Source organism: Aquarana catesbeiana, linkage group LG04 (assembly GCF_042186555.1).
Source record: "Aquarana catesbeiana isolate 2022-GZ linkage group LG04, ASM4218655v1, whole genome shotgun sequence".
Taxonomy (NCBI): Eukaryota; Metazoa; Chordata; class Amphibia; order Anura; family Ranidae; genus Aquarana; species Aquarana catesbeiana.
Genome location: NC_133327.1, coordinates 43,262,845 through 43,407,023, shown reverse-complemented (window position 1 = coordinate 43,407,023; position 144,179 = coordinate 43,262,845). Strand labels below are relative to the sequence as shown.

The following is a 144,179-nucleotide window of genomic DNA, read 5'->3' as shown; positions in this document are numbered from 1 at the left end:
ATCAGTGCTCATCAGTGCCACATATCAGTGCCACCTATCAGTGCCCATAAGTGCGGCATATTCATGCCTCCTCATCAGTGCCACCTAATCAATGCCCATAAGTGCCACCTCATCAGTGCAGCCTATCAGCGCCCATCAGTGAAGGGGAAAAATTACTTGTTTACAAAATTTACTGACCAAAACTAAGAAAAACTTTTATTTTTTTCAACATTTTCAGTTTTTTTTTTTTTTAATTTTAGGAAAAAATAAACCCAGCAGTGATTAAATACCACCAAAAGAAAGCTCTATTTGTGTGAAGAAAACGATAAAAAATTCACATGGTTACAATGTAGCATGACAGCACAATTGTCATTCAAAATGTGACAGCGCTGAAAGCTGAAAAATGGCCTGGGCAGGAAGGGGGTGTAAGTGCCCGGTATTGAAGTAGTTAAAAAAACGCAAAGGACATGCTTCTTAACTGGCATCTCAGTCCGGGAAGTAGATTGTGACCCTGGATGATACGTAAACAAACATGGCTCTGTCCTTCTGGAAAGAATGGCAGATGGTGATGATGATCCGGAATATCTGGAAGTGGATATGATCCGGAATATCTGGAAGTGGATATGATCCGGAATATCTGGAAGTGGATATGATCCGGAATATCTGGAAGTGGATATGATCCGGAATATCTGGAAGTGGATATGATCCGGAATATCTGGAAGTGGATATGATCTGGAATATCTGGAAGTGTTACATCGACACATTACTTAACATGCATGCACTAAGACCCTTTTACACTGAGGCGGTTTTCAGGCATTTTAGCGCTAGACATAGCACCTGTAAAGCGTCTGAAAACCGCCTCCCATTCATTTCAGTGTGACTTTGTGGGGTGGAGCGCTTGCGGGACGTTGTGGAAAAGTCCTGCAAGCTGCATCTTTGAGGCGGTTTGGGAGCGCTGTATTAAGCGCTCCCAAAACGCCCTGCCCATTGACAAGGGATGAAGCTTGAGCAGTGCTTCCAAAGCACCTGAAAAGCGTTTCGGAAGCGCCACAACTTTGGGGTTAAAAGCACCCCACTAGCGGCCGAAAAGCGCTGCTTAAACAGCTCTAAAGCGCCGCTAAAACTAGTGCCACTTTAGTGCTAACATGGCCGCGGCCCCAGTGTGAAAGGGGTCTTAAAGTGGAGTTCCACCCACTTTTACAACTCTTCAGCATCCCTCACTAAACTGTGCACTGTAAACAAATTGGATATTTTTAAATTTTTTTTCTCAGCACCTACTGTATATCTGCTGTATTCATTTTTCACTTCCTCCTCCCTGGCCGCGGCCCATCGCATCATTTCCTGTTTGCAATGCCTTCTGGGAAGGGGCGGCAACTTCCTCTGAAACTGCCGTTGCTATGGAAACCTGACCTGAAACCTATTACACTGCTTGTGCTGCACTGAGCATGTGCGAGATCTGCTAGGATGAGATCCAGGAAGAAATACAGTCTGGCTTCAGATGCCCAGACTTAAGATGGCCACGGCCTGCTGTAAGTTTATAAAATAACAAACTACTGCTATAAACTAACAAAACAGACCTTAGTTTACAGACTAACTTTACTACAATACATTAAGCTTGTGTATTATAGAGGTATTTTTATTTAAAAAGTATCATTTCAGCCGGAACACCACTTTAAAGAGAAGCTTCAGTCAATTTTGCAAAAATTAAAAATGAGCAGTTTAAAAAACTGTCACCTGTCCAAGGATCCAGCGCCGTCCTCACCTGAGCTGTATTTTTACCGGTCTTTGGGTCCCAGGCGCTGGCATGTTAACTTTAGGCTGTGACTTCTTGCGGCTTCACAGGTGGCTTCCGAATGGTCCTACAGCCTTCTTGGACCTGTGTCCCATCCCAGAAGGTTGCAGGCAGGGGAAGGGGACTTCCAGTGCACCCGCTGCAGCAATTTGACCGGAAGTGGGTACCTGTCAAAACCAGGTACCTGCCCCGCAAAAAAGAATCTAGAAGAGGAGAGGGGGGAGGAGGAGGAGGAAGAGTGGAACTTCACCTTTTGGGAGAAATTCCGCTTTAAAGAGGAAGTAAACCCAAAGGCATAATTTGTACCTACAGGTAAGCCTATAATAAGGCTTATCTATAGGTAGTGCCGGGACAAGACCATCCAGTGCCCAGGGCAAAGATGCCAAACTGCGCCGCTCCCCACTCTTGGGGTTAGGGTCAGGGCACCCACATCCCTGCAATAAACCATTGTGCCCAGGGCAGCCGCCCCTCCTGCCCATCCCTTGTCCCGGCCCTGCCTATAGGTACTCTAAATATTTCTGAAATGTACACCATTTAGTAGATATTTACATTACATGTAGCCGATGACGTCATCGGTGCATGTGCTCTGAAGGAATTGCCACCCGTGCTGTTCCTTTATATACATGTGTCATGTATGCACAGGAGTGACGTCATCAGGGCTCCCGCCTGTCACACAGCCGAAGTTCTCAGACCCGGAAGGAATATCGGGGGAAGATGGACACTGCCTCCAGCGATTACATCGCAACGCTGAAGGGCTTCATTTTCAGGTAAGTTTTGCATAATGTGCTAGTATGCGATGCATACTAGCACATTATGCCTTTACCTTGCAGGTCCCAAAAAAACAACAGTTTACAACCGCTTTAATGTGAAAAATGTATCTGATCCTAGGCCCACTTAAGTGCTTAAACTGCTGGATTTTACATATCAGTGTCAAGGTACTGGCACTGTATACCAGCCCTGCAGAGATTGCAGTGATACTCATCTCCGAGTACCAATTATTTCACAGAATCAATATTTTCACTGGAAATTTAAAATGGTAAAATATCCGTCCTTCCCTCTGAATGGCTCTGCGGAGGTTTTTCAGTTGGTGATAAGGTTTTACTGAACATCTGGAAGGAAGATCAGCTGTAACAGTGTCATAGTGCCACCTCTACAAGTCCGCAGAGCAGATCTAATAGGAAACACGTGTCTCACCCACCAGCCTGCCAGACCCGTTCCTAGCAAATTTTACCACCTCATTTAGCACAAGCTTCCAGAACAGCAGCTGTGACTAGACTTAAGCCCAGCCGCCTGCCAATAGGCATCCAGGATCTGCAAAGGCCCGTAGGAGAATGTTTTATTTCCAAAGTAGATGTGTTCTGAACATACCTCCCATGAATCACTATGTCAATATTAATATCAAATACCATTATTATTGTGTGCAAAAAGTATCTATTTGTAGCAGGGTGTTAGGCATGTAGTTCTCACTTTTCACCCCTAAATGCCCCCACCTGTTTTTAGACCTCCGGAAGATTTACCCTTCCTTCATGACAAGGCCATTTTTTGCAATACGGCACTGTGTTATTTTAACTGACAATTGCGCGATTGTGCGACGCTGTACCCAAATAAAACTGATGTCCTTTTTTTCCCCTCAAATTGAGCTTTCTTTTGGTGGTATTTGATGACCTCTACAGTTTTTATTTTTTGCGCTATAAACAAAAAAAACTTGACAATTTTGAAAAAAAAAAAAATTCTATTCTCTGCTATAAAACATATTCAATAAAAACATCAAATTTCTTCATCATTTTAGGCCAATATGTATTCTGATACATATTTTTGGTAAAAAAAAAATCGCAATAAGCGTATATTGATTGGTTTGTGCAAAAGTTATAGCGTCTACAAAATAGAAGATAGATTCATGGCATTTTTCTTCTTATTATTTTTTTATTAGTAATGATGGCGATCTGCGATTTTTATCGTGATTGCGACATTATGGCGGACACATTGCACACTTTTGACACTATTTTGGGACCATTGTCATTTATACAGCGATCAGTGCTATAAAAATGCACTGATTACTGTGTAGATGACACTTTGTGCAAAAGTTATAGCATCTACAAACTATAGGATATACTGTATACAGTTGTGCTCATAAGTTTACATACCCTGGCAGAATTTATGATTTCTTGCCCATTTTTCAGAGAATATGAATGATAGCACAAAAACTTTTCTTTCACTCATGGTTAGTGTTTGGCTGAAGCCATTTATTATCAATCAACTGTGTTTACTCTTTTTTAAATTATAATCAAAACAGAAACTACCCAAATGACCCTGATCAAAAGTTTACATACCCTGGTGATTTTGACCTGATAACATGCACACAAGTTGACACAAAGGGGTTTGAATGGCTATTAAAGATAACCATCCTCACCTGTGATCTGTTTGTTTGTAATTAGTGTGTGTGTATAAAAGGTCAATGAGTTTATGGACTCCTGACAGACCCTTGCACCTTTCATCCAGTGCTGTACTGACGTTTCTGGATTCTGAGTCATGGGGAGAGCAAAAGAATTGTCAAAGGATCTGTGGGAAAAGGTAGTTGAACTGTATAAAACAGGAAAGGGATATAAAAAGACATCCAAGGAATTGAGAATGCCAATCAGCAGTGTATAAACTCTAATCAAGAAGTGGAAAATGAGGGGTTCTGTTGAAACCAAACCACGGTCAGGTAGACCAACTAAAATTTCAGCCACAACTGCCAGGAAAATTGTTCGGGATGCAAAGAAAACCCCACAAATAACTTCAGGTGAAATACAGGACTCTCTGAAAACATGTGGTTTCAAGATGCACAATAAGGAGGCACTTGAAGAAATATGGGCTGCATGGTCGAGTCGCCAGAAGAAAGCCATTACTACGCAAATGCCACAAACTATCGCGCTTACGATATGCCAAACAGCACAGAGACAAGCCTCAAACCTTCTGTCACAAAGTCATTTGGAGTAATGAGACCAAAATTTAGCTTTTTGGCCACAACCATAAATGCTTCATTTGGAGAGGAGTCAACAAGGCAGGCCTATGATGAAAGGTACACCATTCCTACTGTGAAACACGGAGGTGGATCGCTGATGTTTTGGGGATGTGTGAGTTACAAAGGCACAGGAAATTTGGTCAAAATTGATGGCAAGATGAATGCAGTATATTATCAGGAAATACTGGAGAAACATTTGCATTCATCAGCTAGGAAGCTGCTCATGGGACGTACTTGGACATTCCAAAATGACAATGATCCAAAACACAAGGCCAAGTCCACCTGTCAATGGCTACAGCAGAATAAAGTGAAGGTTCTGGAGTGACCATCTCAGTCTCCTGACCTCAATATCATTGAGCCACTCTGGGGAGATCTCAAAACGTGCAGTTCATGCAAGACAGCCCAAGAATTTACAGAAACTGGAGGCTTTTTGCCAAGAGGAATGGGCAGCTTTACCATCTGAGAAGATAAAGAGCCTCATCCACAAATACCACAAAAGGCTTCAAGCTGTTATTGATGTTAAAGGGGGCAATACACGGTATTAAGAACTGGGGTATGTAAACTTTTGGTCATTTGGGTAGTTTCTGTTGCCATTATGATTTAAAAAGTGTAAACACAGTTGATTGATAATAAATGGCTTCAGCCAAACACTAACCATGAGTGAAAGAAAAGTTTTTTTGTTATCATTCATATTCTCTGAAAAATGGCCAAGAAATCATAAATTCTGCCAGGGTATGTAAACTTATGAGCACAACTGTATATTTATTTATGTTTTATTCTTTTACTAGTAATGGTGGAGATCAGTGACATATAGCGGGCCTGCCATATTGCGGCGAACAGTCGGGACACTAACTGATTCTTTTGACTCTTTTTGGGGACCAGTAACACGAATACAATGATCAGTGCTAAAAATATGCGCTGTCACTGTACTAAGGTCACTGGCTGGGAAGGAGTTAACATTAGGAATGATCAAAGGGTTAAATGTGTGCCTGACCAGTGCTTTACTACTGTGGAGGAGGTGCTTGTACTAGGGGAAGGCATGAATCGGCGCCCCTGCTTAGCAGAGACACAGGATCCATGTCTTCTGTAGACATGTGCAATTCAGTTAATTCCAAATTTGTTTTTTAATGAATTTCGACAAATTTGTTAATTTTGAATTAATTCAGAATTATCTGAATTATCATAAACCCATTAATGCAATAAGCCTGCAGTCGCGGACGCCTCCCATGGAGGTGAAGTTTTTCCATTTCTTTTTTTTTTTTCTCGGTCTGCCTGCGCTGTGATCGAAGATGGATGGACATCACAGGACATTTTTTTTTTTTTTTTGAATAAAGGACTTGTCACAAACTGTCTCCTGTAATTTTTACATTTTGACACTTGTTTTGGTGAATGAGTAGGGGTACAATGTACCTGATACCAATTCACATGGGGGGGGGCGGGATCTGGGGGTCCTTTCTGGGGCTCGCAGACCCCCACAACCACCAGGCAAGGGTTGTAAGGATGAGGACCTTGTCCCCATCAACATGGGGACAAGGTGTTTTGGGGCGACCGCAAAACTCTCGCCCCATATTGAGGGTGTGTGGCCTGGTACAGTTCAGGAGGGGGGGCGCTCTCTCGCCCCCCCCCCCCCCTTTTCCTGCGGCCTGCCAGGTTGCGCACTCGGATAAGGGTCTGGTATGGATTGGGGGGGGAAACCCCTACTCCATTTTTTTCTAATTTTGGCGTGGGGTTCCCCTTTAAATCCATACCAGACCTGAAGGGCCTGGTATGGATTTTGGGGGGTACCCCCCACACCATTTTCTTTTTTTTTTTTTGGCGCAGGGTTTCCCTTAACCACTTCAATACACTATATTATATATACTACACTGCATGAATATAGATTCTACACTGAATATATAATCTACACTAAATGCAGAGTATATACTAGGCTATAATATATATATAGATATATATATATATCAAATACACTGCCTGCATGCCACTAACTAAGCTGCCTAATCTCTCTTCATTCATTACACTATAGGGCCGCCTTATATAGTGTGGGGCGTGGACTTAGCCCCCTGAGCCATGATTGGCCAAAGGCATCCTGCCTTTGCCTTATTATGGCTCTCTCAGCAGGGCACGCTGTGATTGGCCAAAGCATGCAGGTCAGGTGCATGCTTTGGCCAATCATCATACAGCAATCCAATGCAATCTCACAGTGCAATATGGGGCGTTCCGCCACGCTCTAATTTCCCACGAACACCCCATATGTCCGGTTAGTTTTAGAACAAACGAACACTTGATGTTCGAGTCGAACGTAAGGCCGTGGGCTCATCCCTATTCCACAGCTGCTTACCTCTGCATCCCCTATCTACATCTCACTTTCACCCTTCTTCAGCTCTGCCCTCTTATTAAAAGATCCACCATTTTCCACATGTCCAACTTTTGCTGCTGTGTTAAGCTGAAGCACCCAGCTGGCTCTAGTACTTTCCTTCACACTGTAGTTGGCCCCATCTTCCTCACTTGCAGAGATCATCCAGTGGGTGTGTTGGCATCCGCACTGCACCCTGAACACCTGCATCTCTCTTGTCCCCATCCTGCTCTCAGTGGGAGCTGCACAGGATAACAGATCTGTGGGAACTGTTGGGAAACAAGCTGTCACTTGTAAACACAGAAGCTGGACTTCTGTGTTTACAACTGATGGTGGTGAGAAGAGAGAAGGGGGCTTGAGCCAGAGGTGGTGCAACTGAGTTCCACCATGTTCCAGCTGAAAAAAAGGCCTGCCTATAAGTAGTGTAAATATCTCCTAAACATGCACCGTTTAGGAGATATTTACTGTCCTAGCAGCCAGTTACGTCACTGGCGTATGCGCTCTGAAGGAACGGCCCGTCGTGCAGTGTGCTGTAACCAGCGGCTCTCGCGCATGCGCGGGATTGACGTCATGGCGGCTCCGGCCTGTCACCGAGCTGGAGCATTCACTTTGCATTCATTGAAAAAAATTGTCGCACAGAGCTAATACTCTTCTGTGTTCAGTAAGTAGCAGGCCAGCCGTTTGCCATGGGACCTGGAAGTGGAAATCACTAGAGCAATGGTGTCTACTCCAGCTTTCTGGGGGATCCCACAGGTATTGTCGTTTTTTTGACTTATTGAGTTTGATTGCTTCCCCCTGCTTCTAGAAGAAGCTTCTGGAGTTTAGGGAGGGAGAATTTAAATGACCAGCCTGAATATTGACCAGGGCCTAGCCAATCCCTAGGGTGGTGTGCCCAGTTGGTGGCTGGGATGCTGTTAAATATTCTGGAGCCCTGAGTAGATTGTAATTTTTCCTCCTGAGGGAATGGATCAATGAGCTACCAGGGGGGCTCCTTGCCCCTGGCACTCTTTGGTTTGGATGCTGGACTATATCGACCTATAGACTCTATAAGAGGCTGCACCTAAAGAATGAACCCGTTCCAGGAAAGCCTTTTAGTGCTGCACCTATTCCATGGTCCCAAGCCTATGGACTGTTCCAGTCTACATTTTCCTGTTCTCAAACCTACTTCATGGCCCCAGCCATGAACCTACAGACAGTTCCAGTTGTTCTGCAAAACAATCTCATGGATTTGCCATACCTAAACTTCAAATATAAAATAACAGTAATTCAAAAATAACATCCCCTTATACAGGAAACTGGCTCATTCGTTAGAGAATGAGCAGCAACTATGGATGTTACAAAGTTGGTTGTTGGTGGCCTGAAGTCCCCCATTCCAGCAATAATGGGCAATAATAGTAGGTGATAGATCTACTATTATCACTATACTACTAGGTCAGACATGGGGCTCAGACCAAATTTGACATGCCTGCAGGAGGGGGTGCACAGGTCTGAAAACACACTCACTGCGTCAAAATTTGTGCACCCACTCCTGCACTCATTTAAAATGTTGATATGCAGCTGTGTCCGCGCAGTCGCTGCATCTGCATCCACTTTTATGGGCTGCTTGTCCTGCTCCATGGTGGATGCAGAAAACAGCGTCTTAGGAAAAAGGACCAGAGTCAATGTACACCTGAATGAGCCCTTACCCTCTTATTCTCACCCTACAGTATCTCTATGTCTACCCCCATTACCCCTACTACCCCCTCATTTCCCCCCCTCTATCCCCTGGCCTTCTGCTATTTCCCATTCTACCCTTTCATTGCCTCCACTTCTCATCCCAATTAGTCTTATTTCTCTTTCCACCTTTTTATCCAGATTCCTTCCTTCTACCCTCTCATTCTCACTCTATCCCCATCACTGTCCCCCATCTTCCTCTTTCTTCTCCCATCACTAAATAAAAGAAGAAGTTGTTGTTTGTAATACGTACAGTATCTCACAAAAGTGAGTACACCCCTCACATTTTTGGAAATATTTTATTATATCTTTTCATGTGACAACACTGAAGAAATGATACTTTGCTACAATGTAAAGTAGTGAGTGTACAGCTTGTATAACAGTGTAAATTTGCTGTCCCCTCAAAATTACTCAACACACAGCCATTAATGTCTAAACCGCTGGCAACAAAAGTGAGTACACATCTAAGTGAAAATGTCTAAATTGGGCCAAAAAGGTCAATATTTTGTGAGGCCACTATTATTTTCCACCACTGCCTTAGGCATGGAGTTCACCAGAGCTTCACAGGTTGCCACTGGAGTCATCTTTCCCTTCTACATGACGACGTCACAGAGCTGGTGGATGTTAAAGACCTTGAGCTCCTCCACCTTCCTTTTGAGAATGCCCACAGATGCTCAATAGGGTTTAGGTCTGGAGACATGCTTGGCAAAGTCCATCACCTTTACCCTCAGCTTCTTTAACAAGGAAGTGGTCATCTTGGAGGTGTGTTTGGGGTCGGAATCATGTTGGATTACTGCCCTGTGACCCAGTCTCCGAAGGGAGGGAATCATGCTCTGCTTCAGTATGTCACAGTACATGTTGGCGTTCATGGTTCCCTCAATGAACTGTAGCTCCCCAGTGTCGGCAGCACTCATGCAGCCCCAGACCATGACATTCCCACCACCATGCTTGACTGTAGGCAAGACACACTTGTCTTTGTACTCCTCATCTGGTTGCCGCCACAAACACTTGACACCATCTGAACCAAATAAGTTTATCTTGGTCTCATCAGATCACAGGACATGGTTGCAGTAATCCATGTCCTTAGTCTGCTTGTCTTCAGCAAACTGTTTTTCTTGTGCATCATCTTTAGAAGAGGCTTTCTTCTGGGATGACAGTCATGCAGACTAATTTGATGCAGTCGTTGGCGCATGGTCTGAGCACTGACAGGCTGACCCCCCACCCCTTCAACCTCTGCAGCAATGCTGACAGCTCTCATACGTCTATTTCCCAAGGACAACCTCTGGATATGACGCTAAGCACATGCACTCAACTTCTTTGGTCGACCAAGCTGTCCTGTTAAACCGCTGTAAGATCTTGGCCACTGTGCTGCAGCTCAGTTTCAGGATCTTGGCAATCTTCTTATAGCCTAGGCCATCTTTATGTAGAGCAACAGTTCTTTTTTTCAGATCCTCAGAGAGTTCTTTGCCATGAGGTGCCATGTTGAACTTCCAGTGACCAGTATGAGAGAGGGGGAGCGATAAGACCAAATTTAACACACCTGCTCCCCATTCACACCTGAGACCTTGTAACACTAACGAGTCACATGACACCGGGGAGTGAAAATGGCTAATTGGGCCCAATTTTACATTTTCACTTAGGGGTGTATTCACTTTTGTTGCCAGCGGCTTAGACATTAATGGCTGTGTGTTGAGTTATTTTGAGAGGACAGCAAATTTACACTGTTATACAAGCTGTACACTCACTACTTTACATTGTAGCAAAGTGTCATTTTTTCAGTGTTGTCACAAATTAAATATTTACAAAAATGTGAGGGGTGTACTCACTTTTGTGAGATATTGTAGATATAATATAATAGAAATACAATAATAATAATAATAGAAAACACACTCCTGATGTACATAGGTGCAGTTATGAACGCCCATTGACAGGAATAACCGGGCGGTTATTGAAATTATTAACATTCCTGCAGACTTACACAATCTATACTATGTAAACGAGCTCTCCGCTGTTTGGATGTAATTAATGTTGGGTACAGAAATAGAATGCACACATCAGGAAACTATAATGTCTGTACATTTATGCCGTAAAAACATCACATTACTTTGGTCGTAATTCACAGATGGCTCCCCAGGAGGAACTCTAAAGTGGAACTCCAGGCAAAAAAGAGGTGCCAAATGGCAAAGGAAGACAGGTATGTCACTCCAACAGTCCACAGATAAAAACATATTGGTAGTAAACTAGGAAGAGACTAGAATGTCTGACAGTGTTTTTATTGCTGCCTGGGCATTCCTTCTCTGGGAACAACTGTACCCTGCTCCCCATTATTTGTACAGGTATCACAGGGCAGGAAGTAAGGAAAAATCTTCCTTAAGGGGTCACAAACAGAAATGAAAACTTGACAGAAATGTTAACTCCTTATTACTCTATAAAAAATAGAGTTAGGCTTTAAATATACTGTTAGTCCAGCTAGGCCAAAACTGTTTTATTTTTTCTTAGTTTTTGATACAAGGCTCTGTTAGAGAGATTTTCCCTTACTTACATACACTATATTGAATAACTATAGATGAAAGAAGGGTGGGGGGGCGGGGGTGTTCAGACCCAAAGGAATGGACAGCTGAGGGCTATTCACTATGTTTGTCAGCTCTTCAGGTAAAAGTAAAACAAAACCAAAATAAAAGCTGCATGTACGTACAGTTGGCCAAAAAATACAACTCAAAAGTATTGTAGCATAGAAGGAAAAAAAAATATTCATTAAGTAAGTGAGTGACATTATTTTATTTATTCTTTTGGCGTGGTCACAGTAACAGTGTTGTTTTGGCACATTGAAATGTTTCCAAGGTTAAAATTTAAGGAACGGCCAGTTCCAAAAATGCTGCCAGGAATACATTAGTGCCATTAAAGTAAACAGCATTATTGATTATACTTAAAGCACTACTCCAGGATCCTTGCAGGAAGATACAGACCGTTTCTCCAACCCTCCCGTCATATATCCCCGCTACAATTTAGATTCCAAAAAGTGGCCAAGTACTCCACAATTTCCTTCAACATAGCACTCATATGCCGACTGCAGCCTCTTCCTTCCTATTGCCGATTTGTCGACCAAGCAAAGACAGCATATATTTGTTCACACACACGTGGGAGTCCATTGTCAATCGGTGGGATTTAGTGGACAGATATCCACTCATCTATTGCTTTTTGTAGCACCCACAGCCTGTTTATGTCATTATTCCTGTTAGTCAAATAACGGTTGAGCTGGAGAGAACTCCTGGTAACCCACAGACCCCCGCAGGACAACTGATCAGACTCTTTGGAGAGATCCAAAAAGTTCCCAGAACACCCATGACTGTACCATGGCCATGAGGGCCTCTTGACCCCCCCCCCCCGGAGAAAGAGAGCCTTGACTGACGGGGGCATGGCCAGGTGCAGGACATGGTGCCTGAGTGGTCACCAGGGATTGGTGGTTTTGAGGGATGGGCTGGGCCTGAGCTCAGAAAAGCTTTGGTCCCAGGGAATTATGGGTCTTTCGAGGAACGTGGCTGGAAGAGCTGCCCACCCTCCCGCCCCTTTTTTCTATGGTATGTCACAGCTTGCTGCGGTTTCTTGACCTTGCCAGCATAAAAGTGGCTGTAATGGGCTATGCCCTTGATGGAAAATTGGAAGTAGGTGGTTTGTCCAGCACCTATGGTAAGGACAGCCCCCCCCCCCTTTGGAATTGTGTGCTCACAGTACAACTGTGACTGGCACTGGTTTAAAGTGTTCACATGTTATGTGTTGGATTTTAATAAAGCTGTGGCCTTGCCTTTTCCAACCTAATGGTTGTAAGTGTGTTGATTTAATGGGTAAAGGGGTAAGGGGGAAGGTTTTCTATACATTATGTTACATTTACTTTGTTCCGGGACCATTGCGCCTCAGCAGTCATGGGGTAAAACTGTTATCATAAGGGAGACTAAATCTCTTTAATGCCCCCAGATAGCAGTAAAACCCAATAGGGGCTATAATCCTTCCCAACCCTATCCAAAACAAAAATAATAGTTTTGACTTGACATATCTAATATGACTGTGTGCAAAGTAAAACAAGAGCAAAAAAAAAAAAGAAACTGCTTATTTGCCTTAACGTACAAGTTGGCAAAGGAGTCTCAACACCCGAGTATTGTAGTACAGGAAGAGAATAATATTTTCATTGGGCAATTGAGTGACATTATTTTATTTATTAATTTGGCGCGGTCACAATAACAATGTTGTTTTGGTATATTGTGATTATTCCAACGATTTTTCAAGGAACGGCCAGTTCCAAAAATGGTGCCAGGAATACATTAAAATAGACTTTATTATTGATTATACTAAAAGCCCAACTTCAGAATTCATGCAGGAACCTGCAGACCATTTCATTAACCGTCCAGTCTTATTTGCCCGCTGCTTTTCATATTGGAAAAATTGCCAAGTACTTCAAATTGTCCTTCAAGTAACAACCATGTGACAACTGCAGCCTCTTCCTCCCTAGTGCCATTAGTGTTAATTTTGACGTCACATTTTGATTTCGTTTTAGTCATAGTCTTTTGACTAAAATGCCATTTTAGTTTTAGTCGTATTTTAGTCGCCTCAATTGTTTTAGTTTTAGTCGTATTTTAGTCGACTAAAATCTCCAGTACATAAATAAACATAGTAATATCTCCAAAATCAGATATTGTTTCGGTACCCGAACCTTTTGAAACGTTAAAAGGAACATATATTGGTAACCATCAGGTTGCTTAATATAGCTTCTTCTTTTGTGATATATTTATATTCTATCTTTTTTTTCTGTTTGCTTATATTAGTTTGCAATTTCTTTGAAAGTAATAAAAAACTGGATTAGTTAAATTATAATGCATTATTTAAGCATTTCTCTAGAATTGCCAAACTCATTATATACTCTCGGAGTAAAAATCTAATAACATGTTATTATTTATGGTATTAAGGTTTGAACATGAACTACAGACACAGATTTAGCCGTTGTAATATAAAAGGTCTTTATAAATAAAACCAAGTTTTATAAACAAACAAAAATATAGTTTTTTGACAAACAGAAGTGCAACTTTAAAACTTAATGTATTAATAAAAAAAAATGTAAACTCTATTGGCTATAATGCTATTGCACGTATTATCTGATTATATTACCAACATTAAATATTAAGAATAAAAATAGGAAAAGCCTTTTTCTTATTTTCTTTTTTTTCTTTCAACAGTTTAGTAGATGCCCCCTACTTATTCTTATGTGGTAGTATAATAGTGCAATACATGTTTAACCCCTTCCCGCCGAGCGTCCGCAGATGTGTGTACTCGGCTTTCGGGGGTTATACCAGGATGATGCCCGCAGCTGCAGGCATCATCCTGGTACTGTTTAGAGCGGGCGATCGGCTTTCCAGGTATAACAACCGATGCGGCTAAAAGCTGCTCGGCTGTTATACCGGAGGACCGGGAGACTCGATCACCAATCCGGCTAGGGACAGACTGGAACGAAGCCGTAAGCGGCTTCGTTCCAGCTTCCTAATTGTAAACACGGAAGCGACGTCATGACGTCACTTCTCATTTAATTCGGCTGCCAATGGCGCCGGTTTTAAAAAAATATACAGTATTCAGAATCGCCGAAAACGGCGCTCTGAATACTTTGAAGTGCAAAGGAGGGATCGGGGGTCTTTTAGACCCCCGATCCCTCCATAAAGAGTACCTGTCACCACCTATTACTGTCACAAGGGATGTTTACATTCGTTATGACAGCAAAAAAAGTGATCAAAAAAAATTTTTTTTAAACATAATTTATTAATATAAAAATAAATAAGAAAAAAATTTTTTTAAAGCGCCCCCGCGAGCTCGCGCAGCAAAGAAAACACATACGGAAGTCGCGCCCGCATAATATATAAACGGTGTTCAAATCGCACATGTGAGGTATCGCCGCGATCGTCAGAGTGAGAGCAATAATTCTAGCACTAGACCTCCTCTGTAACTCTAACCTGGTAAACGTAAAAAAAATGTAAAGCATCACCTATGGAGATTTTTAGGTACCATAGTTTGTCGCCATTCCACGAGTACGTGCAATTATAAAGCGTGACATGTTTGGTATCTATTTACTCGGCATAACATCTTCTTTCACATTGTACAAAAAAATTGGGGTAACTTTACTGTTTGTTTTTTTTTTAATTCATGAAAGTGTCCCTTTTCCCAAAAAGTTGCGTTTAAAACACCGCTGCACAAATACTGTGTGACATAAAATATTGCAACAATCGCTATTTTATTCTCTAGATTCTCTGCTAAAAAATATATATATATATATATAATGTTTGGGGGCTCTAAGTAATTTTCTAGCAAAAAATACGGATTTTAACTTTAACCAAATGTCAAAAATAGGCTTAGTCATGAAAGGGTTAAACTTTAATGTGCTATTATTATAGGCTGGGGGTGGAATTGTGTTGCTGATTTAGAAAAGGCCAACAGAGCAGCATTCATTTTGAAGTGAAATCTCCATTTAGTTTTAGTCATAGTCTTTTGACTAAAATGCCATTTTAGTTTTAGTCATATTTTAGTCGTCTGAATTGGCTCAGTTTTGGACGTCATTTTTTGTCGACTAAAATCTCTAGTACCTGTGCTAATTTTGTCAACAAAAATATTTTCGTCAATTATATTAGCACTGATTGGCATCAATAGTATGTGGGCAGGGAAGACAGTGTTTGTGCATTCACATGCATGGCTGGGAGTCCATTGTCAAACAGTGGGAGTTGCTGGGAGTGATCTACTTCTTTCAGTAATTTTCACAGTAGCCTTGTGCAGTATGCTCCAGGAGGGAAAGATGGTGTGTTTTTGACTGGGAACCTCAGGGAGAGGTTGGATGATGCTGGGTTTTATTTAACTACTTCCTGCCGGGAGGGCGTACATGGACGTCCTCCCATTTCAGTGGTTATAGCGGGATGATGTCTGCACCTACAGGCATCATCCCCGTATGTATCTTTTCATCCGGCGATTCTCTTCCAGGCAGAAGTGATCTGAGTGGCTTATTAGCTGCTCAATCACTTCTGCAGGTGGCTGCCGCCTCTCCCAGGCTCTCCAGTACCATTGTGGAGGCCGGGAGCGATGCGATCGTGGCCCTGTTCAGAGAGAGAGGAACTGACGTCGTTGCCCTCTCTCTGTAACCCTGGAAACCAGGAGCGACGAGCAGTTTGCCACTTATGGTTCCACCCCTTTGTTTACCTGGCCAGCAACGGCCAGGTAAGTAGCCAATCAGACCGATTTGTGTCTGATCGGCTACATGGCAGACCAGAGGAGAGATTTGGGTTCTAATCTAATAGACTCCAGATCTCTCCATAAAGAGGACCTGTCACAGTCCATGCTGTTGTTCATCCCTTGTGATAGCAATAAAGTTAGTACAAAAAAAAAGTGTAAAAAATAAATAAATAATAGCAAAAAAAATGTAAGTGCCCCGCCCCACCGTGCTTACGCGCAATTGCAAACGTATACGTTACTCCCACGCGCATATGTAAACGACGATCGAAACAAACATGTGAGGTATTGTCGCGAACAAGAGCAATAATTCTAGCACCAATCCTCCTTTGCAACTCTAAACTGGTAACCTGTAAAGGCCTTTAAAGTATCGTCTATGGAGAATTTTAAGCACTGTTGTTTGCCCCATTCAACGGGCAGATGTAGTTTTAAAGCGTGACATGTTAGGTATCTATTTACTCGGCATAACATCATCTTTCATATTATGCAAAAAAATTGGGCTAACTTTAGGGTTTTTTTTTTTTTTTTAATTCATCAAAGTGTTTTTTTTTCCAAGAAAAAATGTGTTTGAAAAACCGCTGCGCAAATACCGTGTGACATAAAAAATTGCAACACCTACCATTTTACTCCATAGGGAATACAATTCCCTGCTAAATTCCCTGCTAAAAAAAATATATATATATATAATTTTTGGGGGTTCTAAGTAATTTTCTAGCAAACAAAAGTAGATTTTTACATGTAGTAAAAATAAATAAATAAATAATAATAAAAAAAAATGTAAGTGCCCCCGCCCCACCATGCTTACGCGCATACGTTACTCCCACACACATATGTAAATGGCGATCTAACCAAACATGTGAGGCATTGTCGCGAACAAGAGCAATAATTCTAGCAGAAAACCTCCTGTGCAACTCTAAACTGTAACCTGTAAAGGCGTTTAAAGCATCGCCTATGGAGAATTTTACGTACTGTAGTTTGCCCCATTCCACGGGCAGACGCAGTTTTAAAGCGTAACATGTTAGGTATCTATTTACTCAGCGTAACATCATCTTTCATGTTATGCAAAAAAATTGGGCTAACTTTAGTTTTTTTTTTTTTTTTTTTTATTCATGAAAGTGTTCTTTTTCCAAAAAAATTGCATTTGAAAAACCGCTGCGCAAATACTGTGTGACATAAAAAATTGCAACTCCTACCATTTTACTCCATAGGGAATAAAATTCCCTGCTAAATTCTTTGCTAAAAACTATATATATCATTTTTGGGGGTTCTAAGTAATTTTCTAGCAAAAAAAAAATAGATTTTTTACAAGTAGGAGTGAAGTGTCAGAAATGGCCCAGATGGCAAGTGGTTAAGCAGGACTGGGAGGGCAGGGCAGTTGCAGGAGAATGTGGACTTAACAGAGTAAGGCCTCATGCACACGGAAGTTTTTACAGCCGCTTTTTTGGGCGTTTTTTGCAGCTTATGTTAGTCTATGGCTTCATGCCCACCTAGACGTTTTTGAGCTGCAAATGGCATAGGCGTTTTTAAGCTGTAAAAAAAAAAACAGGACTAGTGGGTTCTGAGAGACGTTTTTCAGCTGTAAAAACACTCTAACGCTGATAAACGCTCAAAACGCTCAAAAACGTCACTCACCAACGTTTTTGAACATTTTTGATCTATTGAAAAAAAAAAAATTTTTTTCGAAAAAAAAAAAAAAGGCTAAAAACCTCTAACGCGGAAAAACGCTATAAACGCTAAAAAAATGCTATTGCAAAAACGTTGAAAGAAGTTTAAAAAGCTCACTGCAAAGCTGCTGCCGTTTTCATAACATTATTTTAACGCCCCGTGTGCATGAGGCCTATGTATTAAAGAGAGCCGAGAATTTAAGCAGTAAAGGAAAGGAAAATCATTATTGGTACAGAACTGCATGGATCTGCTCTGTACACTGTGTCTGTGAATTAAGCTGTCTGATGATGGTTCAGTTCACAGCCATATACAGGCGCAGTGACGGGCCGGGGGGGATTTCTTCTGTGTCACTGCAGAAATAGGTGTCCACCACTTCAATGGTTATAAAAAAATGGAGGTAGATAAACGGTTAAACTGCTTGTCATGCAACGAAACAGTTGGTCCATTTACATGTAGCCGACAGCGGATTACAGTTATTTGGCACTGCAGACTCCCCTCACCTTTCTTAGACCGTCTCTGTGTTCCTCTAGTGCTGGGCTTAAAAATACTTGCATCATCTTCCTGAGTCCAGCATAGAGCAGTGTGGGGACTGTTGTCTCCAGAACAGACATCCTGGATCTGCAGAACTATCCCTGGACTACACATCCCAGCATGCCATCTGCTCCAGAGAAAGAACTCTGGGAGAGGCTTTAAAAGGGTCAGCCAATTAGGCCCAAGTCTCTCTTGCTTCCCGGGTTCCATCAAGTAAACACCCCTCTGCTAATGTGCGAGAGGACTGCGGCCTACCACGTGGCAAAACGGCCATAACGGCTCCAATGTCGCTTGCTACACATGGGGCATTATTTCCGTGTCGCTGTAGCCAGCCAGATCAGACAACTCACAGTTCCAGCAGCTGGTCCGGCATCTCCACCCGTTCTGCAGAAGGATGCACCGATTTGGATCGCTGTTCATAAGGTTCCTATGCTGTTTTTCAGTTTGGTGAGAGGGCATCCGCCCGCGAATACAATCTCTGCTTGATCTTAGTTCACAGAACACTGAATATAGACACCTCACACTTGGAATTTCCTTATCCTATATCACAGAACACTGTATACAGACACCTTACACCTGGAATTTCCTTAGCTTATCTCACAGAACACTGTATACAGACACCTTACACCTGAAATTACCCTAATGCCCCATACACATGATCAGAAATTCTGTCAGAAAAAAACTTGGATGGTTTTTACAACGGAATTCCGCTCAAGCTTGCCTTGCATACACACGGTCACACAAAAGTTCTCTGAACTTTCGATCACCAAGAACACGGTGACATACAATACTACGACGAGCCGAGAAAATGAAGTTCACTGCTTCCGAGCATGCGTCGAATTGTTTCCTGAGCATGCATGATTTTTTGCGCGAATTGCATACAGACGATCGCATTTTCAGACAGGAACTTTTCCCAACCGAAAAATGGAGAACATGCTCTCAATCTTTTGCTGGCTGGAATTCCGCCAGCAAAAGTCCGATGGAGCATACACATGGCCGCATTTTCCGAGCAAAAGCACACATCGGTCTTTTGCTGGCGGCATTTCCGATCGTGTGTACGCGGCATAAGGTTTACAACTAGCCAGGCACAACCAGGCACAACTGCTTGCACATCACACTCAGGATTCTTGTTCTTTGAGCTCCAACTTGCTGGTGAAGATCATTGCAATGCCTTGCATCCTGGACACTGTTATCCTATTGCTATTTAAAGGGACACACCCCTAAGATCTAGAAGCCCCCTTACATCAGGTGTCCCCAGTGGAGAAGCCCCCCATTACATCCGGTGTCCCCAGCGGAGAAGCCCCCCACATCCGGTGTCCCCAGTGGAGAATCCCCCCTTACATCCGGTGTCCCCAGTGGAGAAGCACCCCCTTACATTTGGTGTCCCCAGTGGAGAAGCCCCCCTTACGTCCGGTGTCCCCAGTAGAGAAGCCCCCTTTACATTCTGTGTCCCCAGTGGAGAAGCCCCCCTTACATCAGGTGTCCCCAGTGGAGAAGCCCTTCCTACATCAGGTGTCCCCAGTGGAGAAGCCCTTCCTACATCAGGTGTCCCCAGTGGAGAAGCCCTTCCTACATCTGGTGTCCCCAGTGGAGAAGCCCCCCCTTACATCAGGTGTCCCAGTGGAGAAGCCCTCCCCTTACATCCGGTGTCCCCAGTGGAGAAGCCCCCCTTACATCAGGTGTCCCCAGTGGAGAAGCCCCCCCTTACATCCGGTGTCCCCAGTGGAGAAGTCCCCCTTACATCCGGTGTTCCCAGTGGAGAAGCCCCCCTTACATCCGGTTTCCCCAGTGGAGAAGCCCCCCCTTACATCCGGTGTCCCCAGTGGAGAAGCCCCCCTTACCTCAGGTTTTCCCGAGTGGAGAAGCCCCCCTTACATCCGGTGTCCGCAGTGGAGAAGCCCCCCCTTACTTCCGGTGTCCCCAGAGGAGAAGCCCCCCTTACCTCAGGTGTCCCCAGTGGAGAAGCCCCCCCTTACTTCCGGTGTCCCCAGTGGAGAAGCCCCCCTTACCTCAGGTGTCCCCAGTGGAGAAGCCCCCTTACATCTGGTGTCCCCAGTGGAGAAGCCCCCCTTACATCCGGTGTCCCCAGTGGAGAAGCCCCCCTTACATCCGGTGTTTCCAGTGGAGAAGCCCCCTCCCCCAGCAGCGGAGACTCTCTAACAGGCAGCGTGGAACAATAGGCGGAGCTGGCTGGGTGGCTAGCAAAAGAAATTGAGCCGGCCCTCCGCCCTGCGGTCTTTCCCACAACGTCACAGACTGTCAGACGAGCAGCGGGGCGGGGGGTGGGCGGCACCGCAGCTCAATTTCTATTGGCAGCCACAAGGCGTTCTGGTCTTCTGCAAAATGGCGGCCAGTGGAGACATTGTCTCCGCCAGCCGCGGACCCCTAGTGGCGGCCAGCGGCGGCGAAAAAATGGTAAAATAAGGGGGGAGCGGCCGCGAAAGCACTACTGCCACCCCGAGGCCTGGCCTTGGTGGCCTTGTGGGAAATCCAGCCCTGGTGAGGGGTAGAGTTACCATCTCATCCCTTTAAACCCATACACCTTTGAATTACACAGGTTCTGAGGCTAATTAAATGCAGATAAGGCATAGTTGCCAACATTGTAAAAAAAATTTTAGGGACACTTTTTGGCTGTAGGTGGAGTCTTATTAGAATTAGGGGACAGGAGCATGCATTTGTAGATGTGGCACAGGGGAAAAGTAAAAATGCGGCGCGCTGAGCGCGCCACGGGCGACAAATGGGCGTGGTTTACGCAAAATAGTGGGCGTGTCTTAAGTGGAATCCAGATCCTACACAATAGAAAAATGTGTATTCCAGAAAGTTTAATCAGCAGATAAAGATACTCCAAACACCTGGTGTTAGCACTTCAATCATCCCGGCACCATGGTTGTTATGGTGTCAGGATGATTGAAGTGCGTTATTTCTATTATTACATTGTAATATAAAATGAAATCATTCAACTCACCATAATGCCGAATCAGTGGGATCCCTGAGCGTGTCACCTGCCATGTCGCCTGCCACCAGCCGTCCGTCCTTGCATCTGGTGTCCCCAGTGGAGAAGCCCCCCTTACATCCGGTGTCCCCAGTGGAGAAGCCCCCCTTACATCCGGTGTCCCCAGTGGAGAAGCCCCCCTTACATCCGGTGTCCCCAGTGGAGAAGCCCCCCTTACACCCGGTGTCCCCAGTGGAGAAGCCCCCCTTACATCCGGTTTTCCCAGTGGAGAAGCCCCCCTTACATCCGGTGTCCCCAGTGGAGAAGCCCCCCTTACATCCGGTGTCCCCAGTGGAGAAGCCCCCCTTACATCCGGTGTCCCCAGTGGAGAAGCCCCCCTTACATCCGGTGTCCCCAGTGGAGAAGCCCCCCTTACATCCGGTTTTCCCAGTGGAGAAGCCCCCCCTTACATCCGGTGTCCCCAGTGGAGCCCCCCTTACCTCAGGTGTCCCCAGTGGAGAAGCCCCCCTTACATCCGGTGTCCCCAGTGGAGCCCCCCCTTACATCAGATGTCCCAAGAGGAGCCCCTCTTACATCAGATGTCCCCAGCGGAGCCCCCTCTTACATAAGATGTCCCCAACGGAGCCCCCCTTACATCAAGTGTCCCCAGCGGAGCCCCCCTTACATCAGATGTCCCCAGCGGAGCCCGCCTTACATCAGGTGTCCCCAGTGGAGCCCCCCCTTACATCAGGTGTCCCCAGTGGAGCCCCCCCTTACATCAGGTGTCCCCAGCGGAGCCCCCCTTACACCAGGTGTCCCCAGCGGAGCCCCCCCTTACATCATATGTCCCCAGCGAAGCCCCCCTTACATCAGGTGTCCCCAGCAGAGCCCCCTTTACATCAGGTGACCCCAGCGGAGCCCCCCCTTACATCAGGTGTCCCCAGCGGTGCCCCCCTTACATCAGATGTCCCCAGCTGAGTCCCCCTTACATCAGTTGTCCCCAGCGGAGCCCCCCTTACATCAGATGTCCCCAGCGGTGCCCCCCTTACATCAGGTGTCCCCAGCGGTGCCCCCCTTACATCAGATGTCCCCAGCAGAGCCCCCCTTACATCAGGTGTCCCCAGCGGAGTGCCCCTTACATCAGATGTCCACAGCGGAGCCCCCCTTTACATCAGGTGTCCCCAGCGGAGCCCCCTTTACATCAGGTGTCCCCAGCGGAGCCCCCCCTTACATCAGGTGTCCCCAGTGGAGCCCCCCCTTACATCAGGTGTCCCCAGCGGAGCCCCCCTTACATCAGATGTCCCCAGCGGAGCCCCCCCTTACATCAGGTGTCCCCAGCAGAGCCCCCATTACATCAGATGTCCCCAGCGGTGCCCCCCTTACATCAGGTTTCCCCAGCGGAGCCCCCCTTACATCAGGTTTCCCCAGCGGAGCCCCCCGTTACATCAGGTGTCCCCAGCGGAGCCCCCCTTACATCAGATGTCCCCAGCGGTGCCCCCTTACATCAGGTTTCCCCAGCGGAGCCCCCCCTTACATCAGGTTTCCTAGTCGGTCTCCACTGGCCGCGTGGTTACAATAGAATGGGGCGGAGTGGGGCGGGGGGTGGTCGGAGCGAAGCGGGGCGGGGGGATAGGCGGGGCGGGGGGATAGGCAGGGCGGAGGGTGGGCGGCGGAACAGGAGCTCCGTCTAGCCGCCCAGACGTGTTCCTGGTTTTAAAAATGGCGGCCGTTGAAGACAATGTCTCCGCCGGCCGCAGACCTCTAGCGGCGGCGGCAGAAAATCGTGGAAAAAACTGATTTCTCGGGACATTTCCCGGGAAACAATAAAATCGGGAAAATAGTCTAAATCGCGGAAATGTCCCAGGAAATTCGGGATAGTTGGTAAGTATGGTAGTAGTTTTCCTTAGATATTCATTTATTGTCTGTTTCTATGTGTATTTCTATTTTATATCTGTGACTCCAAGTTGTTATTTCTTTGCCTCAGGGGACCATTTCAACTGAGTTTTGGCCGTTTACCCAGGACTTAGCTGAACAATACCCTGTTACACAACTCTCCCTTTGAATTAGTAAAATCAGAGAGAGTTAATCAACCTACATTGTTTCAGTATATTATTTAACCACTTGCTGCCCGCCCACCTTCAAATGACGGCTGGGCTGTGCGGCTCTCGTTCTGGGTGGACGTCATACGATGGCCTCCCAGAACGACCACTCTTGCGTGCCGATCGTGGCCGCGCTGTGTTGTTAGTACACGGCGCGACCCCGATCTGTGTAAAGAGCTGCGGTCGTAAGTGCCAGCAATCAGTGCCCACAAGTGCCAGCAATCAGTGACCATCAGTGCTGGCTATCAGTGCTGCCCATCAATGCCCATCACTGCTGCCCGTCAGTGCTTATCACTGCTGCCCATCAATGCTGCCTATCAGTGCTGCCTATCCGTGCCGCCTATCTGTTCCCACCAGTGCCGCCTATTTGTGCCCACCAGTGCCACCTATCCAGGGGCGGATCCAGAGTCTAGCCTCGGGAGGGGCACTGCCAGAAAATCCATTTTTTTTGTGGCCAATTTATCGGGGAAATGGCTGGTGTTGGCGCTTCAATCATCCTGGCACCATGGTTGTTACAGTGTCAGGATGATTAGTAGCGCATTATTTCTATAACTACATTGTAAAATAAAATGAAATAGTTCAACTCACCATAATGCAGAATCAGTGGGAGCCTTGCGGATTGTCACTTGCCACGTCACCTGCCACACGTTTTGAATTGTCACTTGCCATGTCACCTGCCAAACGTTGCGGATTGTCACTTGCCACGTCGCCTGCCACACCTTGTGTATTATCACTTGCCACGTCGCCTGCCACACCTTGTGTAGTGTCACTTGCCACGTCACCTGCCACACCTTGTGGATTGTCACTTGCCACGTCGCCTGCCACACCTTGTGTATTGTCACTTGCCATGTCACCTGCCACACCTTGTGGATTGTCACTTGCCACGTCACCTGCCACACCTTGTGTATTGTCACTTGCCATGTCACCTGCCGCAACTTGTGGATTGTCACTTGCCTGCCACCAGATGCAGATTGTCACTTGCCACGTCACCTGCCACACCTTGCGGATTGCCACATCACCTGCCACACCTTGTGGATTGTCACTTGCCTGCTAAGTGGGTGTTTTAGTTGTCTCTTGCTGTGACCCCGAATTCCCTGACTCAGGCAGCAGAGAGATAATGTAATCTCTTTGCTGCCTGCCCAGTGAGGGCAGAAGTTACTGCAGGGATGCAGGGCTGGCAGTGAGAGATGATCTCATCTCTCTGCTCCCCCGCCCCTGGCTAACTGATTGGCCAGCTGACACACTGAGCCTGCTCTCTCTCTCTCTCACCTGCCAACACACTGAGACACCTGGCAGCTCAGTCCACCCACAAACCTTGCCGTCCGCCCACAAACCAGCCCGCCCCCTATCGGAGCCGCCTGCTATCTCATCCACCCGCGGAGCCGCCCGACATGTCAGCCGCTCGCACAGCCGCCCGATATGTCAGCCGCTCACAGAGCCGCCCGATATGTCAGCCGCTCGCAGAGCCGCCCGACATGTCAGCCACTCGCAGAGCCGCCCGCTTTCTCGCCCGCCCGCAGAGCCACCCGCTATCTCACCCGCCCGGCTAGCAACAGATTTCTTGGGGGTGGCAATTGCCCCGTTGCCCCCCCCCCCTGGATCAGCCCCTGCGCCTATCTGTATCCAGTGCTCATCAGTGCCTATCAGTGCCCATAAGTGCGGCATATTCGTGTCTCCTCATCAGTGCCACCTAATCAGTGCCCATAAGTGCCGCCTCATCAGTGCCCTTAAGTGTCACCTCATCAATGCCCATCAGTGCAGCCTATCAGTGCCCATCAGTGCTGCCTCATCAGTGCTGCCTATCTGTGCCTACCAGTGCTGCCTATCTATGCCCACCAGTGTCGCCTATTTGTACCCAGTGCCCACCAGTGCCACCCATCAGTGCCGCCTATCAGTGCTCATCAGTGCCACATATCAGTGCCACCTATCAGTGCCCATAAGTGCGGCATATTCATGCCTTCTCATCAGTACCACCTAATCAGTGCCCATAAGTGTCACCTCATCAGTGCAGCCTATCAGTGCCCATCAGTGCTGCCTCATCAGTGCCCACCAGCGAAGGATAAAAATTACTTACTTACAAAATTTACTGACAGAAACTAAGAAAAAAATGTTTTTTTTCAAAAAATTTTTTGTTTTGTTTTTGGAAAAAATAAAAAACCCAGGCGTGATTAAATACCACCAAAAGAAAGCTCTGTTTGTGTGAAGAAAATTATAAAAATTTCCAATGGATACAGTGTAGCATGACCGCGAAATTGTCATTCAAAATGTGACAGTGCTGAAAGCTGAAAAATGGCTTGGGCAGGAAGGGGGTCTAAGTGCCCTGTATTGAGGTGGTTAAAGGTACATCCAGTATGTCTGAACCTAGAGTGTCAGGAGGGCTGTAAAGTTTACAGGGTCAAAGAGGCGCAGATGAGCATGCAATTCTAAGCAACCCCCAAGGGGCAGTGCTGCATACAATTATGTCACTCAGATAGCACTGCATACCAGATAGGTTCCTGAGGATTGAAAATATCCATCTGTGAAAACAACTGTGTACTGAAGCTAGACCATAAGGATCATGCCTGAAATAGAACAGACCCTCTTAAGAAATAAATACAGTAGGTCCCTACTATCCTTTTCCAGCAAAACATGAAGATATCCAAGACCAGAACAAAATGCACACACCGCTCAAGCAGTTTGAAGTTTCAGCACATCACCACAGGTGCTAACCCCGGCTCACCATCGTCCATGGCACATGTATAGAAGAACTGGCTGTACACCGTAGTAAGATAGATGCTTGTAAGGTTTCTTTATTGTCACCGTGCCAGACCGATGTAACAGGGACAGGATTAATGCGTTTTACACGAACATACCATGCTTGTTCACAATCACGGTATGTTCCTATGAAACACGTTAATCCTGTCCCTGTTCCGCCGGTCTGGCACGGTGACAATAGATGTAGCACCCTGGGGTTTAGTCAGGGAGCTCCTTACCAAATTCCTTGTCAGGAGTAGCTACCATAGTTAAATTGTTAGAAATCCATTGATTTCTCCCTAAGTTTGGCTTTGTTGTACTTTTCTCCTCTACCACTAGGTGGCCCGGACACTTGGTGGTACTAGATATGAGAAGGACAACTCAAGGTCAGGTTATGGGTATATGGGGTATCTCAGCCAAGGGGCAGGGTTTTATTTAATCCCTTGGCCTGCTGGGAGAGCCTATATATTTGGGTGGAGTCAGGTGATCTATGTTCTGTGCCACCTGGACGGCTATCTGGGTGGACATGTGTCATTCGCCCCGGGCTGCTAGGCCAGAGGTTGGGTCTATCCCGGGGCATCTGGCTGCTAGGCTGTGTGAGGGCCTATCCAGAAGTAAGAGAGAATCGTAGGGTTGGGATTGCGGCTTGCAGTTCAACCAGAAGTGACAGATCTGCCGGTTGGAGAACCTGTCAGTGGTCGGAGGTAGAAGGGATGCTGTCACCACGAAGGGGCCAAACGCCTTTACCAGGGACCACAGTTAGTAACTGAAGCAAGTACTGAAACATATTCTCACTGAAAGGGCATGGTGGAGAATCGGGAAACTTCAGGCAGTGATCAAGTCAGGGACCTAACCAGTGGAGGAGAGGCTTGCAGAGCAGCCTTGTGTGTTAAGCCAGGGACCAAGCCGGTTAGCAGGGGTGAAGCTTGAAAAGTATCTGGAGTGCCAAGCTAGGGACCCAGCAGAGAAGCGGGGTTGACGCATGAGGGAGATACCACTGCAAACCCTGAAGGACCTCAAGGGATTCAGAGTCAGTGAATCAGTGGGTCTAGTGAGAGACCAGGAGCTCAGTATTGAAGATCTACAAGGAGCCGTTGTAGTGGAGCTGAAAGAACTGTTACGTTTGAGTTAGGAACTGTTAAAGGACTGTTTCCATAGGAGACAGCAATCCTGCAAGTACAGATGTGGCTTCTTGCTGGAGCCTTTCCCTGCACGGCTGTCCTATTGAATTTTCGGAGTCTGCCAATTGAGTTTGCAACTATCTAAGGTTGTCCTGGCCCTAACCATCTTTCCCCCAAAAATATGTAAAAAGGACTGTCAAAAGAAATAAAACCTCTTTAACATCCAAGAAGTGTCTGGCGCCCAACTACTTTTACCATCTTTGCACCCACTATGCCTCACAACCCACCACATATTGAAGGATGTCAGCTATATTTGGCTTTGGAGGTTCTCATTAGCCCAAAAGAATTAAAAGACCTTGCTACATAAAGAATCCTTACAAACATCTATCTTACTACGGTGTGCAGCCATTTTTTCTGTCTATACATATGATGATATACACTTTGAAGATCCAGGGTGGAAAAGAATTTACCTCCTCTGACTTCTGAAAATACTTTCTCAATATGTGGCAAGGGGGTGACTATCAATAAAAACAGCATGATTTGGTTAGTGAAGGTCAACATGCAATCTAATACTGATTTCTTCATTGTCACCACAGTAGGAGATGCCCATTCAGATACATCGTTTTTTTTTTCAATCACATCTTGTTTTTGTCATTTCTTGAATTCTTGGGAAACTTTCCTCTCCTTTCTAGACTGATCTGCTTGCTCCTGTCCTCTTCTCTCACATCTAAGTACGTCCTTTCTACACTTAACCTGGACATACACTCTCCATTGAGAATACGGTCTTGGCCTGATCCTGATTGTGGTCCCCCAGTACCTCCCAGGGGTGTTATTAGTAGATCTTCGGAGGTATGACACCAAATTGCAGTTTTAACAGCTATTGCCGAAAATCCCAAATAGTGCCTACTTTAGCCTGCTCCAACTGAGGCCTATCCTCTTGTGTCATATGTATTTGCTTTGTTTCTCTGAACAATTGTTACCAAATGTGTTTTTTTATGGATTAAGATCTGCTAATGGCTTGCATTTGGCATATATATATATTTTTCTCTATTATGACCTTTATCTCTGTATCGCACTTTGACTAACTACAGAGAAGGGTATGCATCTCAATTTCTGACACGTTCGTTTCACATATGATCGGGCTTTAATTTTGTGCACAGTCTAATAAGGTGTCGGTAAGTACAGTAGTGAATTGTTGGACACTAGTAGCATCAGGGTAACTGGAGATCTTGTGATAAGACCATTCACTAAAGGTTAAAACAAAGTATTTTATTTAAAAAATAGTTACTTTTTATGATGCACAGATCATATAAAATGTTGATCAGTTAGCATTTATCTACTTTAGGCATTACAAAAAATATCAAATACTAGCAATCACACCCCACCTGTGCCCATTATGGACACTCCTTTACGATTTTGTTATTCTAGAGAAATGTAGGGTTAAAGTGAACCTTTAACCTTATTTTGGTTGATATAACTTCAGCCTGCACATGAAGTCAGCCAGGAAACAGGAACATTTAGTCTGACGCATGTAATATTGTACATGGCAGTTACACCCCTGGGTAACGAAGTGTTGAGCAATAAGTCAGAAGAGACGTATGATGTCAATGTTTGAGGAATTCTTGGTCTGTGTGTTTTCAGATGAACATTTCATGTATGAGCGCAGAGTCTGGCAGAGGAGACGCTACCTCACTATATACCATAAACTTATTCTCTTACCAAAAAAAAATAAATATCATAATGCTGCGTCATGCAAATCATTGTATATTTTGTTTTTGCATGCTCTCTGCAAATTCTCCCGAACTGGAGAATGAGGGATCTGAATATCTTTCACATGCCATTCAAAACTCTTTTTTTAGTGTTAGATAAAATAAAGGTTAATACATTTATTAGGTATTTATTCATTTTCCCATCAGTTCCTGTCTGCATGAGACTCTAGGATAAGAAATGAGAGGACGTGGTTAGGGTTTTGGGATGGATTAAAGTTAGGACTAGGTTTAAGGGTTGGGTTAAGGTTGGGATTTGGTTTTTAGGTAAGCGGTACAGCCAAACTTTTAAAAAAATTGCTAACCTCCTAAATTTAAAAATTTTGACACAAAATTTTAATAGAAATAGAATAGGTCAAAAGAAATCCAATCAAGGCAACAAAAAAGGTTTATTACAGAGCATCAAATGAGGTAATCTTGTGCAGACTGGTTTAGGAAACTCCTGGCAGCAGATGATAGGATAGAGTCAAAAACAGCCTGAGACACTTTTACCAATTCTGCAATTGGCAGAAACAGCCTTGGTGCAGTGTTTTTTTTTTAACTTTCGAAATCCAAAGCACCAAAAGTAACACTAAAATTCAGACTCTGAGTTACATAGTTACATAGTAGGTGAGGTTGAAAAAAGACACAAGTCCATCAAGTCCAACCTATGTGTGTGATTATGTGTCAGTATTACATTGTATATCCCTGTATGTTGTGGTCATTCAGGTGATTATCCTTGAAGCTATCAATGCTCCCTGCTGAGACCACCGCCTGTGGAAGGGAATTCCACATCCTTGCCGCTCTTACAGTAAAGAACCCTCTACGTAGTTTAAGGTTAAACCTCTTTTCTTCTAATTGTAATGAGTGGCCACGAGTCTTATTAAACTCTCTTTGGACATGCAAATCTACTCTTCAAATTGAACTTTAATTTCATGAAATTCTTTTCAAATTTAATATCATCTGAAATTCTGGATCAACTCTAGCAGAGGCCAAAGCTAGGTTTAAGTGTTACATTAGAATTAAATAAAAAAGTTTGGGTTGATGTTTGGGTGATATTTAGAGGTTAGGTTGTGGTTAAAGCTAGGGAATGGATTAGGGTTAGGTTTTGGTTTAAGAATTAGGTTGAGATTGGGGTTAGGGTTTTAGATTAGGGGGAGATAGTGGTTAGATTTATGTGTTAGGTTGAGGCTGGGGTTGTATTTATGGGTTATGTTTATGGGTTAGGTCAGGGTTAGCATTAGATTTAGGAGCTAGGTAAGGGTTGGGATTAGGTTTAGTAGTAGGTTTGGGATTTGAATTAGATTTATAGTTCAGGTATAGACTGAGATTAGGTTTGGGACTAGGTTTAGGGATTAGGCTGAAATTAAGAGTGAGTTTTATGAGTTTGGTATAATTGAATCCACTGTACATACAAATTTATCTTCAAAAACGTATATGTAATAGTTGAATCACATCATAACATACAACCGTTCCCTCATATCTGTTCCCAGGACCTGGCACAGAAAGAGAAAGGAAAAAATGGAGGCACACTGAATGTTTTATATATTTGAGGTTTAGGCATCTGTCTGCGTGTTGTTCCTTTCCCACAGTCCTACAAACATTAGAGAACAAAGTGAGAATTTGCCCTTTTCCCAAAGAATGTCAAAATTCACCACTAAAGAGGTTGTGTAACATGTGGTCATTCTAAAAATCACACGTGATTTTTTTCTCAAGATTTTGCTGGAGGCTGGGTTCTCTAACAACACAAGATTAAATAGAAGTGCTGTACAAGAGAATCTGAGCAGATTAGGAGGGTGAGTGCAGAACCTAAGTCTATTTCCATGCACTATATTGTAAAGGGAAACTATTTTAAGTAGTTATTCAAAGAATGTTTAGTTTAAACTGATGCTTACATGAGATGCCTGTTTGATGCTACTGTTTTCATCTAGGCATAATTGTAGTTCACAAGGCCATCCCACTACCTAAAGTGTTAGTCCACCCAATGAGCTGGGTCAGCCCCTGTCTTATTATACTTCCTGGATACTCCAACACTGGGATCTCCCTGCTGTGTTTTTTGACACTGTTGCTATCTTTTTTGGAGTTTTGGGTATTCCCACTCACCTTTATGTTTTCCAGCTCCTCCTGTTCCATTCTCTATGATATAAAGTAAACAAAACACCTGGCGGACAGAGTGGGAGTGGGAAACCTAAGAGAACACCTAAGAGGTAGGGATGAACTTGGGTTTGGTCCAGACCCATATTCGGCTGAACCTGGATGGAAATTGTCAGTGTTAATATTATAGACCTAATATGGCAATGGTTCTTCCCTATTCAGCATCTACCAAATGCAAAATATCAGTTTTGGGTGGATGGACCCTTTAAAGATACTTCTTTGAATCTCATTTTTATATGGGAGTTTAAGGCATTTGTCATAAATAGAACATAAATGACAGCTGGATGATTTATTTTGACATAATGTTAATACAAATGTGTGGTTAATTGCCAGAGCATGAAATTACTAATTGAATTAACAATACGTCTAAATGCCATAACAGCACTAGGTAACAGGTCTACTGAATGCCACAGCAGATGACTGCGAACTTTAATAAAACATGTCTTCTTATTGACCCATGATGCCACCCCTTCAGTTTGGTGGCCAAAAGGAAGTTGTGTAGAGTGGAAGGACTGGACCAGGACAGCAAACAGGAACCTGTGATAGCTACTTGTCTTCCAAGTTTTGGGGATTTCAGGATTGGGAGCTGTTCTAGGTAAGACCTCCCCACAGATTTTCAATGAACTTCTAACCTGTATCTTGTGAATTATTGCATTTTTAACAGAGATATATGTAACTACTATCTGAACATCTCTGTTGTAAGAATTCCACAAATACTGTAGACACCATCAGTTATTTTCTTAAATTTTTATTTAGGGCAAATGTACATTTATTTTATGTGAATAATTCTGACATCCCTTACACTTATAAATCAGACTGTACCCTGCAACAATTAGATAAGCAATCTTTGTGCAATCCAGTTGCACAATTATTATAAAAATACAAACATTAAAAATTGTAATTAAACAGTAAATCCACCCAAACATAATACTTTAAATTTAAAAGAAGACTGGTTGAGTGACTAAGTAGCTTCTTATATACTGTATGTCTTAGAGGCTTTAGTGATCCGATCTCCCAATGATGGTACCTTGCCCTGTTCCATCACATCTTGTAGTTTTCAGTGTTCCAACTGGGAGAATGAGACCCCTGCCTGATGGACTCAGCACAGGGCATATCTGGGATCACAAATACTGACCAAGATCTCATTTACAGCAATTATCTCATTATCATTTCTGCTCCCCCAGGTCAACTGTCTTACCAGTTCCCCACCACTACCACCTTACCCCAGTCAACTGGCTAGTCACCTAGAACCAATGACAGTGAGTAAACTGTCCTCCTTCTCTGCTAATAGTTCAGTTCTAGGTATAGGGAGACAGAATGGGTTACTCTAAGTGCAATAACGAAAATGTTCAGACTTTGCAAGGACTGTAGTGGATGTCCCTAACAGCCCTGCAACCCTATACCATGGCATATGTTAGCTATTCAGAAATTCACCATGGAACGTGTCAAAACATATGAACAGATTCTTGAAATGTCCTCAACGTGTTTTATGGCAAGGATAAAATGAACAGAAATCCAAAAATACGTCAGAGGAATGAAAGGGATAATGCAAATTAAGCTGGGTGTGTAGCTAAACTGTTATGAACCCTGATGGGACCCCATTCCTCACATATTATCTATATTAGCTACCATATACAGTCTCCTCTAATGCCGTGTACACACGGGCGGACTTTTCAGCATCAAACGTCCGACTGTCTTTACGATGGACTTTCGACGGAGTTACGATGGACTTGCGAATGACCGGACTTGCACACACACGAATGGACTAAAGTCCGTTCGAAAGTCCGGTCGTTTGAACGTGATGACGTATGAAGGGCCTAGAATAAGGAAGTTCATAGCCAGTAGCCAATAGCTGCCCTTGTGTCATTTTTTGTCCGTCCGACTAGCATACAGACGATTGGATAGTTTGATCGGACTCAAGTCCGTCGGAAAGATTTGAAACATGTTCTAAATCTAAAATCCATCTGATTTTCGACAGAAAAGGTCCGCTGACGATCCGATGAAGCCCACACACGGTCGGATTGTCCAACGGATTCATTCCGTCGGACCAGTCCGGTCGAAAGGTCCGGTGGTGTGTACACGGCATTACACTTTGTAATGCTTCCTCTGGTGCAGTGAATGGGAAATTGCTAAAATATCTTAATCAGGCTTGATGATCCCCCACCTCAAAATCATTGACCCAATAGTACTTTCTCAGCTGACCCAACGAATACAATTCCAGAGTGTTCTCTAGGTACTTTCCTTATGAGCAGGAGAAGATGTAAAGAGATGTAAAGATTACTGAATTAATGCAAACAGTATTGAATAAATCTATCAGTGCAGTAGAAACCTAAGTTGATGGGTTCTGAAAGGGACATGGACATCTCAAGTGTAAGCCTGGTGTAGGATGTATTGATACATCAGTCAGTGATTTCTTTGTTCGCCACAGTACTATTCCTTAAAGCAGAACTAGACCTTCCTATCCTTTTCAGCCAAGAAAGCTTATCCTCTGTTTGACCTGCAACTGCCATAATGCTGCACATGTGATCAGTTATGACACCAGCCATTTGATGGTTTGACAGTTTGGTTGAGAGCACAAACAAATGTGACAGTTAGTATTCCCAGCATGTTTTTAGAAACCATTGAATTGATGAAGTGCAACTATACAGACTGAGAAATTCACCTATTTTTTTGGGACTTTTAAGGCACTTGAATTACAAAAATATATATAAGAAGTGAAATGCGTAAAAACAGAATTTATTGGTACATCAACATATAAAAAGAAGAGACATGGCTAACTCGGCTACTATTATACCAACTGCGAAATGTATAAAAATATGATGAATCTTCCTCCACCCAGGGGGTGGTACTGTTTGGTGCCCCCCCCAAAAGGAAATTAGCACCGGCCGCCACTGCACCTATGCATTTTTTAGTGCCTTTTCAGTTTTGCAGAAACACACTACAGTCCATTTAACATGGTTTCCTATGGGTCACATTCACATCTGTTCATTTTATGGAAAGGGCCAGGGACCAACAAACAGGCTGTATTTTTGGTTCCATAGATTTCAATGGATCAAAAATGTGTATTGAGAAACGCAAAATGCACCCGGAATATGCATCAACTTCAACCTGCATAGGTGTGAACCAGGCCTTAGTGTATCTAAATCTGCTAGTACATCTAACACTCCCTTCTCCCCAGATTAACAATGCTGCTGTCTGCTGTGCCCCCTGCGCTCCTTCATCCAGAGTGGGGGCACACTAATACAGGAGGTGTGTTACAGGCCAGATCACCAGGTAAAAACAGAGGGGGGAAAAGCCTAAAAAACAAATGCAGCTGCCACATCTAATGATAGAGAAGTGGTACTATATTACATTTTTGGTTTTGTGTTTATGACTGCTTTAAAGCAACAAATTCTTACCAGTTTATTGGTACTTATTACTACTTATTACTGTAAATAAAATCTGCATTTTGAATCAGAAAAATTAAATGCTGGTGTTTAAAGTCTCTCAATGCTGTCATACTGTATGTCAACCAAGTGTATTGTTTAAAGTCAGGCAGTCGTCAAACCAAAATTTATCAACCAACCACTCAGGTATAATCACTGAAAGGGCAGCTTACCATTGACTTCTGTTGTGTACAAATCTTGTTATTTATGACACACAGGTGCCTAGAAAATATGCATTTTTTTGAAAGTTGATATCTTTTGCCCTCTTTCTGCCTATAACGGTCACCTGTTAATGTTCACATTTCCCAAACACAGCCGCACTTGCGTCACAGAAATGAATAACTGACAGCCCGTGAACACCTTTGGCCACTGACATCATACACAAGTTGGTGGCACCCACACTGCCAGCAAGCAAGGAGATCTCTACAGGTTTGGTCCTTACATACAGTGCCTTGAAAAAGTATTTATACCTCTTGAAATTTTCCACATTTTGTCATGTTACAACCAAAAACGTAAATGTATTTTATTGGGATTTTATGTGATAGACCAACACAAAATGGCACATAATTGTGAAGTGGTAGGAAAATGATAAATGGTTTTCAATTTTTTTTTTTATAAATAAATATCTGAAAAGTGTGGAGTGCATTTGTATTCAGCCCACTTTACTCTGATACCCCTAACTAAAATCTAGTGGAACCAGTTGCCTTCAGAAGTCACCTAATTATCAAATAGAGTCCACCTGTGTGTAATTTAATCTCAGTATAAATACAGCTGTTTAATGAAGCCCTCAGAGGTTTATTAGAGAACCTTAGTGAACAAACAGCACCATGAAGGCCAAGGAATACACCAGATAGGTGGATAAAGTTGTGGAGATGTTTAAAGCAGGGTTAGGTTATAAAAAAAAATATCCCAAGCTTTGAACAACTCACGAAGCACTGTTCAATCCATCATCCAAAAATGGAAAGAGTATGGCACAACTGCAAACCTACCAAGACATAGCCGACCACCTAAACTGACAGGCCGGGCAAGGAGAGCATTAACCAGAGAAGCAGCCAAGAGGCCCATGGTAACTCTGGAGGAGCTGCAGAGATCCACAGCTCAGGTGGGAGAATCTGTCCACAGGACAACTATTAGTCGTGCCCTCCACAAATCTGGCCTTTATGGAAGAGTGGCAAGAAGAAAGCCATTATTGAAAGAAAGCCATATAATGCCCCATTTGCAGTTTGCAACAAGCCATGTGGGGGACACAGCAAACATGTGAAAGAAGGTGCTCGGGTCAGATGAGACCAAAACCAAACTTTTTGGCCTAAAATCAAAGCACAATGTGAGCAGGAAAACTAACACTGCACATCACCCTGAACACACCATCCCCACCGAGAAACATGGTCGTGGCAGCATCCTGTTGTAGGGATGCTTTTCTTCAGCAAGGACAGGGAAGTTGGTCAGAGTTGATGGGAAGATGGATGGAGCCAAATACAGGGCAATCTTACAAGAAAACCTGTTAGAGTCTGCAAAAGACTTGAAACTGGGGCGGACAACGATCCTATACATACAGTCAGAGCTACAATGGAATGGTTTAAATCAAAGCATATTAATGTATTAGAATGGCCCAGTCAAAGTCCAGATCTAAATCCAATTGAGAATCTGTGGCAAGACTTGAAAACTTGCTGTTCACAGATGCTCTCCATCCAATCTGACAGAGCTTGAGCTTTTTTCTAAAGAAGAATGGGCAAAAATTTCACTCTCTAGATGTGCTAAGCTGGTAGAAACATCCCCAAAAAGACTTGCAGCTGTATTTGCAGCGAAAGGTGGTTCTACAAAGTATTAACTCAGGGGTGCTGAATACAAATGCACGCCACACTTTTCACATATTTATTTGTAAAAAATTTTGCTAATCATTTATCATTTTCCTTCCACTTTACAATTATGTGCCACTTTGTGTTGGTCATTTACATAAAATCCAAATAAAATACATTTATGTTTTTGGTTGTAACATGACAAAATGTGGAAAATTTCAAGGGGTATGAATACTTCCCCCTCACATAGCACACAGGAACAGAGCCGAGGCTGTAAATCAGCTGGAGATCCCTCCGTTGTCACTTTTTTCCCCTTGGTGTCAGGAAAAGTTAGAATTGACTGATAGCAGAGGAAGAAGCATCAGGCAGAAATGACACTTATTGCTCTGGAGTGAGACAAGTACACACACTATAGTGGGATATGCTTTGTTCATATTTCATGTCTGAGGCTTAAAAAAACTTTAAGGAGCACTTGACCAGCAAGCTTTGCTCAACTGTCAATGAAAATACTACAATGGAGCCGGTTCACACATCTCCAGGATGGCCACTGAGTGCACAGCAGTAGGGTCCTGTGCATCTTTGGCTCAGGCAAAAATTCGGAGCTGATTCGACCCTGAAATGGAGAACAGGGACGCACCAGACCCCCTGCTGCGTGTCGCTCGGCACATATTGTGAACCCAGCCTTAGGGAGCTCTGGATATGCGAGTATGAAGTGGTCATGGGTTGGTTTTTACAGGCACTTTGTCACTTTGAATGAGCAAGGTGACAGGTTCTCTTTACATTTTAACTGTGTTATGTTCTAAATTTTGAGACCAACTGCAGATTTACTAACTTAAAGGTTAACCCGCACAGTATCTTGATACTTATTCATTCAGATAAATTCTACCTAAATGTAATACAATTTTTTAAGCGTCTATGCTTTGGTAAAGAAAGCAGCTTCTCAAAGAAATGAACATAAAAAAAAACTGTCATGAGAGGAACAGGTGATCTCCTTGATCATTTCCAGATGGTGTGAATTTTTTTTTAAGCTGGGGGGCTAGCATGACAAACAGGCATCTGCCATTTTCTAAAGAAGGTCATCAGTAGTATACTTATAATTTATTTTTATCGTGACAGATTCCCTTTGAATTAGATCCTCCCACCACCTATTTCTGCATGATGTTAGTACATTGCTTTCACCCACAGAGGTTTATCTTCTATGCATAAAAATTGTTTGTCCAAACAATACATAACCAAGGAATACTAGTATAAAGATATAAATGATCAGCAATATAAACAGGCATCTATGAACTGTTACAAAATACGAGCAGTGTTATTATTTTATAAGCCCAGGTGCCTTGCCCTATGCTACCCTACGAAATCCCTGACACCCAAAGACAGTCCGTGAAAATGAATAACTAGAATTGACAATGTCTTTTCAAAAGAATGCCTCCAATCTACCAACTCCTTCTAGTAACAGGTATGATCCACTATATCAACAAATGAATTTGGACCTGTCTCCAAATGAGTTGAGGGGATTCCACTGAAAGGTACTGTTAATAGTACAGAATACAAAGATATTTTTGACAATTGCGCCCTTCCAACTTTGTGGTAACAGTTTGAAAAAGGCACTCTTCTCCTCCTACCTCTGTGTGCAAAACCAGCTCCATAAAGACATGATTTCATGATTTGGTGTCATGGAACCCAAGAAGCCTACACAGAGCCCTGACCTCAACCCTACTGAACACCATTGGGATGAATTGGAATGCTGATTGTGAGCCAGATCTTTTTGTCCTACAACACTACTTGACCTCACAAATACTCTTTAAGCTATTAAGGAACACATTCCCTATGTAGAAGAACCTGAGAAGCCTGCATAGAGCCTTGACCTCAACCCTATCTAACACCTTTGGGATAAGTTGGAATGCCGATTATGAGCCAGATCTTCTTGTCCTACATCAGTGAACCTTACAAATGCTCTTTTAGCCATATAAATACTAATTTCCCCAGAAACATTCCAAAATGTCGTGGAAAGGTTTCTAAGAAGATTGGACAGCCTCAGACAGGGGCAACATGGTTTTGGAATTTGATGCCCAACAAGCTCATGTACATTTAATAGGTGTCCACAAATCTTTTTAGTGTATAATACAATCTGGAAAATGCCTTTTAACAATCCAAGCAAGTGTAAACCAAAATAGGTGGAAATGCAAAAACCGCCAATAAGACTCAGATAAAAGAAAAGTTTATAAATGACTTCTATTTCATTAAAATGTTGACGATATTGTATTCACTGTATGGAAAAGGTGACTTAATGAACAACATGATGGTATATGATTTACATAGTTACAGTTTCTGAAAGATCTAAAATTCCCGACCAGCGATTTATGTCCATTTGTTACTATTGGTGCGATTATTTCATTGTTTACAGATGGCCAATTACCTTAATTTCCAGTCAGCTTGGTTGTACATTAAAAATCCTTATTTAGCCAATAAGAAATCTGCTTCCAGTTTTACATTCAATTTGAGATGACAGATTGTCCTTTTTGTCCCGGAGGTCCTGGCAATCCACGAGGTCCTGGAAGACCAGCTTCTCCTTTAGATCCCTTTGGTCCTGGAAATCCTATTCCAGCGTGTCCTGGAAGTCCCGGTAATCCAGTGAAACCTGGAGGTCCTTTGTCACCTGGAAGACCTTCAGGTCCAGAGGACCCAGCATCACCTTTTGTTCCTTTTTGGCCTTTTGGACCTGGTGGGCCCATACTGCCCTTTTCCCCTTTAACACCAGAAGTGCCTTTAATTCCAATAGAACCTTTTTCTCCAACAGGTCCAGGACTTCCTACTAAACCCCTCGGTCCTTGAGGTCCTGGAACACCTAGTTCACCTGTGTCACCTTTGTCTCCCTTCAGACCTATAGGTCCTTTGGTACCTACATCGCCTTTAAATCCTCTTGGACCTGGTGGACCTGGTGAACCTGTTAAAAAGAGGATACAATTTGTTACATAAACTTAATTTCTAACATGTGTTAGTCTTTTCATATGAGCAGACACCAACTTGTTGCCTCTTTGAAGACAGCAACATGGCCTTTTACAGACATAATATATGAGCACATGTTCCCTTTAACATTTACTATGTATAAAAGGTATAAAAGAGAAGGTAAGGGAGATTTTGGGACTTCAAATATACCCCTAGCATCACTTATGTATGATTAAACAGAACATAAGTTAATAAAAGACACAAAAGTCACTCCACTAGTGTATGTGTAAAATTTATACTCAATTCCACACTTACTTTTCTGCTTGATGTATGTATAAAAGGTGGAAATAAAATGGGCTCCTCCACCCTTTCTGATAAATAGCCAAAAATACAAAGACCATCATCCACTTACTTTTACTAAAATTGGCCACTTTCAAGAGTTCCTCTGGATACCTTCCATTGCCTCCAGTTCTGAGCCATGGTTGAGGCAAAGGATCTATGAGAGGTAGAGGCACTGGTTGGCTTCTGAAGTAGAAGCAACTGAAAGGTGCCTTTGTTCAGATTCAGCCCTTAGTCAAAGCTCAGACCTGAAAGTATACTTTAAGTATTCTGTGGTGGAATTCAAAATAAGACCAGTCTTGGTAAAACGTAAGTAGTTGAAGGGCCTTACTTTTAATTTCAAACTACCCAATAGCATAGGGGCATGTGAACTTTAATTCTAGTTTTAGGTATTTAACAGTATTCCACCACCTCTCTGCTTGGTTAAATTGTATTGTATTGTTATATTAAAACCCAAAGTGTATCTAAACTCAAATACAAAAAAATATATAAATTACAGCCTAGCAGTCCATAAATATGATGGCTGCATTCATGTTTGTTTTTTTAGGCTAAATACTTATTCTGCAAGTACTAAAAAAAATCCTGTTGACCTGCCAGTTGTCTTGTGAACTTTTAACTTCCTGTGCACTAAACTGGCATTTTAAAGGAGTTGTAAAGAGAGAAGGTTTTTTATCTTAATGCATTCTATGCATTAAGATAAAAAGCCTTCTGTGTGCAGCAGCCCCCGCAGCCCCCGCATACTTGTGCAAATATAATAAAAGTGTACACTGCGCTAAATTGAAAGAAAATATGGTGCGGAGCAGCTACTTACAAGGTGACAACAACCAAAGAAACATGTGAAAATGAAATAAAAAGTAGCGCATAAATGGTGCCAAAAGTCTTCAATCAAGAAAACAACTGAAAAAAACAAATGTCCACAAATGATAAACATAACAGTGAAAAAACTTGTAAGTCTCTCAATATAGGTGAATAAAATCCTGTCGGTGAGTGGGAAACAAATGACATGGAATGTCCCACTGAAAACCATGCGTGGATGCAGGGAGACAGAAGTTACGTTTTAACTTCTGTCTCCCTGCATCCACGCATGGTTTTCAGTGGGACATTCCATGTCATTTGTTTCCCACTCACCGACAGGATTTTATTCACCTATATTGAGAGACTTACAAGTTTTTTCACTGTTATGTTTATCATTTGTGGACATTTGTTTTTTTCAGTTGTTTTCTTGATTGAAGACTTTTGGCACCATTTATGCGCTACTTTTTATTTCATTTTCACAAATTGCCCCCGCATACTTACCTGAACCTGATCTTCCTCTAGCAATGTGCATGAGTGCCTTGGCTGAGACACAGCAGCGGTGCCATTGGCTTCCGCGGCTGTAATTCAACGTCAGTTAGCCAATCAGGAGAGAGAGGGGGCGTAGCCGAACCACAGCTCTGTGTCTGAATGCACACACCGAGCTGCGGTTCGGCTCAGGTGCCCCCATAGCAAGCTACTTGCTGTGGGGGCAGTCACAGGAGGGAGGGGCCAAGAGAGCTGGTGAGGGACCTGAGAAGAGGAGTATCTAGGCTGCTCTGTGCAAAACCACTGCACAGAGCAGGTAAGTAACATGTTTGTTATTTTTAAAGGAAAAAAAGGAGACTTTACAATCACTTTAGATAATGGTGTCAGCTTTCCCATTGTAGCGCCCTCCTAGTAAGGTTGCTAGGCAAATTTAGTTTTTGGCTCCTGCCGTAACTAGAGTAGCAGTAATTGTTTGGTCTGGTCTGTTCAGTGCTTCACAGACTGCAAGTTTGAATGCTTCCCCCTAGAAGAAGTTTCTAGAGCTTAGGGAAGGAGAATTCAAACGACCAAACTGAATATTGAGCAGGGCCTAACCAATCCCTGAGGGTGTCTGCCCGCTGGTGGCTTGGATGCTGTTAAATAGTCTGGAGCCTTGAAGAGATTGTCTTTTTCCCTCCTGACGGTATGGGTCAGTGAGCTGAAAGCAGGGGGCTGCATGCCTCTGAAACTGGATGCTGGATTACTTTACAAGAGGCTGAACGTATGCACCCATCTTGTTTCAGGATTCTGTGAGTAGAACCTCCTTCCTAGCTGTACCTGTGCTAAGGCTACTTCATGGTCCCCAGCTGTGAACATATCTAGCTGTACCTGTGCTAAAGCTACTTCATGGTCCCCAGCCGTTAACATATCTAACTGTACCTGTGCTAGCACTACTTCATGGTCCGCAGCCATGAACCTATATATCTGTACCTGTGCTAAAGCTACTTCATGGTCCCCAGCCGTGAACATATCTAGCTATACCAGTGCTAAAGCTACTTCATGGTCCCCAGCCATGAACTTTTATAGCTGTACCTGTGCTAAAGCTAGTTCATGGCCCCCATCCGTGAACCTATGGACTGTCCCAGTCTAGCTATACCTGTTCTGCAAAACTATCTTATGGTTCCCACCTGTGAGTGAAAGACTGTGTTGCTTCTGTTACTGAGAGAGAAGTGTCTCCTGCAGAACTGTGCTACAAAAGTTTTGGAGTATCTAACATCATCTCTAATCCCTTCTCGAGTTTCTACAAGCAATACAATAGAAAAAGACAAACCCCTAGAATGTTCAATGAGCTGTAGTGAAATTTGTTTTTAGGTTTAGATAAATGTTAAATTCCTGAACTGACACACCTGCTATATTTTTTGCACATCATTTACTTCAGTTGTATTTGATGCCATCAATTTCCCATAAAAATTCCCTGTAAAGTGTAACTGAATGTGTTTTATCCATCACGTTATCTGAAATAATCCTCATTCTCTGCTCTCCGTTAGCCTTTGTGTGATGTCAGACTTGGCCGCAGTTCATCCCACCGGCGGTGGAACAGAATGAAGAGTGACTTATACAACTTGTGAAGTCCATCTCTGAGTCACTCAGAGGGGTTTATTGCTGTGTGGCTCAACTGCTCTGTTTTCTTTAGAAACTTCCTAGCTCCTTGTTATTCGCTCTTTTCGATGTACACAGCTAAAGTCTGCTTCCCGCATGTAGTAAAGTGGGAAAGTTTTGCAAAACATCATAAAGATGTCTATTTTCATAAGCCGTTGGGTTCAACTCAACAAGATACATAGAACATAGAAGAAAGAAAAAAAAAGCCATGCCGAAAGTCGGAGAAGAAATTGAACATCCAAAAACAAATAATCAAAAAAAAATATATATATATATATAAAAAATAAAGATTAAAGCCTGTCTCATTGGCTTTTATCCAGAGGTGACTCCAACCCCCACCACCCAACCAATGCTACTGAGAACCTGTGTGTGAGAATTGATTGGGAGACTTCATTACTCCCTATGTGGCTTATACCTTAAAGTGATTTTTTAAAATAAAATTTGTGTTTATTTAAAGCAAGACTATACTCACCTCCAGTGCTGCAGTGTCCTGGAGCTCTCCTACCTGACATCATTGGCCGGTCCGAGACAATGTCACTCCCACGCATGCACAGGAGTTCATTCATCTTGGCAAGTGCCAAAATTGTTAATACGCATGTCTCTTCTGCATTAAAAAACCTGTCTGTTAACATTTAACATTAACATCTTTTAATGTTTTTTTTAATTACAGTTCCACTTTAACCCCTTATAAACTCCTAGTTTACGCTAATCAGCCTAATTAAGTCCTTCATCCCCTTAGCTATTATTATCTTTCTGTTTTTTGTTTATTTCTGTTTTTCTAACTGTTAATATGTAAACTCACTTTTTTTTGTTTTCTTCAATGTGTTCGTGAATTTACAATGTTATGTTAAAAAGAGCAACATTATTATTTTTTTTAATCTGCTATTTAATTTGTATATAACAGGGTTATCAAATTAAAATTCAAGGAGAAGGAGGTCAAGTCACTAAAATTTTATTCCAGCCGAGGTCCAAATCTCAAGTCTCTATCATAAAAGATTGTACGCGTCTACTTTACTTTTTTTTTGGCACAAGCCACGCTCTTGGGTGCTTTTGTTACTATTTCCTCCACACACTCTGGTAATACTCTGTAAATGTAAATTGTATGTTCCCCCTTACATCAGGTGCCCCTACTAGAGTAATATATTAACATCTGGTGCTCCCATCAGACTACCCACATAAATCAGTTGCCACCCTCAGAGTGCCCCCTCAAGTAATGTGTTCCCATCAGAGTGCCACCTTACATCAGGTATTCCTCTCAGAGTGCCCACTTACATCAGGTTTCTGCAACGGAAGTCCTCCTTACATCTGGTGTCTCCCATCAGTGTACCCCCTACATCATTTGTCCCCATCAGAGTGCCCAAGTATATAAGGTTCCCCCATCACAGTGCCCCCTTACATTAGGTGTCGCCATCAGAGTACCTCATTGCATAAGGTGTCCCCATCACACCAGGTGTGCCCATTTAGATTAGGTTGGCCAATCAGACTGCGCCTTTACATCAGTTGTCCTCATCAGAGTGCCCCTTTACAATAGGCGTCCCCATCACAGTGCCCCTTTACATCAGGTGTCCCTAGCACAGTGCTCCTTTACATCACATTTCCCCATCACAATTATTATTATTATTATTAGACAGGATTTATATAGCCCCAACAGTTTGCACAGTGCTTTACAACATGAGGGCAGACAGTACACTTACAATACAAATCAATACAGGAGGGACGATGCCACCTTACATCAGACATTCCCATCAGAGTGCCCCCATCAGAGTGTCCCCTAACATAAAATATGCCCATCTGCGTGACCCTTAGCATAAAATAAGGGGCATGCTGATGGGCACATTTTATGTTAGGGGAACTCTGATGGGAACATTTTATGTTCAGGGGCACTTTGGTGGGCACAACAAAATGTGCCCATCAGTGTGCCCCTTTACATAAAATGTGCCCATCAGCGTGCCCCTTAACAGAAAGTGTGCCCCTGTAAATATCACACCCCACATACCTTGAGGGCAGAAGCTGGCAGAGGTAGCAAGCTTCAGGGGTTGGGAGCTGTGAGATACCATATCTCGCGGCTGGCAGGGAGTGAGAGTAGGGACCCGCAAAATAGTGAGCAGCAGGGGGCGGAATGCGCATGTGACGCCACACCTTAACTCGCGAGCCGGTAGCCTCAAGATAGTAAGCAGCAGGGGGCGGGGTGCACATGCGACGTCATTGATTGCTGGGATGCCCGCAGTCCCAGCAAACAATGACTGCTGAGTAGCAGAGATGTGGCTCCACGCTGGCAGCTTGATGGGCCGAACAGGATCGTCACTCGGTTCGCCTTCGAACTGCGGGCCGCTATTTATTGATGGCTAGTAAATAACTTCACCAGGCTTTGCAGCAAAATCATAATTTTAGTGTCAACATGTGTATAATACAATCAGATTTTAAAAGAAGACAGAGAGAACATCCTCAAACATGGATTGATCAAGACGGTTGGCCTTGTATCACAAAGGGGGAGAGACCAGATCTAACACCAAGATGGGAACCAGGCCGGCAGCTCTAAATATACCATATCCCCTCTCATGGTCCTCCATTCCATCACGTGTAAATTCCTCTCTGAGCCTCACATGCTTGATGGCAACATCAAGCATCAAGAACATGAGCTTCAGAGAGGATTTTTTTGTTTGGGGATGTTCGCTCTTTCTCCTTTTCAGTTGTGATACGAGTATTATATACATGTTGATGCTGTTCCAGACAAGGGGATAACTTCCTGTTCTTCCAGACGAAGCAGGCAATGTGAAATGCATTAAAAGTTGAAACACCAGTCTCAATCTTTTTGATAACAACCAATTACTGGAACTACACACGTATATTATGAGTGATGTTTATGTATTAAGAATGTAAACCGCAACTTCAGCAACATGTGTGATGGTTATCTATTTTAACATGGATTCTAATTGTTATAATAAAATGTTACATAGTTACATAGTTACATAGTAGGTGAGGTTGAAAAAAGACACAAGTCCATCAAGTCCAACCTATGTGTGTGATTATGTGTCAGTATTACATTACATATCCCTGTATATTGCGGTCATTCAGGTGATTATCTAATAGTTTCTTGAAGCTATCAATGCTCCCCGCTGAGACCACCGCCTGTGGAAGGGAATTCCACATCCTTGCCGCTCTTACAGTAAAGAACCCTCTACGTAGTTTAAGGTTAAACCTCTTTTCTTCTAATTGTAATGAGTGGCCACGAGTCTTATTAAACTCTCTTCTGCGAAAAAGTTTTATCCCTATTGTGGGGTCACCAGTACAGTATTTGTAAATTGAAATCATATCCCCTCTCAAGCGTCTCTTCTCCAGAGAGAATAAGTTCAGTGCTCGCAACCTTTCCTCATAACTAAGATCCTCCAGACCCTTTATTAGCTTTGTTGCCCTTCTTTGTACTCGCTCCATTTCCAGTACGTCCCTCCTGAGGACTGGTGCCCAGAACTGGACAGCATACTCCACGTGCGGCCGGACCAGAGTCTTGTAGAGCGGGAGAATTATCGTTTTATCTCTGCAGTTGATCCCCCTTTTAATGCATGCCAATATTCTGTTTGCTTTATTAGCAGCAGCTTGGCATTGCATGCCATTGCTGAGCCTATCATCCACTAGGACCCCCAGGTCCTTTTCCATCCTAGATTCCCCCAGAGGTTCTCCCCCCAGTGTATAGATTGCATTCATATTTTTGCCACCCAAATGCATTATTTTACATTTTTCTACATTGAACCTCATTTGCCATGTAGTCGCCCACCCCATTAATTTGTTCAGGTCTTTTTGCAAGATTTCCACATCCTGCGGAGAAGTTATGGCCCTGCTTAGCTTAGTATCGTCTGCAAATACAGAGATTGAACTGTTTATCCCATCCTCCAGGTCGTTTATGAACAAATTAAATAGGATTGGTCCCAGCACAGAACCCTGGGGAACCCCACTACCCACCCCTGACCATTCTGAGTACTCCCCATTTATCACCACCCTCTGAACACGCCCTTGTAGCCAGTTTTCAATCCATGTACTCACCCTATGGTCCATGCCAACGCACCTTATTTTGTACAGTAAACGTTTATGGGGAACTGTGTCAAATGCTTTTGCAAAATCCAGATACACCACGTCTACGGGCCTTCCTTTATCTAGATGGCAACTCACCTCCTCATAGAAGGTTAATAGATTGGTTTGGCAAGAACGATTCTTCATGAATCCATGCTGATTACTGCTAATGATATCATTCTTATTACTAAAATCTTGTATATAGTCCCTTATCATCCCCTCCAAGAGTTTACATACTATTGATGTTAGGCTAACTGGTCTGTAATTCCCAGGGATGTTTTTTGGGCCCTTTTTAAATATTGGTGCTACATTGGCTTTTCTCCAATCAGCTGGTACCATTCCAGTCAATAGACTGTCTGTAAAAATTAGGAACAACGGTCTGGCAATCACCTGACTGAGTTCCCTAAGTACCCTCGGATGCAAGCCATCTGGTCCCGGTGATTTATTAATGTTAAGTTTCTCAAGTCTAATTTTAATTCCGTCCTCTGTTAACCATGTAGGTGCTTCCTGTGTTGTGTCATGAGGATAAACACTGCAATTTTGGTTACTGAAGCCCCCCGATTCACTCGTGAAGACTGAGGAGAAGAATAAATTCAATACCTTTGCCATCTCCCCATCCTTTGTAACCAGATGTCCTTCCTCATTCTTTATGGGGCCAATATGGTCTGTCCTCCCTTTTTTACTGTTTACATACTTAAAGAATTTCTTGGGATTTTTTTTTTTAATGTTAGTATTTTTTTTTTTTAATGTTAGTATTTTTATATGAAAAAAATTGTTATGCTGACACTGTATAGTTTTGATTGTAGGGATTCTTATGGTGAAGTATAATATTGGAGGATGTGGTGACTGTGAATAGGGCAGATGCTAAAATGGACTATTCCCTTTTTGTACCTTCTTGTGATGGCAAGTAAACAGACCCATAATAGAAATGTAAAAATGACTCTGGTCGGTAGGCGGTGTACAGGTGTGAGAGATGAACTGGTTAAACTACATAAACATTTCATCCATGATGTTGTAATATATTGCGGTGTGCGTGACAAGGGGTCATGTGTTCAGGTTGCAGAATGAAATTTTTATGTTCCCTGCTGGAGGTTACAGTGTGTGGTATTGCTTTACATCTGTGCTATGTTTGTGGAATCCTTTACAGACTTTTTGAATACATTCTTAAAAGTGGAATAATAAAATACACGCTGATAGTTTATATAGCATGCATGTTACATCACCCTTTTAAAAGCACATATTTGCAATCTGGCCATTAATAGCTAAAATACTGGAAAGGCTAAAGTTCAACTTAAAGTGAACCCGTCAAGTACTTTGAAAGTCAAAACATTTTTACTCAGTTGTTGAGTTGGATAGAGTAGGAAATAGTTACACCTCTGCCAAGTCCTTTTTTTTTTGCTGTCTGTGTCTCACTGATTGTTCTTCACTTCTGTTTCTAGACACAATAGGAACTCCTGAAACAATCCTACAGCCCTACTCCACAAATTTACACTGCATGGGGTAATTGATAGTTATGTCCAGGAGGGCCCAGAAAAGTAATAAATACTAACCTACTCCTGGGGCCAGCAATGTCTCTCCACTGCTATGACCGGTCCCCCACTGCTCTAGAAGATGCAACTAACTCCGGTCAAAACCAAAACTCAAGGTAACAGCTCATAGAGTCTCAGGATGAAGATATTATGGACTTCAGGTCTGAACTTGCCCAGCCTTGTAAGAACAATAGAAGAAATACTCAAAAGCCACCAGAAAGTGTTATATAATAATGATGATAATAATATTCCCCTGAAATGTAAAGGGTAGTAACCAATGTATGTTCGCTGGGTTTGTGGGAACACGACCAAAAAAAGTCACAGTCACCGGCCTGTGGTATTGTGCATAAGTATATCCAGTTTATTGTAAACCATAACTCAAGCAATAATGATGTCCTTATGTTAAAAGCTTAAGTGTTTGCCAGGCACGTGGGTAGGAGGGATGGAAAATTAAGATGCTGACACACAATATGACCCGAGGCTTCCCGCTCATCATCATGGCAGATGAAGTCAAGGTCAATTTGTTTGGATTTTGACTGAAAGTTTGTATCGCACATGATTCCTAAACTAGAGTGGGAAACTGCAGAACGTCTTGGACATGGGTCTGGCCTACCTCGAGAGCTTCTGTCTGGATATGAAAATGATTAGGAGTTCCTGAAAAAAGTTCATCATGTGTTACTGGAGGTTGAAATCATTGAAGGTGCACTAAAGAATCTGGAACAAAGTTTCCCATCACAAGAGGAATTCCCAACATGCTAATTAATGAAGAGGAATCCTAACAAACTCTTCTATATCCTGCAATGTAAAAATGTCTTCCACCATGTTTTATTCTCATTAAATGTTCTCTTTCCTGTTCAAAAAAAGAAAGCTTAAGTGCTGCCCTGGTGGCTCCATGGTGTTTGAGCCATAGTGGTATGCCACAGTAATTGTCGCTTGGAGGGTGGCTAATCCTATAGGGGGCATTCGCCAGATGTAATCCACGTAAGGGTGACAGAGGCCAAGTAAAATACTGAGTGTTGATGATGGAGGTGACGATGCACAAGAGCTAAGCAAGAATCGCATCAGAAATGACGTGCCACCAACACTCTGAATGTTGGCCAGTATAGCCGCAGGCATTTCAGGTCTCTAAGATGATGTGTTTCGATGCATGGCCTTTTTATCAAGTCCTCTAGGACTTGATAAACTCAAGGACTTTATAAGTCAAAATGTGCCTAAAAAGTATGGATGATTAAATCTGAAAAGAAAGTCTTGTTTATCCCTTCTGCATTATTATTGTTCTATGTATAATAGGCCAATAGCAGACATTTAAAAATATCACTGGAGCCAACTTATTAACCTAAAGTGTATTTAACCCCTTGACGCCGACCACACGCAAATATGAGGCCTCTTGGTGCCTGGTCCTTGGCTCCAAGGGGCCACATATTTGCGTGAATTGCTGTCCATACAGCTGTGCAAAGCGTGCGCGCGTGGTGCGAACTCCCACAGTTCGGTAACACAGTTACCGGCACCTAACCAAAAGCTCCCAATTGCTGCTTGCGATTGGAATTTTTTTGGATCACGTGACTGTCATGACAACCGATCATGGCAGTTATGTGCTCTTAAGCCCCGCCCCACCTCCCGTCATCATAAACCTCTTAAATGGCCGGGAGGTGGCGGCGTGAAGAGGTTAAAGTGTAGGTTCACCTTCAGGAAGATTTTTCCAAAAATCCATCTATGCAATTCTGTAGCCAATGAATAGTACACACAGAACTACTCCTACTGTAAATGGTGAAGGTCCTCCCATTACAGATGCAACTGGATGGAGGACTTTCCTTGGGATACCTTGGTTTGTGGTGTGGTGGACAGTACCGCCACCAAACACTACCCATTTAAATGTATTCTTTTACCCATGGTAATACCATTAAAAAAAACACTGGGCTTTAAAAAAAAAATGGGGCATTAAAGGAGGTGGAAGTATCAGTTCCTGAATGCCTTTTGAGCTGTAGCACTTTGTGAAAAGTAATCCTCGGCAGGTTGCTTTTCAGAGAGCAACACAGACATTAAGTGCCTTGAAAAAAGTATTAATACTCCTTTAAATTTTTCACATTTTGGTAAAGGTTTTTTCGGGGGATTTTATGTGATAGACCAGCACAAAGTGGCACAAAATTGTGAAGTGAAAGGAAAATAATAACTGGTTTTCAATTTGTTTACTAATATCTAGTGGAACCAATTGGCTTCAGAGGTCACCTAATTGGTCCACCTGTGTGTAATTTAATCTCAGTGTAAATACCGCTGTTCTCTGAAGCCCTCAGAGGTTTGTTAGAGAACCTTAGTGAACAAACAGCATGAAGACCTAGGAACATACCAGACAGGTCACGCATAAAGTTGTGGAGAAGTTTAAAGCAGGGTTAGGTTATATAAAAATATCCAAAGGTTTAAACATCCAAGGAGCACTGTTCAATCCATCATCCAAAAATGGAAAGAGTATGGCACCATTGCAAACCTACCAAGACATGGCACCACCTAAACTGACAGGCCGTGCAAGGAGAGCATTAATCAGGGAAGCAGCCAACAGGTCCATGGTAACTCTGGAGGAGCTGCAGAGATCCACAGCTCAGGTGGGAGAACCTGTCCACAGGACAACTATTTGTCGTGCACTCCACAAATCTGGCCTTTATGGAAGAGTGGTAAGAGGAAAGCCATTGTTGAAAGAAAGCTATAAGAAGTCCTGTTTGCAGTTTGCGAGAAGTTTGCGAGAAGCCATGTGGGGGACACAGCAAACATGTGGAAGAAGGTGCTCTGGACAGATGAGACCAAAATTAAATTTTTTGACCTAAAAGCAAAACGCTATGTGTGGTGGAAAACTAACACTGCACATCACCCTGAACACACCATTCCCACCGTGAAACATGGTAGTGGGAGCATAATGTTGTGGTGATGCTCTTTTTCAGCAGGGACGGGGAAGCTGGTCAGAATTGATGGGAAGATGGATGGAGCCAAATACAGGGCAATCTTAGAAGAAAACCTGTTAGAGTCTGCACAAGACTTGAGACTAGAGCAGAGGTTCACCTTCCAGCAGGACAATGACCCTAAACATACAGCCAGAGCTACAATGGAATGGTTTAGATCAAAGCATATTCATGTGTTAGAATGGTCCAGTCAAAGTCCAGACCTAAATCCAATCAAAAATCTGTGGCAAGACTTGAAAATTGCTGTTCACAGACGCTCCCTATCCAATCTGACAGAGCTTGAGCTATTTTGCAAAGAAGAATAGGCAAAAATTTCACTCTTTAGATGTACAAAGCTGGTAGAGACATCCCCAAAAAGACTTGCAGCTGTAATTGCAGCTAAAGGTGGTTCTACAAAGTATTGACTCAGGGGGGCCGAATACAAATGACCACCACACTTTTCACATATTTATTTGTAAAATATTTTGAAAATTATTTATCATTTTCCTTCGACTTCACAATTATGTGCCACTTTGTGTTGGTCTATCTCATTAAATCCCAATAAAATACATTTATGATTTGGTTGCAAAATGACAAAATGTGGAAAATTTCAAGGGCTATGAACACTTTTTGCAAGGCACGGTAAGCCCCAAGCTGGCTATACACTAGTAGCTTTTCAAACGAACACTCGTATGAATATTCATGCAAAAACTCTTTCCACATCCGATGACTACACAAATGTCGATTGAAAATTTATTTTGGTTTTACCATTTAATTTTGAAATAAATGGACTTTCCTAAACGAAAACCACATACGCTGTTAGTACGGTAATTCATTCATTCAAAAAAACATTTCCATCCTGCTCCTTCTAATTTTTCATCACTTTGGTTGAAAACGAACATTGATTTGACTACGCTAATGGTTATAAAATCAAACAAATGTTCTTACAATTAAAAATGTCAAATGAAACTCTACTAGTGTATAGCCAACTTTAGGCTGACAACACTTATGCCCCGTACACACGGTCGGATTTTCCCATGGAAAATGTCCGATCGGAGCGTGTTGTCGGAAATTCCGACCGTGTGGGCTCCATCGGACATTTTCCATCGGACTTTCCAACACACAAAGTTTGAGAGCAGAATATAAAATTTTCCGACAACAAAATCCGTTGTCGGAAATTCCGATCGTGTGTACACAAATCCGACGGACAAAGTGTCACGCATGCTCAGAATAAATAAGACAAGTTTGAGCCAACATCCGTCGGAAAAAAATTCTAGGATTTTGTTGTCGGAATGTCCGATCAATGTCCGACCGTGTGTACGGGGCATAATCCACTGCCTCTCAATTAGATTGTCAGTCTGCCGCACATACTCCTCAGTTGGCTTATTTCATAGACTTGATAGGCAGCCTGATGAGCAATACAAAAAACAGATGTTGGATTTACATAAAATTTAAACACCATGTATGCTGCCAAAACTGCCAAATTGACAGTAATGCCCCGTACACACGGTCGGATTTTCCGATGGGAAATGTTCGATGGGAGCCTGTTGTCGGAAATTCCATCGGACATTTTCCGTCGGAATTTCCGACAAACAAAATTTGAGATCTGGATGTCAAATTTTACGACAACAAAATCGGTTGTCGTAAATTCCAATCGTGTGTACACAATTCCGACGCATAAAATTCCACGCATGCTTGGAATCAAGCAGAAGAGCCGCACTGGCTATTGAACTTCATTTTTCTCTGCTGGTCATAAGTGTTGTACGTCACCGGGTTTTTGGCGATTGGAATTTCCGACAAGAAGCCAACATCCGTTGAAAAAAAACATGGATTTAGTTGTCGGAATGTGCAATCATATGTACGCGGCATAAGACTGTAATTCAAATTGCAGCAATTTGATTATATAATATAAAAATCGTCAGATGAATCATACTGGCTCACTAGTATCAGGGCTAGTCATCCAAAAGCTGGCCAGGGCACAGGGAAAGATTTTGGGTCATCCACACCTCATAAGGTCAGAAAAGGTGAAGGGAAGATAACTGGACCTATAACAGTAGAAGTCCTAAATTGGGTAGCAAAAAATTACTTTTATTATCACGGTCTTTGAAATTCCTTCTATTAAGGCTGAGATGTTTTATTTGTCTCATAGAACTTAACCACTTCAATACAGGGCACTTCCCCCCTTCCTGCCCAGGACAATTTTCAGCTTTCAATGCTGTCACACTTTGAATGACAATTGCGACGCCACTCAGTTCTGTACCCAAACTAAATGTTTATCATTTTCTTCCCACAAATAGAGCTTTCTTTGGTGGTGTTTGATCACCACTGGGGTTTTTTATTTTTTAATAAACAAACTAAAAAAGACCAACATTTTTGACAAAAATAAGTTTTTTCTTTGTTTCCGTTATAAAATTTAGTTTTCTTCTTCATAGACGGGCACTGATGAGGCGGCACTAACGGGCACTGATGAGGCGGCACTGATGGGCACTAAAATGTACCTGAGCCCCTTCTTGACCCAGCGATGTGTACGAAAGCCTGGGCTCTTCCAGGTCTCTCCCTCTTCATTGGCTGAGACAGCAGCGGTAGCCATTAGCTCCAACTACTCTCAATCAAAGCTAGTAGGCCAATGAGGAGAGAGCGGGGACAGGGCCAAGCCTCGCTCTGTGTGTAAATGGACACATGGAGCAACAGTGGCCCTGTACCTTTGTGATATCAGCGGCCAGGAGCAAGTTGGGTCAGTGACTCCACCCCTTAGCTATTTAAGAATTGTCAGGCAGCAGAGCAGGCAGACAGCGGGAGCCTTCAATGAGACCAGAGGTTTTTTTTTCTTCTTTCAGGTCCGGCGGTGCGGCGAACGCCGTGATTGATGATGGAACTACAGCAGGGGACATTTTTTTTTAAATAAAGGAATAGTCAAAAACTCGTGTTGCGTCTTTGCCCATTTTTTACACTTTTTTGATGAATGAGTAAGGGTACGATGTACTCATTTACTCATAAACTCATTTATATGGGGTGGAGGCCGAGATCTGGGGGCCCCCTTGTTAAAGATTCTGATAAGTCCTCCGCCCGCAGACCCCCCACAACCATCGGCCAGGGTTGTGGGGAAGAGGCCCTTTCAAGGTGTCTACCCCAAAGCGCCCCTCCCATGTTGAGGGCATGTGGTCTGGTATGGTTCAGGGGGGGGCACTAGCTTGTCCCCTCTCTCCTGACCTGCCATGCCGCATTCTTGGATAAGGGTCTGGTATAGATTTTGGGGGGGCCCCATGACTATTTTTTTGTTTTAATTTTGCCTTGGGGTTCCCCTTAAAATCCATACGTGACCCCAAGGCCCTAGTATGCGTTTTTTTTCCCAGAATTTTTTGTTTACATTTAGCTGTCAGCGGGGAATGTGCTGAAAGCTAATGAGTCATCCATTGTTAAGGACGCGGTGGCCAGCTTCCTGGTCCACTTCTTAACAAGCAGCTATTGGGGGGGGCCCACACTGTATCTGACAAAATACCGCATGTGATATCACCAGCAAAAACCTAGTGATAAATATTGCATGTTTTTTTACTTTCTGTTCCATTTGTGAATTGGACTTAAGAGCTTACTGAATCATTTTTTTGCGATATTTACCGGCACAATTTTCATTTTTCGTTAAATACCGCACAATCCTTATTTTTTTGTGAATTTGGACATTTTTTTACTGCATGGAATAATTTATGCATATGAGTCAGGTGACAGTGTTTTTGTATGTAGTAATTGACCCCATTATCTACAAAACGAACCCCTTTTTCTACAAAATGAATAATTTAAATCTATTAATTCTTCTCTTTTAAGGCATTCTGATGCTTAATTCTTCTCTCTGGGGAGCCATACAATATACAGGACTGCACAGTATTTACATTTTTCTCTGTAAGTTATACTGTACCTCTGAAGATTTTCCTGTACTTTTATTGTAGTGTTGATTATAACCTGACATAATAAAGTTTTCGTCCCATTATTGGGACGTAAGCAGGGTTAGAATCATGCATATGGATTGCATTTACTATTATTTCCAATGGAAAACAACTTTTTTAAATTATGTAAAATCTGAATTAAATGCTCATTTCCTGGAATGCAACCATGACATAAATTACACAACTCCCATATAATCTTTTTGGTTATGGTAAGGTGAGTCAAAAGGAACCAGAAAGCCCTCAGCTAAAGTACTGTGAAATACAGCATGGCCTTTGTAAAACTGAAATGTTATGTCATTAATTCCAGTTCCTAGGAGCCCAGGTATTATTAGTCAACATTTTGTTTTTTGAAAAAGAGATCAATGCATGGAACCAATTTGAACCTAGAAGATTGGGTAGAGACAGTTCTGCAGTGCAGCAAGGCAGGGCTGGCAATACAGCCCTGGATTTCAGTCTAGTAAAGGCACTGCATTATCAGCTCAAACAAGATGTTAACAGCACAACATATTTTTTTCACCCTGACATACATTTAAAGTCTTACCTTGCACAGTGGTGACTTTCTGGAGAACTTCCCCATGTCTGGTGTCCACCAATTTCATTTCCTCCATGATCATTGACAGATTCTGTACATCAAAATCTAGCCGAACATTCATCAAGCTGAACTTCTCTCTGAGCAGATCTGAGGTGTCCTGCACCATACTAACTGACTTATTAAGACTGTATAATTCCTCAGCATGAGAATTAAACCCATGGGTACAAGAAAGTCGCACATCATCAAGATATTTCAACATACTGTGCACATGGTTATCAGTTGCATTGATATTAGTGAATATGGTGTCAATTTCGGTTTCATGAGACAGCATCCGACCCTCTAGGCTCTCAAAGCGCTCAACTGTCCGATTTTGGGTGTACTTTGAATGGTACTGGAGGTCCGCCATGTTTTCCTCATGATCATCAACAAAAGCTGTAATGTTGTCCAACTGTAGCTGAAGACCCATTACTTGTAGGACTAGATCATGCATGACTTCTGTGTTAAGGGTGATGCGTTGTGCGGTTGCAGCAATACTACTCTGAATGCTCCTCACCAAGTCAATGGTTTTGACTGATGTTGATTTAAAACCACCAAAAACTTTGCTATAATTTTGCCAGTCAGACACAATTTTTTGCAACGTTAATGTCTCCTCATCAGTTTTCCTCTGAATGACTTGTATCCAATCTGATGTTTGACCCAAAGTAAAATTGATTTGTTGTATGGCAGCAGTAATGTCATACCTCTCCTGAACCAAGTCCTTCACTGAAGTCTCCAAGTCCGTTGCTGTGGTCTGCCATCCTTTAACCTGGGACAGGAAAACTCCTAAAGTCTGATTGATCCGGCGAAGGGAGAAGTTGCTTCTCTCGATCTGGTTATCTAGCATGTCATTGGCTGACAGAAGAATCTGATGGTTTTCAGATGATTGGACCAATTGCACCTCCTGGGCCAAAAGCATCTTCTGTATCTCTTCTAGTTCCCCATGAAGCTTCCTGATCTCCTGAACCAAGTAAGTAGAGTCATGGCAATGTGAGCAATTCCCAACAGATTTCATGTCTAATGACCAAGAAAAATTGGTTGTTGAAATGGGATGACATAAATAAAGTAATTAAATTCACATTTCAGTAATGATCTCTAATGACATAAATACGAATACCAGTCAACATTCCATTCAGCTGAGAATAGGGGACATTTATCATAAACACTTCCATGATTAATATTAAAGTACATTTGATTCCATTGGAAAATTTTCTTTACAAAATATATAGTAAATTTAGGACAGGGCACCCAGGGACAACCGACCCAAAGGCAGAACCAAACCCACCAATTTAACTAGTTTACCAAAATTAAGCTCAAGTTATAAATGTTCAATAAAAGTTAGCAAAACCTTAACCAAACCCACCAATGTTTGCTTCTGCAGTGTTTTCATATACATTCTGCCTATAAGCACATGTGTACTGTATACTAGATTCATGACATGCTTCTGGTGATAACAGTGCTAGTATGCTTATACCAGCTCTCAAACGATCTTTCAAGTCCTCAACATCATTGCTGGTCACATGTTCAGCACCATGGTCACTACAGATCCAAATAGAGGCTAAGATGGTGCTGCCCTCTACAGATAGGAGGATAGAAATGTTTATTTTCACTTTAACCACTTCAGCTCTGGAAGGTTTTATCCCCTTCCTGACCAGGCCATTTTTTGCGATACTGCACTGCATTGCTTTAACTGACAATTGCGCGGTCTTGCAACATTGTACCCAAATAAAATTCATGTCATTTTTTTCCCCACAAATAGAGTTTTCTTTTGGTGGTATTTGTCCACCTCTGCAGTTTTTTTTTTTTGCGCTATAAACAAAAAAAAACGGCAATTTTGAAAAAAAAACCTATATCAAATTTACTCATCAATTTAGGCCAATATGTATTCTGCTACATGTTTTGGTAAAAAAAATCCCAATATTGATTGGTTTGCGCAAAAGTCAAAGTGTCTACAAACTATGGGATAGATTTATCTTTTTAAAATTTTTTTTTATTAGTTTTATTAGTAATGGTGACGATCAGTGATTGTTAGCATGACTGCGACATTGCGGCAGACAAATCTGACACTATGTGACACTTTTTTAGGGCCCAGTGACGCCAATACAGTGATCAGTGCTAAAAAAATGCACTGTTATTGTATAAATGACACTGGCAGGGAAGGGGTTAACATCAGGGGCGATGAAAGGGTTAACTGTGTTCCCTGGGAGTGTTTTCTAACTGTGTGGGGGGTGGCTTAACTAAAGAAAGACAGAGATCCATGTTCCTGCTTAGCAGAAACACAAGTTCTCTGTCTTTCTTACTAGCAGAATGGCGATCTGCCTTTTTTACAAAGGCAGACCGCCATTCTGCCTCTCTATGAATGATTGCCGGGTTCCCGGTGAACATCGTGTCCACCGGACCTGCTGATTGGCTCCCGCTGTTTTTAATCACAGTGGGAGCAGGTCTCCGGCGGTGCTCGCATGCACGCAACCCAGACCCGGAAGAAAGAATTACTTTCAGGTATGTGATTTTGCGCTCAAGGCCCGCCCTGCCACAGTAAATGTAGGTGGGGCAGTCCTTAAATATGTTTTCAGCCATTTTTTTTTTTTTTTCCGTTTTGGATAAAGCGGGGAAGCTTTAGAACCCCTGTAGCATCTCTTCTGTTATTTGAGGCTTCATTAAAGAGAATCACTTAGTAGTGTAAGGGAAGGCTTGCTGTCTCTATACCTATTGCAGATTCTCCTCACTTTCTGACAGGTGGAACAATTGACACGTGACAGGAAGTAGCAGTGGAAAACCAACATGGATTCTATACCTTCCGTATTATTTCCAAAAATTTAAACATAAAGTTTTTATCTGGACATACTCGAATCCAGAAAAAAAATGTTTATTTGTTTTTTTTATAAGATTGAAAGAGCTAGAAACTGTCAACATTTTGTTGCTTTTGGTGTCCCCATTTGGGAAATTTCTTCTCACTTCCAATCTATTCAGCAGATGTCAGCACAGAAAGAAACAGTAAATCTCCAAAAAAGGAGCACAGACAGCAAGACATCTTTTTCTTCAGACTACCTCTCTTGTTGAAACAGAGAGGAGGTAGGAGAGTGGGTCAGTCTGTTCAGTTATTTGTGTAAGTTTGAGCTTAAGCTACTGGGCTTTGTAAACAATAGTTATGGATAAACTTGTGAACATGAAAAAGAGCCTTGAGCTCATTACCTGTAAACAAAGAAACAATTAAAAAAAAAACTTTAGAAATACATTTTTAAAATGTGCAATTTTTAGCCCTAAATACTAATAAAAAAACCTTTAAAACCTAGAAAGGTCTAATGCCGCGTACATACGGTCGGACTTTTCGACCGGACTGGTCCGACAGACTTTCCAGCGGACTTTCGACGGACTTTTGACGGACTTTCTAATGAACGGACTTGCCTACACACGATCACACCAAAGTCCAACGGATTCGTACGTGATGACGTACACCGGACTAAAATAAGGAAGTTGATAGCCAGTAGCCAATAGCTGCCCTAGCGTGGGTTTTTGTCCGTCGGACTAACATACAGACGAGCGGATTTCTGGGTCCGGCGGAGTTACGACGTAGAGATTTGAAGCAAGTTCCAAATCTAAAGTCCGTCAGATTTGCGACTGGAAAAGTCCGCTGAAGGTCCGGTGAAGCCCACACACGACTGGATTGTCCACCGGATTTGGTCCGTCGGCGTCCGTTGGACCAGTCCGGACGAAAAGTCCGACCGTGTGTACGCGCCATAAGACTTCCCTGCTCAAATTAAAAAATGAATGCTGAATGCATTAGGAATGTTTAAGCTTTTCAATATATATGATTATTATCTATAAATATTATACATATGAGTATTGCCTGCAGAAATTCCTTCAACTTCTTTTCATGTACAGAGGAGAAGTTTTATTGTAGACTAGATTGGTACTAGATTTTTTACTTCTAATTTTTAATTTTAATTTTTGTAGCTTCTCTTGTAAGTCTAAACCAGCCTTTTTCAACCAGGGTGCTCAGGAACCCTGGGGTGCCTTGAGGTTTTTTCAGGAGTGCCTTGGCAAAATGCCTAAAAATTGCCCAAAAATGTATACAAGTCAGCAGGTGGATCAAAGCCTGCCTTTTAGTTACACAAAGCCACGGGTTTTTATTGTGCGCCATATCAACCTTCCAGCCACTGGCATCCTAACAACCAATGATGTCATCAGTGTTGATAAGAAGGGTGTTGATCGCCCTTGTTTGACCCTCCCCTGCTCCTCTCTGTCAACACTGGGGTCACATTAGCTGAGTGATGGAGAGAAACTGAGGGAGATGAGAAATATTGTAATGCTAGTTGGTACCAGTGTGTAATAGCGTATTTGCTTTGGAAGAATAAATTACCTATAATGTTGGGTGTCTGACATGTGTCGATGCTGCTGCAATTAGAATAGTTTTTTACATGATGCTGCCGCATCATGTAAAACAATTAGAATAGTTTTTTACATTTTAGAATGGTGTGCCTTGACACTGTCTATAATTTTAAAGGGTGCCTTGAGATTGTCCAAACTTTTAAAGGGTGCCTTGAGATTGTTCATAATTTTAAAGGCTGCCTTGAGATTCTCCATAATTTTAAAGGGTGCCTTGACTGAAAAGGGTTGAGAAATACTGGTCTAAACAAACATAATGACAGATACAAAAATGTGCATATTCATTTCTAAAGAGTACTGGTCGTAAGTGGGCATTTGGAATAATCTACACCCACACTCGTGAATTATTATAATAGTACTGTCCTACATCTCAGGCATTATCTGATTTTGATATTATTTTCTTGTATTTTCTCCCCATTCTGATTAGAAGTATCAGACTATAAGGCTGAAATGTCTCCTGATAACAGACACTCGGAAAAAAAACATCGAGTCACATTACAAATGTACTGCCTGAATTCCATAGTAGCTTTGTTTAAGCCTATCTCCAGGCCAAGCTCCTACCCCTTCCCTCCCATCTACCCCATCTCACCACCTTTTAACCCAATTCTTGTGACGACTTATTTATACTCATCACTAAACAGTCCACTGTTTGTGTACCTCATCAGCATTGCTTCCAGGAGTGGCGATCGGTGTATCCAGTACTATCCCCTCTGCCTAATGTAATCTTTAGTCTTCTGCTGAAGTTTTCTGGATCCTTAAAGAACCCCTTCACTGGACAGCCAATAGGAAGTGTCCATGTCACCCAGACACCTGGAAGAAGGACCCTTGGATCGTGCAGTGAAAAAGGTAGAAGACTGGGGACCTGGTGCACAAGGTGACTGAGTATTTTGGACATTTAAATACTTTTTTGAAACTCAGAGATGATATGAGGAAAGGGTGGGGAGCCAATGGTGGGGTGGGGAAGCAATGCCTGGAATTCTGGCCTATTTGCCAGCTTCTGGTTTAATTGCCATTCTGGTTCAGTCACGTGATCTCCCGTGTTAGCCAAAGGCCAGCTACAGGGGAAAGGAGAGAGCAATCATCAACAGCTAGAATACATGAGAGATGACATCACCCATAGGCTTACTATGGCCCATCCATTGTCTGTCCTCTCCCCTGCAGCCACAGTGGCTGAAACAGGGGAGCCGGATCATGTGACTGAACTGGTGCCACATACAAATAGATAAGAATAGACATCTTTTTTACACAAGGTTAGTTAGCATAGGTGTAGGGGGAGGGAGTATTTTTAAGATATATGGGGGTTATCTTGGAATTCTGCTTTGTGATGTTATAGTAGTACAGCTTTACTTCTTGTGGTTGGTATTTGGGCTGTTATTTTGTCGTATTTTGTCCCCTGTCAGAGTAGAACTGTTAACAGTTACAAAACTGTTAAGTTTTGTAAGGCAGTGTTTGGAGGCTGACCTGTCTCCTACTTGAGCTCAAAGCTGATAACTGATACTCTCCATTGCCTTACAAAATGGCAATGGAGAGTATCGTATGGAGAGTATCGTATGGAGAGGACGTACAATGAATGGGCCATAGAAAGCTTATGGGTGATGTCAGGGCTTTTTTTCTCAAACAATAGATGCTGGAACTCAACCACGACCCCCCAAAACCCCTCCACCCACACACACCCTCCAAATCACATCAAATAGTGGGTGTGGTCAGTCAAATTTCACAAACAGTAGGAGGGTCTTAAAGGGGCATTAAATACCAGGATTGAATTACATACAGAGTACAGAGTTCAGGGGGGTTACACACAGAGTGCAGAGCTGTCACTTGTAAACACAGAAACTGGACTTCTGTGTTTACAAGTGATTGTGCTGAGCAGGCCCCCCCAAGGGTCTGAGCCAGAGGTGGTGGAACTGAGTTCCACCAAGTTCCCCCTGGAAAAAAGCCCTGGGTGATGTTATCTCCCAGGCATGCTAGCAGTTGTTGATTGCTCTCTTCTTTCCCTTGTAGCTAGCTGGCACGGGATATGACATGACCAGACCGGAACAGCGTGAAAATACAGTAAGTAAGTATATACAGTACAGTTGTGCTCATAAGTTTACATACCCTGGCAGAATTTATGATTTCTTGGCCATTTTTAAAAGAATATGAATGATAACACAAAAACCTTTCTCTCACTCGTGGTTAGTGTTTGGCTGAAGCCATTTATTATCAATCAACTGTGTTTACTCTTTTTAAATCATAATGGCAACAGAAACTACCCAAATGACCTTGATCAAAAGTTTATTTACCCTGGTGGTTTTGGCCTGATAACATGCACACAAGTTGACACAAAGGGTTATGAATGGCTATTAAAGGTAACCATCCTCACCTGTGATTTGTTTGCTTGTAGTTAGCGTGTATGTATAAAAGGCCAATGAGTTTCTGGACTCCTGACAGACCCTTGCATCTTTCATCCAGTGCTGCACTGACGTTTCTGGATTCTGAGTCATGGGGAAAGCAAAAGAATTGTCAAAGGATGTGCAGGAAAGGGTAGTTGAACTGTATAAAACAGGAAAGGGATATAAAAAGATATCCAAGGATATGAGAATGCCAATCAGCAGTGTTCAAACTCTTATCAAGAAGTGGAAAATGAGGGGTTCTGTTGAAACCAAACCACAGTTAGGTAGACCAACTGCCAGGAAAATTGTTTGAGATGCAAAGAAAAACCCACAAATAACTTCAGGTGAAATACGGGATGCTCTGAAAACATGTGGTGTGGTTGTTTCAAGATGCACAATAAGGTGGCACTTGAAGAAAGATGGGCTGCATGGTCGAGTCGCCAGAAGAAAGCCACTACTACGCAAATGCCACAAAGTGTCCCGCTTACAATACGCCAAACAGCACAGAGACAAGCCTCAAACCTTCTGGCACAAAGTCATTTAGAGTGATGAGACCAAAATGTTGCTTTTTGGGCACAACCATAAACGCTTCATTTGGAGAGGAGTCAAGAAGGTCTATGATAGTATGATGAAAGGTACACCATTCCTACTGTGATACACGGAGGTGGATCGCTGATGTTTTGGGGATGTGTGAGCTACAAAGGCACGGGAAATTTGGTCAAAATTGATGACAAGATGAATGCAGTATGTTATCAAAAAATACTGGAGGAACATTTGCATTCATCAGCCAGGAAGCTGTGCATGGGACGTACTTGGACATTCCAACTTGACAATGATCCAAAACACAAGGCCAAATCGACCTGTCATTGGCTACAGCAGAATAAATTGAAGGTTCTGGAGTGGCCATCTCAGTCTCCTGACCTCAATATCATTGAGTCACTCTGGGGAGATCTCAAACGTGCAGTTCATGCAAGACAGCCCAAGAATTTACAGGAACTGGAGGCTTTTTGCCAAGAGGAATGGGCAGCTTTACCATCTGAGAAGATAAAGAGCCTCATCCACAAATACCACAAAAGACTTCAAGCTGTCATTGATGTTAAAGGGGGCAATACATGGTATTAAGGACTGGGGTATGTAAACTTTTGATCAGGGTAATTTGGGTAGTTTCTGTTTTGATTACGATCTAAAAAGAGTAAACACAGTTGACTGATAATAAATGGCTTCAGCCAAACACTAACCATGAGTGAAAGAAAAGTTTTTGTGTTATCATTCATATTCTATGAAAAATGACCAAGAAATCATAAATTCTGCCAGGGTATGTAAACTTATGAGCAAAATTGTACATCTTTTTTAAGCAGGTTAGCAAGCATAGGTGTTAGGAGGGGGAGGGATGCATTTTTAAGATTAGTTAGGGTTATCCTGGAATTCTACTTTAAGAATTGAGATTCAGATGCTTTCCTTAGTGGCTCACTATAAATTATAATAATTGTGCAGGCTTACTCAGGTTTGTACCCTCTTATTTAGCTGTACTTGGTGTGAGGGTGACTCTGGAGATGAGAGTCACGGCTCAGGAGCCCCCAGAGGTCTGCCTTGTCATCTGCCTGACCTCATGCTAAGACAAGCTGTTTTCCAGCTACTGAATGTGCATAACAGTATCATATAACACAGTGGTCTCCAAACTGTGGCCAGATGCAGCCCTCTGCCTGCCTTTCTGTGGCCTATGGGGCACTATTTCTACTACTGACACCAATGATGGGGCACCATTCCTCCTACTGACACCATTGATGGAGCATTGTTTACTCCCACTGGCGTTGGAGCATTTTCTACTATTTTTACTGGACATAGTCTGGCCCCACTAAAGCCTGAAGACAGTAAACTGGTGCTTTTTTTGGAATGTTTGGAGACCCCGGATATAACAGAACCTCATAATCATATCCTTTCCTCTTAAAAGGGAGGATCTCTTTTTTGATATTGCTATAACAAGCAACATGATCATGCATAACTTTTATTTTCTTGCAAGTGTACGATGTAAGCAGTAAGCATCCCATAAACATTATATTGTATATTCCCATCAAAGAAAATTAACTTTTTCTTAAGTTTCAATGGGCTTATTTTACCCCTAGAAATTTAGAGTTTGTCTTTCTTTCAATGTTAGGGTTATACAGCCTCCTCTTTAATTGTCAAACTATTTATTTTACTGTCCACTTTTAATTACTATGTTTATTGAAACAAACTACATGATAGTGTTACAAAGCACAACACGGGACCTTTTAATTATCTAATTAACATCATTATTTCCAGCTGAATGTTCCCTGTTTATCCTCAGTTGGACTCTTGTGGTCGTCTTGCTCTGTCTGAGTCCATTTATATCTCCCAGATGACGCCATGTACAAACAGGATGTGGGATATTCCTGGTCGGAGAGCCCGGTGCTAACAGAACAACGAGACCTCAGTCTGGACATATTTGTGTTCCAAGGCCATGTTTAAAGGCGACCTATCACATGTTTATGATTTTCTTTTTTACAGTGGATCTGTGTATGTGATCACATACACAGATCCACTGTAAAAAAAAAAGAAAATCATTGTTTTTAGACCTAAACCTTGTGGACAGCCCTCCCAGAAGAGTGGAAGCTGAAGCTGTTATAGCTGCAAAGGGTGGGCCAACCTAATATTGAACCCTACGGACTAAGACTGGGATGCCATTAAAGTTCATGTACGTGTAAAGGCAGGCGTCCCAATACTTTTGGTAACAATAGTGTAGGTTTTAAGGACCACTGGTCATGAGGGGGTTAAAGGTGGGTGAGCGCAGGTCTTCGTTAAGGGTTAAATGCCTTACGCTGCTCTGCAGGGAACGCATGCAGCTGCACGCAGAGGAAATCATTTTTCTTCACAATTATAATTAATGGTCAATATTTGACAGCTATTAGGTCACCCCCTCCTGAGGATTGCACCACAGGGCCAAGCTAAGACTCAACGCAATAAACATGTTTATGATGGGAGGGAGGTGTGATTTTCCAGAGAAGGGAGGACATTTGCGTGTCATATGGACCAGATCCCATTCATTGTTAAAGGGAAAGGACAGCTTATACCACCAAGTATTCAGGGCATGACAATACTAAAGCTACCACCTTATCCAGTACGTTAACCATCTTCTCCCATCTATGTACACCCTCTATGGATCAAACCACTTTTTACATTTCTAATATGGGCATTTCTAATGTGTTTATTGAACAATAACTTTGTCATGACTTAAAGCCCAACTCCAGGCACCGCAGGGGTTAATTGTTCATTTGTTCTAGGCCTCTAGGGGACAGGAAAAACACTTTAACTTACCTGACCCTCCGGGCCCCCAGCAGATGGCGCTCCCCCACACTCTGGCGGTGGTCTGTCCCTCTGAGTCAACATGTCCAATGAAGGGCTATAGACCCTATGGACACAGCTTTTTTTTCTATATCAAGAGACCCCTATGGGTCTCCCCTATTGGGAATTTATACTTATTATCTATTTATAGAAACAATCTTTTTTTTTTTTTTTTTAAATTAACACTGATCGAGGTAAACAAAAGTGCCTTTTTTAACTCATGTCTCAGCAGTGTTTATAAACACCCTGCAGAATTAACTAAGCTTGAACTTAAAAAGGGGGGTGGGGCCCCTGAAACGCGTTGTGTTCACCCACAATCTGGTAGCAGCATTGGAGTGTCAGAAGGAAGCCGTGAGATGTCGCCGGTGATATGCTCTCCATCACCCTGCTCACTGATCTGGCGGTCTGTGTTGCTGTGACTTGGATGATCACCCACTACCTCGGAGCTGCTCCTCCCCTGTCTACATGTAAGTCTGGATGGTTATTTGTCAATAAATACGGTTACAATTTATTAATCAAGCGTCCCTTGTACTATGTTTATCTCTGCTGCAGATTTCTATATAGAAAGCTGCCACAGAATACTGACAGCTCAGAGCTGGCATACGGGATGTGAGCTGTCAGCAGGCAGCTCACATCCCTGTCTCTGCCAGTGCAGTGATTACACTATACAACCAGACTATATGCTCACTTCTCCTTGAACCTCAGGAAATAATATTACATCAAACAGTACTTTCCTTGGACTCCATCTCACCGCTCCTCTTATGCCGTGTACACACGAGCGGACTTGCCAACGGGCTAAACTCCGTCGGCATTTCCAACGGAAAGATTTAGAACATGTTCTATATCTGAGTCCATCGGAAATGCCGACAGAAGAAGTCCGATGGGGCATACACACGGTTGGAATGTCCGACCAAAAGCTCCCATTGGACTTTTTCTGTCGGGAAGTCCGGCCGTGTGTACGTGGCATTAGACATCCAGACCAACTCAGGTAGGTTTAAATATACACTCACCGGCCACTTTATTAGGTACACCTGTTCAATTGCTTAGTAACACAAATTGCTAATCAGCCAATCACATGGCAGCAACTCAATGCTTTTAGGCATCTAGACGCAGTGAAGACAACTTGCTGAAGTTCAAACCGAGCATAAGAATGAGGAAGAAAAGGGATTTAAGTGACTTTGAACGTGGCATGGTTGTTGGTGCCAGACAGGCTGGTCTGAGCATTTCAAAAACTGCTGATCTACTGGGATTTTCACACACAGCCATCTCTAAGGTTTATAGAGAATGGTCCGAAAAAAGAGAAAATATCCAGTGAGCGGAAGTTGTGTGGACAAAAATGCCTTGTTGATGTCGGAGGTCAGAGGAGAATGGGCAGACTGGTTGGAGATGATAGAAAGGCAACAGTAACTCAAATAACCACTCGTTACAACCAAGGTATGCAGAATACTATCTCCGAATGCACAACACATCGAGCCTTGAAGCAGATGGGCTACAGCAGCTGAAGACCACACCGGGTGCAGCTCCTGTGAGCTAAGTGAACTGAGGCTACAATTTGCACAGGCTCACCAAAATTGGACAATAGAAGATTGGAAAAACATTGCCTGGTCTGATGAGTCTCAATTTCAGCTGCGACATTCAGATGGTAGTCAGAATTTTGCGTAAAAAACAACATCCAATCACGGATCCATCCTGCTTTGTATCAACAGTTCAGGCTGGTGGTGGGGGTGTAATGGTGTGGGGGATATTTTCTTGGCACACTTTGGGCCCCTTAGTACCAATTGAGCATCGGTTAAATGCCATGGCCTACTTGAGTATTGTTGCTGACCATGTCCATCCCTTTATGACTACAGTGTACCCATCTTCTGATGGATATTTCCAGCAGGATAATGCACCATGTCACAAAGATCAAATCATCTCACCACTGAGCATGACAATGAGTTCCCTGTATTCCAATGGCCTCCACACTCACCAGATCTCAATCCAATAGAGCACCTTTAGGTTGTGGTGGAATGGAAGATTCGCATCATGAATGTGCAGCAGACAAATCTGCAGCAACTACGTGATGCTATTATGTCGGTATGGACCAAAATCTCTGAGGAATGTTTCCAACACATTGCTGAATCTATGCCAAGAATGAAAGCAGGTCTAAAGGCAAAAGTGGGTCCAACCAGGCACTAGCAAGGTCTATCTAATAAAGTGGTATATATATATATATATATATATATATATATATATATATATATTTTGTAATTTATGAGTTGCGCACTTTTTTTTATATAGATATTTGAAAAGAAAGGAACCTGTAAGGAAATACAAAATGAAATACAGAGACAATAGGCTGCATTTTTATATATTTGCTTATGCAAAGGGTAGAACAAAAGTGATGGATTCAGCCTGTCTGATTGCTCATTCAATAAAAAATGGATGGTGCCCATCTGTCTGACCCAAAGATGCTAATTTGTCTGCCTAAAAGCAAACATCATGTCTGTACGATTACACAAATTCTCTGCTCAGACGTTAATATTTACCAAGTTCCTGGAGGTTAAATTGCACCGAAACAATCTTCTTCTCATAACTGGACTTTGCTGAGCTGAAGTCATCGTAGAGGGAATTGACTTTCCGAAAAACTGCAGGGAAATCATAGACATTCCAAAGTCACTTTAAAGGAATCATATGAAAAAGATGTTCTTATGAGACTTTGTAATTCTTTTCTGCAAAAACATTGACAAAGATGGGACCCTTAGTACTGGTCTTATTTTCAGCAGCCAGATTAAGAGGGTCTCTTTGGATCTAAAAATGTATTATCCTATTCATGGGTTAGGACAGAATAATTACACAGTTTTGAACTGGTAATTTCACAGTGCAGTGAGTGTCAAATGAAGGTGAATTAGAAGTATAAAAGAGCCCTGGCAGACATGGAAATTTATGTGAATGGCTTTTTTCTGTGGCATATACTATAATTTTGTTGTAGTGCAGATAAGGGTGCATAGGGATAAACTCAGAATGAACAGGGTGCTCACTCCAGGGTTACCAACGAATCATGTTGAAGGATAACTATAGTTATCCATTAGGTTACTTCCCGTCCCACTAACCTCCACATTTTCAAACTCACCGGTCCATGTTTCTGCGAGATTTGCGCTGTGTAGCCCTCAGGGAGACGCACTATAAACTCTCTAGCCAGTCACTTTCTGATTCTTCTTTACATGCACCAAAGAATCTCACTTATTCATATAGAAAGACACACATGTGCAGAAGAAGTGAGGAACTGGCCAAAGAGTTTTCAGGCTTCTCATGGGCCCCCGAGCTGTGGATCCTGCAAATACCTAGACAGGTATTTTTACAGTATAACAGTAAGTATCATTTTTTGTGAGATGCTAGGGAGGGGTGTTGTAAAGCCCAACTCTAAGCATATATATATATATATATATATATATATATATATATATATTTTTTTTTTTTGATAATAGATTCGCATGAGGTGTTAAAATAAAAAAGCAGCTCTAGCTACAATACATACCTCCTCTCTAGCACTGTCCCCAGCCATAATTACTTTCCACCACTAGATGTCCTCAGTTTTCTTAGTTGAATGACTCCCAACATCTGACTGAGTGCATACTGTGAGTGCAGAGAATCACAGACCCGCCCTCTAAGGAAGTGACACCACTGACACCTTGCACACACAATCAATGATGCAGAGAGCTCTCTGCATCATAGAGGACTGCCTAGCAGTGCAGAATAGAAGGTGACCCTGCAGTCAGTCACATGGCCAGCCTAAAGATATTGGGAAAGGGTATCAAACAAAGCATGAAAGACATCTGGGGGATGAGGGACAACTTGAGTAAAAGATGGGCAAAAATATAGTAATCCAATAATTACACATACACCATAGTACCAAACATATTGGGACACTTGCCTTTACACACACACATGAAATTTAATGGCACCTCAGTCTTAGTCTGTAGGGTTCAATATTGAGTTGGCCCACCCTTTGCATCTATAACAGCTTCAACTCTTCTGGGAAGACTGTCCACAAGGTTTAGGAGAGTGTCTATGGGAATGTTTGACCATTCTTCCACAAGTGCATTTGTGAGGTCAGGCACTGATGTTGGACGAGAAGGCCTGTCTCGCAGTCTCCACTCTAATTCATCCCAAAGGTGTTCTATCAGGTTGAGGTCAGGACAAGTCAAGTTCTTAAACCCCAAACTTACTCATCCATGTCTTTTTTTTGGACCTTGCTATGTGCACTGGTCCAAATCATTTGGTGGAGGGGGGATTATGGTGTGGGGTTGTCTTTTCAGGGGTTGGGCTTGGCCCCTTAGTTCCAGTGAAGGGAACTCTTAAGACATCAGCGTACCAAGACATTTTGGATGATTTCATGCTCCCAACTTTGAGGGAACAGTTTGGGGATGGCCCCTTCCTGTTCCAAAAGATTTGCACAAAATTGAACAAAGCAAGGTCCATAAAGACATGGATGAGTGAGTTTGGGGTGGAGGAACTTGACTGGCCTGCGCAGAGTCCTGACCTCAACCCGATAGAACACCTTTGGGATGAATTAGAGCAGGGTCTGTTAGCCAGGCCTTCCCATCCAAAATCAGTGCCTGCTCTCCTGGTAGAATGATCAAACATTCCCATAGACACACTCCTAAACCTTGTGGACAGCCTTCCCAGAAGAGTTGAAGCTGTTATAGCTGCAAAGGGTGGGCCAACTCAATATAGAACCCTACGGACCTACGGAATAAGATCGCCATTAAAGTTCAGATGTGTGTGTAAAGTGTAAATTGGTAATCCAATCAGCAATAAAGAGAGTAGAATATACTGGCAGAAAAAAAAATATTTGTAAAACAATTGCGCTTGTTCTCTATACCGAAGCAGTGGTCTCTCTGTAGAGGTCAAAGAAGCCCCAGGCTGAGTCAGAGCTAGAACTTCCCAATCAGCAAAGCTCATGCCTCCATACTTATTGGGCAGCTCTAGCACTGGTTCAGCAGGGGGTGCTGGGACCTCTGCAGAGAGACCACTGCTTTCACACAGAGAGCAAAGGTCTTTCTCTGCAGTATGCTCAGGCTGTGGCTACCTATTAAACCTTTTGTTTTAATGCAAATGTATTTAGCTGATTTTATAACATTTTAAGAAATATTCTGGTTATAAAGATGAAAAAAAAATACAGTTAGAAGTCAGACATCCTGTACTGCTCTCCAGAGCACAGTGGATGACCCTTCCTCCCACATTCCTCCAGTAACCGGCACACATGTGACCGTGTCCTAATGGTTTATATAAACGTTCATCGCCAGATCACTTTCATTACATGCGTTGTTTTGAATAGCTGGGAAGAAAACACGGATTACTTGAGGGTCATATAGTCAGACTGTTTACTTCTCAGATGAAATATTGTGTTTTGCTTCAGTAAATCAGACACAGATGAAGCAACTTCCCCTGAAGTCACTTTTGGTCAAATCCATTTACACCAAAAAAGAGATTTCAACATTTTTAAAGAACACCCCCACCTAAAATGGGTTTCTCTCTTTTGTGTGCTTTGGGGCAACTGTGCTGTGTCTTCAATTTGAGTGTGTGACTGTGGTGGGGACATTAGAGTGTAAGCTCCTCTGGTACAGAGACTGATATGACTCCCTTAGAGTTCTCTTTACAGCACTGCAGAATAGACCAGAGGCATAAACATGTATAATAATAGCATGTGACTGTAGTGGGACATTAGAGTGTTAGCTCCTCTGATGCAGACTGATGTATATGGGTCAGTGTTCTTTGTACATCCCTGCTGAATCTGTTGAGGCTACATAAATATATAACATTAATAATAGAACAAAGGATTCCCCTTGAGAGGGATTTTTAGGGCATTACCATAAATGATACAATATAGGTATAAAAGTAATTTTATTCCAAAGATCAAAAAAGTGACAAAAAGTACAACATATAAACATCAAACAAAAATAATATATACAGACAAATGCATCAAAGGCAACATGTATGAAATAGAGGATACCACAACATGGCAATTGAACAGACCAATGGTATGGAGTGTAGTAAGTCTCACTAAACGGACGCGTTTCGGAAAGTCCTTCATCAAGGTTTAACAAGTGAGAGTTACCATTTTCAAAATGCAAATGTTATAAAGGCATCCAAGTCTAAAATCAGCTTCACTGCGGTCTCCCAGGTCATGCGCACATAACGAAAATCCAATTGTTGGTAATGTAAGGTACTATAGGTGACTCGTATATAGAATACAGTTCCAATAAGTGCTGAGAAAAGCCACGTCCAAAAGTTTGGTGCGGCGCCTGTGCGCGGGCTGGGGTCCAAAAGAATCTTCGGACCTGGAAACTAGATCTGTGCGCATGACCTGGGAGACCGCAGTGAAGCTGATTTTAGACTTGGATGCCTTTATAACATTTGCATTTTGAAAATGGTAACTCTCACTTGTTAAACCTTGATGAAGGACTTTCCGAAACGCGTCGGTTTAGTGAGACTTACTACACTCCATACCATTGGTCTGTTCAATTGCCATGTTGTGGTATCCTCTATTTCATACATGTTGCCTTTGATGCATTTGTCTGTATATATTATTTTTGTTTGATGTTTATATGTTGTACTTTTTGTCACTTTTTTGATCTTTGGAATAAAATTACTTTTATACCTATATTGTATCATTTATGGTAATGCCCTAAAAATCCCACTCAAGGAGAATCCTTTGTTCTGTTTCTAAATTATGGGATGTGGCATACCTTTTTCTTTACTGCTTCCTGTCAGAGCCTCTTTTTAACATTAATAATAGTGCAAGACTGTGATGGGGACATTAGAGTGTAAGCTCCTTTCATGCAGGGACTGATGTGAATGCCTCTGTGATCTTTGTCAGGACCTTCTTTAATACTGCTTGGACCCCCCCCCCGGCCCAATTTCGCTCTCCACTTGCTCTGATACATACAATAAATAGCAGGTAGACTCAAAATCAGTTTACTGCAGCAGATCAGGAAGCAATTGCAATTAGTTGCCAGAGGTTAGAGCACGCATTATTGCTCACTGATTGGTTGCTGGAAGTTATTGCACATCCTTACAGCTCACCCATTGTTTGCTGGTGGGGTGGAATTGGATGAGTGGCAGGGCTGGGGGGGTTGATCGGACGAGTGGCAGTGCTGGGGAGATGGGATGAGTGGCAGTGCTGGTGGGGGGGATAGGATCAGTGGCAGTGCCTGGGGGGGGGGATGATGGGATCAGTGGCAGTGATGGGAGTTCGATTGGATGAGTGGCAGTGCTGGGGGGATGGGATGAGTGGCAGTGCTGGTGGGGGGATAGGATCAGTGGCAGTGCCTGGGGGGGGATGATGGGATCAGTGGCAGTGCTGGGGAGGATTGGATGAGTGGCAACTCTGGTGGGGGGGATAGGATCAGTTGCCGTGCTGGGGGGGCGATGGGATTAGTGGCAGTGGTGGGGAGGATAGGATGAGTGGCAGTGCTGGTGGGGCGATAAGATCAGTGACAGTGCTTGGGGTGGATGAGCGGTAGTGACACTCACTTGCTGACACCTGTCAGTCAGTTTCTATTCAGTTATCCCTGCTTGCTTTCGGCTACCTTCAAGTGTCTCCCTCACTCTGTGTCTTCCAGCTCTCCCCCCTTAACTGTACCAGGTCAGCTGACTAGAGTTTCTGCTTCCCGACAGCATGCCCCATCTGCCTGCAGCTGCAAATTGAATAGGTGGAGAGACTGGTTAGGCGATCCCCTGTGCGGTTACTCTACTGAGTGTGTACTATCTCCTGAGTCCTGACCCAAGCAAAACTTGTTCCTCTCTTCTATCAGCCCCCCCACACACACATAGTGGCCAAAAACCAGGGTGCAGCCGCAAGTGCGACCTTTGCAACCCTGGTAGTCAATGGCGCAGCTAGACATTCTTTCACACGTGGAAAAGAAGAAGAAACACATTAAGGTCATGGAGTGGCCTAGCCAGTCTCCAGACCTTAATCCTATAGAAAATTTATGGAGGCAGCTGAAACTTTGAGTTGCCAAGAAACATTAAAGTATAAGTAAAAGCAAAACATTTTTTTTTCGTTTTGGACAAAGTGGAGATGGATTAAAACACCTGTCAGTTTTTATTGTTGTCTGTGCCCCCGTTAGGGAGATTCATTCTCTCTATTTTTCCTGTTTACCATTATCACTGAAAGTGAAAGTAAAATTAAAGAAAACCCCACATTTTGGGTTGTCCATAGAAAACTAATAGAGAGGAAATCTTCCAATGGCATACTTGCCAACAGTCCCGATTTTCCCGGGACAATCCCAATTTTGGGACCATCGTCCCAATCGGAGCTTGTCCCGATTAAATTCCCGGGATTTTGCTTTTTGTCCCGGGAAAATCGGGAATGTTTTAGCAAAAACAGCTGGCGGGCTACAAGAAGATGGCTGCCGCTGACTAATCCCCTTGTGTTCAGTGGAAAGGGAGGCCCCTCCCCTCTCCACTGAACACACGGAGAAACCCGGGAGCGCACTAGCTGCCGCTGAAGGGGACAGGACAGACACGGCATGAAGGAGGGCTCTGCTGCCAGGGACACACAGGAGGACTCTGCTGATGGGGACATTGATGTGAGGCTGGCTCCGCTGCTGGGGACAGATGCTGATTTGAGGAGGCTGATGGGGACACCACGGGCATGTACGGAGGACTGATGGGGAACCAGATGTAAGGACTGATGGGGACACCAGATTTAAGGAGTACTGATGGGGACACCAGATGCAAGGACTGATGGGGACACCGTATGTAAGAAGGACTGATGGGGACACCAGATGTAAGGAGGACTGATGGGGACACCAGATGTAAGGAGGACTAATGGGGACACCAGATGTAAGGAGGACTGATGGGGACACCACATGTAAGGAGGACTCTGCTGATGGGGACACCAGATGTAAGGAGGGGCTCCGCTGTTGAGGACACAGATGTAAGGAAGACTCCGCTGCTGGAGACACAGATGTGAGGAAGGCTCCGCTGATGGGGGCACCTGATGTAAGGAGGGACGGGGGCAACTGATGGCATCTGGTGGCAGGCGACTTGACAGGTGACACGCTCAGGGCTTCCACTGATTCTGCATTATGGTGAGTTGAATGATTTCACTTTATATTACAATGTAATAATAGAAATAATGCGCTTCAATCATCCAGACACCATAACAACCATGGTGCCAGGATGATTGAATCGCTAACACCAGGTGTTTGGAGTATCTTTATCTGCTGATTGTTAAACTCTGGAATACACATATTGCTATTGTAGTGTAGGATCTGGTGCTGCTGTCCCTCCATCCCTCTCCCTCTCCCCCCTTTCGCCCTTATCCCCTTTCCCTCTCCATCCGTCATTCATCTCAGACTCTAATCAAACCCCCTTTGAGCCACGTCGATTTAAGCCACGCCCACTATTTCACGTAAAGCATGCCACATTCGTTTTTCTATGCCACGCCTACAAATGCCTGTCCCGCTTCCTAACTATAATGTGACTCCGCCTACAGCCAAAAAAGTGTCCCTAAAATTTTTTTTACAATGTTGGCAACTATGCAATGGGGACACTAGTTCTGGTGACCTGGGGGTCCCCAGGGATATCCTCTCACTTCCTGTTTGGCTATGGGACAGGAAGTGAAGGGAAATCCCCTCAATGGGACAAATATGGCGAAATAAAATCTGACAGGGGTTTTAACCCTCCCTTATTCTATCCAAAATAAAAATAAAAGTTTTGCCTATAGTTCTACTTTAAGGATTTGGAGAAGATCTGTAAAGAAGAGTGGACCAAAATCCCTCCTGAGATGTGTGCAAACCTGGTCACCAACTACAAGAAACGTCTTACCTTTGTGCTTGCCAACAAGGGTTTCTCCACCAAGGACTAAGTCATGTTTTGCTTGGGTATCAAATACTTATTTTACTCACTAAACTGCAACTCAATTTATTACATATGTATCATGTGTTATTTTCTTGATTTTTGGTTGATATTCTGTCGCTATCATTTAAGATAAACCCATGGTAAAAAAAAAATTATAGACCCTTCATTTCTTTGTAAGTGGGCAAACTTACAAAATCTGCAGGGGATCAAATAATTATTTTCCCCACTGTATAAGAGCTATAACAAATGTATAGTTGCGTGTGACTGTAGTGGGAACATTAGGGTGTAAGCTCCTTGGTTCAGAGACTGATGTGTCTGGCTCAGTGTACAGCACTGTGGAATGTGTCAGAGTTATTTAAATCTATAATTTTAATAGTCTTGACTGTGTAGGCTCCTCTGGTGAAGAATTAAGTGGGTGGCTTTCTCTACTCTAGATAACCCTCCAACTTTAGAGCTATATACTGTACATATTTGAAAGGTATACATAGTTACATAGTTAGTCTGGTTGAAAAAAAGGCAAAAGTCCATCCAGTTCAACCAATAGAAGAGAAAAATATATATACAATCCTATACATACAATCATATAACCACAGGTGATCCAGAGGAAGGCAAACAAACCCAATAAAGCATGATCCAAATACATAGACAGGCACTTCATCTACTGAGGTTCAGGTGGTGACCTGACTTCACCTTACCTAAGGATGCCAGCACAATCACAGCAATTATGAGAATGACCACAAAGCAATAGAGGACTTTCACTGAGTTCTGCAGGGACAGGTTCCTCTGACATCTTGCACAGCTGGTCCTGGTCCTGCCTTAGAAGCACAATAATAATCATTATTGTTCATTCCTGAATAACACAGGCCCCCCCCCCCCCCCCCCAACACAAAGGACATAAGATTTTGGTCAGGGTGGGGAATATTCTTACCATTTTGCCTGAATGTAGAACTGGTCATGTCGTCCTCGTCTTGTATCAGCTGCTCGTCTGAAAGACAAAATAAGTCTGCCTTGTTTTATAGCATGTACGTGGTTCTGTACAGACCTCTAATATACAATCTAACACCAAGAATCATTTCATGTAGGGACTGGCTTTAGAATTTAAATATCCATTCAAGAGGTGCCTCTTACCTATAGATAAAGTATTTATTCTGTTTTCAGGATTTTAGCTGTTTAGAGTGAGGATCCAGACACCTTGCTGCAGTGTCCAATTATAAAATGAGATCTTATTTTTTTCTCGACAATGCATATACCACACATCAGAAATCAATATGTATGCTGCTGTTGAGGAGCATTTTCAGAAATAGCTCATTGCCTGGCTGTTTCTGGTTTTAGTCTCTTGAGTAACAAGGAATAAGCATGCAACAAGCGAAGTCCAGACTATAAAAGTCTATAAAAGAATACTTACAAAGAAATGAAGGCTCTATAATTTTTGTTAGAAAAGGAAAGGGATGGTCCGCACTCAGGATGATATCCAAAATAATATTCCTTTATTAAATACATGTACAGAGCTGTAAAACAGCCTATGTGTTTCGGACGTTAGTCCTTAGTCATGGCTAAGGACTAACGTCCGAAACGCGTAGGCTGTTTTACAGCTCCATACGTGTATTTAATAAATGAATACTATTTTGGATGTTATCCTGAGTGCCGACTATCCCTTTCCTTATTTAGGTACCTTGGAGGTGTCAGCAGCTTCAAGGTCTGAGCACCGGGCGGAGTTTTTATGTGGGAAGGTTTCTTCTTGTCTTGCTACTTGTTTTCCTTCTATAATTTTTATTGTAGGTGTACTTTAAATGACAGAGACAGAATATCAACCAAAAATCCAGAAACAACACATGATAAAATACTATAAATTGAGTTGCAGTTCAGTGAGTAAAATAAGTATTTGATCCCCTACCAACCAACAATAATTCTGGCTCCCGCAGACTGGCTACAGTATGTGCTCATGTGGTACACAGATTAGTCCTGTCAATTTAAGAAGGTGCTCTTAACGAAAACTCGTTATGTTACACCTCTCCACAGAATTTCTTTCTTTTATTTAAACCCATCATCATGGGTAAGGCCAAAGAGTCGTCAAAGGACGTCAGGGACAAGATTGTAGACCTGCACAAGGCTGGAATGGGCTACAAAACCATCAGCAAAAAGCTTGGTGAGAAGGGGACAACTGTTGGAGCAATTTTTCACAAATGGAAGAAATACAAAATAACCATTAATCACCCTCGGTCTGGAGCTCCATGCAAGATTTCGCCTCATGGGGTAAGGATGATCATGAGAAACGTGAGGGATCAGCCCAGAACTACACGGGAGGAGTTTGTGAATGATCTCAAGGCAGTCAGGACCACAGTCACCAAACAAACCACTGCTAAAACAATAGGCCGCCATGGATTGAAATCCTGCAGCGCCTGCAAGGTCCTTCTCCTAAAGAAGGCAAGTGTACAGGCCTTTCTGATGTTTGCCAATGAACATCTGAATGATTCAGAGAAGGATTGGGAGAAAGTGCTGTGGTCAGATGAGACCAAAATTGGAGCTCTTTGGCATTCACTTGACTCGCTGTGTTTGGAGGAAGAAAAATGCTGACTATGACCCTAAGAACACCGTCCCAACATTCTTTAAATGGAATGGGGAATGCTTAAAACCTCTGTCATGCATTATTGCGGTCTGTGTGCTCATTTGGGAGAACTGCACTTATTTCTGGTGTAGCAGTACCACCATAGGGGCTGCTGAAAGTTGTGGCCCACCTGTCACCCTGCCCAGCCCGGCATTCACTTCCCAATCACCTTTGAGACAATGAACAGCCCATGTGGTTGTTTTGTATTTTTATTGAGGGATTTGAACTTGGATAGGGATGGGAATATATGGGATGCCCAGTAGAACAAGCAATTGGTTGATTGGATAGCAATCAGATGGGACAACTATATACACTTATCTTACTCCAGTCTGCTCCAGCAAATCACTCGCTTGCAGATTGTTACTCTCTCTCTCCAGAACATCACTTAAACTCCAGGCACAGCTAGCACGTAGTTAGGCCCAACTCTAACTCAGTCAGGCCTCAGCAACTGCCTTTTGCAGGCAGGGACCATGGGTCCCTTTGATGTAGCATACAAATAGAAATAGGAAGTCTTTTAGTGCTAGCTGTCCTATGGTGGATTACTGCTCCCAGTAAGTCCTCTTCAGGCCCTGCCAACCCTCCTGGCTGTAGCTGCCCGACTCCACTGCCCGTGACATCACAGTCCTTGCTGCTGGCTCTGCACCCATCCCAGACTGCACACTCCCAGTCCTCTCAGGCATGCCTCCCCAGTCCTCTCGACTGTGCCTGTCACTCACTGACCCTCCTGGCCAAACATACACCGGTGGTTCCCTCCTGAAGACCTGCCTGGCAGTACTAGGTCCTGCTGTCCTCTCTGACGCCTCTATGTGCCTCCTGTCCAAATCCTTCATGCGTTCTTGAGAGGAATCCTTTCTGCACCCAAGTCCCAGGCCCAAGGTCACCCCCCAAGACTGGGGAGTGCCCACAAAGGCCACAACAGCCTAACACTCCATCCTCAGTTCTTCCACCCGACAACTCCTCCCAAACTGGGCTGACTCTAGGTATTTAAGGAGATTGATTAGTGCTCATTAGAACACCCCAGGCAGCTCCACCTCTCTTCCCCTCCTCTCTTCTAGAATCCTCTAGAAGCCAGAGGGAGATAACCGAGAAGTGATATTATCTGTGAGTCACCAGCCTACTCTAAGCCACTCCCAGCCCACACAAATCAAACTTCTAGCTAAGCCTGCTTGATTGTACCTGCTCTCACAAAAATCCTAACTCTAGCACCTACCTAAGTGGAGGGTGCTACACCTGTATGATCACCAGGACAGAAACCAGAAGACATTTTATTGATATATTGTAAAGACAATAAAAAGGCCCCTTGAGGACTTTTGTAATCAAGATTTAAGTGGATAGTGATAAACTGTTCTTATGATTGCTAAAATGTATTATTTTACAGTTAAAATATATTGGTTAAATGTAATTATTGTGTTGTTGTCTTGCCCTGCTAAAGTTGTACTCCCTGAGAGGTAAGGGTTTACACTGTTGGCCAGGTTTTTCCAGGCTTTTTAGTAAATACTGCCCTCTGATAGGGAAAACACATAAAAAGAGAGGGAACCGCCTCTGCTAGTGTGCTTAGGCTCCTATTAATTGAACTAGATGTGTCTTTTTTCAACCAGACTAACTATGTAGTCACCTCTCTGGGACTCCGCTGTTAGTAAGTCGGATGGAGGTTCAGTTCCAGGGCACTCTGCCCAAGGAAAAAGGATGCTACTAAGAATGTGATTTTTTATTTGCCGCTAAACCACACCTTGTGGGAACCCAGTCGGAGTCCCAGAGATATAGGCTTTTGCCACTGCCTAATAAACTAATTGACTCAAAAGGACTTTCTCACCTACAGTATTTAAGGTATGACTACCTTATGGAGCAGGGGCATCAGGAAAACATCTAATGGGCACCAAGGTGTACTTAGAAGAACTTGTACAGGAATGTGTGTTGGAAATATCCAAGTTGAATTGTTCATCTGTATTTCTACTACTTCAGTAAATAACTTATTTGTTGCATAACTTTGCTTGGTCTGAAATCACTTTAGGACAATCTTAAAGGGGTGCATGCATTCTTGGCTTATCACAGAACAGGATTCACATGTGGGGAAAAGACCATATAGAAAAGACGCAGTGCAAATGTCTAATGTGCAGTGAAGCTGTTCAGAGTAGGCTTTATTTCCATTGGCAATGACTACAGTACTAGTGGTATGTGCATAAGCAGCCAGTCATTTCGGAAGCGGTGTGGCTTGACAAAGGTGATGGAGGGTCCTGGTAGTGAAGGAGCTTGTATGCTTAGGCTCCTTCACTAGAAACTGGAGCTCCAACACTGTCATCCTAAGGACCTAGCCTTGAAGTCACAGAGGTTTGAAGAGTGAAGCCTCAGAGAGAATAAGCACAGGTCACGTTCAGCTTCCTAAGATTCAAGTGTAACACATGAATTGATGTTACTGGGATGAGGTGACGAGTAACTGGGATGGCAGAGCCTGGTGCAAGCTCCGCAGCACTGGCTCAAAAATGATGCACAACAAAAGAGAGAAGATTTATGAAGTATAATGAGGAACTGTTGTTCATAGTGTAAAATGTATAGCGTTACAGAAGGTGGGCCACAAATTACAAGGAGCTAATTATGTCTGTGTGGAGAAATGTCGCTTTTAATATGGAGTACTGTCTTAAATGCTATACGTCAAGCTATAGCCTCAGCCCTCCTCTGGAGGCATTAGTGAACACTCTCTCCCCGCCCCCGTATAAGCACTGCTAACAAAGTGGTAACACATGAGTAGTTGCCCCCAATTCTCTTTTCTTAGTAAATTTTAAAGATGAATTTCAAGCATGGTATATTTTTGCATAGTTTCATTTTTTCCAGTTTGGACCAGTGTAGATATGTATTTACCATACCTGGCCGATCCCCCTGGAAGCTGGAATTCACTGTAGGAGATACCACTACTCTAGTCATCTCCACTAGCTTCCAGGTCCCGTGTTAGGCAGCCGGTCTGGTGCATTCTGAACACAGGAGGTTGTCCTCTCGGCACTATCACCATTCAGAGAATGCTTTGTATTTCCTGAATGAATGCAAAGTGTTTTCTAATTAGACAAAGTGGAGAGTGTGACATCACTGCTCTGCGGTAAGTGAGTGGAAACTCATCAGTGGAACTCAACCAGCAAAAAAAACTCAGTTTACAAACTTTACAGTCCTGAAAAAGTGTGCTGCCATTGCAATCCAGAACCACAGTGAACAGATTTCCCCTCACTTCCTGTGCTATGGACCATACAGGAAGTGAGGAGAAATCTCCGCAACATAGACCCAGAAACCAAAAATAACCTGAGAGAGCTTCTATCTCTTCCTTGCTAAAGCTAAGAAAAAAAAGCACCTGCTAAAGCCACAAAAAGTACCTCCCAAAAATTTGCTGAAAGTGATAAACACTTTCAGAGTCATGATGTTTTTCTTTGCAGTTCCAAGTCTTTTGCAGACTAAAGTCTTATGAAGAAGTTCTGTTTGCGAGAATTGAAGGCTGATATCCAAGTCAATATTATTTTTCACTTGTCGACATCTTTTCACTGGCATAAAGCTTAAAGCATAAATTTAGACTTTCCGCCAGGAAAAACAATATGACATCATTGGAGAGCTGTGTATTTTCCAAATGTGACACTGGGGAAAGTCTAACTCCGACAATGATTCGATAATCCAATGGTTTTATTCTATACGAGAAGAGTAGATACTGACTACAGTGGGTGGTAAAGAAATCCGTAAAGCCATAGGAATCTTTTGCCAAGTGTTATAAGTATAGTATGGTGGTTTTTTACTTATTCTTTCCATCTATTATACTTAGGGCTACTAATACATATTAATGTAATTATGAAATATTAGATTTGAATATCCAGCCAGCGATTAGAAATTTAGGCTTCTTTTGGGCCTATGTCGACGACATACAAATCAATGGGAATGCAAAAGCTGCTTAAAACAACTTATAAGAAGGTAAATGTAGGTCAGATGGAGGTCAACTACAGATCAAATGCTCGGGTCAATAAACTCAGCAGGATCACTTAATCATCTTAAAAGCAGAACTACACTACATCTGAGCACCACAAATCAAAAACACTAATTCAATGATAATATTCAAATCAAAGTCACCCATCCATCCATGTCTCCATGCTTTATTTTGCTGAGAAATTAATTTGCAAAACACTCCCCTAGCATTTCTGGCTGCGGCCAACTTGCGTGAGGGCAGATGATTCATGCAGCATTTACTTCTTGAAATCTATCTGCCCTTAGCTCAGGCAAGCAGGCAGGAAGGTGTGCTTAGCTGAGAAAACCCCTCCTCCCCTCCTGACGATTCCTGGGGTGTATGACATTATTTGCCTAGGCAAAGAAAAAATAAAAAATAAAAAAAGTAAATATGATATACTTTCCTATCTATTTACTATTGTTTGCAGAATATGGATTAAAAATAGTTAATGTTGATTGAGAAAGTTAAGTCCTGCTTTAAATGCAGACTGAGTGTGCCTAAAAACTAGCTGCATTTGCCTACTGAAACAATATTAGAGCCCAGCAACACATACATTTTCACAGGTGTTATTGTTTCTCCTTACTACCTGTTGTAAAAACCGGTTGTTTGTAGAGCCCAATAGAGCAAGCTGAACATTACAAGCACAACTGTGTGCGTTTTATTTAAAGAGAAAGAGTCTGAAAGGAGACAGCTTCTACTGTGCTGTCTGTTTAGCTCCTTTGCACTGTCAGTACGCAAATATATGACCTCTTGATGCGGAGCGACCGCATATTTGCGTACCAGAATGTAAATACAGTTGTGCCGAGAGCGCACTCCCGGTGAATAACCAAAGGTTTTCTGATCATGCGACCGCTGTGACAGCCAGTTACATGATAATAAACTGGCATCTGAAACCCCTTAAAGGGTGCCAAGGGGTTAAATAAACCCTAATGCTCCGGGAATCCTTTATCATGATTCAAATGCCTATGCAATACAAATTGATGAAAAAAAATCATATTTTGCATAATAAAATAAAACCCCAAACAGTTAGTTTACCTTTCTCCCTCCCTAACACCCCTCTGATCTTCCCTTTACACCTACTGTATCCTAATCTTCTCTATTTCCTGCACTTAGGCTGACATTACCCTTTCTACTCCACTCCCCCACCAAATCAGCTGAAATACCACTAAAACCCCTACCCTGGGCAGCTATACCTAAGGATCACCATCTGCACACTTTTGCACACTCCCTGCACACAGTCAGGTCTACAGATACATCCCCCTTTGCTGCCACCAAACCTATGAATAAACATATTCTTGGGTTTGTCTTGCCGGCATTAGCTTTTAACATGTCTTGTTGACTACATGTATATGCTTCTCCTATCTTCTCACTTCGTCTTGGCACACATGATACCTTAAATATTGAACAGTGTACAATTTTGTGTGCTCTACCGTCATTGAAATAAACTTTTGATAAACCAGTAAAATATATGTGAAAATTAATTTCCAAATTCCCATAGACTGGGGGTCAGCAACCTGTGAATCACAATCTACCAGTGGATCGCGTACAGGTGACTGGTAGATCGCAGTCTGGGTTTGCTGACCCACCATTCTAGAGCATTATACAGAGTGCAATGCAGAGGGACTACTTGTAAAGTTGGAGCTGTAGTAGGGAGCAAGAGCCAAATAAGCCAATGCTGCCTCCGAGAGATACCAACTGCCCTCCACCTCTTATCCTGGCTAGTGGTCTCCAGAGTGGTGCCAGCAGCAGGAAAGAAGAGTGAAAAAGAATCTGAGCGTGTTTGACAAGTGATGAGGAGGCATTATGTTGCCTTCTCACCACCTGATTTAAACCCATGATTGCCGTACAATGCACATGATTGCAACATGGTAGTATGGCAATTAGAGGTTTAAATAAGGTGTGAGGAGGCGAAACTGGGCGACACTGTGCCCGGTGATCTTTGACTTCTCCCATGTTGTTCATGTAGATCTCCATCTCTTTAAAGTTGCCTACCCATGCCATAGACCAGTGGTTCTCAACTCCTATCCTCAGGACCCACTAACAGGCCAGGTTTGCAGGATAACTGAAATATATCACAGGTGATATAATTTGCTGCTCAGTGATTGCAGTATTCTAGTCTGCATCTCCTCAAGGTAATACATAAAACCTGGCCTGTTAGTGGGCCCTGAGGACAGGAGTTGAGAACCACTGCCATAGACTTTTTGCCCCGCATTTAACAAAATTACTGTAAGATATGATGGTCTCAGAATGCCTTGCTGCAGTAAAGTTGACCAAAGGAGAGCAGATGACTCTGTGTGAATGGTGGACTGTAAGCCATCTGCCTGTTTTCAGACCATTGCCAGACACGGAAATGTTCTCTCCCAATTGGGGCAATGGATGGAGTTCTGTTTTCTAAGGGTTTGGTTCCAATTCCTCCACATAAAAGACCATAACTAGCTAAACAAACTGTTTGGAATGAGATGTGCACGTTAGTTGTGGTCATGTAAACTGCTCTATGCACACTACAGATCCCAAAGCCTATAGTCCAATTCAGGAGCGAGGGAGAGAGTGTGGCTAAGTTCCTACATGCAGAGAGGCCATGGAGAACCAATGTAGCCACCTTCAGAAAGTCAGATCGTAGCAGCAAAATAAAAAGGAATTTGGAGATTCAGAGGTGGCTGGGAGCAATAGAAGGGACTTCTTTCAGATAAGAATACATACTTGAATAGATCTTAGATTTGAAACCAGATTTTAGGGTTGCTTTAACAGCCTTGCATTGCACATAATGACGCCAAGGCCCCGCCCACACACAGAAGCTTTAGGCAGAAGGGGAAAGCACCGGAGTCGGCCGGAGCAAGGAGTCAGGTAAGTAATAGTACCTGTTCAACACCTCCTAGACCTAGACCAACTAAAAACAAGAGCTTTTTTTCAACAAGCAGAAGTGGTATAAAGGATTAGAAACAGAACAATCAGGAAAAATAAGGTGATTTGTAAAACCCAACTCCAGAAAATCTGAAATTTTCTCTTTGCAGTGGGGCTAAAAGCACTTTTACTTACCCAATCCTCTGCTCCCCTGGCAGATGGTGGTCCTCCATGCTCTTGCAGTGGACTGTCCCTTGGCATCATCACATCCAATGCAGGGCTATAAATCCTAAATTGGTCTTGATGATGTCAGAACCTTAGACCGCTGGAGACCTTAGGCGACTGGTCTAGCATAACGGAGGTGCTGAGGATCAGGTAAGTAAATCTTCTTTTCTATGCTCCCTAGACCTAAATGAGCAGTTAACTTCTCCAGTGGAGGTGCAGCCCCACTGCAAGGAAAAATTTCCAATTTTCACGGAGTTGGGCTTTAATATTACACACTTCACTTTCTCAGATACTGATGTCACTATTTCATGCTGTGTAGACCCAGCCTATCCATAAATAGTCTCCTAATTTCTGTTTTTATTACATAATTCAGAGATATTTGCCAAGAATATCACAAAGCCCCATGCTACTCTCCCCAGACTTGCCAATAAGAAACTCCAGGTGTTTGGTAATGTCAGTCTAATTCTGGTTCCAGCTCCCATCACTGCGGCTTCCAGATAACAGCACTGAGGGAATTCTATTTTGTGTCTCCTTTCATGTTTAGTATTAAGTGCTTCTTCAAGAGTCTTTGCAAACAACACCATGTCAGAGCAACTTGTGGAAAAGACTTGTTTATTTCTTTGGATGCCTTCCTAGGAAGATTTAAAGCTTAAAGTGGTTCTAAAGCTTAAACATTTTCTACCTTACTGCATTCCTTGCATTAAGGTAAAAAATGTTTAGGCATCAGCATCACCCCTCACCTCCCCTCTTTCAATCCAGCGCTGTGCACGTCTGCAGCTCTTCTCTCCCCTCACTGCCGGATCTCCCTGGCTTTGCTGGGGCATCGGAAGCCATTGGCCAGTGCTGTCGATCAAGGCCAGTGACGAGGGAGCTGGGGCAGGAACGAGTCCCGCTGTCTGTGTCAATGAATGCAGTAGCTGACACCAATGTTGGGGGTTATTATTGCATTCACTGACACCAATCCTGGGGGTTATTACTGCATTCACTGACACCAATGTTGGGGGTTATTATTGCATTCACTGACACCAATCCTGGGGGTTATTACTGCATTCACTGACACCAATGTTGGGGGTTATTATTGTGTCTACTGACACCAATGTTGGGGGTTATTATTTCATTCACTGACACCAATCCTGGGGTTATTATTGCATCCACTGACAGCAATGCTGGGTGTTATTATTGCGTCCACTGACACCAATGTTGGGGGTTATTATTGCTTCCACTGACACCATTACTGGGGGTTATTATTGCATCAACTGACCCCAATACTGGAAGTTATTATTGCGCCTACTGTTACCAATGCTTAGGGTTATTATTATGTCCACTGATACCAGTGCTGGGAATTATTATTGCATCCATTGACACCAATTCTGGAGGTTATTATTGCATCCACTGATACTAATTCTGGAGGTTATTATTGCATCCACTGACACAAATTCTGGAATTTATTATTGCGTCCACTGAAACCAATTCTGGAGGTTATTATTGTGTCCACTGACACCAATTCTCGAGATTAATTTTTGCGTCCACTGACATAAATGTTGGAGGTTTTTTTATTCCAACTACTTCAGTGTGCTTTGTGATACACTGCAAAAAATCCAGCAGGACCAAAGTTGTTGGTTGTTGAGGTGTAAAAATGCACTGCTATTGTTCAGTCCTCTGTAGATGTCACTACATTAGCCAGTACAACCGGCCCTGTTGTACTGGGCCTGGCGTTATCAGTTCAGCAGGGGGGCAGCTTCACAGACAGTTCAGTGCAGAAAAAAGGGCTTTCTAAATTACACCCCCGCTCAGCTACTCCTACTAGCTTAGGGGGGTTTATTACTACTATTTCCTGGGCTCCTCTCTGATGATGTGATGGTTGAGCATTTGAGGGGCTTTTTTTTCAATTTCGGGTACATGCGCATTCCGTGCCTGCTCCTCATGTTGCTGGCTGCTCTGCTCAAGTCCCGGCCACCTACTGCTGCAGCTGCCCATTGCCTTTGCTGGCAGGGTGATCTTGCTCTGCTCAGTAGCCGAGATCGAGAGGCTTATGTGAGGCGGGGTGTGGCGGCAGGCAGCTGACAGGGAGCAGAAGGAGCCGAAATAACATTATAATAGTAAAAAACAGACTTTAAGTTAGTGACAAAGAAATGTAAGCGCAATTTCAGCTAACTGTTCAAAAAATAATACATAGATTTTTTTTTTGCTTGTTTATATTTTTAAAATTATTTTCAATTGGCCCTGCCCCATCGTCATTCTTGCCTAGGTGAGAATGACTTATACCTGCTTCTGCTGCCTCATTGATTATGCACATCACATATCCAGAGAGTTTGAAGGGAAACATGGTGGCACAGGGTTGCAACACCTGAACAGTAGATTGCAGCAGAACAATGCTGTATCTTCTGGGCAGGTGACTATTGAGGACAATGCTGCACAGGTAAGAAGGGAGGAATAAAAAGTACTAGGCTGATCACCAATGCCGGAATGGGGGGGGGGGGGGGGGGTAGGGGAAAAGGGGGGAAGAGTACACTCATTTTTACATTGGGGGGCATATTTAAATAGCAGGGGTTTAAAAAGAAAAGTCCAGTGCAAAGGCCGAGCTCCTTGTGACCAATATGAACAGAGCTCCAGCCACTTTGTGCAAACTGGCAGGATCAACAAAAACACTAATAAAGGACCATCAGCAATGACCTCTATTCCTGATAATATAGCTTCACTTCACTTTACTCGGGATAATAAGGCTATCCTAACTATGTACTTGGCAAGTGTCATGTAGCATTAGTATGGTTCATTACATGGCAATTATGATGAACGATCACTGTAATTAAAGTGCATTTATAGCCCAGTTAGCCTGTTTCTGTTTCTTCATTTGTAAATGCACCCTAAAGGTTCATTCACACCATTGGGTAAGATGGGAAAGGCAGGTGTAGAGCTCCCCACATATACCATAGGTAGCGCCACCCTCCTGTGTTCACTGCCTGATAACCCACGGTCTTGAGGTGCCACAGAAAAGGTGACCATCCAGGAGCTGGCAGCCACGCACATCGCTGCTTACCCCAGCAGGAACATAAGGTCTGCACATCCCAGGGTCTGATACAACAAGGAGGAGGACAGTTTCAGATAAACCCCCACTTTATGCGATCTATCCCAGTGGTGGTTCTAGGCTTTGTGAGGCCTTAGGCAAAACTTAGACATGAAGCCCTCCCACACCCATAATTGGAAGAATAATTAAAGCAATAAAAAATAATACTACATTGCAATGTACAGTGTACAATAAACTGATGGCAATCCACCCATGGCCAGTCCTCAAGGATTCCAGCATGTTATTGGATCATATCACACCAGCGAGCTCACCCAGATTGTCCCTCCCTTTCCCAGTCTGTGCTCTGCTCTCCCCTGGGTGTGTCTTGTCAGCAGATCGCGATTTGTGAGCGACACATAGAGATAACATTGACAGCTCAAGGTGGCAGCGCCATCCTTCTTCCCGATGCTGCACTCTCCCATCCAGTGGCATAGCATGAGTTGTCAGCGCCTGGGGCAAGGCAAGTAATTTGTGCCCCCTAACCTGTGGACTTTTAGCTCTGGTCTGGTCACATGATCCCCTGTGTCAGTCAGCGGTGGCTGCATGGGAGAGGAGAGAGCACTTGACAATGGATGGTAAAGCCTGGAGAGGTGACATCACCCACAGGTTCCTATATCCCATCTGTTGTTGGCGGTTTTTAGGTCACATACCTCAGAACCCCTAAACTTTGAGTGCTCCATTATGCAAATCTTGACCAGCCATTGTTGTAAAAAGCTTGGGCCCGCCCTCTCCACCCTACTGGTAAAAGAGGCCATTTGTCAAAGTTAGAAGCCAATAACAACCATTGGAGCCTTACCACTTCCTCTGGCTGATCTAGATCTGTATATAATAGAGTTTTTGGGGACTCAGGTCTCCTGAATGTTCCACCTGGTAGGTAAGAGCAATGCAGCACCTATAGGGCCTCTTTTATGTCCTGAGATAGTTTGGAAGGCAAGTTCACCTTTTCACAAAAAATAAAAAGTTGAACTAACTCCCAGTATCCTGGCCACCCCTCTGGACCTCGCTGTTCATAGTGCCCATGAGACCCAATGCTTCCGGTGTAGAGAGCTGTGGTCTTTACACAATACATGACCCTGGAGGAGGAGGGGGGGAGGGGGAGAGGACAGAGGAAGGGGAGTAGAGAGGAAATGGGTAGGGAAAAGAAGACAGAAAGAGGGGAGGTGAGAGGACAGAGGGAGAGGGGAGAAAACAGAGAGGGAGGAGGGAGAAAGGAAAGAGACATAGAAGGGAGGGAGAGAGGACAGAGAGAGGGAGGGGGGAGAGAGAATGGGGGGGCAGAGAGAGAAAGGGAGAGGGGAGAGACGACAGAGATAGGTGGGGAGGAGAGAGTGGACAGAAGGAGGGGAAGAGGATAGAGAGAGGGAGGGGGAAAGGACAGGGGGGAAGGGCAGAGAGAGGGAGGGAGAGAGGGAAGAGAGAAAATGGGGGGGGCAGAGAGAGGGAGGGAAGGGAGAGAGAATAGGGGGGGTGGACAGAGGGAGGGGGGACAGGATAGAGAGAGAGGGGGATAGGATAGAAAGAGGGATGGGGGAGAGGAGAGAGTGAACAGAGGGAGAGGGGAGAGGGAGGGGGGAGAGGAGATAGGGATGGGGGAGAGGAGAGAGTGGATAGAGGGAGAGGATAGGGAGAGGGAGGGGGTAGGATAGAGAGAGGGACAGAGGGAAGGGGGAGAGGAGAGAGGATAGGGAGGGGGAGAGGGGAGAAAGAGGGAGGGGGAAGAGGAGAGACAGAGGGAGGGAGGGGGAGAGGAGAGAGGGAGGGGGAGAGGATAGAGAGAGGGAGGGGGGGAGAGGGGAGAGAGAGGGAGGGGGAGAGGATAGAGAGAGGGAGAGGATAGAGAGAGGGAGGGGGGAGAGGATAGAGAGAGGGAGGGGAGTGAGGAGAGACAGAGGGAGGGGGGAGGAGAGGATAGAGAGAGGGACAGAGGGGGGGAGAGGGAGGGGGAGAGGATAGATAGAGGGAGGGGGGAGAGAGAGGGAGGGGGGAGAGGATAGAGAGAGGGAGGGGGAAGAGGATAGAGAGAGGGAGGGGGGGGAGAGAGACAGAGGGAGGGGGGATAGGATAGAAAGAGGGACAGAGGGGGGGAGAGAGGGAGAGGAAAGAGAGAGGGAGGGGGGAGAGGGGATAGAGAGGGAGGGGGAGGATAGAGAGAAGGAGGGGGAGAGGATAGACAGAGGGAGGGGGAAGAGGAGAGACAGAGGGAGGGAAGGGGAGAGGATAGAGAGAGGGAGGGGGAGAGGATAGAGAGAGGGAGGGGGGTGAGGAAAGACAGAGGGAGGGGGAAAGGATAGAGAGAGGGACAGAGGGGGGGAAGGAGGGGGAGAGGATAGAGAGAGGGAGGGGGAGAGGAAAGAGAGAGGGAGGGGGGAGAAGAGAGACAGAGGGAGGGGAGATAGGATAGAGAGAGGGACAGAGGGGGGGGAGAGAGGGAGGGGGAGAGGATAGAGTGAGGGAGGAGGGAGAGGGGATAGAGAGGGAGGGGGAGGATAGAGAGAAGGAGGGGGAGAGGATAGAGCGAGGGAGGGGGAGAGGAGAGACAGAGGGAGGGGGGAGAGGCTAGAGAGAGGGAGAGGGGAGAGAGAGGGAGGGGGAGAGGCTAGAGAGAGGGAGGGGGGAGAGGATAGAGAGAGGGAGGGGGGAGAGGGGAGATAGAGGGAGGGGGGAGAGGATAGAGAGAGGGACAGAGGGGGGGAGGGAGGGGGAGAGAATAGAGAAAGGGAGGGGGGAGAGGAAAGAGAGAGGGAGAGGGGAGAGAGAGGGAGGGGGGAGAAGAGAGACAGAGGGAGGGGAGATAGGATAGAGAGAGGGACAGGGGCGGGGAGAGGGAGGGGGAGAGGATAGAGAGAGGGAGGGGGGAGAGGGGATAGAGAGGGAGGGGGAGTATAGAGAGAAGGAGGGGGAGTATAGAGAGAGGGAGGGGGAGAGGATAGAGAGAGGGAGGGGGAGAGGATAGAGAGAGGGGGCAGAAGGGAGAGAGAGGGAGGGGGAAAGGATAGAGAGAGGAAGGGGGAGAGGATAGAGAGAGGGACAGAGGGGGAGAGGAGAGAGGGAGGAGGAGAGGATAGAGAGAGGGACAGAGGGGGGGAGAGGAGAGAGGGAGGAGGAGAGGATAGAGAGAGGGAGGGGAGAAGATAGAGAGAACGAGGGGGGGAGGACATGCGGAGGGAGGAGAGAGGACATGGGGGGGAATGATAGAGAGAGGGAGGGGGGAGGGAGGAGAGAAGATAAAGCGAGGGGTGATGGAAACAATGGGGGGGATAGGAGGGTTCGAGGGCAGAGAGAGGGGGGATAGAGGGGAGGGTAGGAGGGGAGGTAGAAGGAGAAGAGGGGGAGGTACTGATGTGATAATTAGGATATGTGGGCAGTGTTGTACCACTGTAGGATTGCAGACAGTGATGGCCCATCCATTAGGGGCGCAGGGGCGCCGCCCCCTATCCGTGTGCCCGGCCCCCTGATCTACACACCTAGGGCTGAATGCATGAATTCCAATGGGGGGGGTTGAAGCACATGATTAGAGCTTGATGCTCTAATAGACTTCAAAAAAGAGTGGTCTTGGGGCACAGAGCATTACGCTCCAAGCCCACCCAGTTGTGTCAGAATAGCGAATGAATATTCACTATTCTCACACTGATCCTCCTCCCAGCTAATCAGGAAGCGGGTCATGAGACCTTACACCCGATTGCCTGAAAGGAAGGGGAGAGAGGAGACGCCGGGGAACAGAGGGACGAGATGCCTACAGCCTGGAGAGAAGCCGCTGTTGCTGCCCGTGAGATGGGGTAAGTGCGGGCCATAACTGACTAACCTGATCGACCTGGGGGTACCGCTCATGACCTGGGGGGGCCTCTGTGCCATCTGTGACCTGACGGGATAAGGGGGCTGGCGGGAGTGGATTGTTTGCCGCACCCCCCAAACAAAATACCAGCCACCACTGATTGCAGTTATATATTGTGGTGTTCTGAGCTCCTCCTCCTGCCATCCAGACACATGTGATCTCACCTACACTGCAAGTGGGACGGATACACCATGATTTCACCTCCAGCCTCATACTAAGTGCTCCCCCTCCATAGACATTGCTGGAGATTGTAGTCCCATAGTCCCACCCAGCCTCCGTCTCTATCACACACAGCCCTCTACCTCCGCCTGCAGGTCCTGTTCTCTTTATCAGCAGCACTTGATGTGATGAGAAGACACGAGACTTTGACAAAGACAAAGCTGCGGGGAACAATTATAGGAACCATACCCTGTATCTGTGTCCGTCCAGCAGGGAAGGGGGGGCGGCCGCGGGTGGCAGGGATTTCAGCTGCTGGATAGACACAGATACAGGGCATGGTTCCTGTAATTGTTCCTCACTGCAGCGATACCTGTTCATTGCAGGCAGCACTGTCAGTAGTATCCCGACTCCCGCAGCTGGCTGGGGCATCGGACTCGGGGACAGCGCGGGTCCACCAGCTGCCCACGCTACGCCAGTGCTCCCCTTCCTTCAGTAGGCAAATTAGGCAGTCGCGAGGCCCCTGTGAGCGCGAGGCCTTAGGCGACCGCCTAATTTGCCTAATTAAAGAGCCACCTCTGCTAGGGTTGCCACTTTTTCTTTAAGCCAAACCTGAAAGCTTTAGCGGCGTTCAGCAAAAATATATATTTTTAATATACACTATAACAGTGGTCTCCAAACTGCGGCCCTGGGGCCAGATGCGGCTCTTTGCTTGCCTTTTTGGGCCCTTGAGTCATTATTCCTGCCATTGACACCAACAATGGGCAGCATTCCTTCCACTGACATCAACAATTGGGCATCATTTCTTCTAACGACAACAAAAATTGAGCACATTTCCTCCTATGGACACCAACTATTTGGTGTCTATGGGAGGATAGCTAAAATGACGAAGACACTAGCTATCTTTATTATTTTTTTGAGGCCACCATTTGACCATAGTTTATAAATACTTTTCCATCTGCATGTATAGGGACCCACCCATTCCTCCCGGTTAAGGTGGGGTGGAGTTTTCCCACGGGCTCCCAGGCCTCACATTGTCCCGCCGAGCCGGTATCCTCTGATTACAGTTTCTGGGTAAGTGAGAGACACGCCTTCATGAAACACTATGGTCTCTGTGTGTATGTGTAATATATATACATATATATATATATATATATATATATATATATATATATATATATATATATATTTATGTGTGTATGTATGTGTATACTTTTACATAATTCCATAGTTTAGCATCACATATCTGGATAATTAACAGCATGCAATTGACTCCCTTTGTTCTAGCTCCCTGTGTGAAAAGCATCGCTATATACCCCCAATGAATAGAAAATGTAACTGTATTTGTTTGTTCAATGTTTTACAAATATTTTCATTTTACTGATAAATACTTATGATGACATGCTATTAATATATACCTATGTAAGGATTCATGCATTAACGTCTGTATACATTGTGTATTCAATTCTTATCTATGTAATTATATAATCTATATTAATGTTTCATCTGTAGAATTCACACAACGTCATACTGTGCTATCCTCAAGGCCCCGAGGAAGCAGCACTGTCCGCGAAACATGTAGGCCATATTTCTATTAATTGTTGGGGATCTGCTCTGTTTTTCAACTGTTTTTATAGTAAATAAAATGGTCTATTTTTTTTCATAAGTTTGTTATTGTATTTCATTTGTTCACACTTCTCAGAGGCACAATTAAAGTCCCATACACTTCCATATATTTTTTGAAACATAGTTGCACTTGGTTTAAGAGTAACTTGGTTTGAAAGCATTTTGCAAGACAAGCAAAAATTTTAAATACAATTTGACTTGATATACAAGTGATGTTTTGATACACAAGTAGCGTCATGTCACAACAGAGTAGTAAAGAGAAGAGAGGCGCCTCTAAGTGTAGCAATATGGTTACATTTAATGAAGGTACAACAATTAGCAACATATTGCTACACTTGGAGGCGCCTCTTTTCTCTTTTATACTCTGTAGCTCCTGCTGGATTTTGCTTCTAATCCCCTTGTGGAGGCTTCCATTTGTGGATGGACATTTTATGGTTACACAACCTGGTCACATTGCTAAAATCTTTTTATATGGACTATAAACTGAAGGACCTATGAATAAATGGTTGTGGAACTAATCATTTGAGTTTCCATTATTTCTTATGGGGAAATTCGCTTTGATATACAAGTGCTTTGGATTACAAGCATGTTTCTGGAACTAATTATGCTCGCAATCCAAGGTTTTACTGTAGTTTGTGACTCCCTAAACAGTTTTGGGCAATGATATTATGATAAACCAATAAAGTGGGCTAATTTGCTTATGGGAAGTTTGACTTGAAATCTGTAGTAGGGATATCCGAGGCCGAGGTACAGATTTTAGGCAAGACACATGAGGCCAAATGTTTTTTAACCACATGTCAACCGGGCCAATTCTGACACTTCTCTCATATATGTAAAAATCTGTGTTTTTTTTGCTAGAAAATTATTTAGAACCCCCAAACATAGATAGATAGATCTTTCTATATATATATATTAGCAGAGACTTTAGAGAATAAAATAGAGGTCATAGCAATTTTTTATGTTACACGGTTTTTGTGCAGCGATTTTTTAAACGCTATTGTTTGGTAAAAAATACACTTTAATGAGTTAAAAAAACAAAACACAATATATAACCCAATTTTTTTGTTAAATATGAAAGATGATGTTACGCAAGGTAAATAGATACCCAACATGCCATGCTTTAAAATTGCGCATGTTGGTGCAATAGCGCCAATCTATGGTACTTAAAAATCTCCATAGGTGACGCTTTAAAAATGTCTACAAGTTACCAGTTTAGAGTTAAGGAGAAGGTCTAGTGCTAGAATTATTGCTCTCACTCTGAATTCGCCGCTGGGACCATTTTATCTTGTAGATAATCGCCAGCTGAAAAAAAAACAATACCAGCGTTATGGCATATTGCTGCAGCCATAACCCCGGTATTCCACTTGCTGACCAGTACGTCATTTGTCTATGGCCTGGATGGCAAGTGGTTAAAGTTTATGTAAATCCTAAAAATTAACTTCTCTTATTTGCTTCTTTTCGATCTGGTAAATTTATAATTGAAAGCATTTTTTATATCTGTTTGATAAGTGCAAAAACATCTGATGATTCTGCCAGAAATCCAGTGCTGTCTTGAGCACTCTGCAGTCTTATTAGCCCAGCCCAGTTCTCCTCTGTTGAAATACAGAATAACACTCATTTAATGGAAAAGAGGGGGAGGTGCTCTGTAGTCCTGTCTTATGCCGTGTACACACGGTCGGACTTTACGACCGGACTGGTCCGACGGACCAAAGCCGGCGGACAATCCGATTGTGTGTGGGCTTCACCGGACCTTCAGCGGACTTTTCCAGTCGCAAATATGATGGACTTTAGACTTGGAACAGGCTTCAAATCTTTACGTCGTAACTCCGCCGGACCCAGAAATCCGCTCGTCTGTATGCTAGTCTGACGGACAAAAACCAACGCTAGGGCAGCTATTGGCTACTGGCTATCAACTTCCTTATTTTAGTCCGGTGTACGTCATCACGTACGAATCCATCGGACTTTGGTGTGATCGTGTATAGGCAAGTCCGTTCATTAGAAAGTCCGTCGGAAGTCCGTCGAAAGTCCGCTGGAAAGTCTGTCGGACCAGTCCGGTCGAAAAGTCTGACCGTGTGTACGCGGCATTAGAGTAATGCTGTGTCTCCACAGATACAGTATACTGACTGAGCGTTTTCACCTTTAGACTAGGAAGCTTATTACTGACAGGATCGCCAGTTGAAAATAAAGGGAAATAAGTCTGAAAAAATCAAATGCTGCCACAACATCTAAGGATAGGTCAACTGAAATATATTACATTTTTGTTTTTTGGCCCAAATACACTTTCCAAAAACATTTTTAAAAATCAGCGCATTACCACTTCCTGTGATCACAGGCTGTCATGGGCATCACACTGACCTGGACACAGTATTCCTGGACAGCGCGAGGCTTGCATATAGTTATATAGGAGCCTGATATATCCAGGAGTAAGAATTATTCACTGCCACCACAGAAAGAAAAGAGGGTCCTATAACATTTATGGGCTATCCAGAAGACTGCAGTATTCAAGGGAACCTTTGCCCAGACTATGCACACTAAAGTATCTACATCTTGTACATCTTGTACATACAGTATGCAGTAACACTCTTTAAAACAAGCCTAATTTACCTCTGTTGGTATAGGCATTGTGGAGAAATAAATCGTCAAAGTCCCAAATTAGGCACTGAAATCTCAGCTTTTCCTATGAGAGCAGATATTGGCAGCCTGTCAGCCCTCTGAATTATTACAACCCCCTAGGCATATCATAAATATGAGATATCCAATCTGACTGTTTTCACTCATAGGAGACCATAGTTTCATGTCTATGGCCAGTTATACCTGGATGCATATTGTAATTTATAGGATGCTTGCACCCAAAACTGATATTTCAGTGTTTGGTAGATGCTGGAGAGTTAAACCACCTGCATATCTACTAACTTTGTGGGAAGAGAAAAAGGGACATCTTTTAGCACAAAGTATTTAAACAAAGCATGCCCCTATCAGTTTCCTCAGATACACAGGCGAAGAATTAAAATGCCAAAATTGATTTTCCTTTATACTGGATAATAAAAACAGGGTCAATAATATAGAGGTTGGATGAAAGGTTTAGTGTTGTATAGCACTTTTGCTATTTAAATATTTCATTTTATTAGATGTCTGTACTGCAGTAGGGACAACTGAGGATGAGACAGAGACAAAGGGATTTGGTTCTAAAAGAGGGACAGTTAGGACATGTGCATTTGACAGTTCCTTCTATCTCTTCAAGACTCTATTGGTGAGATTTCTGCATTGAGTTCCTGGGACTATACCATTATGAAGGGCTCCCTCTATCCCTATGCTGAGTTCTTGGGTCTACATACATATTGTTCCCATTTTAAATGACTACCACCATCCCTACGCTGAGCTCCCAGGTCAACACATGTGCTTTGCAAATTATGTAGGGCTCCCCATCTCTAAGCTGAGTTCAAAGGTCTACACACTTAATTTGCCTCTTATGTAGGCTCCCCATCCCTTTGCTAGTTCTCTGATCTACACATGTGCTTTGTCCATTATGAAGAGCTCCCCATTCCTAAGCTGAGTTCCCTAGTTTACACACATGCTTTTCCCCTTATGAAAGGCTCCCACCATCCCTATGCTGAGTTTCCTGGTCTACACATGTGCTTTGCCCATTATGAAGGGATCCCATTCCCTATACTGAGTTCAGGGTTCTAGACACAGTTTTGTCCTTTATAAAGGGCTCCCATCATCCCTATGCTGAGTTCCTAGGTCCACACACATGTTTTGCCCATTATGAGGGGTTCCCACCATCCCTTTGTTGAGCTCCCAGGTCTACACATGGGCTTTGCCCATTATGATGGTCTCCCACCTTCCCTCTGTTGAGTTCCTGTGTCTACACACATGCTTTGCCCATTATGAAGGACTCCCACCATCCCTAAGCTTAGTTCCTGGGTCTACACATATGCTTTGCCCATTATGAAGGGATCTCAATCCCTATGCTGAGTTCATGGTTCTCCGCACATGTTTTGCCCATTATGAAGGGCCCCCACCATCCCTATGCTGAGTTCCCTGGTCCACACAGATGATTTGCCCATTATGAGGGATTCCCATCATCCCTATGTTGAGTTCCCGGGTCTACACACGTGCTTTTCCCATTATGAGGCTCCCACCATCCCTACGTTGAGTTTCCTGGTCTACACACGTACATACATCCCCGCCAGCACACCATGGATCAGCAAAAAAAGTTGTCCAAAAAAAATTTTTTTAATGGAAAAAAGTTACATCACAAAAGAGGTGCAACGTTTCGGGCCGCGCAGGACCCCTTCGTCAGGCAAGTGATAATGATCATCACTTGCCTGACGAAGAGGTCCTGCGCGGCCCCAAAACGTTGCACCTCTTTTGTGATGTAACATTTTTCCATTAAAAAAACCTTTTTTAGACAACTTTTTTTGCTGATCCATGGTGTGCTGGCGAAGATATACGTTTGTTTGATGCTTCCAGAACCCAACTGGTAATCGCTACAGCACCCATTATTTTTTGTGCCATTTTACCGAGAACGTGTGCGATTGGAATATCAAATTGGTCTACACACGTGTCTTGCCCATTATGAAGGACTCCCCCTATCCTTACATTGAGTTCCCGGGTCTAAACACGTGCATTGCCCATTATGAAGGAATCCCAATCCCTATGCTGAGATTTTACACACGTTTTGCCCATTATGTAGGGATCCCACCATCCCTATTCTGAGTTCCAAGTGCCACACAGATGCGTTGCCCATTATAAGGGACTCCCACCATCTGTGCTGAAATTATTCATTTTATATTATGGAGAATGTATAAGTTGATGGAACATGGAAAGGTGTGTGGAAACACCCAAACCTCTCAGATGGACTCTGGAACAATGGCAGAGAGAACTCACTGTTGGGGCATCCAAGACATGCCAATAAGACAGGGGCTGGTTAAGACTACCAGACACTGGCTATGGCTAAAATATAACTTTTGGGAGGAGTGATCCTTTAAACTACAACCGGTTTTTCAGTCATCATTGAGATGATCTATACAGAAGTTATCTGAGGTCTTGTGGCACTCCAGGCATACAGAAGGCACTTAATAAAATGTATTGGTTTTCTTTTTGACATAGCTTGACCTCAGCTTCTCCGGTACAGTAACAGCTGTGGAATTCCAAGCAAGATGCCAGTGTCTTACCTTTCATTGTTCTCTTGTGGCTGCAAACAGTGGAAACCAATGGCTATTCCTCTCTCCCGAACTCTCTTCCGGTGCAACTGGACACTTTAGTCTCCGTCAAGAAGGGAAATCGCTAATGGGATTAAAGCAGGTGACTTCTTAATGTTTTGGGTTCATTCTGACCTTCAGGGATGTAGAAACCTTCCAGTTGTCACAGATGTCATGCATGCCTTCAAAATGATTTGCGATGGTGCTTAAGGCGATTCTTCCCCAACCAAATAACATCCTCTCCAGCGAAGCATCTATTGAGATACTGCTTGTTACAACAGCTCGGAGGGATGCGAGCTCATCCCAAAAGACGCTCTCCTTTGGTCTGCCGCCCAGACAAACTTCCTTGAAGGACACAAATGCGGAGTGTTTGAAAGCTTCTAAGTGCGAAGACTGACTGCTTCAGGCTCAGCCTGCGAAAAGATTTGGACTTTTTCCACTACAGGCAAGCAGAAATATGACACAGTTAAGTGTATGCTGTACAGAGGGATCCTAGCCCCCACCCATTCCATAAAAAAAGAAAAAAATAATGTCAAACAAATGTCGAGCCAAGAGGCGGCTGAAAATTTGATTATAGAGGCTAGGCAAGTTTAACTAGCGAAATTCTATCAGTTCAGGAGGCAGTGGAAAGGGCAGCGATGCTGGGCAAACATCAGCAACCAATCAGATGATGATCTGTGGAAGGAAGAGCAATGAAAGGTTATATTTATCCTTTCTAACCTTCTTGCACTGGCATGTGGCTCTTTGTAGGACTGACCTATCTTTGTTCCTAAATTTATTCCTAATTGTAAATGATTTTGGACTGTAGGATGTTAAACAATCACTTTTTAACTCGGTAATTTGAAGGGTCCATGATCCAAAATATTGAAGCCATTGAACTGGCATGACAGCCAAGCAACACGAAATCGCAGAATGAGAAGTCAACGATGGAAGCTTCCCCCAGGAAATGTTCCTTCCCTTAAAGACTCAATTACATAAGATGCAGTAGAAAGCGGTATAAATTCATATGCAAGAAAAGTGTCTATGAATAAGCCTAGTTTATACTACTGTGATGCATTTAAAAAAGTACAACGTGCTGCATTTTTTTTGCATGTACATGTACCGGAACACATGTAAACGCACAAGAATGCACCGCAAATGAATGTAAATGCAACTTGGCGATAAAGAGATTATCAATAATGGCAAGTGCTAGTAGCAAAAGATAGTGCTGATCATGAAAAAACCTGCACTACCTGGACTTGTTGGTGAACATATAGTGATTCTGCTGCTTTCCAAGCTCTCCTCAATGAATTTCCAACCTTTATTTTCTTGCACTTACACTATATTGTCAAAAGTATTGGGACACCTGCCTTTACATGCACATGAACTTTAATGCCATCCCAGTCTTAGTCCGTAGGGTTCAATATTGAGTTGGCCCACCCTTTGCAGATATAACAGCTTCAACTCTTCTGGGAAGACTGTCCACAAGGTAAAGGAGTGTGTCTATGGGAATGTTTGACCATTCTTCCAGAATCGCATTTGAGAGGTCAGGCACTGATGTTGGACCAGAAGGTCTGGCTTGCCGTCTCTACTCTAATTCATCCCAAAGGTGTTTTATTGGGTTGAGGGCAGGCCAGTCAAGTTCCTCCACCCCTAACTCGCTCATCCATGTCTTTATGGACCTTGCTTTGTGCACTGGTCCATATCATTTGGTGTAGGGGGGATTATGATGTGGGGTTGTTTTTCAGGGCTTGGGCTTGGCCCTTTAGTTCCAGTGAAGGAACTCTTAAGGCGTCAGCATGCCAAGACATTTTGGACAATTTCATGCTCCCAACTTTGTGGGAACAATTTGGGGATGGCCCCCTCCTGTTCCAACATGACTGTGCATCAGTACACAAAGCAAGGTCCAAAAAGACATGGATGGGCGAGTTTGGGGTGGAGGAACTTAACTGGCCTGCACAGAGTCCTAACCTCAATCAAATAGAACACCTTTGGAATGAGTTAGAGCGGTGACTGCGAGCCAGGCCTTCTCGTCCAACATCAGAGCCTGACCTCACAAATGTGCTTCTGGAAGAATGGTAAAACATTCCCATAGACACACTCCTAAACCTTGTGGACAGCCCAAAAAAGTTGAAGCTGTTATAGCTGCAAAGGGTGGGCCAACTCAATATTGAAAACTACGGACTAAGACTGGTATGCTATTAAAGTTCATGTGCGTGTAAATGCAGGTATCCCAATACTATTGGTAATATAGTGTATGTCTTTGGGCGCTTTTCTAATCCATTACTTCCCTAACTCCCTACATTGCGTTTGTGGAGCAATCCTTAGAACCCTTTCAGTCTGGCCTAAACCATGTCTGTGGTCCCCTGGGCTATATGGGAGGCATCTCCATGACCCCCTCCCCTTTTCTTTTTTTTTTTTCTTGGCTATTACAGACCAGTTAGCCTAACATCAATAGTATGCAAGCTCTTGGAGGGGATGATAAGGGACTATATACAAGATTTTAGTAACAAGAACTGTATCATTAGCAGTAATCAGCATGGAATCATGAAGAATCATTCTTGCCAAACCAAACTATTAACCTTTTTGCAAAGACATTTGACACAGTTCCCCATAAACGTTTACTGTACAAAATAAGGTCCGTTGGCATGGACCATAGGGTGAGTACATGGATTGAAAACTTGCTATAAGGGCGAGATCAGAGGGTGATGATAAATGGGGAGTACTTGGAATGGTCAGGGGTGGGTAGTGGGGTCCCCCAGGATTCTGTGCTGGGACCAATCCTATTTATTTTGTTCATAAATGACCTGGAGGATGGGGTAACCAGTTCAATCTCTGTATTTGCGGACGATACTAAGCTAAGCAGAGCAATAATTTCTCCGCAGGATGTGGAAACCTTGCTAAAATATCTGAAAAAATGAATGGGGTGGGCAACTACATGGCAAATGAGGTTTAATGTAGAAAAATGTAAAATAATGCATTTGGGTGGCAAAAATATGAATGCAATCTATACACTGGGGGGAGAACCTCTGGGGGAATCTAGGATGGAAAAGGACTTGCGGGTCCTAGTAGATGATAGGCTCAGCAATGGCATGCAATGCCAAGCTGCTGCTAACAAAGCAAACAAAATATTGGCATGCATTAAAAAGGGGATCAACTCCAGAGATAAAACGATAATTCTCCCACTCTACAAGACTCTGGTCCGGCCGCACCTGGAGTATGCTGCCCAGTTATGGTCACCAGTCCTCAGGAAGGATGTACTGGAAATGGAGCGAGTACAAAGAAGGGCAACTAAGCTAATAAAGGGTCTGGAGGATATTAGTTATAAGGAAAGGTTGCGAGCACTGAACTTATTCTCTCTGGAGAAGAGACACTTGAGATGGGATATGATTTCAATTTACAAATACCGTACTGGTGACCCCACAATAGCGATAAAACTTTCTTGTGGAATTCCCTTCCACAGGCGGTGGTCTCAGCGGGGAGCATCGATAGTTTCAAGAAACTATTAGATAAGCACCTGAACGACTGCAACATACAGAGATATACAATGTAATACTGACATATAATCACACACATAGGTTGGACTTGATGGACTTGTGTCTTTTTTCAACCTCACCTACTATGTAACTATATGTAATAGTTGTTGTTAAGTTCTGTATTAAGTTGATATTTCATTTTCCAAGTCCTAGAAACTTACTACTAACCAGTTTAATCACTTAGTTACCACCCTCCCACAATGTTCCCGTACGTCGCTGCCTACTTCCAGGTTTTCATGTGCCCTCCCTGCCGTCAACCGCGGTGATTGTACAAAGCCGCCAGTTTCCTCTTGAAATTAAAGTAACATTATCAGTGGTCTCTCCCAACTTCTCTAGTATGGATGACAATGTGCCTCCACTTTTGTGCATTTGTTATTATAATGGAGGATGCACTGGCAAATCCTACTGGTCTACAGCACTTACAAGTCTCATTTAGTCCTTGTGAATGGTGGATAGCTCTAGTGACAACAGCCCCACAGCCTTGTCTGCAGGGAGGAGTTAGGAGGAATGAGGAGTGGAGTTGTGATCACCTGGCCACTAGGAAAAAAAGAGAAAAAGGAATTAAATCGGCAATTAAGACAATGCTGCTTGTGTATGGGTGTCCTGTTATGCATGCACTGTACACCCAGATGACTATTATGTAGCCTTGCCATGAACCTTAAAGTGAACTTTTAAGCGGGGCTAGGATTAGTTGGTTGTGCTGCCAAACTACTCAAGTCCCCACTTCTTCTTGAACAGGGCAACAACCCACCTGCTTGTGGGCTAGGTGCAGCATGGTGTAGTGGGCAGTGGAGGAGCGGAATACAACTTGGCTGGTCCACACCCAACGCCGAGGCCTTCTGGAAGAGGTATACATAATCCCTGTGCTGTCCCAATTTCTCAGGAATCTTTCCCTATCTTCAGGCTGGGTTCAAAGTAGAGATCGCAGTTGCTCACAGCAGGAGTCCGGTGCATCTCCATTCACCATTTCAGGTTTGATTTCAGCCCAAATTTTGGGATGAATTCAGGCCTGAAACGGACCAAAATACGCACAGGACTCCTGTGCAATTTGCACCGGGGCTGCTGCAGAGATGTGTGAACCGGCTCCATAGAGAGCCGGTCACAATCTCCTGCTATGCAAATTGGATGCGGGGAAATTCGCATCCAATTTGCAACAGTGTGAACCCAGCCTTATGCACTGTCCCTGACAGATGGGGAACCTGTGCTATCTACTCACATAAAGCATGCCAAGGCGGGGAGCCAGAGTCTTAATTAGACTCTGCCTGACCCAAAATGGCCACCAAAGTCACATGTGGCGCAAGCATCCAATTGGATAGCTGCTCCCCTACTGAGGAAATCAAAGAGAAAACAAGTACCTCTCAACTTCTTCTCCCATCTGCATTGCCACAACAGTCAAGTGCGACCTGCAGTGGAGAATACAAACTGCACCTGCCTACATGCTGGTAGATGAAAGCCTTTGCCATACTGTTCCAATCTCCTGGCCATAGACCTGCTCATGATCAACTGACCATAGACCCGCTCATGACATCCCTGGCAATAAGTTCTAATATGAAAGAATAAAGGAATATCCACACAAGTAATGTATTTTTCACACTTTACTGGAACTGGACTTGGAAGAACTTTACTTCAAAATGGGGGGGGGGGGGGGGGGTAGCCACCCTCCCCCCCAAACTGGTGGAATCCCTTCTACTGGAAGACCCCACTACTCTGAAAAACATGCTATTTGTCAGCCTCTCCAAGCACCTACTGGGCTACCCCTCATAGGGATTGGTTGGTACTCAATTATTGAGCTACATATATGACTCTCCCCTCTCCATGTTCCAGAGGCATCCAGAAGGCAGGGGGGAAATAGTCAAACCTGCAACTTGTGAAACCCAGAGCAGCCTAAAATAAACTTTAACGCTGCTCCAATGACTACAAAGGAGTCACACACACAAAAAAAAATAACATTTACCTAACATCCTTTGCAGGAGGGTGCTACATAATACACCTTGCTATCTATGTACTAATGCTGGCTGCAAAAGGATTAGGAATAGCCAATGTTGGCTAAGAGAGTTTAGTGCCTCCCTAACCTTGAGTTGGGCTTTAAAGCTGAACCTTGAGAATTAGACAAGATCTACCATTGCCATGCACCCCTCCCCCACACAGCAAGGGTCCAATGCTCAGTTAGTCTAGGGGGTGCATGGGTAAGGTGTAATACTTTATTTTTGGTGGATGACACCTCCTTCATATGTTTCCAATGATCTTGTTGGGCACCAAGTGTGGGTCACATAGCAGGCCTACCTTGGGGTGGGTTCTTCTGGGCTACGCCAAGTGATGACCATGTTCACTCATTCTATCACAGGGGTTACACTTTGCCCGAATTGCTCATCAATGCCCGGGACCAAACAAGGGCCATGGTCATGTGAATATCAAACATTAAGGCAGTCCCGCAACTCAGAGGTGAGCCACTTGTATGTAGAGTTGTATGCTGAGTCCTTCAGAAGACACTGTGCCTTGTCAAACACACTTAAATACTGTAGGTGTATGCCTTGCATTAGGAGGGACACACAGAGCCTATGCCCACTCCACCAGTCCACGTACCTGGGTGTTTGCAAAAGAGCTGGTACTGGAGCGTCCAATATAGGCTAGGCAGAGCTATCCGTGGTCAACCACATTGGACAGATCCAGGAGTGGGGGTGATGAATCCTTGTCCGGTGTGGTCTCCAGGAAGAACTGTTGTAGACTCAGTCTTTGGTGCGGAGGGTGGCAGCTTGACCCCGACTCCAGTGGGGGTGGCCATCCCAGGACAGCCCTTCCGAGTTGGGTGAAGGATCTTTGCTGGAGGTTCCAGAGAGGTGCTGACTCCGCTGTCTACAGAAATCACAGACAATCCAGCTGCAACGAGGTCTACTTGAGACTCAACCTCACATAGTGGCTGGAAGAAGAGCACCTCGCACTGAGAACAGTGATCCTGCGGGTGGATGAGGGACAGATGACCTGAAGCTCCATGCGGGTGCCCATATGGCATTGGGCAAATCCGACTGTAGGCACATACCAAACCCTAGTGTCTTGGCAGCAGCTGTTTGAATTCTTCCATGGCAACTGCTGTTGAGGCGCAGCAGGTACGTGAAGGACCCCGGTGTAATTCCGAGTTCCATTGTAATATACTCCCCTTATCAACTTCTCCACCAATCCGGTGATGGTGCCTTGTACAAATGCCAATCAGAAAGTAGACATTTGCTGTTCACGTGCCCTATCACAGATCTGGGAAAGTTCTAAACTAATTACAGCCCGAGTCTCTTTAGGGATGGTGTTCACCTGCATGTAGTAGGCATATCTCCACGTTGGGTGCCAAGTGTAAGGGTAGGGTGCATGCTGCAGTAGACAGATGGCACCTCCTCCATATGTTTCCTAATTACTCGTTGGGCGCCAAGTATGGGACACATAGGAGACCTACCCCAGGGTTGGTTCTTCTGGGCTACGCCAGGCGATATCCAGGGTCACTCGTTCGAGCACTGGATTACAACTTCCCCAAAGGTGTGCTCACCAATGCCCGGGACTAGGCGAGGGCCACGGACATGTGAAAGTCAAACATTAAGGCAGTCTCACAACTCAGAAATTAGTCACTTGTGTGTAGTGTTGTATGCAGAGTTCTTCTAACAATACTGTCCCTTGTCCTACACACTTGAACAGGTGAATGTGTTGCATTAAGAGGGACACACAGAGCCTATGTCCACTCCATCAGTCAGCTTAACTCTGTTACATCACTCCCAGTAACAGAATGGGGTCGGGTGAGCACATAGCGCGGACCTTATATGTGCTCAACTTGACTCTTGACTCTCCGTACCTAGTGATCAGGCCATAGATCTCTGTAATACTAATCTGCTCCTGCTGGCCAATGGAGATAGACCACTAGGGAGGGAGCCGAACCCCTTTGCTACCAGAGGAACTGCCACCTAACCAGGTACCACTCCAGCGAGTGGTTGCAGTTTAACCTTTGGTTGCAATGTTATAAGAACCCTTAGTGTGCTGTTGTAGACTCAGACCCCTGCCTACAAGCTTAATCTGGCAGTGCAGGGATGGACCCCCTTTGTCTGCTTTTCTCTCCAGTTGGAAGGAGCCATCTTTGTTCAGGCATTATCCAGGGTCATCTACTTCCGGGTCTGGAATGCCAGCTCAGAGAGGACTTTGTCATGCAAATATTGGTGCCTGTGCAGTTCTCTGCTGTTCTCACAAATGTCTGACACAGATTAGCCCATGTATTTCCACGCTGAACACTCACCACATTTTCCTTTAAAGTAAGTGTAAAGGGATGTAAAGCATATGGAGCAGGAGCGCCCAGCCTGTTGTCTTTGTACAGCACAGACTCAAAGAACAATCATCAATATCTGGTGACAACAAATAGGCATTCATCGTTTGCTCTTCAAACAGCATCCTGAGCTGTAATTACACTCAGGCATAGATTTATACTTCCTGCTTCTCCATGCCAAATGTCCTGAGTTGGATCTCAAAGAAGAGAGTCTTACAATGGAAGCTGCATTTTTTAAACTCCTTTTGAGCAATACATGTTCTTAGCCTCCGTTAACACTTGAGAGTGAGTGTTCCGAGGTGACTGAAGCTTTTTTTTGCTCTTTTTTTCACGTATGAACGAGCATTTTAAAAAAATTGCTTTCACGTGTTTTTCACGTGTTTTAGTTATCAATCATTTTTATTGTTTTGGCAGTAAATGTTGCAAACATATGTTGAAAACAGAGGTAAGGCATCACCAACAGCCAAATGTGAACAAATGTAGGGTTACCCCTGCAGGAGCCACAGGTTATTTGGGCCTATTTTCCTCATTCACAGCATGCACTGCCAGGCACATGGCATTTTCAATATTCTTCCTTTAACTCAAGAATCAGTATAGGGTTTTTTTTTGTGCTTTTATTGAAGAAACAATGAACTTGGATGGGGGTGGGGAGCATGGGATACCCCAGAACTGTAAAACTTGAACAACTTGAGGACTGCTTCTTTTCTGGCTGTCTGCACAACCCTTGAAATCCTTGCACAACTTTGTCTGCACTCTTCCAGCAAAGTCCCATCAAATTTCCAACTGCCCGTGACCTGTACTTCATTCACAGTCCTAAGTACCTTACTGTCACCCTTGCAGCACTGGGGTCTTATACTCACTCAGCCACCCGGATCAGCGGTTGCCTCCTGCGGATATCCCTTCAGGCTCTTCCTAGTGATAGAGATGTAGACTCTGCCTTTTGGACAACTTGGGCTCTCTCCCACAGCTTCCCACCAGCTCTATCCCTTGAGCTCTCTCCCAACTCTCTGGATTCTTGGGTTGCTTTACAAATACCACCACTCCACGGTCTGAAACCAGATGGAAATTATTTTATATTGTTTAATCTATTGAGACTATTATTGATTTGATCACTCTATTGTATATGTTGAAATAGCGCCGCACATACTTAGAGGTGTTAGCATTGATATTATCCCACATGGGGTAATCATAGTGCAGGCAGCTACAAGGAATTACACACCATAGCGCTGGGTTTTCACTGCTCTTAATTGCTTTGCAAAAAGGCTCACCAGCTAAGCCTAGCTGGGACCTTGGTGTCTTTGGGCTGGCTTCCTTCCTCGCCTTCTTCCCAGGAGGAAGAGGGGTCTTCGCCAGCAAGCCGGACCTAGAAACACTGGCTCTACCCTACACCCACATGCTGCAAGCTGCCCTTGCTGTACAGGACTCGCACTATTTTTGGACTTTTCCCCATCTTCTGGGCACTTATTACCAAAAATATGTAATTTTAAATTTTTTAATAAAGGACTCGTCCCAAAGTGTCTCCTGTCTTTTTTTACTATTTTTGACACTTTTTTGTGAATTGGTAGGGGTACAATGTACCTGTTACCAATTCACATAGGGGGGGCAGGATCTGGGGGTCCCCCACCCTCAGACCCCCACAACTACCGGGCAAGGATTGTGGGGATGAAGCCCTTGTCTCCATCAACATGGGGACAAGGTGCTTTGGGGACCTCAAAGCACCCCCCCCACGTTGAGGGCATGTGGCCTGGTATGGTTCAGGAGGGGGGGTGCTCTCTCGTCCCCCCTCTTTCCTGCAGCCTGCCAGGTTGCGTGCTTGGATAAGGGTCTGGTATTGATTTTGGGGGGACCCCTACGCCATTTTTTTTTTTATTTTGGCACAGGGTTCCCCTTGAAATCCATACCAGACCAGAAGGGTCTGGTATGGATTTTGGGGGGACCCCTACGCCATTTTTAAAAAAAGATTGCCGCAGAGTTCCCCTTAATATCCATACCAGATCTGAAGGGCCTGGTATGGATTTTAGGGGGACCCCCACGTAATTTTTCTTTTAAACTTTGGTTCAGGGATCCCCTTAATATTCATATATTCATACCAGACCCAAAGGTCCTGGTAATGGACTGGGGGGGGGGGACCCATGCCGTTTTTTTCAATGAGTTTTATCTACTGTATATTGCAGAGACCCGACAAATCATTACAGCCGCTATGTTTTAAATGACTTTTTTTTCCTTTAGAAATGTCATTTTGCTGTGGTACTGTTCTAAACACGGGAAAAATGCGCCACTTTACAGGCATGATATTTAAAGGAATATTTAATTTTTATTGTTACACTTTAAGCATTATTAAAATCACTGCTCCCAAAAAAATTGCCGTTTTTAAAACTTTTTTGTGCATTGATCCATGTCCCCTGGGGCCGGATCCGGGTCTCCAAACACTTTTTATGGCAATAACTTGCATATAAGCCTTTAAAATTAGCACTTTTGATTTTTCATGTTCGTGTCCCATAGACTTTAACGGTATTCATGTGTTCGTCCGAATTTTTTGCCTGTTCGCATGTTCTGGTGCAAACTGAACCGGGGGGTGTTCGGCTCATCCTTAGTGGGCAGTATGTACAGGAGAGGAGTGTGGACAGTATGATAGTGGACAGTATGCACAGGAGAGGAGTGTGGAGGGTATGACAGCTAGCACTATGTACAGTAGAGGAGTTTATGAAAGTGGGCAGTATGTACAGGCCAGGAGTGTGAAGGATATGACAGCCGGCACTATGTACAGTAGAGGAGTTTATGACAGTGGTCAGTATGTACAGGAGTGTGGATGGTATGATACTGAGCAGTATGTACAGGAGAGGAGTGTGGAGGGTATGATAGCGGGCAGTATGTCCAGGAGAGGAGTGTGGAAGGTATGACAGTGGGCAGTATGTACAGGAGAGGAGCGTGGGGGGTATGACAGAGGGTAGTATGTACAGGAGAGGAGTGTGGAGGGTAAGACAGTGGGCAGTATGTACAGAAGAGGAGTGTGGAGGGTATGACAGTGGGCAGTATATACAGGAGAGGAGCGTGGAGGGTCTGACAGTGAGCCATATGTACAGGAGAGGAGTGTGGAAGGTATGACAGTGGGCAGTATGTACAGGATAGGAGTGTGGAGGGTAAGACAGTGGGCAGTATGTACAGAAGAGGAGTGTGGAGGGTATGACAGTGGGCAGTATATACAGGAGAGGAGCGTGGAGGGTCTGACAGTGAGCCATATGTACAGGAGAGGAGTGTGGAGGGTATGACAGTGAGCAGTATGTACAGGAGAGGAATGTGGAGGGTATTACAGCAGGCACTATGTACAGGAGAGAAGTGTATGACAGTGGACACTATGTACAGGAGAAGATTGTGGGGGGTATGAAAGGGGACACTATGTATAGGAGAGAAGTGTGGAGGGTATGACAGTGGGTACTATGTATAGGAGAGAAGTGTGGAGGGTATGACAGTGGGCACTATGTATAGGAGAGGAGTGTGGAGGGTATGACAGTGGGCACTATGTATAGGAGAGGAGTGTGGGGGGTATGACAGTGAGCAGTATGTACAGGAGAGGAGTGTGGAGGGTATGACAGTGAGCAGTATGTACAGAAGAGGAGTGTGGAGGGTATGACAGCAGGCACGTTGTACAGGTGAGGAGGATGAAGGAATCTGGGAAGGAAAAATGTAAAGGTTTGTGGAAGGATGTTTAGGGACTGCATAGTGGTTAGGAGGGCCATATATGGATTGAAATTAAGCCAATTAAGCTGGGACCAGCCATAGTCGATCTATGTATGGGCTAGCTGGTTGTACACAAGTCAATCTATTAATCGACTTGAGTACAACCAGCCTGTCAAGTTTTTCCCAAAACAATCAGTGCTGCCAGCTATAGTTAGCAACACTGATCATTGTATTCTGTGGGTAGGGAAGGCTCCCTACTAGCAGAACACAATAACACTGCGGGAGTGATTCCCCCATCCACAGATCAGCAGGTGAGAGGGTGTGTGTGTGGACAGGCTGGGGAGAGAGGTCTGTCAGCAGGGGGGTGTGAGGTGGTCATGGAGGGATATCAATCAGCGGGTGGGGGGAGTAACTGGGAGTGATATCTTTTGGAGTTGGGTCTGTCATCTGCAGGTTGAGAAATAAGTTGAAGGGAGGTGGCTAACATGGAAAGTGGCTGGGGAGCGACCTGGTTGGTGGTGAGTGTGAAATGGATGATGTGTTTCAAGTTTCTTTCACATTTGCAGTAATGCTTACTGCCCTCTGAAAAGTGATCTGTGGTGGATTGCTTTTCAACAAGTGGTATAGCAGCAGCTGACAGGCGTTCATGAGGTGCTACTGCTGCCTCCTTGTTTTCTTTTTTTTTTTACATTGCTGAATGGTAGTTTTACCATGCTGCTACTGCGAGTGAGTTTGGCCCCATTGAAATTAATAAGCGAGTTTGACAGGCGATGCTGACTGTCAAACTCTGCAGGCTCCAAGCTGTCCATTGAGCTCAGTGCCTCTGACAAGAAGTGAAGAGAGGCACTGGGAGCTCATCCTCTCAGTCTGCTGCAAACAGAGTGTGCCAGCTTGTATTTAAACTGGCCGCTCTGTATGTAGCTTCTGACAGGTTGTGCAAGGATCCCCGTATCTCCGGGAATGATTAGATGATAGGAGCCCCAAAAGTTGACCAGTGGTGGGGTTAGGTCTTCAGCTACCTACCCCCCAAATTGTGACCCCTGGTCGCTGAGCCACGACCCTCAAAGTTTTTTTTATTTTATTTTTTTTTCAGGGGGGGGGGCTATGTTAAGGTAAGGGGCCTGGAGCTGCAGCTCCAATAGCCCCTATGTTAATCAGGCCCTGCGAGATCCCCACTGATGTCAGCCCTGATCCAAGCACAGCAGAGAGAGGGGGCGCTGACGTCAACCGGGAGGAGAGGAGGATAGCTCTGCCGGGTCACATGAGTGCCCAGAGGTGCTGTAAATAAGGTATTTTCCACAATGTTACATAAAGACACACACTGGGATTATATAATCCTTTTACAGTGTGGATTACATGATTTTATAAGGACTTTAACTAGGGCTTATTTTTGGGGTAGGGCTTATATTGCAGCCATCCTAGAAAACCGAGGGGGGTCCTATTTTCGGGTGAGCAGTGAGTGTTTATATATATATATATATATATATATATATATATATATATATATATATATATGTATAGTCACTTTAAGAAGTTATAATGCACTTGCTTGTTTCTTTTTAGAAACATAGTTTTGAGCCTTGGACGACCTTCAGCGACAGGTAAAAGCAATAGTCTACTCCCCTTCTGCTCCGACAATGGATTTTCTTATCTAACCAGTTTGAGCTAGAACTGTCATGGCGGCCTCCGTTTCAAGTTTCACTTTCTATCGGTCATGTGATGTTAACACCCATTTAACTGTTCGCTTGCTACTAAGAAGATATGAATTCTGATTGGAATAACTATACGGTCACACCTAGATTACAGTTTAAAACACGCCTAGACCTTAGGCACATTCATAACTATAAATTGTTTAACTTGATGTATGTACAGACATCCCAACCTGCAAAAACTGATTTCAGGGAGGTGGGCATGGCTTAAACCGTGCTACATATTGGCGTGGCTTAAATGGGGTGTGGTTAGTCTGAAATGACTTACAGCGGAGGGTCTTGAGGGTGGTGTCAGTAGGGCAGTGGACGGTGTCAATAGTTCTTTATTTTTATTATTATTTTTTTACAATTGTATTTCATAAATGATTTTAAAATTTAGTTTTTTTATTTTTTGTTTTTCACAATGATTTGGGGTGGGGTACTGGACAGTGTCAGTAGAGCAGTGTGTCAGTAGTTTTTTGTTTTTATTATTTTCTCTATTTTTTACAATTTTGTTGTTTAATTTCTTTAAATCATTTTTTAAAATATTTTTTTTATAGTGTTTCTGGGGAAGGGGGTGGGGAGTATGTGGCGGTGATGTTGTCAGTAGGGCAGTGGACGGTGTCAGTAGAGCAGTAGACAGTGTCAGTAGGGCAGTGGATGGTGTCAGCAGGGCAGTGGATGGTGTCAGTAGGGCAGTGGACAGTGTCAGTAGAGCGGTGGATGGTGTCAGCAGGGCAGTGAACGATGTCAGTAGGGCAGTGGACGGTGTCAGTAGAGCAGTGGACGGTGTCAGTAGGGCAGTGGACGGTGTCAGTAGAGCAGTGGACGGTGTCAGTAGGGCAGTGGACGGTGTCATTAGAGCAATGGACGGTGTCATTAGAGCAGTGGACGGTGTCAGTAGAGCAGTGGACGGTGTCAGTAAGGTAGTGGATGGTGTCAGCAGAGCAGTGAACGGTGTCAGTAGAGCAGTGAACGGTGTCAGTAGAGCAATGGACGGTGTCATTAGAGCAGTGGACGGTGTCAGTAGAGCAGTGGACGGTGTCAGTAAGGTAGTGGATGGTGTCAGCAGAGCAGTGAACGGTGTCAGTAGAGCAGTGAACGGTGTCAGTAGAGCAGTGGACGGTGTCAGCAGGGCAGTGGACGGTGTCAGGAGGGCAGTGGACGGTGTCAGTAGAGCAGTGGACGGTGTCAGCAGGGCAGTGGACGGTGTCAGTAGAGCAGTGGACGGTGTCAGCAGTGGACGGTGTCAGCAGGGCAGTGGACGGTGTCAGCAGGACAGTGGACGGTGTCAGTAGAGCAGTGGACGGTGTCAGTAAAGCAATGGACGGTGTCAGCAGGGCAGTGGACGGTGTCAGCAGGGCAGTGAACGGTGTCAGTAGAGCAGTGGACGGTGTCAGTAGGGCAGTGGACGGTGTCAGCAGGGCAGTGGACGGTGTCAGCAGGGTAGTGGACAGTGTCAGTAGGGCAGTGGACGGTGTCAGCAGGACAGTGGACGGTGTCAGTAGAGCAGTGGACGGTGTCAGTAAAGCAATGGACGGTGTCAGCAGGGCAGTGGACGGTGTCAGCAGGGCAGTGAACGGTGTCAGTAGAGCAGTGGACGGTGTCAGTAGGGCAGTGGACGGTGTCAGCAGGGCAGTGGACGGTGTCAGCAGGGTAGTGGACAGTGTCAGTAGGGCAGTGGACGGTGTCAGTAGAGCAGTGGACGGTGTCAGGAGGGCAGTGGACGGTGTCAGTAGGGCAGTGGACGCTGTCAGTAGAGCAGTGGACAGTGTCAGCAGAGCAGTGGACGGTGTCAGTAGAGCAGTGGACGTGTCAGCAGGGCAGTGGACGGTGTCAGCAGAGTAGTGGACGGTGTCAGCAGGGTAGTGGACGGTGTCAGTAGGGCAGTGGACGGTGTCAGCAGGGCAGTGGACGGTGTCAGTAGAGCAGTGGACGATGTCAGTAGGGCAGAGGACGGTGTCAGCAGGGCAGTGGACGGTGTCAGGAGGGCAGTGGACGGTGTCAGTAGAGCAGTGGACGGTGTCAGTAGAGCAGTGGACGGTGTCAGCAGGGCAGTGGACGGTGTCAGTAGAGCAGTGGACGGTGTCAGCAGTGGACGGTGTCAGCAGGGCAGTGGACGGTGTCAGCAGGACAGTGGACGGTGTCAGTAGAGCAGTGGACGGTGTCAGTAAAGCAATGGACGGTGTCAGCAGGGCAGTGGACGGTGTCAGCAGGGCAGTGAACGGTGTCAGTAGAGCAGTGGACGGTGTCAGTAGGGCAGTGGACGATGTCAGCAGGGCAGTGGACGGTGTCAGCAGGGTAGTGGACAGTGTCAGTAGGGCAGTGGACGGTGTCAGTAGAGCAGTGGACGGTGTCAGGAGGGCAGTGGACAGTGTCAGTAGGGCAGTGGACGCTGTCAGTAGAGCAGTGGACGGTGTCAGTAGAGCAGTGGACGTGTCAGCAGGGCAGTGGACGGTGTCAGCAGGGTAGTGGACGGTGTCAGCAGGGTAGTGGACGGTGTCAGTAGGGCAGTGGACGGTGTCAGCAGGGCAGTGGACGGTGTCAGTAGAGCAGTGGACGATGTCAGTAGGGCAGAGGACGGTGTCAGCAGGGCAGTGGACGGTGTCAGTAGGGCAGTGGACGGTGTCAGGAGGGCAGTGGACGCTGTCAGGAGGGCAGTGGATGCTGTCAGTAGAGCAGTGGACGGTGTCAATAGAGCAGTGGACGGTGTCAGGAGGGCAGTGGACAGTGCCAGTAGGGCAATGGACGGTGTCAGTAGAGCAGTGGATGGTGTCAGGAGAGCAGTGAACGGTGTCAGTAGGGCAGTGGACGGTGTCAGTAGAGCAGTGGACAGTGTCAGTAGGGCAGTGGACGGTGTCAGCAGAGCAGTGGACGGTGTCTGTAGAGCAGTGGACGGTGTCAGCAGGGCAGTGGACGGTGTCAGCAGGGCAGTGGACGGTGTCAGCAGGGTAGTGGATGGTGTCAGTAGGGCAGTGGACGGTGTCAGCAGGGCAGTGGATGGTGTCATTATTTTTTATTTTTACATATTGTTTTTTTTAAATTTAAAATTTTTTTTTTGTTCACAATGCTTTTTGGGGGAGGGGGTTGGGGCAGTGGACGGTGTCAGTAGAGCAGTGGACGGTGTCAGTAGAGCAGTGGACGGTGTCAGTAGGGCAGTGGACGGTGTCAGTAGAGCAGTGGACGGTGTCATTAGAGCAGTGGACGGTGTCAGTAGAGCAGTGGACGGTGTCAGTAGAGCAGTGGACGGTGTCAGTAGGGCAGTGGACGGTGTCAGTAAGGCAGTGGACGGTGTCAGTAGAGCAGTGGACAGTGTCAGTAGGGCAGTGGACGGTGTCAGCAGAGCAGTGGACGGTGTCAGTAGAGCAGTGGACGGTGTCAGTAGGGCAGTGGACGGTGTCAGTAGAGCAGTGGACGGTGTCAGTAGGGCAGTGGACGGTGTCAGTAAGGCAGTGGACGGTGTCAGTAGAGCAGTGGACAGTGTCAGTAGGGCAGTGGACGGTGTCAGCAGAGCAGTGGACGGTGTCAGTAGAGCAGTGGACGGTGTCAGTAGGGCAGTGGACGGTGTCAGTAGAGCAGTGGACGGTGTCAGTAGGGCAGTGGATGGTGTCAGCAGAGCAGTGGACTATGTCAGCAGAGCAGTGGACGGTGTCAGTAGAGCAGTGGACGGTGTCAGCAGGGTAGTGGACGGTGTCAGTAGAGCAGTGGACGGTGTCAGCAGAGCAGTGGACGGTGTCAGTAGGGCAGTGGACGTTGTCAGCAGGGTATTGGACGGTGTCAGCAGGGCAGTGGATGGTGTCAGTAGTTTTTATTTTTACATACTATTTTTTTTAAATTTAAATTTTTTTTTTGTTCACAATGCTTTTTGGGGGGAGGGGGTTGGGGCACTGGACAGTGTTGGTAGGGCAGGGGGTGGTGTCAGTAGTTTTTTATTTTATAGATTTTTTATAATTTAATCTTTTATCATTTTTGTTTACAATTTTGTTTATTTTAAAATATATTTTGCATTTTTTTTTAATCAACACTGTTGGGGGAGGGCTTTGGTGAGATCTTTGAGACATGGAAAGGGACTGAGGACATTGATTCCCCAGCCCCTTTCTCAGCATTGAAGATGAATGGACACTAGACAGAGGCTCCTGTCCATTCATAAACTGAGAAGAGTAACACACAGGTTACTCTGCTCAGTTTTCACAGGTCACAGGAACGATCTCACTCACTGTGTCCAATTCAGAAAAGGCAGGGGCCAGTAAATGACCGGTCCTTTCCTCCGCTCGTTATCCTGACAGATCCCCACAGCTGGCAGGAGAGGAGGGAAGCCGGCTGCAGGGGATGGGGGCAGAGGAGGAGGACAGGGAGCCGCGGAAGAAGGGGGGTGAAGGACACGGAGGGGGGCTGGAGGAGGAGGACAGAGAGCCGGGTGAAGGACACGGAGGGGGGCTGGAGGAGGAGGACAGAGAGCCGGGTGAAGGACACTGAGGGGGGCTAGAGGAGGAGGACAGAGAGCCGGGTGAAGGACACGGAGGGGGGCTGGAGGAGGAGGACAGAGAGCCGGGTGAAGGACACGGAGGGGGGCTGGAGGAGGAGGACAGAGAGCCGTGTGAAGGACACGGAGGGGGGCTGGAGGAGGAGGACAGAGAGACGGGTGAAGGACACGGAGGGGGGCTGGAGGAGGAGGAGGACAGAGAGCCGGGTGAAGGACACGGAGGGGGGCTGGAGGAGGAGGACAGAGAGCCGGGTGAAGGACACGGAGGGGGGCTGGAGGAGGAGGAGGACAGAGAGCCGGGTGAAGGACACGAGGGGGGCTGGAGGAGGAGGAAGAGATCCGGGTGAAGGACACGAGGGGGGCTGGAGGAGGAGGAAGAGAGCCGGGTGAAGGACACGGAGGGGGGCTTGAGGAGGAGGAGGATACAGGGAACAGTCGATGATCGGTGCAGCAGGAGGGACAGCTGTGATCACCGATCTCCCTGTATAGCTTTTTAGCCGACAGCCGCGGGAGGGAGAGAAGGAGAAGCAGATGTCAGCTATACAGGGAGATCGATGTTCACAGCTGTCCCTCCTGCTGCACCGATCATCCCCGACTGTGAACCAGGGGACCATGCAGGATCAGCCCCACAGCCGGGATATCGGGCAGCACTTGCGGGTGTCCGGGAGGCTCCCGCACCTCGCGGGAGACTTGAGGTGTCTGTATGTAAGACAGAGATACTTCCTTTCACTTGGCTCACAGGAGTTGGGTCTCTGTGTGTGTTGTGTCTCTCCACTGCAGTGTATGAAATAAATTGCACCTATTCCTTTATCGATTTGGACTCACTGTCTCATCTGAAAGGTCTTGTTTTAAGACTCCCTAACCTGATTCAACACAGGGTAGGTCTTATTTTCGGGGAAACACAGTCTACTCTAATGCCGCGTACACACGGTCGGACTTTTCGTCTACAAAAGTCCGACAGCCTGTCCGACAGACTTCCTGCGGACTTTCGGCGGACTTGCAGCAGACTTTCTAACGAACGGACTTGCCTACACACGACCACACAAAAGTCCGACGGATTCGTACGTGATGACGTACACCGGACTAAAATAAGGAAGTTCATAGCCAGTAGCCAATAGCTGCCCTAGCATGGGTTTTTGTCCGTCGGACTAGCACACAGACGAGCGGATTTCGGGGTCCGTCGTAGTTACGACGTAAAGATTTGAAGCATGTTTCAAATCTAAAGTCCGTCGGATTTGAGGCTGAAAAAGTCTGCTGAAAGTCCGGAGAAGCCCACACACGATCGGATTACCAGCCAGCTTTAGTCCGTCGGCGTCCGTTGGACTTTTGTAGACGAAAAGTCCGACCGTGTGTACGCGGCATAAGCTGCAGTTGAGCTTTAGGTATGTGCATGCTAAGTAATGTGGCATTGAGAAAAAAACATTCCCCTCTGAGTGATCTGTGTACATTGCAGGGATTTTTATTAAACTTTGTTGCAGATTCCTACCTTTTGTTATTCTGAAGAAATAGCTGTTTGTTTGTCTGCCCATGTGTGAGTGGATGAGAATTGCAGTGTTTTTATAACTGTCAACCAGCTGCTGCACTTGCAGGGCTATAATGAGGAAAGTAGCAGGGTCTGCATCCCTTTAGATGTGATTTTCCTTTGAGAGTATCTCACCAAAAAAATTAAATTTTTCTTGCAGAGGATGCCCAAAATCTGACTTCTGGGAAAATCAGTAAACCAGTCACACAAGCAAGAAATGACATTTCTGAGTGGCATTCTGTACACCATCTGTGTACAAAATGCCTACAGGTTGCCTTATTGCACTGAATTATACATAAAATTACAGCACTGCAGATTGAAAATGCAAGACAGTTTTTAACCGCTTGCCGACCAGAGCATGACGATATACATAGACACAATGGCACGGCTGCGCAAATGGGCGTACACATACGTCCCCTTTAAGACGCAGCATTGTGGGCGCGCGCCGCGTGCTCCGTGACCGCGGGATCCGCAGACTCATTGTCCGCTGGTGTCCCACGATCGTGTCACGGAGCGGCAGAACGGGGAGATGCCTATGTAAACAAGGCATTTCCCCGTTCTGCCTAGTGACATGAAAGAGATCACTTCTCCCTGTAATGGGGAGCAGTGATCTCTGTCATGTCATTGGTAGCCCATCCCCCCCACAGTTAGAATCACTCCCTAGGACACACTTAACTCCTTGATCGCCCCCTAGTGTTTAACCCCTTCCTTGCCCATGTCATTTACACAGTAATCAGTGCATTTTTATAGCACTGATCGCTGTATAAATGACAATGGTCCCAATATTGTGTCAAAAGTGTCCGATGTGTCCGCCACAATGTCACAGTCACGATAAAAATCGCAGATTGCCGCCATTACTAATAAAGAAAATATATGTAATAAAAATGCCATAAATCTATCCCCTATTTTGCAATTTTTTTTTTTACCAGAAATATGTAGAAGAATACATATCAGCCTAAACTGAGGAAAAACATTGTTTTTTATATATTTTGGGGGGATATTTATTAAAGCAAAAAGTAAAAAATATTGCTTTTTTTTTCAAAATTGTCGCTGTTTTTTTGTTTATAGCGCAAAAAATAAAAACCGCAGAGATGATCAAATACCACCAAAAGAAAGCTCTATTTGTGGGAAAAAAAGGACGTCAATTTTGTTTGGCTGCAACGTCGCACAAATCGCAAAAAGTGCTCTGGTCAGGAAGGGGGTAAATTCTTCAGGGGCTGAAGTGGTTAGGAACATTAATTTACAATATGATTTATATTGTAATTGTATATGCTATTTTTTTATTTATATGCTATTTTTGTTCCCATGAAAGTGGAGTTACCCTTTAAGTCCTACCATTATTGGTGCGGTAGGTTATGTAGATCGTCAGCTTCTCTGGACCTGGTTGCCCTACTGTTTTTGTTGCATAGTTGTCTGCATGATATGCTGTAAAAGCATTTGCCAGGCAGATAAATGAACTGTTATGTATATATTACATCCAGCGCAGTCAGCTATTAATTCTGTTTTGTGGTCTCTCCTGTCGTCTCCCATATATTGTAGATACTGAGAAAGATTTATGAAGGACAAAGAATGATTACATGTTCTTTAGGTTCATAGAGGGTCAGTCTCTCTCCCCTACTTCCAAACATGAACTTGTATTACCTCTGCTTAAAGGCAATGTATAGTCTTTTCAATGTTTTTTAGATATACATGTAAAAGGAATTGGCTTCATTTAAGTAACCTAACGATTGCATGTTAACATTTCAATGTCATTGCTGATTGCACACTGTTCTTTTTCATAAATAAAAAACATTATGGAAAAAATAAAAAAAATAAAATTCATGTTTTGAGGTATAGATGGTAATTTTAGATGTACAGGGGGACAGCCATGACCGTTAATTACACACATAGGTTTCGTTTCCTGCTTTGCAGAGTTACACGTCTGTGCTTTACTGCTCCTTTTCAACATGTAAGTCTATCGTGTGTATTTATAAAAAATATGCAGAGCTAATTATCCTGTGAAACTGCATGTACATTTGTTCTGTGCAAATGATGGCAAAATTAAATATTACTAGGCTGTTTTCTCTCCAGGTCAAATGTTCTTCATTCATAAGAATAATGTGAATCATGAGAATACTGCATTATGGCCACTAGATGGAGCTAATGAGCGAAGTAAAAAAGTGTTTATTTCCTATGATCATCAGCTCCATCTAGTAGCCATAATGCATAGTCTTCTCTTCTCTATTCTGTATACTGTAGCAATAGCATTCAACCTGGAGAGAAAATAGAATAATACCATTGACATTCTCACAAAACATGCAGTTTCACAAGGTCTGCAAATTTTTTTAGAAATACACAGCTATTAAAGTGACACTGTCACCATTTTTTTTAACCACTTCCCTCCCGCCATATAGCAGAATGATGGCCAGAAAGTGGTTGTATTATCCTGATGTAGGCTCTTTACCACGTGATCAACTGTGTCCAATCACAGCTGATCACTGGTAACTAGGAAGTGCCGTTTATCAGTTTTTCTCCATTCACGCCGACAAGGTGAGGGTAGAGGACAGCCAATTAGCAGCTCTCCTGACGGGGGGGGGGGGGGTCTGCGCTGATGATCAGTGCATTTATTATCAGTGCAGACCCATCAGCAATGCCCACCAGTGATGCCCATCAGTGCCCCACCAGTGATACCCACCTGTATGCCAATCAGTGCCCAACTGTACCCACATCATTTGCCAATCAGTGCCCATAAAGGATGCCATCAGTAATGCCAGTCAGTGCTGCCTATCAGTGCCATCTATCAGTGCTGCCCATCAGTGCCCATCATTGCCCATCAGTGCAAGCCATCATTGCCCACCAGTGCCCATCATTGCCACCTACCAGTGTCCATCAGTGCTGTCTATCAGTGCCCATCAGTGCCACCTATCAGTGCCCATCAGTGCTGCATATCAGTGACACCTTTTAGTGCTGCATATCAGTGCTGCCTATCAGTGCTCATCAGTGCTGCATATCAATGCCACCTATCAGTACCCATCAGGCTTCCAAATGTGAGACATGTTTGCGATGTCAATACTTCTAATGGCACCACAATCGCACCGCAATCTTTCCGCGATTGTCACATGGTAAATAGCGCTGTGCTGCCTATCAGTGCTCATCAGTGCTGCATATCAATGCCACCTATCAGGACCCATCAGTGCTGCCTATCAGTGCGCTGCATATTAGTGCCACCTCATCTGTGCCACCTTGTCAGTGCACGCCAGTGCTGCCTCATCAGCGCCCATCAGTGAAGGGGAAAACTTACTTATTTACAAAATTTTATAACAGAAACAAAGAAAAACTTTTTTTTTTTTTTTCAAAATTTTCGGTCATTTTTTATTTGTAGCGCAAAACATAAACAAGCCAGAGGTGATCAAATACCACCAAAAGAAAGCTCTAATTGTGGGGGGAAAAAAAAGATGAAAAACTTTCATATGGGTACAGTGTAGCATGACCGCGCAATTGTTATTCAGAGTGTGACAGCGCTGAAGCTGAAAGCTGAAAATTGGCCTGGGCAGGAATGGGGTGAAAGTGCCCAGTATTGAAGTGGTTAAACATGGTTAACTGTAAAAAAAAAAAAAAATGCGGGAAATACTCACCCTGCCTAGTGCCTTCGACCTGAACTCTGCCCAGATCACTGGAACCAGATTGGTGAGTATACCTTGCTTGGCTTGGTGTTGGGGGTGAAATAATGTCACTATGCCAGGAATGGGTAAATTGTCTCTTTAAGAAGGAAGGCAAAGCAATAAAAAAAATTGGGAGAAAACGCGTACAAGTGTATAACACATCAACATTTTATTAAACACAGAAAGAATTCCTAAAGTAAATGAGCAAAATTTAAAGTTAGCACTTTGCTATTCTGTCACGATTGCAGGTTTTTTTCTGTGTATTACCAGAAGTGCCCAGTTGTTGCTTTTTTTCATGATTGCTGTTTGTAGGCAGGTCCCTAAGGTTGCATTCACACAGCTCCCGAGTCCAGCATTTGGCCTCCATAGAGGCCGAATGCAGGACTCGGCCCAACCCCCTGGCGCCCATGTCATTGGATTTGATTGACAGCAGCGGGAGCCAATGGCTGCGCTGCTATCAATCTATCCAATCAAAAGCTGAGAACCCCAGGCAGAGAGACAAGGGTCAAGTTCTAGGGCTCAGGTAAGTAAAACGGGGGGGGTGGGGGGCTGGTCACTGCCAGGTGTTTTTTCACCTTAATACATAAACACAAACCTTTACAACCCCTTTAATGCATACCTCCCAACTTTCTGAAATGGGAATGAGGGACACCTACTAGCCAAACTATGTAGGCATAGAGCACACCTCCTGCCCCGCCCCATTGAAAGGAGAATTATACAAAAAAAAAAGATTGGTTAAACCCACAAGTGCTTTTTTACCACTACTATTGCTCTGTATTGGCTTTTGAAATTTACAAATGCAGTAATTTAGAAATTGGGTGAAAGGTTTAGCACAATAAAACTTTTTGATAGGTAAATAGTGCATTTATTTACAACTATATAGATGAGTCCAAAATGAGGGACAAATGGGGAGGAAGGAGGGATAGAGGGACTTTGTTTCCAAATGAGGGACAGTCTCTCGAAATCAGGTACAGTTGGGAGTTATGTTAATTTTTTTAATTTCAGGGGTTAACAGTGCACGCTGTGGTGTGCCTTCCCCTGCATGTGTCGTTTCCTGTCTTTTGGGAGATGATGAATACAGAAGAAGGTTGAACCTCATCTGTCCAGAGGACCATACGTGTAAGATGTGATCGGAAACGGGACCCTGGTATGAGCCAGATTACTGAGTTTTCTATATTACCTCGTGGGGACACAACTGAATTAATGTAAGGTGTGAGATTCAGAGCACAACACTTAAGAAAGAAGAGATATCAAGTGTTCTACATTTGGAAGTAACACCTGATTTGCTGAAGATGCGTAATAAATTGTCTAAACAAAGTGCCTTTATTTAGGTAAAGAAGTTGCTGGTTGTGAGAAACCGTCTGGTCTGATTCTTACAAAGAGATAATGTACCCCTACAGTGAATATGATCTGGGGGACAAAGTGTAAAGCTTCAAGTGAACCTTCTGGGTTGTGAAGAGTGTAAAATAAAGGGAAGGAGGAGCAGCCAGTTTCGGTGAGGAATCGGTGGTGGCTAGTGGTGATGGACGTCCGGAAGGTAGGGTGATCTGGCACATGGGGCACCCTGCCGAGCAGTCGGGTCCATATTTTAAGACCCACTGTGGAACAGAACCATCCTAGAGACCTGGCCTAGAACCATGGTGTGTGAGGCCTTGGGATGCATAGTATGTGCATTGGCTCCCCTCCTAGCCTTTGGACTGAAGATGGCAAAGTGCAAAGTGTGTGAAAAGCTGGTGGAGAGAATCGGTACTCAACCCTGTATCTCTTAAAGGATAAGTCTACATTTAGTAGCATTTTGGACCCATTGTGACAGTCGGTGGGGGATCCTCACTCCGCACCCACTATCACAATTCAAAAACAATGCGGCTGTGTGGGGCTCCACCCTCAGTCGTGTCATTCATACACAAAGTTCTGTGAATGAACTTCTGTGAAGGAACTACAAGTCTTGTCTTCCACTGTGTAATGCTGCGTACACACGGCTGGACTTCCCGACAGAAAAAACTTTTTCTGTTGGCATTTCCGACGGACTCAGATATAGAACATGTTCTAAAGCTTTCCATCGGAAATACCGACAGAGTTTAGCCCGTTGGCAAGTCAGCTTGTGTGTACGCGACATAAGACAGCCTGTAGTGCTCAATGAACTGTGTGGGCTCTGGTGAGTGCTGTCGTAGTTCATTGTTCTTCTTAAACTTCGGTAATTGTCTACCCATACAGGAGTTACATACAGGCAAACAGCTATACTGGGAGAGTCTGCAGGAGCCTGACATTACACCCATGATCTGCTGATTCCGGGTGCAATGCTTTACAGGCTCCTAAGGAAAAAAATAATGAATGCACTTTTTTTTCTTATCTTTTTTTATCCTTTAAAATGTCTCTGTAGTCAGTGCTGGGACCAGTGCCAGTGACAAGTCAAAGGACGTAATCCTTACGCAAGTTGGGCCCAGTGAAGTAATAAGGGGGCGCAAACCCACATGTTAAAAAAAGGCCAGCAGCCTAACATGTTTGTTAGCCATGTGTTATCAATCAGTGTTGTTTATTACTATAATATATTCCCCTGTAAGCCTGTCACTACAAAACCATGCTGCTACTGCCCCCTAGTTTTACCCATGCACAATAGGCACATTGCAACTTATCCACTCCCTCGTTATCTCTCGCCTTGACTATTGTAACTCGCTCCTCATTGGCCTACTTCTCCGCAAGCTATCCCCTCTTCAGTCTATCATGAATGCTACTGCCAGACTCATCCACCTTACCAACTGTTCAGTGTCTGCCACCCCTCCCTGCCAATCCCTCCACTGGCTTCCCATTGCCCAACGAATAAAATTAAAAACACTAATGCTATGTACACATGATAGGATTTTCCGACAACAAAACCGTGGATTTTTTTCCGAAGGATGTAGGCTCAAACTTGTCTTGCATACACATGGTCACACAAATGTTGTCGGAAATTCCGAACGTCAAGAACACGGTGACGTACAACACGTACGACGAGCCAAGAAAAAGGAAGTTCAATAGCCAGTGCGGCTCTTGTGCTTGATTCCGAGCATGCGTGGACTTTTGTGCGTCAGAATTGTGTATACACAATCGGAATTTCCAACAACAAGTCTTGTTGTCGGAAAATTTGAGAACCTGCTCGGAATTTCCGCCAACAAATGTTCTATGGAGCATAAACACTTTCCGACAACAAGCTTACATCCAACATTTGTTGTCGGAAAATCCTATTGTGTGTATACAGCCCATTAGAATAGCATACAAAGCCATTTACAGCTCTGCCCTGAGCAACATCATCAATCTTGTCTCCAAATATCACCCAAACCTTCCTCCCAAGACCTCCTGCTCTCTAGCTCCCTTGTCTACTCCTCCAATGCTCATCTCCAGGACTTCTCCAGAGCCTCAACCATCCTCTGGAACTTACTACCCCAATCTGTCTGGCTATCTCCTACTTTGTCCACTTTTAGGCATTCCCTGAAAACTCATCTCTTCAGGGAGGCCTATCCTGCCTTTAGCTAGCAACCAAATCTTTTGCTTCCCCCATCAGTTCATCCCTCACAGTTACTACCTTTTGTTTCACCAGCCCCTCCCTATTAGATTGTAAACTCGCAGGATCAGGGCCCTCCTAACCCTCTTGTAGTGTATTGTAACTGTACTGTCTCCCTTTATATTGTAAAGCGCTGCAAAAACTGTTGGCGCTATATAAATCCTGTATAACAATTGCTATTAAACCCTTTAATTAGCCATGGCTTGCCCGTTCGCTGATTGATTGCTAAAGATAGCCTGGGGGCATCACTATGCTTTCAAAGCAATATGGGAATTTTTTCAAACCCATTTGCTCATTACAAATAACTAAATATGTGTCCAGAGAAAAGTACACTAAATGTTCCCTTTAAAGTAATGTAAAACATATGGAGCAGGAAAGCCCAACCTGTTTAGCACATATACAAAGAAAAATCACTAATATCTTTGAAATGAGGCATTCATCATTTGCTCTTCAAACAGTATTTCAAGCTGTAATTTTATTGAGGATTCGATTTATACATCTCATTAAGTCACATGTCTTGTGTAATCCCTTATTACTCAATCATCTGACTTCCCTTAGTATCACAGTGGCAAGATCAAATACCATAATCATGTCGGGGTAGAGAGACAAAAAGAAGCAATGGATGGAAGAGTCAGGTGAGAATCACCCTAATCCGTTCTATGGGTATGAAACCAAATTGAGTGAACAGTATCATACTGCACTGTAGGGACCTTGATATATGCAGAAAGTATCTATTCATTCTGTGCAATCTGCAGACAACCGAAGGCCCCATTTACACTTGAGTTGAGCATCTTTGGTCTTTTTTTGGTCATTTTTCGAGAGTGTTTGTGCAGATGTACAGGCTTGAGCATTTTCTTTTTAATTTTTAGCCAATGAAAGAAATTTTATTTGTATCATCACAGAGTGGTACTGTGAATACAAGAAAGAATACAAAAGTGCCACGACCTGATAAACTTGCAAGACTAAATAGAGAAGATGATGGACTTTGTAGGCACCACAGTAACAACGTTATTAAAATTCAATACATTAATACAAAATATACACATTAACAGTACTAAAAACAATTTCCATTCATAATACAGCAAAATTGCCTTAGGACGTATAGCACACCACCTATTAGATCAATAGTAGTAATAGACTGTCTATTCATCAAAGGGACCATGGAGCTAGGTCCATTAGTATTGTTGCATCACAGTCACCATTTACCATGCTGAGTGGTACAGGAGCAGCAGAGCTCTGCAGTGCATGCCTTTCTACATGGTAAACACACTATGGCATGAGGAAGTCTATGGTAGGTTTGGAAAAACCTCTTATGCCGTGTACACACGGGCGGACTGGTCTGACGGAACAAATCTGTCAGACAATCTGAACGTGTGTGGGCTTCATCGGACCTTCAGCGGACTTTTTCTGTCGAAAATCAGACGGACTTTAGATTGGGAACATGTTTCAAATCTTTCCGACGGACTCGAGTCCAGTCTAAAAATCCATTCGTCTGTATGCTAGTCCGACGTACAAAAAAGGACACAAGGGCAGCTATTGGCTACTGGCTATGAACTTCCTTATTCTAGTCCCTTCGTATGTCTTCACGTTCATACCAACGGACTTTCGAATGGACTTTAGTCCATTTGCGTGTGGGCAAGTCCGGTCGTCCAAAAGTCCGTCGTAACTCCGTCAAAAGTCCTTCGGAAAGACCGTCGGACGTTTGATGCTGAAAGGTCCGCCCGTGTGTACATGGCTTTACATCCTCATTCACCATAACAGCACCCAAGCCGGATCTATTTATCTTACCTTATGTTTGTTACATATCATAACAACATAAAATTATAGAGCTGGGTCTGCCGTGCAATCTCTGTCATCTTTAGATCAGTGTAATACCTGGCAATACATCCCTGTACTCTCCGCTGCGTCCTGGATACTTGTTTTCCTGTACATAATCTTCAAATAGCCAAAGGCTACCATGATTGAAAGAATAATACATGCCTAAGCTCCTGAAGAAGCGTTTTCACGCGTAACATGTAGAGCTGAGTTGAGTCACGGCACACCTCCTATTCCACAAACGCCAAGTCTGATGCAACAATATTAATGGACCTAGTTGCATGGTCCCTTTGATGAATAGACAGTCTATTACTATTATTGGTCTAATAGGTGGTTCGCTATACGTCTTAAGGCAATTTTGCTGTATTTTGAATGGAAATTGTTTTTACATAATTAAATAGTTACATACTTAGTCAGGTTGGAAAAAGACACAAGTCCATCTAGTTCAACCAAAAAAATAAAATAAAATACAATCCCATATACACAATCCTATACCCATAGTTGATCCAGAAGGAGGCGAAAAACCCCAGCAAAGCATGATCCAATTTGCTTTAGCAGGGGAAAAAATTCCTTCCTGGTCCCCCGAGAGGCAATCAGATTTTCCCTGGATCAACTTTAGCTATAAATGTCAGTACCCAATTACACTTAGGAAAGAATCCAGGCCTTTTTAAAAGCAATCTACTGAGCTTGCCAGAGCCACCTCTGGAGGGAGTCTATTCCGCATTTTCACAGCTCTTACTGTAAAGAAACCTTTCCGTATTTGGAGATTAAATCTCTTTTCCTCTAGACGTAAAGAGAGACCCCTTGTCCTCTGTGATGACCTTAAAGTGAATAACTCAACACCAAGTTCACTACATGGACCACTTATGTATTTATACATGTTGATCATATGCCCCCCCCCTCTTAATCTCCTCTTCGCAAGAGGGAATAAATTCAGTTCCTCTAATCTTTCCTCATAGCTGAGCTCCTCCATGGCTCTTATCAGTTTGGTTGCCCTTCTCTGCACTTTCTCCAGTTCCCTGATAACATTTTTGTGAACTGGTGCCCAAAACTCAACTGCATATTCCAGATGAGGTCTCACTAATGATTTGTACAGGGGCAAAATAATATCTCTCTCTCTGGAGTCGATACCTCTCTTAATACAAGAAAGGACTTTGCTCACTTTGGAAACCACAGCTTAGCATTGCATGCTATTTTGAGCTTACGATCTACCAAAACCCCCAGATCCTTTCTCACCATTGATTCCCCCAGTTTTTAGTACTGTTAATGTGTATATTTTGTAATAAAATGTATTGAATTTTAATAACGTTGTTACTATGGTGCCTACCAAGTACATCATCTTCTCTATCATATTCTCTATTTAGTCTTTAGCCAATGAAAAACAAGTTAATAGGCAAGGAAACACTCAAAAACTGGTTTATTTTCCTGTGTTTTTGTGGACTATTTGGAACAAAAAACAAGACTCTACCCCAAAATAAGCTCATAGACTTATTCAAGTGTAGTACTACCCCCGAGGGGCCGCTGGCATTAATTGGTTCTTTCCCAAACACAACAGAGGACTGCAGTCATCCAAGCAATAGTCCATACATTCTGGCTCCAATAAACAATCTAAGGATTGTCTTTTTGTAGTTTATTGCTTGTAGAAGCTAGAACAGGAGAGGGGTTTGGGTATGGGATACTCCAAAATGATTAGCAAACAGTAGTTAGAGGGCAATCTTCTCCCTAAGTAAATGTGAATAAAAAGCAGCCTATTCGCTCACAACTGAAGTCCAGAGGGAAAAACCCTTGCACCGATGCAGAATTGCTGGTACCCAGTGCAATCTCCAGAACACGGTACAGTCACAGGGATCAATTCAGGGTCTTTACTCTCAAGTCCCCAGGACAGCTGCACACCTTCCAGATTCTTCCAGACAGAAGCCTTTTGGGGTCTAGATCCCTTTGGAGAAGTCCTGCATTCAGTTCCAGATACTTCAAGGTCCCAACTCTGCACCACTAAGACCCCACAGAACAGCAACGAAGCCCATAGGCTGCTTCGGGGCAACAACCCCCTGAGGTTGGGAACTTTCCTTGGTGGAGAAAGACAATCTCTCCCAGGCTCCAGAGTATTTCTCAGCTTTGCAGCCACCATCTAGGCACACCTCCCCATAAATTGGGTAGGCACTGAGTAATATTCAGGCTGGCTATTTGAATTGTTCCTCCTTAAAGTGTTACTGAACCCACAACAGTAAAATCAGTCTGTATATGCAGTAAAGCATGGTTGTTATATTTTCTGTGGAACCTAAGGGGTTAATCCTCTGCATTGTGTAAAAAGGCTGTTAGATCCTGTCTCCTCTGATCATCTCCTTCTTCCACTGACTCCAATCTATTCCTGATATTTACAGAGCCAGGGGACAGGCTGCACATGCTCAGTTTGGTGTGTATTGCTAGAGAGTTTTTTTTTTCTTGGGAGAGTGCATATGATTAACACAGGGCCATCACTGTCCAGACAGAGGGTCAGGGGTACTGCATTCTTATAAGACAATCGTGGGAGAATGAAAACTCCTCATACAAGCTTTAACCGGGCACTTATAGAAGTCATAAGACTGCTATATACTGAAAAAAGAATTTAGCCGTTTATATTTACTAAAATAATTGCATTTCCATGTTCTGTGTAATGTGGGAGACAAGATATAGTGAATGCAATCAAACTCCCAGCCTGTGAAACCATGAACAGACCAGGTTAAACAATGTCTGTTCCCTTGATTACAGAAGGCGCCAAAAACTAAATTTACCTAGCATTTTAACTAGGAGGGTGCTACACCAGCGACAAGCTTCAAGCGACACTACGTTCAGATGTGAAGGGGCACCACTGAATAATGGAAATCCTAGTGCTGAATGCACTTCTGGTAAAGCTTCAAAATGTGCTTCAGGTCACTTAGTTGTGAACAAGGCTAATGTTTTTCTTGAACTTTCAAGTGTTTCTACACTCATGATGTTCCTGCTTATGCCAGATGCACCAGAAGAGGTAATAATGAACATTTATTGGCCCAGCCAATCACTGAGAAGCTTGTCCTGGGGGTGTGAGCTGGGTAGGTGAAAAATATTTGGGACAATCCTTCTAGAGCGTTCCTGGTTACCTGGGCTCCTGAACAACCCCCCAACCTGGATATAGATCAAAAGGGTTGTGTGTTCTCCCTTTCTTGGAGGCTACTGCAAGATGCCGACCTGCCAAATGAAAAGAAGTACTTGGGCCTTGAGGAATAACCTACAGCTGGAATAACCTGTAGTGAATGATTGAGGGAGAAGTTGAAAACAGAAGACATCTAAGCATTCCCGATGGAGGAATTGTTGATACCACTAAAACCTTAGCCCAAAGAGTTTCTATAGCCCAGCATAGTCTTTGGGAACACAGAAAGCACTTAAAGCAGGGTACCGCCTGGGTTCCCCTAGGGTGACACGAGTATAGAACCAGTTTGCCCTGCATCATCGTTGAGTTGCCATGGTGTGCCATCACCATAACAACCAATGAAGCTCTAAGGCCAGGACTCATAGGGGTTGATTTACACATGGATGATGAAAGTTTGCAGACCTTCCCTTCGTTTACTAAGCTCTGGAGCAACTGCACTCGCAAAGTTGGTCTAATTTGGGTTTAGTAAATCCAACCCATAGCATCATTCATTGATAGTGGCCAGTTCAGCTGCACCATAGCAATGCATGACTCTAATCCCGGGCAGGCAGCATGCATGCAAGGCTGCTCTAAGCATTAAGAAAAGTACCCAAGTCTGCTTCCTTCAGACATCCACCACCTTCCACCCTTGGCTGCGCTACTGTACTCAAAAGGTGGAGCTCTGATGTGAAAAGGGGACTTTGTGATGGGGAGGACCTCTCTGTAGAAGGAACCTGTGTGACTGGGGGCTCCGTGATGGGGGACTTTGATGTGATGGGGTCTCTGATGTGATGGAGAGACTTTGATGTGATGAGGAGACTCATGTATAGGGGGCCTTTTATGTATAGGGGCGACTCTGATGTGACGGGAAGGATGTATGGGGGAGGGGGATTTTTAGATGATAGGGGACTCTGATGTAAAAAGGGGGGCTCTGATATAATGAGGGCCTCTGACATTAATGGGGGGAGACTCTGGAGGAACAATTAAAAACCTCTCCCAATCACAATTGTTTCTCTACCCCTACCCCCTCTCCATGGAGTTGTGCCACTTGAGCTGATCTTGCAAAGGCACAATCCTCCATGTGGTTTCTTTTAGTCTGAGCATGGTCAGAAAATAATGAGGAGCCAGTGCTGGGACTGCCATAGAGGGACAGAACTCCGGGATCTGGGAGAAACCTATATTAGCTTTGTTTCGGCATGCCTATCATTGTGGAGTGTATTTTGGCCCTACATGGCCAAACCATTGAAAGCAATACAAAGTATCAGAAACAATAAAAGTGTGAAGGGGTTAACTATGGGGAATGATAGTAAATATTATCTACTCATTTTATCTTATTAAAAAGAAGCCCTGTTAACAGGAGAAGGCGCTTGAAGCACCGGCGTCATTTATGAAAAAGGAGGTTTCTAGACGTTTTAGAGGTTTCTAAGATCTTTACATTCTATGCTCACTGCTCAGATGGTATCGTATTCACCCATGTAAAAAAATTCTTTGCATTCTGTTTCATGAACAGTAATGGAAGTGTAGAGACATGACCTGTGGGACTCTGTCGCCCCCTTGCTCTGCTTTGTGCTTATTGCACTCAAAAATGCAAATGTACGAGTACCTTTCTGTTTTAAACATTAGTGATGGGAAAATGTGCCCAGGTTTGATTTGCCAAGGATTTGGCGAATCTGGTACAAAATTTTGAGAACCCACATTTTTTTTAGCGAATCCCACTGAGGTCTATTGGGAGACTGATTCTTCTGTTAAACTCTGGCCATTTTTGGGCTAATAGGCAAACTTTTGTCAAAAAGGGCATGGGAGACAGGGTACTGCCATGGGGGACATTTAAAAAGCAAACACTATTACAAAAATACTGTACAGAATGTCCACTTATCCCTGTGTACCCTAAAATTCCCAACATATTGCGTTTTGTAGAAATTGGCCAGCATCAAGACAGTGTGTGCAAGTACTTGACTAGCCAGCAAAAAAAAAAAAAGGAACAAAGTGTCACTCAAGCATGGGGTTTTACTACCCCCTCATCTGCTAGTATGCATACCTCCCAACATTTTGAGATCGGAATGAGGGATAACTACTAGCAAATGTATGTAGGCATAGGACACGCCCCCTGTCACACCCTCCTCAAAGTAGAATTAACCCAACAAAAAAAGGTTAAACAAATCCACAAGGGCTTTTTTTTTTTTTTTTTTTTTTTTACCACTACTATTCCTTTATATTGGCTTTTAAAATTTACAAATGCAGAAATTTAGAGACTGGATGAAAGGTTTAGCACTGGGAAACACTTTTTGAAAGATAAAAAGTGCATTTTATATACAACTTTATAGACCAGACCAAAATGAGGGACAAATGAGGAGGAATGAGGGACAGAGGGACATTGCTCCAAATCAGGGACAGTTTCTCAAAATCAGGGACAGTTGGGAGCAATGTTAGTATGGATGAGCCCTTAGGTCTTCTCAAAGTGACTGAGGGGTATAGAAGGAAGCGCCACCTAGTATTAACAAATGATGTTTAATGACACCAGGTAAAAACTCACTTACAGGATAAAAACATATAAATGACTCATCTGTATAGGTATGTGGTCCTCTGTGTTCCCTCTGATCCTGTGGTGGTGACGCTGCAGGGATGCTGGGCTGCAGAAGGTGGATTACCATCCGGGAGCTCCTTCTGTGGGCATCAGGAAGAGACTAGGGGCCGGCCTATTGAAGGAGCAGTGGCTCCGAGCACGTAGCCTTCTCTCAACCTCCCTTCAAGCCCTCCTCCCTGGATGATCCCTCCCCTGGATACCAAACCCGGAAGCGGACGGACGACCTGTGACGTCACGCACGCTCCATGTATGCTCCACGCCGGCCCCTAGTCTCTTCCTGATGGCCACAGAAGGAGCTCCCGGCTGGTAATCCACCTTCTGCAGCCCAGCATCCCTGCAGAGTCACCACCACAGGATCAGAGGGAACACCGAGGACCACACCTATATAGATGAGCCTTTTATATGTTTTTATCCTGTAAGTGTGTTTTTACCTGGTGTCATTAAACATTATTTGTTAATACTACACTCAGGTGGCACTTCCTTCTCTACCCCTCTCTCATCCATCACAGAGCCAGCTCTCTGAGGACAGCAGCCGCCTAGCCTACCAGCCTACTTTAACCATTACATTACCGGTTACCACTTAACCCTTGAACTTCCAGCCTGTCCCCTATGGACTAAGTTGCTCAGCCCTTTATATCTCCTTTTATATATGGACTTGTGTGTTTGCGCTTACAGTTACCAATGCTCTGCTTCTCAAAATGACTGCTGACTAGAACACCCACCCCCCCCCCCCATTTCTGTTGTTCTTGAAAAGGCTTTCTCTGCCTTACAGATGGTAGCAATGGTCCAGCAGTTACATAGTTGCATAGTCTGGTTGAAAAATAGACACTAAGTCCATCTAGTTCAACCAAAAAAATAGGGGAAAACAAAACAAAAACTTTTTTTTTTTTTTACAATTCTATATACACAATCCTATACCCACAGTTGATCCAGAGGAGAGCGAAAAAACCCCAGCAAAGCATGATCCAATTAGCTACAGCAGGGGAAAAAATTCCTTCCTGATCCCCCAGAGAGGCAATGAAATTTTCTCTAGTTCAACTTTATCTATAAATGTCAGTACCCAGTTATATTATGTACATTTAGGAAAGAACCTAGGCCTTTTTTAAAGCAAACTACTGAGCTGGACAGAACCAGCCAGCTCTTGAGGAAGTCTATTCCACATTTTCACAGCTCTTACTGTGAAGAAACTTTTCCGTATTTGGAGATGAAATCTCATTTCCTCTAGACGTAAAGAGTGCCCCCTTGTCCTCTGTGATGACCTTAAAGTGAATAACTCAACACTGTCACTATATGGACCACTTATGTATTTGTACATGTTGATCATATCCCCCTCAGTCTCCTGTTCTCAAGAGAGACTAAATTCAGTTCCTCTAAGTTTTAGGCATGTGTGAAAAAAATGCTGTAAATGAAGAATGCTTTCAGAAATAGAAGTGTTCATTTTTTATTTTTCTTTATCAATTAATAAAATGGAAAGTGAATGAACAAGACATCAAAATTTAGTGTGACCACCTCATGCCTTCAAAACAGCATCAATTCTTCTAGGTACATTTGCACACAGTTTTTGAAGGAACTTGGCAGGTAGGTTGTTCCAAACATCTTGAAGAACTAACCATAGATCTTCTGTGGACGTAGGTTGCCTCAGATCCTTCTCTCTCTTCATGTAATGAAGAGACAGGCCATTCTTGTTAGGACACGCGGCCCAGCGGCCCCGGCCCACCAGGAAAGTGCCAGGTGTGCCCTATGGCCAGTCCAGACCTGGTCACAAGGCAAGCATGGAGGCTAACTGTTAGGATGATTGAGAAGAGGTGCGTATGCACAAATACAGGGGCTAGGAACTTCCGCCAGTACCCTGCATGGGCACTCACAGTTGCACGGTAGTGTGCGTAGTCACGTTGCACGGACATCTGTGCATGTGCAATTCAAGAATTGGAGCCAAACACCATAATTAAGGAAAGGATTAGTGACAGGTAGCTGCTGGATGATCTTCAGCTAGTCCTTGATTCTTGTTCCTGTGTATTCTGATCCTGTGTGTATTCTGACTACCTGTTACCAACTTGGCTTGCCCCTGGACTTCCCTTTGCCTGACTCCTGATTGTGACCTTGGTGCGTTAAAGGGTCTTGTTTCCATTGCTCTATCATGTATGACCCTTGCTTGGCTTTTGATCTCTCCATCATCTCCAACTATACTACTCACTTGTGTATGACCTCAGTCTGGCTCCAGACAATGGGGGTTATTTACTAAAGGAAAATCCACTTTGCACTGCAAGTGCAATGTTTTGATGCTGCACCATGGCCTCAGGTTGACCTATGAGCTGGAGGTAACCAAGCTGTAGAGGTTAACATTATTCCTGCCATTTTCAGTAGGGTTACTGCCCCCTACCGGTCAACCAACATAAAAGGGGCTGACTCCAATGTAGCCTGTTACTCTGCTGGCGTTATCACCCCCTTTGGAGGGGGGGGGGGTGATAGGAGCCCAATCGGGGTTCCTGGTGGGAGTCTTGGGCCTGGAGACCCCAATGTACTTCTGCTGTCAAAATTGGACTTACTGCCCTTATGGATTAATACCAATGAATGGACTCTAAAGGACTTGTACTACCTCTTTTGGATTATTGCCTAAATATTTTTTTCTTATAAAGGTTGCTTTCATGGAACTTAGCTTCTGCCTGAGGTATGCACACCTTCTGGGGCACTAGAAGAGCTTTGTATAGAAACTGTGTTGAGAATGGCTCTTGAGAACTGTTCACTGGGAGAGAGGTGATGCATTAGTGGAGACTGTTTCAGGCCCTACGGTACTGGTCTCTAAATGCTGCACACCTGGAAAGTGGCATCTTCTAACAGAAAGAGTGTCTGGAGTTGTGGCTTAATGTTGATTCCACATGACCACACATTCCTGCCTAGCATCTAGGCATTAGTAAGTGCAGTTCAGAGTGTCCTTGCTAGGGCGCCTCAAGTCCCACCCAAACACTGATTATCTGATAACAAAACATTTTGGACTTATTGATCATTGGTGTGGTGCCCTTACTGCATCTTTCACATTTGAGCAAAATTAATCTGACAGAGGTTCTAACCCTTCCCTACTCAATCCAAATGTAAAAGGAAAGCTTTGGTTTTAGGTACACTTTAACATATATTTTTTCTTTGGTGGCCTTTTAAGTATATTGGTTTTTGCATCCACTGGACTAAACTTGTACAAAGTCATTGAACTCAGACCGGGGTTACTATTGATCATCTACACTTAGGGCTCAGCACGGTTAAATATAAATATGTGATTCTCTTCATCCACACAGTTAATTGCCAAATAACAGCAGGGAATCGGGTCACCCAGCATTACACAACCCCGTCTGTTGTCTATTAATGAAGTTCCGTTTTTTTTCCAAAACACTGGAAAGCCGCCAAAACAATTGCTCATGATGCAGATGTTGGATGTGTATTTAAAACAAAGGAAAACCGCAAAGCTTTGCTCATTCCCAAAACCACCCTTCAAAAGTTCAACTTTTAACATCTATTTGATGTCAGAGGGAAAAGTGAAGTCATTTTAAAGAGGACCCATCAGTAGTCTTACAAGTCTGCATGACTAGATTACTGACAGGTCACCATATACAGGAACATCATCATTTTTCAACAAAAGTCAATCTTTTAGTCTTGCGATTGCAATGCAGTCGCAAATGCAGTGTGTTTGCCTGCCCCAGATTGCATGGTGCTGTAGTACCATGCAATCCAATTGCTGTGCGTTTTTCTAAAGTAGCGCATGCCATCTGGTGCAATTTCAGCCCATTCAAATGAATGGGCTGAAATTGCACTACACCCGAATCACATGAGAATAGCATAGGAATGCACAGCCTGCGCCCCTTTCACTAGCCCTCCAGGCTAACTTCTCCACAGCAGCCCTCCACACTAACTCTCACCTGCCCACCCGGCTGACTCTGAGGAGACCTCCTAGGGAAGGATGAAGACTTAAGCACACTGCTATTTTCAGGGAGAACTGGCTACATGTGGCGGTCTCCCCCCTTGTAAACCCCTAGAAACCTGCTCACACTGTCCTCTCTCTTGCTCCCATGGCTCCAGGAAGGGGTTCCTACATGTGTTATGGCAGGATCCTTCCAGCACCCAGCTCAGTCCCAGCTCAGACTAGGGGGCACCCCTCCAGGGCCACCGATAGCCTCCACAACACTATATCTCCATCTTCCACCCGACTGCCCTTGCTGGCATGGATTATAACTATTTATGAGATAAACTCTGCCCCTCTGCCCCTCCCGGCTACAGGTTGGGTGCCAGGTGATTAGACTTTATATTGTAATTTTGTAGCAAGTCACTAGTTGAGAGGTTGCAGCAGGGGCTGATTTGTAAGCAGAAACAAAAGAACAAGCCACTGCTCCAGGTGAGTGTAATGATCCACAGAGCTGGAATGGCTGGGTGCTAGCCCTGACTTGCAACCGTGAGCATATAAACAAGGAGAGGAAGAAATGGCTGCACACCTTTGTCCATCCAATGGATTTATTAAATATACAGGAACTGCCACCAGGACCATGACACAGACAGGAGAGGTGACGCGTTTCACACAGACATTGTGCTTCTTCAAAGAAGCACAATGTCTGTGTGAAACGTGTCACCTCTCCTGTCTCTGTCATGGTCTTCAAAGAAGCACAATGTCTGTGTGAAACGCGTCACCTCTCCTGTCTCTGTCATGGTCTTCAAAGAAGCACAATGTCTGTGTGAAACGCGTCACCTCTCCTGTCTCTGTCATGGTCTTCAAAGAAGCATAATGTCTGTGTGAAACGTGTCACCTCTCCTGTCTCTGTCATGGTCTTCAAAGAAGCACAATGTCTGTGTGAAACGCGTCACCTCTCCTGTCTCTGTCATGGTCTTCAAAGAAGCACAATGTCTGTATGAAACGCGTCACCTCTCCTGTCTCTGTCATGTTCTTCAAAGAAGCATAATGTCTGTGTGAAACGCGTCGCCTCTCCTGTCTCTGTCATGGTCTTCAAAGAAGCACAATGTCTGTGTGAAACGCATCACCTCTCCTGTCTCTGTCATGGTCTTCAAAGAAGCATAATGTCTGTGTGAAACGCGTCGCCTCTCCTGTCTCTGTCATGGTCTTCAAAGAAGCACAATGTCTGTATGAAACGCGTCACCTCTCCTGTCTCTGTCATGGTCTTCAAAGAAGCATAATGTCTGTGTGAAACGCGTCGCCTCTCCTGTCTCTGTCATGGTCTTCAAAGAAGCACAATGTCTGTGTGAAACGCGTCACCTCTCCTGTCTCTGTCATGGTCTTCAAAGAAGCACAATGTCTGTATGAAACGCGTCACCTCTCCTGTCTCTGTCATGGTCTTCAAAGAAGCACAATGTCTGTGTGAAACGCGTCACCTCTCCTGTCTCTGTCATGTTCTTCAAAGAAGCACTATGTCTGTGTGAAACGCGTCACCTCTCCTGTCTCTGTCATGTTCTTCAAAGAAGCACAATGTCTGTGTGAAACGCGTCACCTCTCCTGTCTCTGTCATGTTCTTCAAAGAAGCACAATGTCTGTGTGAAACGCGTCACCTCTCCTGTCTCTGTCATGGTCCTGGTGGTAGTTCCTGTATATCTAATAAATCTGTTGGGTGGATGAAGGTGTGCAGCCATTTCTTCCTCTCCTTTTTCAGGGGCTGATTTGTGTCAGACATTTGTAAACAAAGCCAAGAACTACATAGGCTCTGAGCTGACATCTAAGTCCAGGGAGTAGATGCTGACTCTCTAGATAATACCCAAACAAAAATGTCTCCGTTCCATCATTACAGGATTAGACAACAACTTTAGGTTTCAGCTCGCTTTTTTCATGAAATACAGTTTTTACCTTTTTTAACCTATTTTTCTTTTTATCTCAGTGCTGCTCATACCCTCCAGCCTCTTTCAGAAACTGTCTACATGTATTTGCTTAAATGTCAGCTGCACATCATTACTGTGGACCAGATTCCTTATAGTGGCAATGGTGGACCATGTTCCTTTTGTTTTAATACCCTGTGATGTCCACACTGGAATGCAGGTAGATTATGGCTGGTGGGAGGGGCTGCACATAGCTTCCTGAAAATGGCTGATCGCCCTAAGTGTAGACAGCGTTCCTCCAACCTGTAGGTGGCACTGTGCTATTGTTACAGGTGGAGAGGAGTTTGTTAAGGTAATTGTCCCTTATAGACTCCATGAGTCCTCTCAGGGAAGACAGCTGTCTGATTGGACACTGAAATCCCTCGAGATCTCAAGCAGCCATCTTGGCATGGGGCCTTTTTAACAGGGTTCTGGAAAAAACCTTCTGCATCAGCCTTTTTCAACCTTTTCAACATGGAGGAGCCCTTGAAATAACTTTCCTGTTTCAGGGAAACCCTGAAAAAAATGACTATACATACATGATACATTAGTATGATGGTCAGTGGGAAGAATGCCCTTTACACTTGAGGTCATTGGCAAGAATTACCACATTACAGATGGCTAAAAGATCAATGGTGTCAGTGAGAACTTATCTGAGAGGCAGAAATTGCTCATTGCTCAAGGAACCCCTACCAACCTCCAAATGAACTCTAGGGTTCCATGGAACCCTAGATGAGAAACCCATATACATTAACCACTTAACAACCGGCCCATAGCCGAATGACGGCTGCAGGGCGGTTGCTTAACTCTGGGAGGACGTCATATGACGTCCTCTCAGAATTCCCCTCTCGCGCGCCCCCTGGGGCGCGCACCCGAACACATCCGTGACCGCCGGGTACTCAGGACCCGGCGCATCACGGATCCCGGTAAATGGCCGCTGATCGCGGCCATTTACCATGTGATCGCGCCGTCAAATGACGGCGCGATCACATGTAAACAGAGCGGCGGCGTCGGATGACGCCGGTTCCTCTCCTCCCCTCCTGTGTACCGATCGGTACACTGTGGAGGAGAGGGAGATGGATGGATGGCTGCAGCGCTGTGGGCTGGTTGTGTAGTGCCCACAGCGCTGCACAGAGACATCCAACCATCCATCCATCCATGCTCAGCCATCCCCACTACTCTGCAATACTCTGCTATGCCCCACCTTACTCTGCAATACCCCAATATTACTCTGCAATACCCCCACATTACTCTGCAATACCCCAGAATACTCTGCAATACCCCACAATACTCTGCAATACCCCACAGTACTCTGCAATACCCCGCAATACTCTGCAATACTCTGCAATAACCCGCAATACTCTGCAATACTCTGCAATACCCCGCAATACTCTGCAATACCCCGCAGTACTCTGCAATACCCCGCAATACTCTGCAATACCCCCACATTACTCTGCAATACTCCACAATACTCTGCAATACCCCACAATACTCTGCAATACCCCGCAATACTCTGCAATACTCTGCAATACCCCCACATTACTCTGCAATACCCCGCAATACTCTGCAATATTCTGCAATACCCCCACATTACTCTGCAATACCCCACAATACTCTGCAATACCCCACAATACTCTGCAATACCCCACAGTACTCTGCAATTCCCCGCAATACTCTGCAATACTCTGCAATACTCTGCAATACCCCGCAGTACTCTGCAATACCCCGCAATACTCTGCAATACTCTGCAATACCCCGCAATACTCTGCAATACCCCGCAGTACTCTGCAATAGCCCGCAATACTCTGCAATACTCTGCAATACCCCGCAATACTCTGCAATACCCCGCAGTACTCTGCAATACCCTGCAGTACACTGCAATACCCCGCAATACTCTGCAATACCCCGCAGTACTCTGCAATACCCTGCAGTACTCTGCAATACCCCGCAATACTCTGCAATACCCCGCAGTACTCTGCAATACCCTGCAGTACACTGCAATACCCCGCAGTACACTGCAATACCCCGCAATACTCTGCAATACTCTGCAATACCCCGCAATACTCTGCAATACCCCGCAGTACTCTGCAATACCCCGCAGTACACTGCAATACCCCGCAATACTCCACAATACTCCGCAATACCCCGCAATACTCCGCAATATCGCCGTACTCAGGAGGAGCAGGAGAATCTATTTTGGGGTGTCATTTTTGGTATGTACACGCTATGTGTTAGAAATATTGTATAAATGGACAACTTTGTGTTAAAAAAAAAAATACGTTTTAACCACTTCCCGCCCGCCGACTGTCATACAACGTCCTTGACTTTGTGCGGGGATATCTGAATAAAGCCTGCAGCTACAGGCATCATTCAGATATCAGCTTTTTCAGCCGGCGATTCCCTACACCATAAGAACGATCATAGCGGCTGTTCCACTGCTTGATCGTTCTTACGGGAGGCGAGAGGGGATGTCCCCCCTCCCGCCGCACTCCGCTGCTTCTACGGACTCACCGCTACGATCGAAGCCAGGATCGTTTTTTTTTTTTTTTTTTTATTTCAGGCTTCCCAGCCTAGAGGTGAGATGTGGGGTCTTATTGACCCCATATCTCATTGTAAAGAGGACCTGTCATGCCATATTCCAATTACAAGGGATGTTTACATTCCTTGTAATAGGAATAAAAGTGGTCAAAATTTTTTTTTTTGTAAAAAAGCATCAAACAAAAATAAATAAAGTAAAATGAACAATAAAAAAAAAAAAAAAAAATTTTAAAGCACCCCTGTCCCTGTGTGCTTGCATGCAGAAGCGAACGCATATATAAGTCCCGCCCACATATGAAAACGGTGTTCAAACCACACATGTGAGGTATCACTGCGATCGGTAGAGCGAGCGCAAAAATTTTGGCCCTAGACCTCCTCTGTAACTCAAAACATGTAACCAGTAAAAAATTTTAAAGCGTCGCCTATGGGGATTTTTGAGTAGCAAAGTTTGGCGCCATTCCACAAGCGCGTGCAATTTTGAAAGGTGACATGTTGGGTATCTATTTACTCGGCGTAACTTTATCTTTCACATTATGCAAAAACATTGGGCTAAATTTACTGTTTTGGTTTTTGTAAAGCACAAAACAGTTTTTTTTTCCAAAAAAAAGCGTTAAAAAAATTGCTGCGCAAATACCGTGTGAGATAAAAAGTTGCAACGACCGCCGTTGTATTCTCTAGGGTCTTTGCTAAAAAAAACATATATAATGTTTTGGGGTTCTATGTAATTTTCTAGCTAATAAATGATGATTTTTACATGTAGGAGAGAAATGTCAGAATTGGCCTGGGCACTCCAGAATGCCTGAAGGTGCTCCCCTGCATGTTGGGCCTCTGTATGTGGCTACGCTGTGTAAAAGTCTCACACATGTGGTATCGTCGTACTCGGGAGTAATAGCAGAATGTGTTTTGGGGTGTAATTTGTGGTATGCATATGTGGAGTGTAAGAAATAACCTGCTAATATGACAATTTTGTGAAAAAAAGAAAGTAAAAAAAAAAAAAACTTGATTTGCAAAGAATTGTGGGAAAAAATGACAACTTCAAAAAACTCACCATGCATCTTTCTAAATACCTTGGAATGTCTTCTTTCCAAAAAGGGGTCATTTGGGGGGTATTTGTACTTTTCTGGCATGTTAGGGTCTCAAGAATTGAGATAGGCCGTCAGTACTTCAGGTGTGATCAATTTTCAGATATTCGCACCATAGCTTTTGGACTCTATAACTTTCACAAAGACCAAATAATATCCACCGATTTGGGTTATTTTTACCAAAGATATGTAGCGGTATAAATTTTGGCCAAAATATATGAAGAAAAATTACTAATTTGCAAAATTTTATAACAGAAATGAAGAAAAATTTATTTTTTTACAGAATTTTCGGTCTTTTTTCTTTTATAGCGCAAAAAATAAAGAACCCAGTGGTGATTAAATACCACCAAAATAAAGCTCTATTTGTGTGAAAAAAAGGACAAAAATTTCATATGGGTACAGTGTTGCATGACTGAGTAATTGTCATTCAAAGTGTGAGAGCACCAAAAGCTGAAAATTGGTCTGGTTAGGAAGGGGGTTTAAGTGCCCAGTGGTCAAGTGGTTAAAGTACATGTTTAGGCTGGCCAGCTGCATTAAAGTAAATCCTCTCTGGCCAGTCCCTACTCTGCTCTGCAAACTGCATCAGGTATATCTTAATTCTATTGCATGACCGGACCTGCACCTGTAGCTCTCCTACAACTTGTGTTTATTTGCCCCATATTGGCACTATATCCATTGGAGCATTTGCAGCTTTACAGTTGTTGGAGCAGTTGACTCTCTCTCATTTTATATAAACTCAGTTTTATAGCTTCAGACATTAATTACCACTTATAAATAGACTGCAATCAAGCTCCCACAGCCTCCTCTTTTTATCTTTTCCCAGATCATTTAAGGCACAGAAAAAAACATGCATAACCACATGTTACGCAACATTACATTTACATCTTGGCTCTGCAATCTACATCTGGAACGGGAATGTCCAGCCTAAAACAAGGTCCACTTTTATCTGCTGCAATTTGAAGCCTGCTCTCAAGTTGGGTTCTCCATCAAAGAATGGAAGGTTTAATAAGCTGGGAGGAAGCCTTGGATCAGGATGTTATGTACTACATAGTGAATATAAGAAGGTGTCTGAAGAACTGTCATTTATTAACTAAAGACCAGGGCCACCAAAAAGTGATATTTTAATTTTACTTATAGGCTGTGCCTGGAGGGCTGAGTTAGCTCATGGTTTCTTTTTTGTCTTTGATATTCCAAAAGCTCCCTGCCAGAATTCCTAACAGTGACAGCCTTCTAGTTCCATAAGGAGCCCCTGAGATTGGTGGCAGTTCTCACAGCTGTCTTTAGATACCCTTACTGAAAGACCACTGTAGGAAGACCATAACCAAATTGTAGCCCAATGCAAGTATTCTTCTAGTTCCATAAGGAGCCCCTGAGATTGGTGGCAGTTCTCACAGCTGTCTTTAGATACCCTTACTGAAAGACCACTGTAGGAAGACCATAACCAAATTGTAGCCCAATGCAAGTATTTGCCAGTAGGTGGCACTGTGCCATTGCTACAGAGGAAGGGGAATCTATAATAGAGAGACTCCATTAGCCCTCACTAGGAGGTAGGCATCTGAACTAATGCACATGGGAGTCTGGAGTACTGAGTCAGCCCATGGTTTATTTTATGTCTTGGATATTCCAAAAGCTCCCTGCCAGAATCCCTAACAAAGACAGCCTTCTAGTTTCATAAGGAGCCCCTCAGATTGATGGCAGTTCTCAGTACTGCCTTATAGGAAAGGCTGAGGATTGCAAATTATACTAATAATAAGCAGAATTGCTTTTAATTATTGGGCCATCTATGGATACACTTACTGAA

General features: G+C 44.1%; 1 protein-coding gene and 1 pseudogene across 2 annotated transcripts; one reads left to right on the top strand and one right to left on the bottom strand.

The window, feature by feature from the left end:
- Positions 1-38,503: 38,503 nt before the first annotated feature.
- Positions 38,504-99,623, bottom strand: SCARA3 (scavenger receptor class A member 3). 2 transcript variants are annotated; one of them, XM_073625129.1, is made up of 6 exons: positions 98,994-99,623; positions 76,426-76,482; positions 76,193-76,312; positions 68,174-68,272; positions 55,501-56,544; positions 38,504-39,240 (listed from the first exon to the last, which is right to left on the bottom strand). In XM_073625129.1, exons 1-6 carry the CDS (start codon positions 98,998-99,000, stop codon positions 38,789-38,791), a joined length of 1,779 nt encoding a protein of 592 aa, XP_073481230.1. In that variant the 5' UTR covers positions 99,001-99,623; the 3' UTR covers positions 38,504-38,788. The 2 variants fall into 2 exon arrangements, with proteins under 2 accessions (XP_073481230.1, XP_073481229.1); XM_073625128.1 differs by having other exon boundaries at positions 76,426-76,500; positions 98,994-99,622.
- LOC141140351 (multifunctional methyltransferase subunit TRM112-like protein pseudogene) lies at positions 48,565-48,873 on the top strand (annotated as a pseudogene).
- Positions 99,624-144,179: the final 44,556 nt, after the last annotated feature.

Excerpts from the sequence above, each read along its gene's own strand:
- SCARA3 (XM_073625128.1), bottom strand. Across the intron at positions 68,273-76,192 it reads GATTGTGCTGGCATCCTTAG|TTTTTCGGAAAGTCAATTCC; the intron begins GTAAGGTGAAGT and ends ATTTCCCTGCAG. Across the intron at positions 39,241-55,500 it reads GAAAGTCACCACTGTGCAAG|GTTCACCAGGTCCACCAGGT; the intron begins GTAAGACTTTAA and ends TCTTTTTAACAG.